At 39.9% G+C, this 121,896-nt stretch overlaps 4 protein-coding genes across 6 annotated transcripts in view; all 4 read right to left on the bottom strand.

Annotated features, from left to right (window-relative positions):
• Window positions 1–5,408: 5,408 nt before the first annotated feature.
• Window positions 5,409–83,974, bottom strand: si:dkey-34e4.1 (carboxyl-terminal PDZ ligand of neuronal nitric oxide synthase protein). 3 transcript variants are annotated; one of them, XM_012866184.3, is made up of 11 exons: window positions 83,453–83,974; window positions 80,146–80,217; window positions 42,230–42,322; window positions 42,097–42,155; window positions 39,884–39,992; window positions 37,687–37,828; window positions 34,206–34,381; window positions 26,771–26,932; window positions 24,433–24,637; window positions 22,049–22,361; window positions 5,409–8,755 (listed from the first exon to the last, which is right to left on the bottom strand). In XM_012866184.3, the coding sequence occupies exons 1-11, from the start codon at window positions 83,555–83,557 to the stop codon at window positions 8,206–8,208; spliced, it is 1,986 nt and encodes a 661-aa protein (XP_012721638.2). In that variant the 5' UTR covers window positions 83,558–83,974; the 3' UTR covers window positions 5,409–8,205. The 3 variants fall into 3 exon arrangements, with proteins under 3 accessions (XP_012721638.2, XP_035996297.1, XP_021174021.2); XM_021318346.2 differs by lacking the exon at window positions 5,409–8,755 and adding an exon at window positions 12,267–12,470; XM_036140404.1 differs by lacking the exons at window positions 80,146–80,217; window positions 83,453–83,974 and adding an exon at window positions 54,166–54,233.
• Window positions 83,975–92,918: 8,944 nt separating this feature from the next.
• Window positions 92,919–101,352, bottom strand: cacfd1 (calcium channel flower domain containing 1). Its single transcript, XM_012866187.3, has 5 exons — window positions 100,703–101,352; window positions 98,637–98,709; window positions 96,640–96,765; window positions 96,379–96,486; window positions 92,919–96,049 (listed from the first exon to the last, which is right to left on the bottom strand). Exons 1-5 carry the CDS (start codon window positions 100,809–100,811, stop codon window positions 95,959–95,961), a joined length of 507 nt encoding a protein of 168 aa, XP_012721641.1. The 5' UTR covers window positions 100,812–101,352; the 3' UTR covers window positions 92,919–95,958.
• A 2,134-nt stretch (window positions 101,353–103,486) lies between these two features.
• On the bottom strand, window positions 103,487–110,298 carry ptcd2 (pentatricopeptide repeat domain 2). Its single transcript, XM_012866185.3, has 10 exons — window positions 110,142–110,298; window positions 108,789–108,881; window positions 107,560–107,689; window positions 107,353–107,470; window positions 107,168–107,246; window positions 106,989–107,080; window positions 106,092–106,205; window positions 105,920–105,994; window positions 105,669–105,782; window positions 103,487–104,338 (listed from the first exon to the last, which is right to left on the bottom strand). Exons 1-10 carry the CDS (start codon window positions 110,281–110,283, stop codon window positions 104,117–104,119), a joined length of 1,179 nt encoding a protein of 392 aa, XP_012721639.2. The 5' UTR covers window positions 110,284–110,298; the 3' UTR covers window positions 103,487–104,116.
• Window positions 110,299–118,635: 8,337 nt separating this feature from the next.
• Window positions 118,636–121,896, bottom strand: part of map1b (microtubule-associated protein 1B) — a 26,203-nt gene continuing 22,942 nt past the window's right edge. The window contains exon 7 of the mRNA XM_012866207.3: window positions 118,636–120,854. Coding sequence (XP_012721661.2) covers window positions 120,699–120,854 — 156 coding nt within the window. The 3' untranslated portion in view covers window positions 118,636–120,698. The remainder of the gene's footprint in view (window positions 120,855–121,896) is intronic.

Genomic DNA, 121,896 nt, shown 5'->3' with positions numbered 1-121,896 from the left:
AAAGGTGTTGCATTGATGCTCTTCTGTCTAGTAAGGTCTTATCACAGTCATTAAAAAAAAAAAACAAGACACTTTTTTCTTTTTCGTTCCTGACATCCCTGTAGATAACAGAGGGACATAGCAGTGAACATCCATTCCTCAATAATTAAAAACAAGGAGCAATCATAAGGTCAGTTCTGTTTGTTTTATCTGCACGCCGGCTGGCAGCAGTTAGGAGCTTGATGAGCTTGTCCGTGTTTCTGTGACCACCGGCCTCGCATCAGCTTTGATCACCGGTAGGCTCCGGCTGATCCAGTACACACACACACAGACTAATGCCATTTTAGCAGCATTAATGGTTGCATAAACTGCAACGGCCCTGTGTTTTAAGTGCCTGTGTAAAACCTGAGCCAAGGTTTCAGAGCTGAGCTGCCTTGTGGCTCTTAAGAGCTACATTACATTGATTGGGGATCAAATGCAGTCCGGTATTGAACAGGCCCATTGAACTGGTTGGAAGCTGCCTCTGGAGCAGGAGAGAGTGCAGGCGAGACAGCCTGACAGTATTATTGATTATTCGGTTGGGGAATACCATGTTGGAGGGTGGCACAAAGTAAGAACTTGCCCTGTTGGGTTGGTTGTAAATTGAGATGCAACAAAGGCTTTTCCTCCCTATTACTGCTTTCTGGTTTTCTTAGAGGTCTGACCTGACGATTTGGATTTTGACCGATTGCACATTTTTATTCTTCAAAGGACAATAACAGATAAGAAAAATACAGCATCCTAATAAATTAAGTGAAGCATTTTCTTTTTCAGAGGATGCAATTTAGAAAATTGAGATTACAAGACCCATGCTTACATCCAAGCACATGACATATGCAGTGACTTGCAGGTTCATGAACAGTGAAGCCCGGACACCTCTGAAGACGAATCTACAAATACATGACCCCAAAATAGACACTTGTATTTCAATTTTGACCTTAAAATAAACAATTAGTTGTTTTAGAAGCTTTCAATAACTATTTTATAAATGCAATACTGTTCAACTATATTTTAGCAGGAAATACAAAATAATATGTATTATAGGTCAAATTTGATCGTTTAAAATTAACATTGTATTTCTTTGGGCTGATCTCTTTTACATAAAGTTTTGTATGATATTACCTTTATTTGTCTATAAATGATTTCAGTCTTTTCAATGTGGAGAAAATAAATGGAAGTGAAATATGAAAATATCCTTTCTTTCTCCAACTTGTTTGAAAGCAGGTCTTTCAGCTCTGGAGTTGGCCATCCTCCCTTTAGTACCTTTAGTTTCCACCAAAAATCCAGTTTAGCAGCATCCTTTACTTATCTTGTAATTTATAATTCAAATGAGAGTGATGTTAGATTTGTTATTACAATACCCATACCCTAGTTTGCGTAGAAAAAGAGCATGCAGCAACATTCACCTGCAACCCTTTGACCCTCTAGGACTCAGCACATTCTCCTATCAGTGCGCCATAGTACTTTTTCCCCTCACTCAGTGAATTTTAATCAGGCCTTCATAGCCGATTAAAAAGGAGAAAAAATGTCCGTCCGTCTTCTTCCGCTTATTCGGGGTCGGGTCGCGGGGGTAGCAGCTTCAGTAGGGAGGCCCAGACGTCCCTCTCCCCAGCCACTTGGGCCAGCTCCTCAGGAGGAATCCCAAGGCGTTCCCAGGCCAGCCGAGAGACATAGTCCCTCCAGCGTATCCTGGGTCTTCCCTCTGGGCCTCCTCCCGGTGGGACGTGCCCGGAACACCTCACCAGGGAGGCGTCCAGGAGGCATCCTGACCAGATGCCCGAGCCACCTCAACTGGCTCCTCTCGATGTGGAGGAGCAGCGGCTCTACTCTGAGTCCTCCCCGAATGACTAAGCTCCTCACCCTATCTCTAAGGAAGAGCCCAGACACACTATGGAGAAAACTCATTTCAGCCGCTTGTATCCGGGATCTCGTTCTTTCGGTCACGACCCAAAGCTCGTGACCATAGATGAGGGTAGGAACGTAGATCGACCGGTAAATCGAGAGCTTCGCCTTTTGGCTCAGCTCTCTCTTCACCACAACGGATCCGTACAGTACATAAAAAATTTTAACATGTATATGTTACCCCCCCCCCCCCCCCCCACCCCCTTTTTTTGGGTTTTGTTTTGTATACTGTACACTGTTGAAGCGCAGTTACGACCGTCTACGAGCCGATTTCCCACAACCTCGCGCACTTCGCATGCGCAAACAAGTAGATTCTTCTTTGTCTTCTCAAATGAAAACATTGGAGCGGAGAGAAGCATGACGGCGGTACGTGTGACATGGAGTCAAACTACGGAGGAGCAACTCGTAGAATTGCCAAGGTAGCTCGTTTGGTTCTAGTGAGCCTCATATTTAACAGTGAGCATCGACACTTCCGCCTTTTTCTTCTTCTACTGTTGACATTTGGCTTCCGGGTAGACGAGTCCGAGTAGCGCCATCTCCCTACGGGGCTGAGTCTGACGTGAGGTTTTTGAACGCACTGTGTGAGCAGTCAGGTCGCATCAGTGTAAGAACTGATATCGTGAGCAGTGAACTTTTAAACCCTGCGGTTTCGTCGTAAAGTGTGAGATGTATATGAGTACCACGACTGAAAATATCGTACATTGTATGCCCGGCATAACTGGTGACATCCTCCAGCTCATTCTGGGTGACCCAAAGACGTTCTGAGGCCAGATGGGATATATATATATATATATATATATATATATATATATATATATATATATATATATATATATATATATATATATAACCCCTCCTTCTAGTTCTTGGTCTCCTCCCAGTGGAAACGTGCTGGGAAAACCCCCAAAGGCAGGTACCCAGGGGGCCATCCTGACCAGATGCCCATACCACCTCAACTGGCTCCTTTCAAAGTGGAGAAGAAGCGGTCCTACTTCCCCCAGATAATGGAGCTACTCACCCAATGTCAAAAGCTGAGCTCAGCCACCATCTGGAGGAGGCTCATTTCAGTAACCTGTATTTAGGATTTCGTTGTTTTGGTTATGATCCATATTTCATGACCATAGGTGAGGGTAAAATGTAGAGGGACTAGTAAATTGAGGTCTTTGCTTTTGCTCAGCTTATCAGTGTTGGTACAGTAGTTGCTGGTGCAGTTGTTTATACATTCCTGTGTAAAATTATTTACTTACTCCCTTGCAGATTTAATGTTTTCTTTGCTACAATTAAATGTTTCAGATCATCATTTTTAAAATCTCAAATAAAGGTTCCATGAACAAATTTAAACGGCATTTAAAAAAATAATCATTATGATTTAATTTATTCATTTATAATTATGAACATTAATCGTCATGGCAAATCATGTATTAACTGTGATTTACACCATTTTTGGTTCTGTTTCACTTATCATACTCGGGTCTTATTACTGCTTGGCATGAGCAGAATCTGCCTGACCACTTGATGTAAGCAAAGGATCTCAGAAGGCAACCCATCATGCCCCAACAAAAAGAAATACAAATGAGAATCAAAATCATTGTCAACTACCACTATTGAAAGTCTTTGCATCCCGTTTTTAAAGCGTTGAGACTCCAACAAACCAAAATAGGAGGGATTATCCACAAATGGAGAAAGCATGAAACAATGAGGTAACTTTACAGAACTGAACCAAAATGACTCCAACAGCGCATCGACAACCCATCCACGAGGTGACGTAGAAAAAACAGAACGACATCCAGAGCCCTGCATCTTCCCTCAGTTAAGGTCAGTGTTTGTGGCTCAACTGAAAGAAAAAGAAACATTTTATTCATGGGACAGCCAGAGGAGAAAACCCCTGCAGCATAAAGAGAACCCAATGGCCCATGTACCAATCTTACATGTGACAAAAACATCTTGATTATCTCCAAGGGAATATTAGAAAAAAAACATTCTGTGGACAGAATCAATCTCCATGAAGACGACCATCCCATTGTTTCGGTTGCTACAGCCGGTCTCTCTTAAAATACTCTGAAAGAGTGTCTAGCTATTAGTCTGTGACCTTAAGCTCAAATGCAGTCAGGTTTAACAGCAGAAAAATGTTATGAAGCAAAACAGCAGGTTCACCTGTCAATTTCTGAACAAATAAAAATAATTAAAAAAATCTAAACAAAGGCTTTGGATTGGCTTCGTCCAAATCCGAACTGAGATCTGATTAAGATGCTGTGGCAAGACTTTAGATATGCTTGAAAACCCTTCTGCTGCTGCTGACTTAAATAAATCACCCAAAGAAGAATGGCCCAAAATTCTTCCAAAAGGATGTAAAAGACACACCAAGAGTTACCACCAAGGCTTCAGCAAACGTTGTGGGTTTTAACTTTCTCAAACAGGGCCCGGTTGGTTTGGATATGTTTTTCCACCCAATAATAAACAAAATCATTATTAGGTATTTATTTTTTTGCTCTGTTATTTTAATCAGTTGGATGATGTGAAACATTTAAGAGTGAGTAAAAATCAGAAACCTGTGAAGCACAAATACTTTTTCACAGTACTGTAGTTTGAACATGATGGGTCGTTCCTAGAACTGTTGCATTTGATGAACAGAGGAAAATCTGATTTTATCAGGCTCACTGATCCTTGCGAACAAGTCCGACCTATGACTGATCGATTAGTGCTTAACTTACAATGCATTCAAAACGGTCAATTTTTCAGGTTCTGCTGTACCAAGGGTGGATGTTTTCCCTCCCGAGATCCTAGAGCTGCTCTGGGAAAAATTACAGCTTTAATGCCTTTGGGCTGAGGGATTTCCTATTTGCCTAATTTCTAATAAGTGCATCGCACAGAGGCCCTGAGGGCAATAAGCCATTCAGTCTGGTATTAATGGCTTGCAGTGACAGCATGTGCGGCACATGAATGCGTTTAGGCATTCGGGTGGCAGAGAGAACAGCTCAGCTGAAAGCACCCCTGGAAGAAGTGACATAAAGCCTTAATGGGACGTGTGAAAAGCTCTGGCAGAAATTTGATTGCTTGGAAATAAAAAGATCCCACTCAAATGTTATCAACAAACAGAAGGAGGATTTCTCTCTCCGAAGATTTAAGTAAAAAAACTGCATTTTTTTTGTTTGTAACCTATGCTTTCAGAAAACTTTTCTACATCTAAGCGCTTTGATGCTTTCAACACCGTCTGTGGGTCGAACCGTGCTGCGGTTACAGGAAATTATACTGAAGACTGTCAACAAAGCTGACTTGCAGAATGAAGTACGTGCACAGACAGGTAATTTCAGCAGTACAGTGAACGTAGGCGTCTTTTACACAACACATTAACCTGTCATCCTGCTCGCAGGGTAATGTAAAGTCCAGTCCAATCTTAAAGTTCCTGGAACATAAATAAGGGGGAAAAAAAGAGAGTACAGCACAACAGTTTTCAACTAGACCTCTTTATTGTTGTTGTTGTTGTTTTATTATCAGCCAGGTGTTAGTGTTGTAAAATTCCCTGTTAAATGTGATGTTGGAAAAGGCCTCATCTTTTGGTGTACAATGTTTTCTTTCAGCGCATTTTTTACATCGGCACCCATCACCTCCATCACACCTCAGCTGCTTCACCTCTTATCTCTCTTTATTTGTCTCCCGTCTCCTCAGTTAGTAATAGTGCACCGTCAGCGAAGCAGGAAAACGCAGACTTCAACCACACAGCACTTATTGCTGATCTGCTGATTATTTTCAACGTCCCAAAAAAAAAAAAAACATGAGAAGTTTCATTCATCTAATTTTTACAGCTTTATAATTGTTTTCCCAGTTCCCAAAAAAAACAACAGCATATGAAGTGATTAATCTAAAAAACAATTAATTGTTGTAGCTTTATTTAGTTAAACTACATGTGACATTGTACTTTTTGCAGGACAATCAACACTTCAGAAAACAAAGCTTTTATTTAGCTTTTTTTTTGTACCAATTCATTGCATTATTATTTTTCAACTAATTTCTTCTCAGGGAAACGTATCTCAAATTTATGTAACAATTAAATGGCTGATAGTTTATTACAATTTCTTTACTTACTGTTCTTCAATACCAAAGTACTTCTCCTTATAATAATGCAACATTTCTTTTGGAGCTCTAGGCATACCTGCTTTCTGGTATCAAGGCATCCCATAGTTTTAAAAAGTTGCGGCATCAAAACGACCAAAATTTTCCATCTTACAGTTCTTCAGCAGTGCTGCCCCTCCTCTACCTGTTGCTGCACACTGCCAGTCAGCTGCTACTACACATTTCTCTTGCTAACAGTGAAGACAAACTGGGCTGTTTGTGAGAAACGTGGGCAATCACGGCAAGCTTAAGGTGCGCCACCAACTTTCTGGAACTACCGTTGCTAAAAGCTGTATGTCTGTGAAGCAGGTGTTTGCAGACTGGCTACCACAGTAGATTGCTCAACTTTATAAGCAACTAATATCAGTCTATCATACTTATTCCTAAAAAAAAAAGTGTAATATTCTTTGTGGGGTTGCACACATCAACATCAGCATAGGTCCAATACGTATAATTGGGCCAATATTAATAACTGATGTTGATTCCCATCTTGTTGCTGTTTGCGTATGTTTTTTGGGAGATGAGGGGGTGGGTCATGTGGTATTTGCTTGGGCATGTGGAAATGATAGTGGTGCTGAGCTGGATTAATGTGTTTAACTGCACCAGAAAAGCAAAGTTAATGGCATGGTGTGTTGAAAGAGCAGGAAAATATATATTTTGGAAAATATATCAATATATAGCTGTTATCAGCTATACCAGCAATATTAACATCAGGTATTGATGTTTGACCAGATTTTATAATTGTGCATTCTAAATCTGTGCAACCAAAAATTCAAAACAACCACTGTGGGAGTTAGTCAATTCATTTTATCCCTGGTGGTGCTGCAAAAGAAGCTCCCAGTGATTTTCTGATGGGAGGGAAATTCATAAATGTCACATTTATATGTATACTGTATCTTCATTATAACTGTAATAATCAATCTGCTGTTTTTTCTTTAGGAGTGTATTCATTTGTGACTAAGTCTGGTGAAAAACTCCCATCTATTTTAATGAGTTCCAGATTTAAAGCTGGGAGCTTTAAGCGCTTTCGCTCGTGTTTTTTTTTTTTTTTTTTTAGATGAAATAAAGTTCTTGAGTTGTTGCCCTGTCAGCTCATAAAAGTCATCGTTGCACTGACCCAGCACCACAGAAGCGACCACAACTTTTAAATTGTGTGTCTGGCAGTATGTCAGGTACTTGGTAAGAAAAAGAAATGGTAACAGACTGACAAATAACATGAACAATTTGTAAACACTAAAAAAAATACCGCAGCTAGCTATCCGTTAGCTGCTAACGTGACTTAGCAAAATAAAAGGCCTATTTCACAGTTTTTATTTTCATTTTAGATTCTTTAAAACAGTTAGTCAAATGGTTTTCATAACAATTTTGATTGTTTGTGATATTGCGGTTTGTGACAACAAGAAAAGGGAAATCTTTGGTTTTCCTAAAAATATCGCTACATATAGTGTCGATACCGTGTGTTGTCTCCTTTCGTGACGTGGATGTATGATAACACTCCTCATATCTGCTTTCTGTTTCATATAAAACCATTTAGGTCAAGATCTGCCTTTTCGTTACAAATTGACTCAACATATCCAAATCCCATTTGTTTAAAAATACAAACAAAGAATCGAACCGGTTTCCCAAGAACAAACACAGCGACTAAATTGACAGCCTCGGCCCCTTCACTGACTTCCTTGTTCCATTCTTCCCATCCATCATCAGACCTGGTGCTAAAGCTTTTCCCAACATCACCCCCATTCCTTGTCCTGTTTTTGCTCTGTGAATTTTGCAAAACGTCTTTCTTCCACAGTTATTTGCACCAAAGTGAAACATCATACAAAATAAAGGCCTGACGTCGTCAGCTAGCAAAAATAAAATGTGTTTCCTTTTGTTAGTTTTGAATTCTACAGTGAATTCGGTAGGACTTCAACAGTGCAACTTATTGCTACATGTGCTCTGCTCAACATTCTAGGCCCTACAAGGTAAATTAGATCAGCAATTGAATTACAAAAATACTAAATCTACTCATTGGCTAATTACTGATACGACAGCAAGCGTTTTAGTAACATGTGCAATGTGTCACAGGTGAGTAGGATGATTTAAGATCCTGAAACGGATGCCCTGCGCAGACGTAGTAGGGTCTGAAAGCAAGTCCTGGATTTTATGTGTTGATTGTTGAACACTGAAGTCCTCCTAACTCTGCCGGGTCATGCTGGTGTCCTCCTGGCCGCTCTCCAGAAGCTCCTCGTCAGAAAAACTGATATGCAGGCAGGTGTCATTCATAGGAGACGAGAAGCACAGCGGCCGATCGCAGCTTTCAGAACACGAGGCCATGGTGTTAGACTCTGCAGATGATGACTCTGAGGAGGAGACCACCGCCTCGCCGCGCTCCTCCAGGGGACTTCCGCAGGTGCTGGACGCTGTCAGAAATGTGCCGCGGTCGGCGAACGGGTCGTCGTCGTCGCGCAGGGGGGACAGCAGGGACTTGGTCTCGGAGCGGACGCCCGAGTCCTCGCTGGCCGACGAGGAGGAGGAGCTGCTCTCGCCGTTGCTGAGCGAGGGGAAATCAGCGGACGACAGGGAGCTGGGGGTGAAATCCGGAAAGGAGAGGCTGCTGCTGCGGCTCGGCGCTGAAGGCGTGGGCACGGCTGGGACCTCTGACCCCGGGGAGAAGGTCCTGCTGGATCTCTTGCGGTTTGTGGCGGGTGGAGGAGGGTCAAGTTTGGGTATTATCTGTTTATACCTGCAAGTAGAGAAAAAAAGAAAACAGAAACAAAAAAAAATCCTGTTAGTCATGATTAAATTACATTTCTGGTTATCATAAAAAGTAATAGCTGCAGCCATGACCACAAATGTACTTTCCTTGGTTTACTAATACCCAGCCTGCATCACTCCCCTCCTAAAAAGCCTCAAGCCACTTTTACCCTCCATTATTCACATTATACCTCATTAACCTGAGCGGGCAGGACGTAAGCTGTTCCTACACAAGACCCTGACTCTTTTTCTAGCTCCCCGTTGTTCCGGCTGTCAAGGAACTTATCTACAGCCCACAGCTTCACTGTTGTGAAAATAGAAAGCCTCTGGGGAGGAACAAGAGCCAAAGCCCGGGGGATGTGGGTAAGGAAGCGAGGAGAAACAGCACTCACTGATTTCACCACAATAAAGCCTTGACAAGCACCAGTGCGCGCATCCACACGCAATTATTGTTCTCCTCTTGGAAAAATGACTCCCGATAACAAGTCCCGCTTCCTCTAAGAATGCTCCCGGTTATAAGACCGCTAACTTTATGAGATCCGGTCTGTGGTTCAGTTAATTTCTGAGTAATGAAGTTACATGCCCTGATGATGCCTTCGCTGTCTGCCTCTACAAGACGGTGATGGGACTTTTGCAATAATAACAGCCTTCTAGAGCTAGGGAAATCACCTTCAGAGGCATTTAACAAGGATTTCCTACGCTGACAAAAAGAAGTAGTAAGAGGAAGCTGCAGTACAATAACTTCCAAAGGTTTTCATACCTCTACAACATTTTGCACATTTTCTCAACCACAAACTTTAATGTACATATTTTCTTGGGATACTATGAGATACACGCACACAAGTAGTGAGTAATTGTGAAGGGAATGACAAGGATCGGTGGTTTTAAACTGTGCTACAAACAGAAAACTGAAAAGTGTGGCCTGCATTTGTATTCCCCTCCCCCCCTAGTCAACACTTTGGAGCAATTTGTCCGTGCCTACTTTTACACCTCCAGCAGCCATTCAGATAAGATGGACAGTGTCAGCGTACTCTTAGCTCTTTCAGTAGATTCTCAGTTGTTTTTAGGTCAGTGCTTTTAACACATGCATATGGTTTAATCTAAACCAGGGGTCTGCTACTAGAGTCTTTGTGAGGCCCAGAACTAAATCCTGTGCTAACATGCCTGAATCCAATGAATGACTCATTTCAAGGCCTCTCCAGAGCCTGAAGACCTACTAAAAGATGTTATTGGTATGTTGGGGCAAGGATGCATTTAAAAGTTGCAGGACAATGCCTGCTGAGCGCTGGGGTCAGAGAGCCTAAACTATTCCATTGAAGCATTGTAGTTCAATGGAATTTTTGTGAGCCATGTGGGAGTGTTGGCCTAGTGGTTAGAGAAGTGCGCTTGCACTCAGAGAAGGGTGCAAGTACCCGGTTCGATCCCCAGCACCTGCACTCTAGGTCCCTGAGCAAGACCCTTAACCCCAGAACGCTTCCCAGGCCCCGCACATGGCAGCCCACTGCTCCCCAAGGGTGATGGGTTAAAAGCAGAGAACACATTTCATTATAATGTATGTTTCAATGACAATAAAGATGATATTATTACTATTAATATCATTGGTTTGCTAGAAGGGAAACCCACGTCTCATTCTGAAGACTTTTGCTTGCCCAAACAACTGCTCTTGCAGAATCCCCCTATATCCATCTTTCCATCAACTCTGGCCAGCTTCCATGTCTCTGCTGAAGAGAAGCATCCCCACGGCATGACGCTGCCTGCACAACGTGCCAGCACAGGGAATGTGTGTTCAGGGTTGTGTACCATTTTGTCAAACTTGCATATAGGCTAGAAAGTTCAGTTCAGGTCTCATCTGACCGTGACTTTTTCTTCTAAGTGTTTGCTGTGTACCCTACATGGCTTGTGGAATAAGGACTTCTATGGCTTTCTATCAACAAGGGGAGTCTTCTTACTACTCCAGTAAGGAGAGATTTGTGGAGTGCATAACTAAGAGTTCTGTCAACAGATTGTTCCACCCGAGCTGTGGCTCTCTACAGCTCCTCCAGATTTACCAAGGGCCTCTTGGCTGCATCCCTGATTAATGCTCTTCTTGTTCAGTCAGTTTAGATGTATGACCTTGTCTTGGTAGGTTTGAGGTTGTCATTCTATCCATTGGAAATGTACATTTTGAACTTTACTATTTTTTTCCCCCACTGTACAGTATCTGTAAATCCCCATACATTTGAAAATAGCATTAAATCCAGTTATTGTGAGCCATTTAGTGATAAAATAACACTTCTTGATAAAATCGGTGTAACGAGGTAGCCAAGTTCATACGTTTCTTGTCTTTTTGTTTTAGAAATATTTGTGTCGGAGGAGCTCTAACTGTATCCAGTGACATGCATCCACGGTCCCACAACGCACTGCTAAAAAAGACAGCCAGGGATTTTTTAATATGTCTTACGTTTTTTTTTTACAGGGGATTTAATTAATTTAAAGCCTCATAAAGGACACAATACTGTGAAGCCATAATTACCACAAACTGTTAGCAAAATTATAGGCCCTTATCACCAATACCTACCTCTGGTTTATAACATGTATTTATTGTGATCCTAATTCAGACTTGGGCAAAATTGTTGAAAGACATTTTTAAAGTTTTAATGATACATCATTTTGCTGTTCTCCTCTTTATAAATAAACACAAGTATGGCAAGGGAATCTTGTTTTTTGAAATATGGAGTCTAAATAAGAGTGATGGTTCATTCCTTGTATTTCGATCCATATCAGTGTTTTGCATGACTGCAAACAATTTGAACACCCAAATTTGTCGTCCTTGTAAGCAAGAGAAAAATTTAGGATCCCTATTTTAGCCAGCTGTATGGCAGTGTGCAGCAAGGGGGGGGGGGAGCAATACTTTATTTTATTTTTCATTTTAATAAGATTAAAATTCTGAGATTGAAATTTATTTAAAAATGTTTTTTAACTGCAATTGTTTAAAACTTGGCATTGGTACTTGTTGACACTGCACCTGTAACGCGGGACTAGCTTGACATATTCTCCATCTGGAAGAGCTGGCATGCAAGTGACAAAAACACACATTTAAATCAGATCACAAACCGTGTGAGGGAAAAGCTTGCTCATAAAGACATGCCGCTGCATCTGCTCTGCCAGGCTTCTTTTTTTTCTCCTTTCTTCCTTTTTAGCTCCTCTGATAACAAACCTGGACAAAAGCCTTTCTTGTCCCCGAGCAAGTTTGGAAGAGGCAAAAACAAGTTTGCCATGCACCAAATAGCCACTGATTACATCCATGCTAATTCTGTTACTAATCTGCAGAGCATCGTCCGCATGTAAATGGGGGACATTATACATTCGTTAGCAGAAAACTCTCTGGAGAGACCCACACATAAGCCCACAGACACCCACATCCACCACATGCCCAGTCCCATGCTTGTGCCACAGACACATGCTGCTTATGATGACTAATACTCACATAGAGGGAGGAGAAGGGGCAGAGAGGAGGAGAAGAGGGGGAAGAAGAGGAATGGGGGTGTTAGCAGCGGCGGAAAGCCCACCCCCAGGCTCCTGGGGGGAGAGGCAGCGAACGATGAGAGGGGCAAGCATGAGGACAGAGCAATGAGCTGAGAGCTTTGAGGCAGCGGCTGCTGGCTGGGTGGGTGTTATGGGGGAGTTAGAGGAGGAGGAGGATGAGCAGGAGCGGGTCCTCACACCTGTACCGAAAAAAAGGCAACTGTTAGACTACTGCTGATCGGGGAGCCGAGTGAGGGAGAAACGAATTTTAAGGCCCGTGAACGTCCAACCATCTGTGACTTTAGAGTCTCTTTGTATTGGGCATTTAAAACCCTGGCTACCTCTTTGGCAGCATCTAAAAGGACACAGTTGGAGACAGGAATGTAATTAAGTTAGTGGGCAGAGCTGCTGATCTAGTTGGTATTTCCAACTAATATGAATACATGCTTTTAGTGTTACACAACACAGAAAGACTCCAGTTACTGTATTCTTGGACTATAAGGCACACTTAAAGTCCTTAAATTTTCTCAAAAATTGATAGTGCGCCTATTAATCCAGTGCACCTTATATATTATTACTGCTGTGCTCCACTCAATGGATATTCGGAGCATTATGGTACACTGTGTCACTACCTGATCGGACCCCTGAGCTGTCTACAAGAATGTCTGACTGTAATATCTAAACTAGAAGTGCATTCATGTAAAGGCCCTCACGTACTCGGGTGTAGTTCACTCCTCGCATACTCAAGGCACACTCTGTGCGGACTCTGCACATCTAGGTACTACGTGCAGATCTCAATTCACACTATAAACATCTCGAAGGTAAGAAGTCTTTACATCAAACTGTTTTGTATGTGACACTGAGCTTAAAACACTGAGCTGCTCCAAGCAGGCGGTCGCAATGACGCGCAGCATCACAGTCCCTCTCTGTTCTCACTGACAGGTGTGCGGTGGGAGCCTGCTGGAAAAGAAACGGCTCTACGGAGCTCAGCTAGCTAATCACACATTTAACCATCCGTTCCGCCGCTTCGTCCCACTGGCAGAGAGTGTGGGAATTGTGGGAATTTGCCACAAGAAATGTAGGTAACAGTACGCTTGACTATGAAGGGTAAAACGTCCACGGAGAGTCAACGTGGAGTCCGTCAAGCCCACCCAGCCCTTACCCAGAGTATGCACTAGCAACAATAAACCTAGTAAGTTAATCCAATATAAAAGTTACGTTTATTTTGGCGTTATGTTAGAAACAGGGCAGTGTTGTTCAAATACTCTGTCCTCCTGACAGAGACGGATAGGTGACGGGGCAGAGTGATATTACACACTTGGGAAGAATATTTGGTGCGCCTTATAATCCGGTGCACCTCATGGTCCGAGCAATATGGTATGTCTGGTAATCACCCCTGATTTGGACCTTAAAAGTATTCCTGTGGCCAGTTTAAGGTTAACTGCTGGACCATAGAGAACATTACAGCTAGAGAAGCAACTCTATAAAATTAATGCATCTTCCATAATAGAAGCTCAATCTCATATTACAATACATGTTCATCTCAAGAAATTAGAATATTGTGAAAAGGTTTCTGATTTTTTGTCACTCAATTGGGAAAGTGAAACTAAGATATTTTTGAGATTTGTTGCACATAGAGAACTACGTTATTAAAAAATAACATATCTCAAGGGATTGTTTCTTGTGAAGTTGATGATTATGCCTTAGGAATAAGAGAAACCCAAATTCAGTGTCTCGGAAAATTATAACAGTATGAAAAAGTTAAATATTGCCAACTTATGGTGTTACACTAATCAGCTGATCAACACAAAATACATCCAAAGGTTTCCTGAGCCTCTAAATAATAATAATAATAATAATAATAATAATAATAATAATAATAATAATAATAATAATAATAATGATAATAATACATTTCATTTAAAAGGCGCCTTTCTGGAAACTCAAGGTCACCGTATAAAAAATAGATATGGTCTCTCAGTCTGGGTCAGTCTGCTAGACTATCATGGGGAAGACTGCTGACTGGATAGATGTCCAGAAGACACTCACTAGCTACGTTTAATCAGAATAAAGGGCCAATCAGAGTAAAATGTGTCATGTAAACAAGACAGTCGGATTATTGTGATTGGATTAAACCCAAATGGAATAAAAGGGTAATCCAAATGAGAGGGGTGGTTTATGATAATTGATAATCCGATCAATGTGCGTATAAAAGCTTGTCAGGCTGAAGTTATTCCGAATGTGGCAAACTGACCCGAGTGTGCATGTGCGGCCGATGTAAACTTCACATATTTCCATGTTGTTGAGTAGCGGAAATATGTTGGGAAGCAAAACTGTCGGGGCTCCTAGTACAACCTTTCTGTTCAAAAAAATAAAAGAGCTCAAAATTGTTGCTTACTCGGTAACGTTTCAACCGTAATTAGAACATTTTACAAGTCCGGCCTGGGTGCCCGGAAGACAAACAACCTCGTATTATTCTGCTTTATTTACTGTTTTTTGTTGTTTAGCAAATATGTTAAATAAAGCCAGGTGCACATAAATGCACATTATATTCGAATTACTTGATTATTTAATCCAAATATATTTTAATCCAATCGTGTAATTTTGTGCATGTAAACATAGCTATAGACACTCTCTACAAGGACGGTAAGCCACAAAAGGTTATTGCAGAATAAGCTGCATGTTCACAGAGTTCTTTGTTCAGGCATATAATACGGAAAGTTTGGTGGAAGGAAAAAACTGTGGTAGACAAAGGTGCACCAGCAAACTCACTGACATGAAGCCCACATAAGATTTACTCTATTGTCAATATTCTAATCTATTCTATATAAACCCACAAAGGCAGATGACCTGAAAGCTGCTATCAAAGCAATCTGGGCTTCCTTAAAACATCAGGCTGATGGTCTCCATGCCACGGTGCATTGATGCAGTAATTCAGGCAAAATGAGATCCAACCAAGTATCGAGTGCATAGAAATTAACATACTTTTGAGAAGCCTGACATTGCTGTTGAAAATATCCTTTTTCTAGTTGATCCTATGCAGTATTCATATTTTCTGAGACACGGTAATATGGGGTTTTCATTATCTGTAAAACTATAATCTCTAAAATTAAAAGAAATAAAGGCATGAAATATTTCACTATGAGCAACGAATAGATATACGAGTTTCCCTTTTTAAAGTAAGTGAAAAAAATTGTTTTCCCTCTCCACAATATTCTACTTTTTTTGCTTTTTTATTTTTTTACATGTAGCTGTACATGTATTGAGCAGTGGTGGGGTTTAAAAGAAAAAGGCAGAAGCGGGGGCATAGCAGGCAGGTAGGAAGCAGCAGTGCACGGTATGCAGAACGCAGCTGGATGCTTTGCAGCTTAACTAGAGCGCCCAAATCATAAGGGTATGCATCGCATATTCTAGAGAGTGTGTGAAAGATCATGTGTGAAGCAGCAGCAACACCTCTCGGTTGCCTTAACTAGCTTGAAGTAGTCACCTCATTGTTGCTTCATTTGACCTTCATTTTCCAATTCCTTGCTGATGTTAGTGTTATTCCAATTATTTCTCAAGTTTAAAAATATCCTGAGTATTCTCTTGGCCTAGATGTTTTAAATCCTTACAACTATGGGGATTCACAGCCGACCCAAACCAGAGTTGCTCCCGTCCTATCTCTTGCACTTTTGTCTACAAAGATTTGTTCATGACTGTAAACTAGCAGCACCTCTGGTAGGACCTCTAAACCAGGGGTGTTCTAGGCCTGTCACAGCAGGAAACGGTTTTAATTTTTTTTTTTTGACTAATTAAATGTTGCTGAAAAGTCAATGAAGAGACCAGAGCAGCAAAGGTACGATAGAAGCTCCTAAAGAGTCCCCCTGTGGCGTCTGAAGTCGAAACGACTCAGAAGCGCGCCGTGTTTATCTCCCCTGCTCAATAAAGAGCAACAAAGCGGGCAATCAAGAGAGGAGTGTGAACGCTTCCTGTTTGGAAAAGAAACAGCAGGAGCTCTGCGGTGTCTGCAGACTGATACAAGGAAGGGTAATACCGGGATTCTAAAACGGTGTTTTCCCATTGTCCTTTTTCTATGCCAGTCGTCCAAAAAAAAACCTGAATTATGAAGGCAACTGAAAAACAGGCGGCAGCCGGTGGATTCAAACCAGATAGGAGACAGTGAGCTTTGATTTTGTGAATAATTCATCACACTTCTGTCTTATTTTCAATGTACGTGGGTGATCAAAAAGCTGGGAAAAAAAACCCCACTTCCATCAATTGATCTTCTAAAAAAGCACAATGCCTCATAAAGTCCTCTTCAAGCATTATTCTAACAGAGCCTCCAGCTCCCCAGATGATCATTTTCAGCCAAACAATAAGTCCAAAGACCCAGCTGCAAGCTCCCGAGCAGACAGTATCTACTGTCTGAGCGAACTCCACATAACTGTGTGTAAATCTAGCTGACAGCACCGGCTCTGCCTAAACGCCAGGAAGCACCGTCCATTAGACCCCCATCAAATCCGCGCAATTGGGTTATCGGCCGATGAGATCTGCTGGTGCAGCTCCGGCCGTGATATTAAAGATGAAGGGGTAAAACAAGAGTGACATAGGGGAAGGGAGTATTGTAGATAATTTCAGGAAATGTGATTGCAAAGCGCACAACACGGATGTCCCTGCGGGGTGAAGAGCAGTCCTTATCGGACAGGAAGAACTCATTTGTGAGTGAGATAGTTCGCCGATGTACGGCGTGCTGGGCGCAATATGAGTTTGTCCTCGCAGAGTGTGGGCGGGGTGAGGTTTTCAGCGCCATCGCTCAAGGGATTGCAAACTTTGGTTACAGCATCACTTTGCTCCTCATTAAGAAATTAGAAATTACTTTGGAACGGTAGACGTTTAGCACAGGCACTCACGATCCTCAGAGAATATACTGACTTTAGTCATCATCCTCCAACTTAGAGGAGCTCCAGCCCACGGAAATTATTTTCAGACTACTATAACATCCTTATTTGATATTACCTTGCCACATATAACTCCTCCATCTGTTGTGTAAAGCGTGACTCACTACATGCTAGAGCATAGCTGTTAGTAATTAAACATAATGTGCAGTCAAGGTAAAGAAGACACTGTATTCAAAAAGTAGGTGGGCTCTGATCGGGACGAGTGTCACGTATTAAGCCACTTTTTTTTATTTTGCTGTTCTTAGATCATGTTTAGGCCAAAGAGTTGAGAGTAAGTCTCACGTGACCAGAGTGCCTTCTTCCACCTACATGGTTTGTAGCAAACTTAAAATGTGACATCTTACGACAGCTATGTCTGGATTAATATGGTATGAACACTTTTGCAATTTACTGGTGGTTTTTTAGTAGTACAATTTTAAAAAGGGAAATATAAAAAGTAAGAAAAAAAAATGTAAGATCAAATTTGCCAAGACTTTTTTTTCTATTTATTTTTCTCTCTAACAAAACATCACGGCACAGCTTCAAGGTAGAAAACATTGTGTGTTAAAGGTGCAGTAGGGAGTTTGAACACAAATGTGCAGAAATGATGCTCATATTTTATTGCCAGACATCGGACGAGACACACCGCATTGTGCCAAAACGGAACAGCTCACTGGACATCAGCTTAGTTTATTTTATTCAGCAGCTGTAACAATCGAAGACAAAACTTAAAAGAAGTCAAACGGTACAGATGGCTTTTCATTTTTTAAGAGTTGTCTGTCACCTATTTTATATGTGAGACACTCTATACTGACCCCATGTGAGCTCCCCTCCATGCCTGTTTTGGCTCTGTTAAGCTTCAGTTTTAAAAGCTTGCAGGTGTGTCGGGTATTGCTGGCTTTATTTATGATGTGAAAACGACCGGAGGCGGCCCAGAGAGGTCGACGTTCCAGATTTATGACAAAACTATATATATATATATATATATATATATATATATATATATATATATATATATATATATATATATATATATATATATATATGAGCCATACATCGCTCACAATGGAAAACGTCTTTATAACAGGAAAAGTCCATGATTCATGTGAAGTCAAGATCCACTGCTTTGCTTGATGAAAGGAGGGGGGGGGGGGGTCAGCTCGATGAGAGCAGAGACTAGAGGAGTATTAGTCTGCCAGTTCGCAGAACATAAAATCAGCCACTCAGGCTGTAAACAGTAATCCACTAGGGGAATCAAGAAAACAAAAGAAAATGAAAGCAATAAAATGTGTGGTGCAGTGGCGGGGGAGGGCAGTCTGACTACAGCAAAAGGAGATGCAAAGGAGTCAGGCAAGAGAGTAGCGTAAAATACGGCATGTGGTTTATCGTTTACATATCACCAAACATTCATCCACTTGACTTCATTTTATTCTTTTACCAGTTCAGTCTATGCTATTCTACCTCTAAAAGGTGACCAAAGTTCACCGGCCGTCCTTTCTTTCAAAGCAAAAAAAAAAGTTAAGTTACCCATACTTCATTCTATTTCTTTCCTTTTAGTGCCCTCTGAGCACCAAAACATCTTATGAATCAAATCTGTGTAAAGGTGGTAGAACTCAGGCAATGAGGCAAAGAGAAGTGGATATGAAGCAAAGAAAGAAAAAAAACAAAGAAAGAAATGCTACTTTAAAATCTGGTTAGTAAATCATGTAACCACTTCAGTAGTTTGCTTTGCAAGATGCTGCAGCTTTTGTAAGACACAAAATGGAAATATTGTAAGATACATTAAATTAGCTTTTTTTTTAAAATTTATCTTACTTAATCTAGTGTATCCTGTCAACGCGTTTTTGCCACTGTCACGCCCGACTTTCCCCATTGTGAGACAATAACGGCATTTCTATTCTATTCTGAGCGTGGTGTGTAAATGGCTACCCACTTGCAGAGCGTAACCGTGGATTTTAAGTTTCCTTTTGGCTTTCCTTTCTCTGTGTATGAAGTTAAAAATAAACTCTGACACACGTGCCGCGGCAGGACAGAGGTTCAGCTTGTAAAGGGATGAGAGACAGGACTGGCTGGCAGTCAGTGCAGTAGGACGCCACAGCATAGGAGTCACACACTAAGAGATGCTAATACACAGAGGAGACATTTGAAATTACGGCGTGAACACGACAGCGTCACACGTAGCTCCGCTAAGCCGATCCAAGATCTTTGTCCTTTGGCTGCTTTGAAATCAGGTTCACTACGCCGTCGTCTGAGACGTCTGCGAAGCACTTTCTGAGTAAAGCAAACTCTGGGAGTGAGGATAAGAAAACGGAGCATAAACAGAAACGCAGTTTGTCGTGCAGAGGAAGTCTTTGTGATTTAATGTTGTAAATGCTTTTTTTTTTTTTAAGAGGATTAAAAGCTTGTTAAAATACTCATTAAAATGCGATTATGAGCCTTGGCGTTATAGATGGACCAGCACGAGTCACATTTTCCATCCTTGAGAATTCATACACATCCCAAGAGGTACAGAAGTGGAGCTGGTTCAAGTGCAAAACAGAGAGAAGCAAAACCTCCCATATCCTTTAAAGGCTAAATGCATTTATTATTGATGAAGGGGTCATTTCTCTCTTTAAATGTGCGTTAAAAACAGTTTAGAATGAGTTATTAGCCAAGAAAAAAAGAGGATTTAAAACTGGCTTGTTATACTGTTTTTTTTTAAACCTTCTCTCACAAGCTTCTCTTAACCTGCGTTTAACCCCAGATCTCATCCCCTTATTCGTCTAACTCAAACCTTTTTTTCCCCCAAAAAAATAACCCCTTGATTGCACTTGCTTTGTCATTACCTGCAGGCGCTTTCTGCTGAGCTGAGCTGAGCTGCTGTCCGGCAACAACAGCAAAAGGGACAGGATGTTCACTTTCGCCTGGCTACCTCGTATGCAAACTGACACCGTTAACACATATGAATATCCCAACGGACATACGGTGTTTGGACATTGAAAAATTCAACACTTTGCTGTTGCTCCTTTTATGTTTGGGTCAATTTGAAGCTAAGCTAGTATGAGCTTATCTATCAGAATCAGAATCAGAAGTCAGAAATACTTTAATAATCCCAGAGGGAAATTATTTAAGCTATGCTTGACTAATAAAAAAAAAAAAACAGCAATTTCCAAATTGCAGAGGTCTGCAATTTTTGGCTATAAAAAAATAATTAATGGGTGAGACACGTCCTTTAAGTGTCAGTGATATGTTTAAAGTGGATTTGCCTCCAGATGGAAGAGTAGAGAGTTGCAGCAGTCAGATAATGTAATTGTATTACTTGTTTTAGAGTTTATACAATCAGACTTTATTACCAGAAACTTTCAGGAATCTCACCACAGCATTAAGTACCGGTCAGACTGTTTAAGGCAATGATTTGTTTGTTGCACTTTGCACGTTATGTTCAACAAGGATTGACGTACAACTCAACAAGCTATTCTCTTAAAAGCTATTCTCCTGAATGATAATATTCAGATGAATAAAAACAGTTAAATCTCTTGTTTTAAATAGTCCTTGTTTACAAAAATCTTTATCAACAGGCCAATTTTGTTGCTTGTTGTTAATGCAGAGAAAAGTCTAAATTAAATCGCTATCATGGTTGAAATATATTTAGATTTTTCACTAAATCTTACAGCCCTACATCTAAATAAGTCATCTGTTAGTATCACCTTTACTTAAAGCTATTTTGATAATTATTTTGTGCATCAAGGCTTAATAATCAAAGAAGGAGTTGTTCAATAAACTAACTGTATTTTCATGGTTTTTAATTACATGACGCATATGGAATTCTAAGTTGGGATGCAAATATACTTTGTAGATATTATTTATATATTTATTGAATGAATAAATCAATGAATAATTTATTTCAGACAATACAGCAACATAAATTTAACACATAAAAATATAATGCATATATAATGATACATGTCATAATTTGTATTATGTGTAATTTAGTGATTATAAATAGTCCTTCTCCTTCCTATAGTCCTTAACACCAACAATCTTCCTGATTCCTACTTTACTTATGAGTCCATACTACTCTAAATCCATTGAGTAAACACATAAATCTATATTCTGTACATATTGATATACATATAAATGCTCACATGTGCCTACGCACATCTACACCCAGGCACTTATTACCTACAGCCCATAGCCCACTCCACCACACCCATAGTACAATGTATTCCTCTATAAATTAGAACTTATTCTTAAATTAAATTATATTAGAAAAACGGTTTAAACTGACAGATTGATACAGGTTAATCTGAACCTATTTATTTCTTACACATATTGTAACAGGGAACATGACTAACACCTAAAACAGACCATGTGAAGCAATTAATTTAACTTTCTCTCAGTAAACACAGCAAATGCGATTATGTTCCGGTCCGTATCCACACGGGAAGCTTTTAATTGGCAGAGACGGAGCAACAATTTTCTTGCCCACAGAACCATACTGAGCACACAGGTTTCCTCCCCAAACGCATCACCAGCTGAGAGTTATGGTAGCTAACAAGAAATCGAGGATAAACGCTGCTTGTGTCGCAGGAAATAGGTCCCCCTGGATATGTGTAAGGGGCACGATGCCACGCTCACAGTCAAGACTACTTAATTTATTTCAGCCAGCTATAATAGTGCAACATAAGCACGATAGTTATTGCATGGCCTGTGTGGAGTGTTCGGCCTCCCACAAAAGAACTAAAAACTCCCACCGCGGTAACATTAAATGTTGCTGCATCATCGTCCTGCTTTCCTCGCAGCTACCTGAAGAAACCAGATTGATGACGCGTTGCAAACCAACATGGACCTGTGTGTTATTAGCACGAGGTCAGCAGTCTTACTTTTCATCCACGTCGGCGGAGTTCCTTGGTGTGAACTGGACGATCTCGCCGTTGGAGCTCCCCTTGTTTCCCGCTGCGCCGTTGGCTCTGATGAGCGGCTCCTGCTCGGTAAACGAGGCCGCCGGCCCGCTGCTGTTCTCCAGGTTCAGCAGGTTCAGGTAGGACTCGGCGCAGTCCGCCTGGTTTGGGGAGACGGGCCACGCGGGCATGGATGTGATGAGCTGGTCTAAGGTCTGATTGTACTGGTTCTTCAGATTCAAGGATAATGACTTTGCCAAAGTTGAAATCGAACTGCGTGCCGACTGCGGAGCACCTGGAACAGACAGAGAGTACAACGTGTTGCCGTCGGACTCAACAAGAGACGAAAGGGAAGAGTTAACTATACCCTGAATGTTGGCCTTTTTTTAAATGATTTGCTTATAATCATCCCCCATAACGCTGACTCAGCACAAAGGAGAAAGCTGGCACAGTGCCACCCACCCTACTCCTGTCATTTCCTATCAGGAGAGATGACATGATTAATACAAGCGTGAAACACGATGTGACAAATTAAACGGCACATACACAGAAGGACAAAAATAAAAACATACGCGCACACACAAATCCATGCACACTGCACAGGGAGGAAACCAGCATGTGCTTATTTATTATTCATTTGGCAAGAGCAGCCATTTCTTTTCTATCTGGTGTAAACACAGCTGTATAAAATGGTTTTAAGTGCCAGAAGGAGAGGTTTTAATTCAAACACAACTCTCCCCGAGAGCCTGTAAGCCTGGGATAATGCTGACAGAAGGCATTTAAAAATGAATTCTGCACAGTTAATGTGGAAAAATACAAATTCAATTGTTGCTTGAAAACGTTGGTGGGTAACACAAAGACAAGTTGAGGAACAGTTGTTACATCCAGTTATTAGACCTAAAAAAGCATCAGTATTGCAAAGAAAATCTCATTTTTTTTAATTATGCCATTTCAGTGGACCATTTTGACCTTAATTACATCAGCCTTAGTTGTTAGTTTTGTTTACAGCTAATTCTTGGAAGTCATCTTGCTAACGTCCAACTAACACCCTGCTCTCTGTGCTCTAAAATTACAGCCTCCCTCGCGCTATTATGATATATCATCAACCATAATCACGAGCTGGTGTAAAGATTTAGAGATGACCGCAACTTTGATGTCAGTTCAGAATATGGTGACCTTGCAGTATGAATAATGCCATGAACATCCTTTATGAGACATCAACATGGGCACAGAGATTGTTGCTGCATTATTGTGCCGGCCACTTTGCCAGATATTGTCTACATGGGTTACTGGCGACACCAGAGGGAACAGCCGTCTGCTGTTTTTCACTTTGTCTCTGATAGGTTGCTTATTTTTGAAAAAACAGTTCTTGCACTACGTCTGAGTCGTAAGTCTTGTACTCTGTTCTACAGGTGGTTATGGCCAATCAATCAATCAATCAATCTATCTATCTATCTATCTATCTATCTATCTATCTATCTATCTATCTATCTATCTATCTATCTATCTATCTATCTATCTATCTATCTATCTATCTATCTATCTATCTATCTATCTATCTATCTATCTATCGCTCAAAAAAAATTATATATATATATGAATTAAATTGATTAACAAACTAACATGTATTACTACATAAACACACAAAAGTACAGAAAATAGGTCCCGTTAAGTACCAATATTGATTCCCAGGTACCAAGTATCGTTACTGTATCTGTTCAAATGGAAAAGGTACCCATCCCTAATGGCAATAGCCAAGGAACATAAAGAACAGGAAAGAAACAGACATACAGAAACTTTTAAACTCAAACACCAAAAAGTTGTGTCGCACTGAGTTGATTCTAATTCAAGCAACAGCTCAAAGTAAAACGATTGAGCACTTCTCAGTTTGAAGCTCTAAACATCTTCTGTTTCATCTTTATTACATACCGCGTAACTACTTCTATTCTTTTTCCTTATGTCTGAGAAATTGAAAGCCTGTGTCTCCTTTGAAAAATATATTTTTAGCGCAAAAATAATAAAAAAAAAAGCCCTGACCATCATCAAAGATTTATTGAATTGCTTTTACTACCACCTGGAGAGCAGTTTCTTTCTCCTCTATACTGATAATTGAAACGCTGGAAGTGGTGCTAAAGGAAAGTCCTTGGAGGAGTGGACTCTTAAAATAGCCTCTGAACTATAAAAATCCACCTTTGTTAGTAGATAGTCATGGGACGCAAATGTGTTTAGTGTCATGACTGTGTGCCTCATCCACAGACAAAGAGATCAGCAAGCAATGAGGACAGCAGCACCTGAGGAAGCTGACCTGGCGTTGTTTGCAGAAAAGAATCACACTGTCCCTTCCGGTCGTCCATCGGGTCACTTACTGTGTCCGTTGGCCTGAGTCTCCTGTTGCGACTGCCTGTCTTGCGTTGTGATCTGGGTGCGGCCCTCCATCTCTTTCAGCTGCTGCACGAGAAGCGCCAGGTGCTGCAGCAGGTCCCTGTTCTGCAGCAGCAGCTGGTGGATGCGGGCCTGAGCCTCCATGCGAGCAGCGGTCTCTGCTGCCATCTGGTCCTTCAGCAGCTGCACCTGGAGCAGGAGCAAAGGGCAGAAGGAATCTGTTTGTCTGCAAACATTAGTCAATGGAAATGTCTCTTTAATGATCCTCTCTGATCTACCGTAGCATCTCACCTCCCACCACACTCACAGAATGGTTCAGACTCTTAAACTGAGGTTTCTTTTATTGAGACATTTCTGACTGACTGAAATTTAGTTGCTTCACATCCTAGATGACTGAGTGGCAACTCAGTGAAAAGTGACTTGCATGCAAAGGAGTATAGTGGATATAAACTGAGTGCAGCTTTCATAAATAACATTAAATAACATGATTTCTCATCTGTCCTTATTCTTGTTTTTGTGCTGCCCCCTAGTGGCGTTGAATCAACATTAAACATGTTTACTCTTTAATATACAAGTATTTTAATACGTCTGCATTTGCTATACAACAGCAGCCGAGATAAGGGATGTCTGTCTTTGTTTTTGTCTTGTAATTGCAGATGAAATAAAATCTGTAAAATGTGTGTGAGGTTGTAACAAATTTTGACTTGTGACAACTGGCATGGGTGGGGGTGTCCATAGAAAAACAGGTCCTTGACCCAAATCAAGGTCCTTACTAAAACTGACTGCAGACCAACAACACAAGACAGCACCAGTGAGAGAAGGACTTGAAGAACAAACAATGTCTTCAAAGATTGTGGTGGCTTTAAAAGTACTGCTGTGACGAAGAGATCCGTTTGGAGATGTTTTCTATGCGGCACATCGGAGGACGCTGCATCATGATCTTGGACATTTTCTCCTCTAGTGGAACAACATCATACAATACATCATACCATTTGCTTAGGTTTACTTCTTTTCCCTTTTTCTAAGTAAAAACAAACACAAGAAACGACAATCAAAATGATCCCACTCTGTGTAGGTGTTTTGAAAAAGGCTTTGATTCTGACATTACAAAGAGGTCTCATGCTCACAATCTGCTTTCTGCTGTTCCCACTGTACAAAGTCAGCACTGTGTGTGTATGCGTCTTACCATTATTAGTGTCCTACGTGTGTTAGCTTACGACCTGTGTTAGCGCCCTACCTGTGTTAGCGTACTACCTGCGTTAGCGTTCTATCTGTGCTAGCTTCCTACCTGTGTTAGCGTCCTACGTGTGTTAGCGTCCTACTTGGGTTAGCTTCCTACCTGTGTTAGTGTCCTAGCTATGTTAGTGTCCTACCTGTGTTAGATTTCTAACTGTGTGAGTGTCCTACTTGTGTTAGCTTCCTACCTGTGTTAACATCTTACTTGTGTTAGCTTCCTACCTGTGTTAGGGCCCTACTTGTGTTGGCTTTCTACTTGGGTTAGCGTCCCACCTGTGTTAGTGTCCTACCTCTGTTAGTGTTCTACTTGGTTTAGCTTCCTATAGGAAGCTAAACCAAGTAGCCTGTCGGAACATACTTGAAGTCAGAGCAAATAAACTCTGTTTTTTCAGATGCTTTTTGTGTGACTCTTGAATCAAGCAACTTGAGTTTGTTACTGAATCTTAAAACAAGCTTTATTTTGATGAGAATTTGGGGGAGAAATGTAAAAGATCTTATTTTAACAGTTATTTACCTCATTTTAAGATTTCATGCCTATTTGAGACAAAAAAGATAAGGTTGTGCTTGATTTGAGATTATAGTGTAAAGTTGAACACTTAAAATAAGAAATTCACTCTTAAAACAAGATAAATTATCTAACACTTCTAAATCTAAGTTTTTTTATCTTGATAAGATTCAAATAATTTGCAGTGTACCAGTGTTAGCGCCCTACTTGTGTTTACTTCTTTTCCCTTTTTAAAAACTACTTGTGTTAGCTTCTTACCTGTGTTTGCGTCCTACCTGTGTTAGCGTCGTACTTGGGTTAGCGTCCCACCTGTGTTAGTGTTCTACTTGGTTTAGCTTCCTACCTGTACTAGTGCCCTCCCTGTGTTAGCGTCCTTCCTGTATTACCAACCTACCTGTATTACCGCCCTACCTGTGTTAGTGTCCTACCTGTGTTAGTGTCCTACCTGTGTTAGTGTCCTTCCTGTATTACCAGCCTACCTGTATTACCGCCCTACCTGTGTTAGAGTCCTACGTGTGTTAGTGTCCTACCTTTGTTAGTGTCCTACCTGTATTAGCAGCCTACCTGTGTTAGAGTCCTACCTGTGCGACGGCCACCTGTGTGTGCTGCTGTTGCTGCTGCAGCTGCTGCTGAAGGAGCTGCAGGTAATGCTGAGAAGCCAGTGGAGTGAGAGACGAAGAGCAAGGGCTGCTGGGGATGATGCCTTGGGATGTCACAGTGAAGACTGACCTTCGATCAATGTCCTGATGAAAAAAAGGTCAAATACAGAGAGCGATCATGGTTCTAGCAGAAAAAAACCCACACCGATGACCTGATCCGAGACCTGCTGTGGCTACTCACAAAACCCAGATTAATCCAAGCTCAGTATCATATCATCAAACTAAAAACTCACTCTGGTATGTTTTTCACTAAGTCTCCACCACAGAACTCAATCATTTTAGATAGGATCTCCAACAGCACCATTTCCCCTAAGGAAATAGGATGATCCGTAAGCAGCTTTCCTTCTCTATCCCATTTTCACAGCAACAAGATGCATGGAGAAAATGAGTTTTTCAACATAATGTTTGGGCTCTTACTGAGAAACTCAGTGTGAATCTATTAATGCTGAGATAGGATGGCAGGTGGAGGTGGGGTATGTGTGTGTGTGTGGGGGGGAGCTCTGAGTTACTGAATAGGTTTGCACAAAAAAACGTGCCATACTATATATAGTTGCACCTCTTTTATTTTGGCTGTCGTAGAAAATGAGTCCATATAATGGCAATGCTCGGGACAAACCACTAGAGGGAAACATAGCATAATAAAAATAAACATAGTTCAATGTAAATAATAAAGGCCATCTTACAGATGAAGCCCCCTTAGCTGACCGAAAGAAAGTTACAAAAATCACTTTACTTTGTAAAATCACTTCAAACTTTGATTAAAACCCCATATCAGATTACCAGACACCGACATGACGTTTGTTTGTAAAGAGCCTTTAAAGGATATTTTACAGATTAGGCTGTCTAAAACAAATTGCGATATTACAGTTAAAAAAACAACACCGTACCAATTTTAAGATGTTTTAAACCAAAACGTTTCTGCTCATTTGTTATCTCTAATTTTAAACCAGGTGGGAATCCAGGAAACAGTGATCTAACAAGTACCAATCAGGATTTGTCGAAACGCTGAGTTAAATTAACTGGGTTCACCTGAGAGGCTAAATTGGATAAAGAAATCTACATTGATCTCTTATATTTGTTTTACTACTTTTAGTAACTTTAGATTACAGTGAAATATTAAAATATTGCGTGAAATCACTCAACATTCATCTTAAGCAGAAGCTTCTCAAATAATTTACAGCAATAAAAGGGCATTGAGCTAATCAAAGTGAATTAATGTTAATGAACGTAAAATTAATGTTACTTTGTGAGATATATCTACAACCCTTGGTAAAATAAACAATGATAAGCAAGTAGCAAAACAATTATGGACACGCTGATTAAATTGATAAAAGGGGAAAAAAAAACTAAGCTTTAATTACTGAAATGCCCCAGCTAGGCAACCAGCTTTACTCTAAGATACCTTTTAAAACAAAAAAACACACAAAAAAAAAACAGTTTAAAAATCAGCAACATTGTTCCTGATATAGTTTTAAACCTATTTTAATAAGAGACATGAAAATGTATTGCGTTGAACACAATATGTACCACTTCTCCACCTGTTGCTAAGTCATCAGTGAGCTACATATAGTTTAATGATGGCAAACACGCTAAATTTTTCATTTTGTAAAAAAGAAGCTGTTGAAGTCAGTTGGTCAGAAGTTTGCAAAAAAAAGAACACGGAAAAAAATAACAACAAAAACACAAAACACATCAACAAGCTATGTGAGTCGACATATCTGTCGGAAAAATAAACCGTCTACTGTGGGCAGGGACACGGTGGCCATAGAGAGGTCAGGGAGGAATCCCGGCCAGCTGGTCTTTTTCAGGCTGAATCGGCCAGTGGTTTTTTTTTTTTTCCTCCACATGTCTGCCTCATCAAAAACACAACCATGGTGCTGCGCGGGCGCGAAGCAACGTCAGACCGGTTCAGTCTCATATCTTGCATTAAGCGAAGATACCAATGGCCTCTCCTAATTTGGAAAAAAATAAGTAAGAAAGAAACTGGAGCGCGATAAAGTAGCAAAGGTACTGGAAGGAAAGGAGAAATAGATGAGTGGAGTAGAGAAAATGTGTGCAGGATGCAGCCTGTGCACAAAATTACCCAACAATTACATTTTTACTGCGTTTTATTTTTAACTTCGGGACCGCAGATCTTTACTGGAGGGGCCGAGGTCAGCGTGATTCCAGTCAGCAAGGCCAGTAACCACACCAGACCGAGCAGCATGGCTGCAGCAGGTTTGCAAACACTCCCTGCATGGCCCTTCCCAGACTTAGCATATATTATGTTTGTGCTTTGGACATTAAGGGTTACAACATATGTGTATAAATAATTACTCTGCTTTATCAATTAAAGTGAATACCAATCTATGCTGACTGACCAGGAAGAGGAAGACATTACTGTCGAGAGTGTGTGTTTAAAGGACAATATTTTAATACATGTAGGCTACATGCTGTTTTCCTGTTGTATTTTTATATTAACTATTCTTTACAAGCCCAAGACAAACAGAAATAAGTTTCAAAATGCACTTACTGTGTTTGTGTGTTTAGTGCTTTCCTTGTTTCTTTTTTTATAGTATCTGTATTCTAACAGTGTAAATTTTATAATGTTCATTATTGTTGATGTTATTGTTATTTGTAGCTGAGGAGGTCAGTTTTAGTTGAGGAATTGATGCAGAGGGACAGGATAAAGCCAGCCATAGGAGTGAGGAGGAGGAGACAGATGAAGAGTTCCAGGAAAAAGAGGATGAGAAGGTGATGATGATGATGATGATGATGGAGCCACCCAAAAACCGTGCCAGGTTGGTAATCTGTGTTTGCATTGAATTATATTAAATCTCTTGAGATCTGAGGATTGCAGGTCCAAACCCAGACCTTTTGACATTTTATAGCTAATAGCTGATTCATTTCCAGTCTAGCTTGCATCTTAAGGTATACCTGTTTATTTTATTTTGGAGATTTTTTTTGCAGTTCTACTGGCTCGCTTTTTAACACAGTAGGCTGACAGGAGGGGGGTTGGACAAGGTGCAAAGGACCTTGGGTCAGAGTTGAACCCAGGTCGACCGCGTCACGGACTAAGGCCTCTGTACATGGGTCTTGCTACCCGCTGCGCAACTAGCGCCCCCAAACTTGTAGTTTTTGTTCCCTAACATTTGCCATGATTTCTATGGCAAGTTGTTTCTTTAGTACATTTTTCATAAACTGAAAACTCTTTTTATTTCTATCATTGAATACATACATACATAGTTTTAACGGTTGAAAAAAGTGTTTTTAAACGGCAAATAAAATATTCATGTCAAAATTATGGTTCCACTTGCATCCGTCGTGTGATCGGATGAAAGGCCTCTCCAAACCGGGCTGAATTTCAACCAAAGCCCACCCATGACTGCGGGCATGTTGCTAACACTGATAAACACTTTAACTAACAAACACGAACCTTTTAAGCTATGAAAGTAACTTCACAGGGAGCAGATAAGTAAACAATCAGTAATCTGTCAATATGCATGTTTAGTTTACAGGGATCTCTAAACTTCTACTTATTTCTGCTGTTTTTTAGGTATTCTTCCAATGTGTACATTGGTTAGCAAAAGAAAAAAAAAACAATATCTTCAGAAACAACCTGCAGGCTTTATGGAATTTAAGCTGACACTCATTTTTAAGTATATCAATACTTAAAAATGGGTAAAGACAATAAATGCCCATCCATTTATTGTCTTTAGCCAATTATCCTTGCAGGATTGTGGGAGTCTAGCATAACTCTGAATTGATTCCATATTATTATTATTATTATTATTATTATTATTATTATTATTATTATTATTATTATTATTATTATTATTATTATTATTATTATTATTATTTGTGTTTGTTTTTAGTTCTCTGTTTTTATTTTGGAGTACATTAAGGAATACAAGTTTATAATTTTTAATATAAAACCAGATAAATTGCAGTGTTGTAAAACTTTTGACCGGTAGTATACAATATTTGTGTATAATGGCACAGACAATAAATGTACATTTCACAATTAAATTAAATTAGACAGAGCTAATTGCATACAATTAGCTTTGACCACTAGATGGCAGCAAAGTCCTTGGTACTGCTGAATACGCTTCAGCAGGCATGTGGGGTATAAATCGGCCACCGTGGCTGTTTGGTGGTTTAAAGCAAATTTGCAACAACATCTTCAAGAGGATAACAGACCATTAACTATAATTTATGTGTATCAGCCCAAAACTCCACAGGAGGTGCTGATTAACGAACTGAATGATGTTGGGACCATCATCAACTAAAAACACCACTGGTAAATGGGGCCAATGGGGTTCTTGCAGAGAATGTCTGAAGTTAATCAGTGAAGATCTAAATAGTGCAAATACGGCTCTATCACATAGTTTCCCAATAAAGTACCTTGCAGTTTGTGGTTGTAGCATTCAAAAAACTGGGGAAAAGTTCAAGGGGTATGAATCATTTTGCAACTTCTTGCATATTGTGCAACATAAAACCTGGTGCAGAAGTATAAACCGGCTGAAATTATTACCAGCAAATATAACCTGATCAGAAGTTTTAAAAGGTTTAATTCAGCTTTAACTGAAATCTCTTTAGAGCAAATACGTGTTTGGTTTTTGCTGACAAATATAGAAGATGAAACTCACGGCAAGACAGGCTTACATTAAATGCAATGATTTATTTTTTATTTTTTAGTTGGCTAAGAGTTTTAAATGTATTTTGTTGGAAGCAGTCTTTAAGTGGCCACTGAAATGCTTTGTGATATAAAATCAATTCCAAATGTTGCCGTTGCCAGTTCTCCTACTTTCTTCTGAGTCAGCCAAGGTTATATCTTCCTGGTAATTTTTGTGGCAGACTAAAAGGATTTTTTTGGCAGACTATTGCTCTTTTGCCTTTAAGGTAGAGCCTCATATACTATATCTGGAAATGTAAACTCGTTGCTGCCTGGAAAGCTCCTTCGGTAAATGAGAGTTATTGTACGCGTGGCTGGCCTGAAAACAAATGTGCTCTAAAATGTTGATTCCAAAACTAGACTGAAAAAACTTCTCTCACAACTACAAGATATCAAATTGTTCATCTTGCTTAATCTAAAGCAGAATTTACTAAAAGCAGAATTTAGGTATTTGAAAGGTTTAGCTAGAGAACTGTGAAGTAAATTCCCTTCATCACATTTAAACTAATGAAAAGGAAACAAGTAAGGAAGATAGCCCTTGTTTTTTATTACCAGACGTGAGTAATAGTTATGCAGTCAGTTCCCAATGAGATAAGAGCACATTCTGCAGGACATCCAAATAACCTAGATACAATACCTGCCGTCCCTTCCCAGGGGTGAACTGATGGGGATTAAGCCAGGCCAGAATTATTGACTACCAAATCATATCTCTAGGGAAATATGCACAATTCTTTCCACTTAAACCTGTTGGCGATTTCAATTTTTAACTAATGTTACAACTAATTTCTAGTAAAACTGCATTCAGTTTGAAAAGAGAATGTTTTTTTGTCTTGGCCAGTATGACTTTTTATGGCATATTTATCACACAAAAACCTAAAGCTTATTTAAAAAAAAAAATATTCATGTGCTTTAGAAGGACACGTAATCCCCAAAACAGCTAGAACCATGTTTTTGGCAATGCTGTAAAGGAAGTATGGGTTTCCAATAATCTACTTAAGTTACCAAGAAAACTGCAATTACTGAACTTCATAACTCTACTGCTAAAATAGTGAGTTAGGTGTTTTAAGATTTTAGAAAGAAATGATTAATTCTTCCGTTTATGTTGTTATTAATAATCCTTCCCAACTCTCTATAAAAATTGCAATAAGGGTTGCTGACATAGACGATTGGAATGTGTGCAATATTATTCTGTATTTATGTGGGCCACGCCACAGAGATTAAATAAAAGTGTCTTAATTCTCGTTTAGCTTTTCTTGCTCTTGACTGACATCAACCCGAGACAAACATGATTTTATATCAGTGAACTTCCAAGAGAGGGCACAGGTGCCTCCCAGCTCACACTTGGCAGAACCCCAGATTGAGTGAGAATGAACATTAGGCAAAAGAAGTTCAAGACTTTACAGTTGAAGATGCATCGATTGCAGTTTTCTATGGCAGTTTTTATTTTTCTGTTGTATGTATATGGTATGATATTTATCGTAGCAGAAATATTTAGTGTGCTTAAATACAGCCTTGACATTATTAAGCAGGACTATTTCTACAGCAACAATTCAGCAAATGTTTATTTTGTAGCATAAAAATAATAGAGCTTCTTAACATTTTCAATCCTTTTTTAAATTTCCAGACAAAACTGAGTGATATTTAGCAGGAATTCTTTTAACAAGTATTTCCCATGTGTCAGCCTTGATATGTCACGAAGCAAACTGGACTTTAATATGTACCCTTGTTTACATGGCAGGTGTTAATATAAAAGAAAACCTCTCTCAACGTATTACTCAGCAACAAAATAAACAACAGAAATACTCCTATATAAATTGTATTGCTTCCTTTAGTAGGCTTCTAAATCTGTTGAGGGGAAAACACACTTTAGTCACATAAAAAAAAAAAAAACAGCTAACCTTTACTCTTCACAGCGAAACCTTCCACAACGAACACATGCTATTTCTAGGGCTGATTGTCTACATAATTAAGGGGCTTTTACAGACCTGAATAAATTCTGATTTTTGAGTGCAATGTAATCACGTAAGGGATAACGTCCGACCAGGTGTCCATTATCAGAAATTAATGGATGACACGGAGGCATGAACCGTCCTCCACTTCACGTCATATGCTTGCTTCTGAGAAGTCCATTAACTTCTGATAATGGAGAGCTCGACGAGCATTATCCCGCTTATACCATGGTCACGAAATAAATAAATATTGAATCAATCATTAATACTTCTATGTGTCTTTCACCATTACAATCTTAGATTTTTCACAACAAGCAGCTGAGAGAACTATATAATCTCTCTCGCTGTGACGTGTTGCCAATGTAATCAGCATCAACTGCCTTGCCGATTGAACCAGCGCAATTATCTAGAACAATCAGGCTATTTCACAGGAACTTATTTATAGGTGTCCTATAACACTTTGTTACGGACATCCTGAAGCCAATCAGAATCGAATATTCACCCAGACTGTGGTATAATGTGGGTTAATGCACAAAGAAAAGAATGATTCCAGTCCACTGGTCAAAGTGAAATTTGCCGGATAATAACCATCTTCTAAGAAGTCCGAACATCTTTCCTAGTAATACTAAAACACAGTTGGTCGTATATATATTACAGGTGAGGACAGAAGTACCAAGGAGAACAAACCGCCCTTATTCCAATTTATGTAGCGCAATCATTTCGAGACATGTGTTCGCTTCCTTAAGCATCTCACCATGATGGTCTGGCCTGGTTTGACCACGTTCAGTTCGGTCAGGCTCTGCAGAATCTCACTGACTGCCTTCTCACTCAGCGAACCACCAACCAGAAGATCTCCTCCTCCTGCTCCATGCCCTCTTTCATGAGCGTCCTCATCTTCCTCGCCTCGCTCAGTTCCTGAGAGTTTACGAGCTGTGGAGGGAAAACACAAAAAAAAACCTGGATTCATCCCTCTGTGTTGTACTAATGTGCAAAGTCCTACAGGTCTTCTGAAAGCTCCAGCATCTGACGATAAATCATTCATTAAACACCGATTAAACATAGATGGTATGATGGCTAAAAGCTATTCTAGGAGGAAACACTGCCAATTATCAGGACATGATGAAGAGCTTTGTGTTCTACTGTGTAAATTACAGTTATTATCTCAGTTGAGTTTCAGCCCACAGAACTGATCTCAAAGAGGATCTAGGTCAAGAGTTTTTCTTCGGTCTGTGCATTATCCCGATTCACAAGGCATCTGTGCTTTAGCTATTTGATAAATGGTGAAAATGAATAAACTGGTAAGGTTTTGATGGTGAGGTGAGCTTTGATGGTAATATTAAGTAATGCTAAGGCATGGAAACATAATTTTAAAAGTCTCAGTGCGACCTTAGTCAGAGGAAAGACGTGTAGAAGTCAAAGTGCCCTGTAAATTCTAATACATGGTTATGCAGAGCCATTTGTGATAAATATATAAAATAATAAAAAATGTAATGAAATGCACACAATACGCTAAGTACCTAAACTAATTTTTTGTCTGTTCCTTGTTTTTTTGGGAGTTTTTTTTGCACGGAGCAGCTGGGGTTTGAAGAGATAAAAAGGAATTAATTCAGAGCTTCTGAGGATGCGGTAAATAGAAGAAAAAAGGGGAAAAAAAGACACTATTGTGTAAAGAATTTCAGTCCTTTTCTGTTTCTGGCTGAGACTAAAACAAAAAGGTAACATTTGCGCCCAGAGATTTCATATCCAGGTCAGATTGCTCAAGAGAAATATGTATAAACAACAAACTTTGGGCCTGTGTTATTAGAGCAGAAAGCAGCAGGTAGATGCCAAATGCTGACAGATTCAGGGTTAATCGCTGAGGTGAAGAGGAAGCTGCTGAATCTGATGAGAACTCGTTGTGTCACCACAGGTGAGCCAGATGTTCCCGACAGGTGCTCAAATCACAACGAAATAATCCATGGAAACAATTAGCATTTCTTTCATTTGACATCAACAAATCCGTAAAAAGGGATTTTATACGCACATCAAAGCAGCAAAGCATTAAAGCTGCAGTGAGGAAGAGAAACTTTAGCATGCTAAATTTAGATCTGGGCTTTGTGAAGTCAAAATAAGGTAAAGTTTTTGGTTTTAGTAAGTCATTAAAAAAACTTCAACAACAACAAACAGTTTTTTTTTTTGTTTTTTTTTTGGCTTGCTCACCTCCTGTGCTGCTCCCTGCTTTCTTCCCTTTGATTTACACCCAAACATGCCTGCATTGACTTCTTCTCTCTTGTCTCCAAACAAACACCGCCTACAATATTTGAAAGGGCACTTGAAGATTATTAAAAAAAATGTGCTGAAGTGGGATATTTAGAGTAGGAACACGTTTTAGTGAATATGTAGAAAGGCTTAAAAAAAACTTTTCCGAAGAATATTTCACATGTTTTCAAATTTTAATAAAAATTGCATCTGGCCTACAGTGTTGTTTGCTTATACCTTGTTCCCCCACAAACTGCAACAGGACATTTTAACATATTGCTGCATAGAATTGTACATTATGAATGCTGCAGGTTTTGAAATTGTTAAATAAAAACAACCTATGCTTAAAACATGTGCTTAAAATCATATTATCTAAATTTTCCTCTGTCGCCTGTTTGGGAATTACATGGCATAAAAAATCATGCTTACTTACATCTGATGCACCAATCACCATCATAACCTGACAATTTTATTTTTATTGATCAACTCTGATCGATGAGTCAAAGAATAGTTAATCTTTTTTCCTCCAATTAATTTAATGCGTCAAACTAAAAAACAATTTATTTTTTATGTAAACCAAAAAAACAGTGGTTTGCATCCAATATTTCAATAAAGCAATTAATTCTATTGTGAATATTTTAAAAATGTATTTTGGGGTTAACAACCTCTATTTACACCATTTAACTTTGACAAACCAGAGGTTAGTAACATTCTTTGTCTTGTTTGTTACGACTGCAATGGTGGAGCTTGACCCGGCCAGAGCCCAACGGACCGGAACGGAGCAGAAAACTGGAGCTGTTGCGTATTTTGATGGTGAACGATGGAGAGCGTGTATTCATGGAGAATGTGACATTTGTCTCATTAATTTAAATAACAACGTAGTTGCTCCGTCGGTCAGATGTGAACAGAACGGAGCCGTCACGGAGGGTGTGGATTGGAATCTGGGGTGATTTCAGCATTCTGAAACACAGCGCCTGATTTATTACAAAAAACTCCAAAAACTAAAGCAAGCGGCAGAAAGACCTAAATACAGAAACTTCTCTAAATACTGAAAATAAAAAGTGGCTTATAAGATGAGCTAAAAACAAATCAAGAGCAGAAATCAGAGATAAACCCCCCCGTGTCCTCTCTGTGTGTGATTCTCAAGTTACAGCTACACATTCTTACCTAAATCTGAATGCCTTAACACTTTAAGATCAGAATCAGAAAGGACATTGGCATGTTGCAAACATTTACAAGCTTTAACTTCCTGCCTGACGTCCAAAGATGTTGTTTCAATATTTCCACACCATGTTTTGTTTTTCCTTAGGATGAAATCTACTCTGAACTGCACCAGTCTCTCTGACAGCAAAATACCACAACATGATGCTGCCACCTACGTACTTCCCAGTTGGGACTGTCTTCAGTGATCTGCAAGCTTCAGTTTCTTCTCTAAATGTAAAAAATGGTCATAATGGACGGACAGTTCAATTGTAGTTCCATCAGACGGGACTGAGTCCAAAAATTTGGCACTTACCTCTGAGTTAATTTTGTAAACTGTAATCTTTTCTGTTGCATTTGTGTTACTGGCTTCTTCCTCGCTGTGGCCTTTCAGCCCTGCAGACTAAAAAGACCTTGCAAGGCTGCAGTAGAAGGTACTTGGGGAGGTCTCCTCATTCTCCCATCCATGCACAGAACTATCCTGGGGAGCTGATTTACAATTATACGCTCCCGGATGTAAGTCATTTACGGCTTGTCTGTCAATCTGTCAAGGTTTATTTTAAGCACCTGGTAGCTAAGATGTTGCGGCACGATCGATTCAAAAGCAGCAGGAGCCCCTTCGCTGCTAATCTTGGCAAATCTTACAATAACTGCAGAGGGCTTTGCAAGACAGCCTTCGCCTCGACAGGGTATGTCATCGCATTTTAACATCGATCCTGTCACATCCCCAGTGATGTGGGGCATGCATATTCGTGGTGTTTTTCTGCTGCTCTGGAGAGGTAAAAGCGTGTCCTCACCGTGGCTGCTGGGCTCCTCCGCCGACTTGTCACTCTCACCATCTGGTTGTCCGTCGGCGTCCTGCTCGGCATGCTGCAAACTCAGTTTGTGGCACACCTCAAACGCCTGCCCCACTGTTCGCACGATACGCATGGCCTGAGTCTGAGAAGGATGGAAGTGTTAGGTCCCCGCTAGCATAGAGGGGTAAACAAAGGTGAGTCAAATATGTGTTTTTCTTTTTGGTTCTCTACACAGTAGAGAAGCAATACAGAAACACATTGAACTACTTAGCTATTTTTGTCAGGGGGAATAAAACATTGATATGCCTTGTGTGGGACGGCTGACTGATAAGAAAATACCGGACATTGGAGCCAAAACAATGTACTACAACATTAGAGATGCAAAGAAAGGGATTAAAAGAAAGGGGAGATCATTTTCTGATATTTGTAAGCTTTGTCCTTTAGCACAGCACTTTTGTATTCACCACAGGCTGTGGCTCTGCTAAGTGAGGGAATATTGACTAAGCCAATGGAAATTTAATTTAAGATTCAATTAAAAACCCAAAATGGATTGCTGAACTGATCAGAAAACAGATTCCAAGAGGGAACAAAAAAGAAAAAAAGAAGTGCAGTGCCAAGAAAAGTATTTGCTCCCTCTTATATTTCATCTACGTTTGCCTTTTTGTCATACTGGAATGTTTCGGATCATTGAACTGATTTTTAACATCAGACAAAGACGACAAAATGCTGCTTTTCAAAAGTTGATTTCACTTAAAGGTGCACGGCCACATTATTTGACATTTTCTAAATTTATACATCAGTAACTTACTCTCGTTGCATACAAAGTTTTTATGAAAAATTATCACATCCTGCTGGCGTATTAGTTGTTATTTTGCTGTTTTACATTTTGTTTTTGCTCAATTTGTTAGAAAACAAAGCCCTTCATGTTTATTGTTAATAACAACATAAGTACGTGCACAAAAGCACATGTGCAGTAAGGGATGAAACAAGGAAGTGGCTTACGGCTGTTAGCATCTCCCAGTAAAGTAATGAAAACAACGAACAATGGTCCAAGACCCAGTGGGGAAAAAAACGCAATAAATACATGATTCCAAGAGGGAAAACACTGGAATAGTGCTGGGAATGTAGTATGAATGTTGGTGTTTACTGAAGGGGAAGCTAAAGCTAAGCTGCCAAGACTTAGATGTGACTGCAGAGTTGATAGACGTGAGTAAATGTTCTGATTTATACTGTGATATAAATGTAGTAATAGCAATGCTCTTCTTAGCGTCTACACTACAGTATTAAGTAGAAACAACATTATAAATCAATCGATTAATTGATTGGATCTTACCATGATTGCCAGACGAACTCCCTAACCTCTGTGCCACAGTCGCCCCACCGTAATATAATATAATATAACTTCCGTTTATGAACGGGAATTTCATTTATCTGTGATGTTCTGATGTGAGTTCCTGTAGATTGGTCTAATTAATAATGGTTGGTCTTCAATCACGGCAAGCTGCCGCTTTACGGTGAGGCATTTCAGTGCGTCAGGCTCGTTCCGGCATTATTTAATTTTGATTTATTGATTTATTTGTCGCCAATGATAGTTCGTTACGCATATTATGTACAATAGTTTACTTGTGTTTTATTATATATGAATGAAATATGAGTATCTTGTTATTGATGTAATTAGTCTTTAGGAATAAAGCATTGATTATGTATGGAATATGGATTAAGTATGAGTTATCATAAATTAGTAATATCTTCTATCCAGATTAACTATTTATTTATTGATAATTAATGCTAAATTGGGTGTAGTTATTATAAAGTGTCACCAGAGTACATTGCTGTGTGTATTTTGGTTATTTTTGTCTGATATTACAATTTCTGGATGATTTGATATATTTGTGTGTGACAACAAGGTAAAAACTGAAAATATCTATAAGCGGGTAAATACTTTATTACAGCACTGTATACAGGAGCCTTGTTAATCAATTTCTATCTTTTTTTCTGTCTTTAAGATGATTTTAGGTTGCCTTGTTCCTGTTTCCAGTCCTCGTGCACAACTAAGCTACTGTAATCTTCTGCAGCCTGTGGATTAACATCTTGACAGAGCATCCTCCATTTTCTCTCTCTTCAATAAGCACCCAAACGCGGGAGCTCTCCATAATCGGTACTTTTTGAAGGATTAAACTGTGGAGCAAACCTGTACCTTCTTTTTAGACTTGAAGACGTTACATCTGAACGAATTACTGGAGCCATCTCTTGCAATATAGCTGAAGATCTTCAAGTCCTGGGAGTCATGAGATACATAGAAAATCCTGGAAATCATCAAAGCAGATGGAAATGCTCAGTGAAATAAATTCATAAAGATGACCCACAAGGATCTGTACCATTGTCTTTTGAAGTATCCATCACCTATAATAATGACTACATCACAAGTAGAGAAAAGTGGGACATCTTTTTCACATTACATTGAAAAATATTTACTGCTATGAATAAACATAATCCTGTTTGCCCAGTACCTTGATCCAAGCTTAAGGCTTTTGGGCCTTTCTGTGACTGAGTTTGACACCACTGGATCATTAAAGCATCTTTATGTATGCCCAGTCCAAACCTAAATCTAAGCCGGGAACCATAGCAAGACAATAACAATGTGTCTCCATTCAATTTGATTGACGGTGAGCTGTTTTTTGCTATGAAGAAAGGAATAAATCTACTTTAAAAATACAGAAAGTTGCAGCTGTAATTTGATCAAAATGTCCTTCTACAAAGAAATAACTCAGGAGGGGTTGAAAACAAATGCACCAGTTTTCTCCCACTCTGTGCTGCGCTATCTCATAAAATCCCAATAAAATGCATTTAGGTTTGTCGTTATAACATGATACGACTTGGAAACATTAAGCTGTATTAATGGTTTTGCAAGCCATGTTTTTAAAGTTACGGCTTAATATGATAAAGTGATTGTTGCTCACTAAAGCCTTCTATCCCCGTACAAAGACCACAAAAAGCACTGAACCATTTTATCAGTCTAAAATGTTTGCAAGCAGACTAACTCTGCAAAAGTATATAGTTTTAAGACTTTACATACACTTACTTCACCAGCTACATCAGTCATAGACTATTCATGAACAATGTGGCTACGTTTGGCACACTAGGGCTTGACAAGAATTAAATAATATACATCGATCGATAGACGTATATCGATGATAGAAAAAAAAGGGTCAATAAAAAGTTCAATAAAATAACAGTTTTCCTTCCTTTTGCATTTTAACCATGTAGGGTAATATTACAGTCCCAACATCCTCCCAACCAATCACAATGCAGACCCAGGAACCAAGCTCCGCCCTTATGTGATTAAAGAGAGCACGCGTTTTTTTTCTTCTTCTTTTTTAAAAACGTGCAGTTTTGGTAAAAAGTTGGTTAAATAAAGGGTTGAGTTTGAAATCACTGTTTGTGGTTTTGTATTCAAAAATAGGCTAGCCAATAAAATGGCCAGGGATACATTTAAAATATATGTTTTGAATTTGTTGATAATTATCGATATCGAATACGATTTCTATATTATCAATACTCTTTTTTTCCATATCGTCCAGCCCTACGGCCCATGTACTGAGACTGCAGGCATGTCCACAGCGTGGCCTTGGGGCCATTTGCAGCCCCTGTACTTACTGTATTTTTTAATTAGGCCAAAATTATTACAAACTCTTACAATTGCAAATGTTAGGAAAAACATAAAGCCTTGGTCCTTTAATAACCAAACTTTTTACTTCCTCTTTGATTTCATTGCATACAGAAACACATCTATCCAATGACTTGTACTAAAATGCAGAGTTTGGTACACGAAAATCGTCTATAAATTCATTAATTAAAATACTGCAAGTGTTTTCAAAGAAAGGTTGACCCACATTTTGTTCTTATAAAGAAAATAATTGTTTTCCCCATTGAGCGCAAAGCAATGTACAGCTTGGATTACCACCTTTTAAAAAGGTAAATGTGCACTGCAATAATTCTCATATCCCTTTCATACAGAAAATCTGACAAATTTAAAACTTCAAATATTATATAATTGTATTTTGTGAAGCAGGTAAGAAAAATTCCTAAAAATTTTTTTTAGTAATTTTTGTTTTTCTATTTTATTTTATTTTTTGACCTTCGAGTACTTTTGACTTGACTATTTTGACCCGTGTGACAAAAAGTTTGGACACCCCTGGCTTAAAGTATGTCTTAAATGCTGAGAAACATGGAAGAACATGGCTTTATGCATTAAACAACATACAATTTACATCAAGAGGCCCAGACTGTTTTTTATTAGAGTTTTATATTATATTGTATTTTTTTTATATTACGGTTTAATCAGCTGTAAGAAATAAATGTAGTCAGAATTGAGGTTTTAATCTGCCAGTTTATATCTTTGCAACATACCTGTATATTGGATCATGCATGATCAACATCTTGCTCTCGTCCCATGTCCATTCTTTTCTCTGTGGATGACACAGATTAGCATCGTGCAGATAAAAAGTTGGATTGTCTAATTGGGGAGTTTACCACAGCTCACCTTCTGTTTTTTTCGTAGAGCCACCTTGACCCCATCCACAGACACCACGATGCTGACCTTCTTCTTCTTGATGTTCTTGGCTTTGAATTCATACTGGAAAAGAAAATCCAAAGAATTAGAAGGGCTCTAAAAAGTCTGAGTGAGCTAAATTGGCCATCGACCTTGTTCATTTCAAATCATAGTAGATGCTTCTTTTTACAGTGTCTTACAAAAATATTCATATCGCTTGAAAACTTTTACAGCGACAAACTTCAATGTATTTTACTGAAATGGTATGCAATATACCAACATAATGCAGAGCATAGTTGTGAAGTGAAAAAAAGAGAAAAAGATAAATCAATTTCAGTGTCATTTACAATTAAAAATCCAAATAGTGCTTTACACGTGTTAATTGAGCCTCCCTAAGTCAATAGTTCAATGGGTGTGGATATCTTGGCAAGGCACTACACTTTTCTATACAGGGATTTACTCTGCCATAAAAACTGCACACATTTAGATCAACCCTTTTTGCTAGATGGAATGATATTCCGGATTTTTCTAGGGAATCTTCTAGGAGAACAAATATTTCTCAATAATATCTTTGCTTGAGTTGGCTAAGAAATCTGGGCTGTGTTCACACACGCCGAAGAAAACTCACAAGGAAAGAGGCATTGGACCCACCTAACATTGCCTCAACTATTTAGTAAAACATCCGAGCGGTGTGATTGTCTTCATAGTGCTTGCTTAGGGCAAAACAAAAGCTGTGCATGCACTTAGTCACTAACACGTTTTCCCCTAGTCAGCTGGGCTCAAGGTCTGCTGAGGCACCTTGCATGTCTGGTCTGTCAGCTTGCATCAGGGGTCAATTTAAACAAGAAACACACTTAGACTCTTTCCAGCAACAATCCTTTAAGGGCTACAATGGGACAGTCAGGACCTGACTGTTTATCCTCGTGTTTGTCATGTTTGCTGGTAGCAGCAGTTGGCTGTCTTAGCTTTGCTATAAAAACTGGAAGGAGGGGGGAAAAAAAACAGCTAGTGTGCGAGTGCGTGCGTGTGCGTGTGTGCACAAATCTTAACCGCACTGTTCAAAAAGAGAGTGCAAAGGTGCATTACACCAGAGAGCACCATTACAGGAACGAGATGAACAGATGGGCGTTTAAATACTAACCTTGACGCATTGCCTCTGCTGAAACACCGGCACATTCAGGCAATTTTCGAATGAGCCGAAAATGTTTCAATAACCTGCGTGTGTGTGTGTGTGTGTGTGTGTGTGTGTGTGTGTGTGTGTGTGTGTGTGTGTGTGTGTGTGTGTGGATAGAGAGGAGATTCAACCTGCAATTTATAAGCTACTAAAGTTTGTACTATTTTTTACTTCGCTTCCAGTCTCTTAAAGTAAATGTTTTTTTTAAACTGCAATGTCAATTCAAGGTGGCTACATTATCTGCCACAAGGCCATGCTGTGTGTGCGTTTCTGTACGGTCAATTTCTACTTAATTTTAGTTGTAATAATCTATTTAAAAACTTTTATGATATGTGGACAATATTTTGCTTTAGCACCAAGTAAGCAGCTACTTATTGATCTAATTTAAGGTACTTCTTACATCACTTACTTAAAGAAAAAACAGGTTTTCTGATTAATTGACAACTGGACAGTACAGCAGAATCCAAAGCACATACTTCCATCAGGGATACAAATAATTGTATCAAATATTATCTTGTCCATTTTTTTTCTATACAAGATAAAATGGACTGCATATATATTGTGCTTTTCTAATCATATAGACTCAAAGTGCTTTACACTAGAGCTAAATTCAACCAATCACATTCAGTAAAACACACTCATTGACCTTGGGGCTCAGTGCCTTGCCCAAGGGCACATCAACATGTGACAGAACGAAGCTGGAATCGAATCCACAACCTAAAAGACAACCACTTAACTGATTCTCACATTTGGCTGCTGAATTGCCAACTACTTTTTTTAGTTTTGCACTAATTAAAACAATGAAAATATTGTCATACTTTAACTGACAATCTTTCTCATCTCTAATGGAAATAATCAACAGCCTTCAATAAAAACCTGCAGTATCAAAAAGTTATCAAATATCAAGTATGTTTTCTTTGTGTTAGGATTGAGTTTTAAATTTTAGTGTCGTCACACAACTCTAAAAGAAAATAATTTTTAGTCATTACTTTCCAGAAAATCTAGTCGGCCTTGTATCACCTGAAGAACATTTCCAGAATTAAAGCATTAATGTCCCATCAGGTTCTTGAAAAAAATGTGTTTGTCTATAGACAACTTCATTGCAGCAACAGTGTTTTCACAGGTGTGTGCAATCAGACAGCTGCAGTTGATCCAGAACGCTGCTGCCCGCGTCCTCACTAAGACCAAGAAAGTAGAGCACATCACCCCAGTTCTAAAGTCCTTACACTGGCTCCCTGTATTTCAGAGAATAGAGTTTAAAATAATTCTGTTAGTCTATAAATCACTGAAAACACAAATAGCACAAAGGTACATCACAGGCATGTTATCAGTGTATCAACTCTCCAGACCACTCAGGTCTTCTGGCACAAATCTGCTCTGCATACCCAGAATCAGAACCAAACATGGAGAATTAGCATTTAGTTCTTATGCTCCTCTTATCTGGACCAAACTCACAGAATACTGTAAAAGTGCTGAAACTCTGAGTTAGTTTAAATCAGTGTTAAAACCCTATTTGTTCAGAGTTGCTTTTGAATGAAAAGGTTGAAGTTTGTATCTTGACCTACTGCTACTATTCCACAGCAATGTGCTTTTCCCTGTGACGTTTTCTTTTATTTCTTCTGTTCATGTACAGCACTTTTAATTGTCTTGATACTGAAATGTGCTTTACAAATAAACTGGCCTAGCCTGAAGGCCATCATGTTGTTTAGTTTCCAAACTTATTTCTGGACGTTGAAATAAATGCATCTTACATAAAGCCCATGGAAATATAATATTCTTATCAACTATTTCATAGAATTTCCTATGAAACACTGCTTTTTAATATCTAAAAAAAAAACTTGGAACTCGTGAATATCCATATATTCTTTAAAATTAGTCACCAGGGAACACTGAGCCTTACATTGAGGGGACGTGTCCAGGATGGGCATAATAAATCTTTTCTAACATCTTTGTTTTTAACATCTATTTTTGCTATCATTGGAAATGTCTTTTACTTTCATCCATTTACATATTAACTCATATTTGCTTTTTTGGCAACATTATTCTTTCAGTCTCCACCAACTCCAACAGAAGACATTGCCATTTAAGCATCTTAATGCTGCGCCTTGTGAATCTATCCCCGTAGATTCACTAAATAGGGTGAAGTATTGTTGTTAACACTTGCCGCCTTTAGCCAGATTAATGAGTAAGAGAAGTGGAGGAGAGAGGCTATACAATTAATGAGAGGTTGCAGCACAAAATAAAAGTCACCACAGAAACCACCAGCAGTAAAAATAAGGACTAAAAGTGATGATTGGAGGTAAGGAGAGCTGACAAGCGCAGCATCATCTGTAACCCTCCTGGGAACTGTAACCTTCTTGTTCAGCTGCATAATGCTGCTACGCAACAATTAGCTCGGCGTTATGTCAACAAGACTCACAAGAAACAATTAGAGATGTTTATTGTTCCGTTGTCTTGCGCAATGCCTGGACATGTCCAGCAGGACGTACAGCAGGTAAGTGTTTTATTAATATACCAAAGCAGTTTTGTCGCTGCACAATGTTTTACTTCCATGATCAGCTTCTGCTTGTGTCCGTTTGAAAAGCCAGGCTCTCCCTGCCCTGAAACCACGGTGATTAAAGTTTCGGTCGCTAATTATCCAGACCCGAGTCCTGGGAGAGCTGATTAAATGGAGAACAGGCAGGAGAAGCAGTAACACACCAGAGACACTGAAATGGAGGAAAGGGGAAGTTTACATGCTGGGAAATGAAGCGATGTTAGCATGAGATGAAAGGAACATTTCAAAAGTGAAGTTTAGATTCATCTGTCTGTACTACAGGAATCTGATGATGTCAATGAAAAACCCACTGCTTGTGTGAATCTGATACTTTCTTGAGATAACTTTACTCAAGGGAAGGTGACCAAGCAGCATAATGATTTGCTTTTTTTATTTCTTTTTTTGTAGGGTAAGCCTGGCAAAATGATGACAGAAACATCAATCTATTAAAGATAAAAGCAAAGAAAAACATATTTTTGCAAGCAATCCTTTAAGGAAAACGATAGATCTGTAGCTTTTGCACTTGAAACTTTTTTTTTGTGGCTACTTTATCAAAGTTGCCATTTCCAAATTCCTTCTCTTACTTTGAGGTTTGCCTTACAAATACATTCAAAATTATGTCAATAGATCTTTATAAGGGGATAAGGATCTAAACATAAATAATCTTTTCCCATGAGTCAATAAAAGAAAATTGTACCGGAGCAACAAAGAGATATTTTGCATGAAGTCTTCATAGCTCACTTCAATTTTTTTTTAAATGTTCAAGGCATACTTTCCTTGAAAAAAGACATTAAATTAATAAAAAAAAAAATTACATGTGTTTTTTTTATCTCACTGTTTGAGGCCAACTTTTGACAGGTTTGAGAGATACCTGTGCTATCAGGTACTGCTAGCACAGGTACTGTACTGAGGGATATCAATGCTAGTAGCACTAGCATTGGTTAATAATTAAATAGCACCTGATGTGGAAATAAAGGGAATCTTATTTATGTCATGTGAGTCACACTTTGCCATCCCAGGTTTTTTGGGATGTTATGAAAAGAAAAGTCACCGTCCAGGAAAAAAACAAAAACACAGCACTTTTAATTTCACGGAGCTGAATAGCTTTAACTGAAAAGGTAACGCTAACCATGCTAATTTTATATAAAACCCCAAAGCTTGAACAATGGTGCAAGTTTTGCCAGTTTTGTAGCTTCATCCTAAGTCAGTAACACCAATAAGGCGTAAAACATTGTATTTACATAGATGTCATTTCCATACAGACTTTTTCACACAGGCTAATCTGGCAATGCTAATTATTGCATTTACTTCTGTACTGGTATCAGAACAAGCACACAGCTCTTTCATAATTTAAGGCTCTTTCCAACATTATGCGGAAGCAAAATTGAATTTTCCAATTCCATCGCAAAGTATGAAATTTTTATAATTTCTTTGCCTAAGTGCAACATGTTTTTTAAATATTTAAGCTCCTGATGCACTTGTAATGTAATGCACTTGTAATGTTGTCTTTTGCCCAGTGAGAACAATCAAGCAGGCAATCAACATCTGATGGTTTCCTATAAGCTAAACGTGTCAGGCTAACATTAGGAAATCCAACAGAAAATGCTGGGAAGAGCATTCTCCATCACTCCACTGTGACGGATGAGGAAACCCTCTGAACTGCAATAACAACATTTAAGGTCATAGATTTTAGGATTAACACAAGTTCTTACTAACATGCAAATGACACGGGCTTTAAATTCTGAGTTTCTCTCTTTAAAGATTTGTGTGAAAACCATAAACTGAGCCTAAAACCCACAAAGGTGACTGTTGTTGCGCCACAGGAATGTAGAAGATTAGCAGAAACAGCCTGGGAGTATTTATTTCAAATATTGGTTGTCAGCATTAAAGCTGTCAGCCTCATCACTCTTACCAGGCAGTTTAACACATTTCCGTCAGCTCTCTTCTCTACAATGTATCATAAAAGTGTCAGAGAGGATAGTGATGACTGTTGCTGTGTGCAGGGAATGAGGAAAGAAAACCGGCACTCGGTAGAGCACTCTGAGCCCTGGGTTATGAGTTAGGGCTTGGCAGTTTCAAAACAGAGACTAATATTTAACAGAAGGCCATGCAGTTTCTTTTTGTCACTCTGAAGCAAGTTTTTAAAAGTCAGTTTGGATAAACACAGCTCTGTGTCGCGACCATCATGCATCCCTGCTTTCCAAATACATTCAATACATGTACATTTGTTGAGTGTGAGATTGTCCTGCCTCAGATTCTCCTGATCAACAACTACCCGTTACAGTTCATGGTGGATTTTGTGACGACTGCCTGAGGTAGATCTGGTGTTTATCATTGGTGGGTTGGCTTTAATCCACAAATTTCCTGTCAGTTGACACCGAGGAGAAACAGACACATGAAGATCGCGAAACAAAAGTTTGATCCGTAAGGGGTTTGTTTTGTTTGTACAAGTCCAAAATCCGATATCTGAGACTTAAACATTCACAAACACTTCTTGTTGTATAGAACAGTGTCAATGAATTAAGCTAGTGATATTAGCTAATTCTGCAAAGACATAAATCATCCAATTTGTGTGGTTAAACAACCTTACTGCACCTTGATCCTCCACCAAAATTAAAATAAAAGCAATCACTCACTAGACGAAACGTGCAAAGAGATGAAACCGTGTCCTTGAGGTGGCTCGTTGGTTGTGGAAAACCAAACTGGTTATTTTATAGAAGGGGTGAATATCTGGCTTCAGCACTAGCCCTGAGCACTTTGGTGGAAAATCTCTAAATTTCACATGCTGTCGGGACGGACAATGTTTCCACACTAGCGCATTCACCAACAGCGTTCCAGTTTACTTCAGTGTTTCTCAAAAACTGATGTAGAGCAACTGAAGCAACAAGCCTCCCATTAGGCTAAAGTGTATTTATACAGCAGATACGATAAATTAACTCTCTGGCTCCAATCCATCCCTGCCAACAATCTCTTAATTAGAGGCCACTGAGTCTTACGGGTAATATTTCTTAATTTGTCTTCGAGACGTCTTGCTTGAGAGAAATTCAAAGGGTAAACTCAAACAAAGGCTAATTTGTGTCCATATATGGTGCTAATGGACGTCTTTAAAATGGATAAAACAGACAGATTTGGGAACAGCAAGCTCAATCACAGAAAGAGAAATCAGGGAAAGTGCCAAGACCAATTGAAAAGCGGTGGAATGTGAGTGCAATGTGGGTCACTGATGCTCCCTGTTGTACCGTTAAATCCATATAGGAGCCCACAATAGGCCCTATAGATCGCAGCCTAGCAACCCCTTCATTGTAATCCCAAGGATTTGGGGAGTTCCAGAGAATTTCAATGCTTTTTCCTCCCGATTCAGTATGCAAAGAGCTGACTGTGGGTAACAGAATTGATCCGAGAAACACAGCTGCTGCCCACCATCTGAACTTGGAAACATGGAAAGAAACTCTTGCAGGTCAACATAAACTGTTTAAATGAAGGATTTCAAGGTTTAATTTGCGATGAGTGTGTTCCATTTGCTCTACACCAAACCCACTCAAGCAGCTTCTTCTCAGTAGTTTAACAAAAGGGGAAAAAAAAACTGAGCTTTAATCAGCTGCTTTGCTTTTCCTATTGGCCACACAGGGAGTGCTGAATTACTCCCGTGACTGCAGAGATCCACAAACCTCCAGAGTGAATAGGCACTTCTTATCATTAGGGAACATAAGTGCGTATGGGGGGCAATTACCTTGAATTTTACCACCGATTGCAAGCATAGCCTTGATGACGAGGTACAGAGAGTTTGTTTTTCTGCAAAAAGACTACACAATGTGAAAACCACAGAGCTAGACAGAAACCAAACGTGTTTCTGTTACGGACTGCCTTCATCCTTGAGAAGAATCAAGAGTCCTCGTTGTTATTATGTAACCATAATGAAATTTTGGTGAGATGCTGGCTCAGAATTCACATGTAATACACAGACACAAACAAAAGACATCCATGGAAAATATGCATCATCCTCCAGTGTGATCCACCAGAGTTCTCCAGAGGCAGGTGGGTTGTCACCTGGAAACATGTCTGGTTAATGGGAGCTTTTCCATGACAGCGAGCTCACACAGACAAATGAAGTAACAGTGGAAGAAATAAGCTTGTCTTTTCAACAGTTTTTACAATGGACGCACAAATATAAAAATGTGGGCCAAAATTTGATTTCCAATATCAATATCGCTGTTTTGACAGTAAGCAATATTTAAATCTATAGTGTGTGTGTGTGTGTGTGTGTGTGTGTGTGTATATATATATATATATATATATATATATATATATATATATATATATATATATATATATATATAGCCCTGCGACAGACTGGCGACCTGTCCAGGGTGTACCCCGCCTCTCGCCCGGTGAACGCTGGAGATAGGCACCAGCAACCCCCGCGACCCCATGAGGGATAAAGCGGTTTGGAAAATGGATGGATGGATATATATATATATATATATATATATATATATATATATATATATATATATTTATATTTATATATATAGTAATTCTGGAAGAGCTGCAGAGATCTACAGCTCATGTGGAAGAATCTGTTGATGTAAAGGGATGATGGTTGTGTTTGCAGTTGGGCAGTAGGGAATAGGGGTGTCTATTTTTTTTAAAAACAATTTGTTTATTTTAGCAACAAACCATAGTATAATAAACTGCACCAGTTCAACCACTCCCCAACATCCCCTACTCCAAACACACCCCTCAACCCTTCACATTGACATGCCAGCTATTAGTCGTGCACTACACAGATCTGGCATTTATAGAACAGTTCCAATGAGATATTCACTGTTTAAAGGAAATCATAAGAAATCCTTTTTGCAGCTTGCCACAAATAATGAACATCACCTTGAACTCACCTCCCCCACTGCAAAATGTAGTGGTGGCAGCATTATGATATGGAGATACTTTTCATATGAAGGTGCAAAGAAATGGCTTAATGTGGAAAAGAGGATAGATGGAGCTAAATACAGAGTCTTTCTGAAAGCTAACCTGTTAGAGGCTGCAAATAAACGTGAGTATGGGGTGGAGGTTGGACTTCCATCAGGACTACAAACATATAGCCAGAGCTACAATAGCCAGGTTTAGATCAGGGGTCCGCAACCTTCACAATTCAGATTTCTGAAATGTAAAGCTAAATAAAATTTGTCAAGAGCTGCAATTATTACATGGTCTTTTGTTAAAAAAAAATCAAATTTTTGATAAACATTTACTTTGGTAAAATTGCTGTCACTTTTAAAGAACCACAATTTTACTTCTATTTTTAAGTTGTAAAATAAATAGAAATTTAAAACGCTTGCACAAAGAAAACTGATATATTTTCAATGGGATATTGAAACTTGTTTAAAATTATGTGAAAAATGCATATATTTTCCAACTTAATGACAATAAAAATGTAACTAAAAAATATTACTGGTCCCTTTTATTTCTTTTGTGGAAATCCTTAAGAACTAAAACCAGCCTTTTTTTTTAATAACATCTGTATTTAAAAACGGTTGGTTCTTTATTATTTTTATCAAAGTTATTAAGAGCCATTGGAGAAGGTCCAAGGAGCCACTTGTGGCTTTAGAGCCACAGGTTACAGACCCCTAGTTTAAAGCATCACATGTCAATGTGTTAAAGTAGCCTAGTCAAAGTCAAAGTCCAGGTCCAAATCCAGTTGAGAAAGCATTACACAACTTGAACATTTTTGTTTAAGCCTTGTCACTATACTGCAAAGTAAAATGGGTAAAAAATTCTGTCTCTAAGTGTGTGCAAAGCTAATACCGACAGCCGAAAGACCTACAGCTGTAAATGTAGTTCTACAAAATCATGGAATACATACAAGACTGTGTGCTTATTAACTGAATAAAAGCTATATTACTACATTGAATTTAGTGGTTGTTTTGTGATAAAACGTGAAAAACAAACAAAACACATGTTTAGCTGTGCGGGGGTCATAATTAGTGTCGCGATTACTGCATTAGTTCTGGACATAACAGCTTTGTCCATAAACGACATCCATTTCTTATACAAGAAAACTTTAAAGTAGAGATGCATAAATAATAAACTAGATGCAGCAAAAATAATTGTCCTCTAAACTCTGAGAAGGCAAAAAAAAAGGTATGTGGTCAATTGAACTGATCCATCCATTTTTTAACACATCTATCTCAATTGGGGTCACGAGGAGTGCTGGTGCATATCTCCAGCTATCAATGGGCGACAGGCGTGGTACACCCTGGACAGGTCGCCAGTCTATTGCAGGGCAACACAGAGACAAACAACCATTCTCGCACACACTCACACCTAAGGAGAATTTAGAGAGGTCAATTAACCTAACAATCATGTTTTTTTTTCCCCAGAGTACCTGGAGAGAACATGCAAACTACATGCAGAAAGACCCAGGGCAAGGGTATGACTTGAACCCAGGACCTTCTAGCTGCATGGCAACAGCACTAACCACTGTTCCACTGTGCGGTCCAATTGAACTGCTCACCATGTGTGAAATTGAAGCACTTATAAACAAACACCTGTAAGAACAAAGTTGAATTCTGGCTCCTCTGGCAGATAAAGCAGACTTGTCAAGGTAATCAGCTGCTGCAGGCCCAGGCAGGCACTCCACGGGCACAGACGCCCTTGGAGTGAGAATGGACCCATGCTTGAATGAATTGCTGACAGGCACAGCAAACGGACAGCCAGTCCCAGAGCACCTACGGCAGCTACTTTGGGGTAGTCACGTGTGGCATGGAGGAGGTACTAAAGAACAACCTGAGGATGCCCAAAACTTCCTCTCAATAACAGACAGGAGAGAGGTCCACAAGAGGTTTTGAAGTTATTTACATTGTTTATCAGGTTCGGATAAAAAACTACAATCAGGGTAGTGATTGGATATATTTCAACATTTGTTTTTTTTTTTGTTTTTTTAGGAAATCAATTAGACAATATCTAATGCCTTGAGAGATTGTGAAGTCTAATAACCATAAACATATATTTCATATAAACCAAAGTCCCCTTATTCTTGGTTTTTATTCCACAATCTGGCAGTGCCAGAGTTTCTTGGAGACTAATGTCAAGCTTGAAATTACCAGCTTTTTGGTCCATCTGCCTTGTTTTTTTCAAAAACCAATAACCAGGGAAAAACCTGCCAACATTTTGAGCAAACTCTGCACACTGTGTGAATGTCTGCTACCAATCCTCCCCAGTGCACAGAAAGAGACACCCTGTGTGTAAATTCAACTCCTGTAAAGGTCAGAATACTACAACACTTTATATTCAGGTGAAATGTGCTGGAAAAATAGCAGGGGGTGTCCAAGTTTACCGTTGTTTTGAGTAAATACCAAGGAGAGTAATAAAAAGAACTGCATGTGCCATAATGAAACTCTCAATTGTTCTCAGAATAAGTGTTAATGCAAAATAAAAAAAGAAAGAAAACTGAAGTTGCAATTAAACTAAATTAATAACAAATCATAAATAAATACTTGATAGCAAAAGTGGAGCCCAAGTGTGCACAGACTTGGTGAATCAAGCTGATTCTGATTCTAAATAAAGCCTTTAGAGATAAAAGTGTAAAAACAATGCACTGGTTAATTCCAGAAACAAACAGCGTCCTACCAAATGGGACGGGTACGAAGCCAAATGAGATGAGAAACAAAGCACTCCGCAGCCATTGTTGTGTTCTTTCAAAGTAACAATCAGATTAATAGGATTACTGGGACAAACATTGTCAGATCAGAGTCCCTAAAAATCCCCGCCTTACCCCTTAGTATGGGGAGGACAACCATCACCAATACACATAGTGTACTGTCCAGTCAATGGTTTAGACAGGCATTTGCTCAATAATATCACCCTTTCTGAAATAAAAGAATAAAATACTTGTCTTTACATAGTGCAGTCTTGTAACTTCATGACAAAATTTAAATCAGCAACAACTTGAAATCAATCATTGTTTTTTTGGCATTTCAGAGCCAGACCGTTAAGGAACTAATCCGCAGATTAGGCACTAATAAATACGATCATGAGCACTGCCACAATATATTGTTCTACCAGATGACATAAAAAAGCTACTGGGAAATAAAGAGTCCCGTCAAGGATTAGGATCTTAATTCCAGTACTTAGATAAGAGATTAATGACCACCAAGGACTGACAACAAATGGCCTGCATGCACAAACCTGAACATATCAGCAAACATATCTGCATCTTACCACGACAGCGGCTAACAAGACAAGAAATCGGACACGACAAGACCCCAGGGAGGCTGCATGGGGTGTGAAGAATGGTTAATAGGGATGACTGGGAAAACAGACAAAATCCAAAACACATTCATAAGGTTGGCACAACGCCAGGTTTGAGGTCAACGCCTCAGCTTATGTTAACCCCGTTTTAGGGGGTCAAACACTGGGTGTGAATTGGGGCACCATCTGTGCTTCACCTCCAATTTGTTGCAAAAAGCCTGTTAAAAGAGGCTTTGAGAGGTGTGTTAAGGCTTGGAGTTCAACCACGAGTAGCTTGAAACTTAGACTCAGAAACACTCTCCATGCATTTTGGCAACATTATGTTGAGCAGAATGTGTCATCAAAATCAGCATTTTTAAAGTCTGCAGTTTAAAAATATACACATTTGAAATATTTGCAGGGCTAGACTGTAGACTGCCCTTTCCAGCTCAGGGGCCAGCCTTTGCCTCAACTGTAGGAGTTTGAGTGTCTTAGTATCTTTTTTCACAACAGGATCGTTGGATGGAGCAGAAGATGTATTGATGGATTGAGGCTTCGTTCAAGTTAGGTTCTTCTGTAATATATCTGGACTCTGCCTTGAAGGTCAGTAGGGGGTGCTAGTTTCAGAGCTGCTGCTTCTCTAGATCACAAGGGGTCAGTTGAAGGTGTTTGGGTATCCAATCATCATGCCTCCTGAATGATTATCTTTGAAGGTCTTCCAGGCACATCCATCTGGCAGACTCAGAAAATGGTGGAGAGAATATCTATTCCAATTGGTCTATGAATGCCTTTGGATCCCCCAGAGGGAGCTGGAAAGTGTCATTAGGTAGATGCATGTCTGGGTTTCCTTCAGGGATCTGTACCTCCCCAAGTACATCTTCAAAAAGTTAAATACAATAGATGGAAGACATACACTGTCAGGCCAAAGAAAGTAGCCACCAAAAAAAAAAAAAAAGGTAACATGCTAATATTTTGTTGGACCTTCTTTAGCTTTAACTATGGCATGCATTTGCTGTGGCATTGCTTCAATAGGCTTCTGCAATGTCACAAGAACCGTGTGTGAAAATGATGTCTCATCCTCCCTGAACCACTCTTTCACAATTCGAGCCCAATGAATCCTGGCATTGTCATCTTGGAATATGCCTGTGCCGTTAGAGAAGAAAAATCCATTGATGGAATAACCTGGTCATTCAGTATATTCAGGTAGTCAGCTGACCTCATTCTTTGAGCTCATAGTGTTGCTGAACCTAGACCTGACCAACTGCACCAACCCCAGATCACACCACTGCCTCACAGGCTTGTACAGTCGGCACTAGGCATGATGGGTACATCACTTCACCTGCCTCTCTTCTTACCCTGATGCTCCCATCACTCTGGAACAAGGTACATCTAGACTCATCAGACCATATGACCTTCTTCTATTGCTCCAGAGTCCAATCTTTATGCTCCCTAGCAAATTAAAGACTTTTTCCCCCGTTAGCCTCACTGAATAGTGGTTTTTCTTAAGGCTACACAGCTGTTCAGTCCCAATGTCTTGAGTTCCCTTCACATTGTGCGTGTGGAAATGCTCTTACTTTCACTATTAAACATAGCCAGGAGTTCTACTGTTGTGTTTCTTCAATTTGATTTTACCAAACGTTTAAGTGATCGCCGATCACAATCATTCAGGACACATTTATTCCTCGAAGACTATGGGTCCTGACTATCCTTCCAGTCTTCAATAATGCGTTGGACAGCTCTTAACCCAGTTGTGGTAATTTCTCCTTAGATGTTTTATCTGCTTAATGCCTGCCAGTGATCTGACCCTCCTGAAACAGACTGACATCTTTTCCACAACCACGGGATGTGTCGTTCAGCATGGTTGTTGAAGAAATAAGAAGCAACTCATTGCTCCAGTGGGGGTTAAATAGCTTGTTGCCAGCAGTAATTATCCGATGGGTGACTCATACCTATTTGCTTAGTTAAATCCAGGTAGTGATATACAAGCCTGAAAGGTACATATTCACATTATTTGACACTTCTTGAATGTTGCATACAACGTTTTTCTGAAAGATTATCATGTCCTGCTGGTGTAGTATTTGTTAGTTTTGTCTTTTAAGCTTTGTTTTTGCTGAATTTGTTAGTAAATATAGCCTTTTCTGTGTATATTTACCATTACAACATCATGTGGCCGGGATTACGTCACTGTGCATGCGTACAGTTGGTCAACAAGCCAACGCTGTAATTTTCCTCGATTTTGTGGAAGGAGGCTTATGAGAGGACTCAGTGGAACTTGAAATAGAAGTAGGGCGGGTTGGTCTTCGACCACGCCGAGCTGTCGGTTTTTTGTGAGGCATCTGCTCAGTCAGGACTTATTTAGTATCTGTGTCAATGGCGACCATCTGGCTTTCTAATAGTTCTGTGGTACTGCCGGTAGATGGCACCACGTCTGTTTATGTCAGCACATGGCGCCCACTGCTGGGGTTCTATTTAGGCTCACAAAGGACTATCAAAACACTATCTGGACGGACGCTTGGAGTATATGGCCTTATTTTATCATAATCAACTGATTCGGTCCTTTTGGTATAGGCATATAACATGGCTAAATACCTTTAAATGTGCAACATATGTGTTTGTTTTGAAGAAAGACATACATTTACTCAAATTGAGCAATGTGCTCTCACTTTCAGAATAGGTGCAAGACATCAAGTTGTAAAAGCGTACATCTGGGTACCTCTCTTTGGAGTTTTTTTATGGGCACAGTGATAGGACCCTGCAGCAGTCCCAGAACTTGCTCGAGAATATATATATATATATATATATATATATATATATTCCTTCCGAGCTGGAAAAAAGATGAAATTGAGATTGAGATTGAATCAGTCCTCTATTCGGATACTTAAGAGTTAAGAGGCTTATTTTGTGTTTTCATTTGATATTCTAAGGTTTTCTGATTTCCCATTCACAAAACACTGCAGAAGATTATAGGCATTCAAATGGATCAAGAGAGATGAATGACATTGGTGCGGAATCAATTGACCTGTTGGAGATGTTCAGGGCTCATGATGCAGAGTGATAACCAGGAAAATCACTCTAATAATTGGCTATTATTACCACGAGGCAAGAAAAGGTTAGTCATCCACATTGAGATCAGCTAAATGTCAAGGTAAGCTTAAAAATATGCTCCCACTGGCAAAGCTGTTTACCAGCTTCAGTGTTTCCATTTTATACCACCTCATGGTGGCATACGACCTTTATATACGTATCAAATTTAGGCGTTTCAATTATCTCAAGGCTGTCGACAATGTGGTGAGACAACAAACAAGAAGCTAGGAATAAAACAGCAGCAGAGACAGGAGCTGATGCAGATGGGCTGAGTTGTAGAGGAAGGAACGACGTCCCTGGTGCACAGTTTCCATACTGGTGAGCATTTCTTTTAGCATGAACCCAGATTGAAAAACACCCACTCTTCCACCTAAGAGACCAGGCGTTTAGCAAGCTCCAACCTCCTCCAAGGTAAGGTGTTGGTTTGTAAGTTGCTGCAACAGGTCTGATAATACTTTGGTCTCTTTGCATGCTCTATCGAGCTGGTCCAAAGAAGGGCCGTTGGCTTGGTTCACTTTCTAGTTGGATCGTTCTGTCAAGTTTGGGGTTGTTGTTGGTGGACCAGAATACAGATAAGTACTTGGGAGTCACATGATGAAGTGAGATTAGATTTTTTTAAATGAAAAAAAGAAAATAGCAAACTTACAGTCAGGGCAGGCCAAGACAAGGATTAGAAATGGAACAAGAAGTGACCAGAACAGAGGTAGCATAACAGACGGTCCAATGACAAGTGAGAGGAAACTGGGAGGTTAAATAGGCGAGAAAACAGAAGGAACAGAGTAATCAGCACAGACGATAGTTATGAGAGTGAGCTGAAGGACGGGGAGAGCAATGAGGTGGAAGAAGACAGGAAGATAACACAAAACAGCCCACAAAGAATAAACAGAATATGACACAATAAACTCACGGGCAGACAGGGAAATAAAGATCTAACAGAAACAGGATTAGACTAACAGAATCCCAATGAGCAGAAAACTGGTAGCAGGAAGAGGAAGGAAGGAACCGAAATCTACAGACCAATAACAATAGTAAGATGTTAAAAATTGACAAACTGCACAATCCCCAGGAGTCTAACAATCAACACCCTGGGGATTGTGACAGAATCCTTCGATGTTTAGCTAGCCAAAAATCACCGGTTTAATGATTCCACAGATTATGAGTAACTGTCAAAGTACAACACATTCCTGCACTTTTCCTATGAATCTAACTTGGAGAGCGATGGGAAGCAAGGACAAACTCACACTCAACATGAAAAAAAAAAACAATCTCAGGAAAAGACTAAACTGAGATTCAGTTGGGATAAAAATTATTTAAAGGAACCAGCAAGAAATGTGAAAGCGGAGGTTTCGGGTGAAACAGATTCCACTTTGGAGACATAGAAAGGCCTCCAGTGAGTATCACTTAGGGCTTACAGGGGGTTGTCTCCTCGATCATTATTAATTCAGTTTTTCTGCCCTGATTGGCTGATTTGATGAAGGGAAATACCAATGGCTAAGAAGAAGAGTTTCTCAAACTTTCCCTGCAGAGCGGCTTGGTTCATAAATAGCATAAACGTTTTAAAAAAAATGTAGATGAAATTTTTAGATCCCAGTCTACATTTTCCTCAGAGTGAAAATCCTTCTATATTGAGATAACTGGGTGACCAAACCATGGACATGAGACTTAGGCTAAACTAAGAAACAGACACCACGTCACCCCTGTCACTGGGACGATGGATAAGATTTTGCCTTGTTAATTTCTGTGGGAATGGAATCGTTGACACGGTTTAGAGACCTCAGGATTTACAGTGAGCTATCATTTGTTCTGTGACCGTATAAAAGAAAGAAACCAGTATGTCCTCAATTGACTGCAGTGCACACGTTTTCTAATCCCAGGAAATTCAAAATAATACAGGCAGGTTTAAATACGCACAAAATAACATTAAGGTCTTTTAACAAGTTGCAGAGAAATCACACACCTCGTGCAGCCCTCAGCAAGCTTCATAACTCTGGCTGGATGTGTGAGCATTTTTCTGGCCAGAAATGACTGAGCTCATTTAAATTGTGCCATTTCCTGGCAATGACCTGAAATTCAGGCAAAGTCCATTCATTTACATTTGAGATCAAGGCCAGTGAGCCTGCTTTAGCCAGTCCAAGACCAGTTTTGCTGTTTGCTGTTGCCTCAAGAGGGAGCTGAAGAAACGTGAGGTTCTTCTCCTTGTTCATTATTCCGTTCAGTTTGTGCAATGCATCAATGCCTCTGGTAGCAAAAAAGACCCTGAAAGCGAAGATGATGATGGGTAGTCGATGATAACCATGTTATGTTTGAAACTTATTGGACTCTTTCAACATGCCACCACGTAGCCATAAATCTTTTCTCTTTAAGGCATTTTGCATGTGGCTAGCTTCAAATTTCAGTTGAGATTGTGAGTGTAGATTCTGTAGTGTTTGAGCTAAACCCTCTGAGTTTATGTTGAGGTTAAACTTCATTCACTGTGAATTTTGTGAAGCTATCATTGCAATCATTCACACTTTCCTCACAGCTCTCTGTTTCATCTGTTTTCCTACATGCTCCGTGACCTCTAGGGTACTCGGCACTCTGAACTGTCTCATTTGTGGGCACTGGGTGCAGTGCGACTGTGGGAGTATTACATTGGCATTCCATCTGCAAACCTTTGAATGTTAGAAAAAAAGTAACCTACAAATGTTGCATTCTAGACAGTTATTTGCAATATTAATTTTGCACACACTGATATTGCGAAGACGATATATTTGCAGTGCATAGAGCAGTGCTAATTCAGAATGTTTTCCATTCTTCAGAAGTGACATTTTGTCTCAGATGGTTAAAACTTGGGCATAGTTGGTGTTAAAACAAGACAATGTTCACAGAAACAAGCTAACACATAACTTCTGGGCTGACTGAGTTGGGTCTGTGCCAGGAAATCAAAAGGTTCAAAGGAGCTCTATGGTTTCTGCTAAGAAAATTATCAAATATCCAGGGAGACGTGTGCCAGAAACATTTTGGTAGCTGAGGTATAGCATGATAATGGACATGTATCCAGATACTAGTGGACATTTATGAATTTATTTGACCCTGTGTGGAGAGTTTTAACCCAGAATACTTGAGAGAATATTCACAGTAAACTTGTGCACCCAGTTCTTGCTCTCAATCACTAAAGCTGTTCATTGCGTATGTATTATTTTTAACCAAGTGGAGAATAAAATATGAGACAACTTAATTATTGCTTGTTTAACCTATATAAGCTTCTATAACGCAGGAACTTTCAATTTTTACTCTACATTTTGCCATTCCTATTCCTACATCATACAAGTTATTCTAAATACTATAGTTTTACCATTTGAAGGTATTTTAGAATTCTACAGTCATGCAACATAACATAACAATGTACTGCAGTATATTCAAGGTCTCATTTCCATAGGGGAAAATATTGACTTATATGGCTGACATAACCACATTAAAGGTGTTCGGCACTCCAAGTGTTAAGTGGAGAGCTGTTTCAGCTACAACAGTATTGCCTAGGTAAGTGTTTAATGGAGATTTTGACATCAGGATGGCAACAGGGATTTGAACTTGAAGCTTTTAAAGCACGTCAACTTCTTGCATGTTTAAATTAACACAAACCTGAGAGAGCAGGAGAAAAGCAAAGGGGAGGGGGAGTTGGGGGCAGAGGTTTTACGAAGAGAGAGATGAAGGTAACAAAAAGAGCCACACAGCAGCATGAAGAAGCTGAACAACAGGAAGGGTAGAATGACACCTCTAGGTTTTCTATTTGGATCACTGGAGGAAGATGAGAGAAATGTGATGAATGCATACACAGGCAAACACACACACACATGACTGTACACACAAGGGTCTAAATCACATTTAGAAGTAGGGCAGCCTATGCTGGCAGCTCAAAGGCCTGGAGCACTTTCCTGAATCATTATCCAACAAACGACACCATAACACAATGAGCTTAGCTTATCTGCCTACTCATGCTTACAGAGCGCTCCCAGACCCGAAGGCACTGCTTACAAACCTGACATCTTAAGTGACACATGAAGAGAGCACATGTCTGGTGAAATGATGGATTTAATTTGCGTAAATATCAAGAAAAAAAAAACAATATTAGGCTTTTGTTTCCTGTCTAAACTGAGTGGAAATTAGTAAACAGGAAGTAACGGCACCCACAAAAATTAAAGCCTCCCTTGGGAAAGATGTGCAAAAAAGGCTTTAGAGAAATTCATCTTTTATTTCAGAAGCAAGAGTTGTCACTAAAAATGTATTAAATTTATTTAGCTGGGAAAATAAGTGTTTGCACTTAATGTTCTCAGTGTTTGTTTCGTCATTGTTTTGTCCGCTGTGACGTGTATCGATTCCAGGTCACCCTTGTGAAAGAGGTCTCCATCTCAATGGGTATTTTATCTGGTTAAATAAAGGTTTATTTGGGAAAAATAATAAAAATTGTAAAGAAACGCCTATTGAGTTCATATAAAATAACACTACACTAATTGCATTGTTGTTTTGTCAAGGGTCTTAATTAGTATTCCATCACTTCCTGGTTAATTGGTGTATAAATAAACCAGTAAACAAAATAGTTCATTTAATTTATGTATTCAGAAAAATGAGCTGATTATATTAACGCACTTGTTGTTTGAAAACAACAAAAACAGGTATTCCTGTCTAATAATTAGAAATTTTACTATAGAAGAGTTTAAAAAGGAAAGTTAGCTTTGCTTCAAGTATTATCAAAAGGGTGTAAATCATTTCAAGCTACAAAAAAAGAAAGAAATTCAATTCAATATTGTTTTTAAAACCTAATAAATGCACTTAATCAAGGTCAGATTATTCCAATTTTGTTAAAAGGTTATAGTACCACAGTGAAATATTAATATATTTTAATGTACCACTGGTGCCAGTGAGAATGGAGAGTTATCATTTCTATTCACACTAAATAGCTGCTGTCTATTCTAAGCCTGCAGACTAGTTCGGTAGACATTTTGATGGCTTAAATAGTTGCAAAGGGGAGTTCTGGAGCATACTTAATATTTGTTATGAAATCAAAGTTGCAGGATAAAAGCTGGAGGGGTGAGAGCGCAAGAGTGGAATCCATCAAAAGATCAGCTTAAGGGGAGCCATGCAGTAACCTAGCCTGCAAGCTGAATTCTCGTGGTAGTTGTGCGTTCACAAACACGAGAACCCATCTTGTACCTCTCTGCCGTTTCGGGGGGCAATCATGTTGCAATATTGAGGTTTCTCCTGAATGTCCCGCCTTTACCCAAACGGATTCAACGGGATCAGTCCCAGATTGATAATGTGCAGAATGTAGAGTGCTACACATTATCAATCTGGCTTGCCAGGTTAGTAATGGAGTCGAACAAATCTAATAATTCTGCAAGGTCATTCATGATGGTCATAATTGAGGCTGTAATCTTACACAGCAGAGAAAAACTGCATTGAACACATTTATATGGAAGCAAAAAGGGGAAATAATGTGTAAAAAAGGTAAATCCAAGGAAGTTAAGTTAAGGAATTCTAATTCCTTTCTTAAAGGGAAAACCAGAATGAGGTCCTCATAGCCACAGGAGGCTTTGCACCATCGTGCTGTCATCCTAGTGCTGATTTTAGCCAGTTTTAAGGATTAACATCCACCTCATCTTTGTACTTCCGAATCAAATGTAGATGCTCTCAAGTGATTGATCATTAAGTAGAATTTTGACCTGATTACGCCACAAGAGTTTAAAGGATCACATCAATTATTCCAGTTCCTCCACTGGTTTGTGCAGGAGGTGACAAAAATATTTGTCCCTTCAAAGTAGAAACGTGATCACTGTGGATAAAAAAAAAAGCTGTGTGTTGCATCATATCTGAAATGACCGGTAATGAGATGCAATGAAGCAACGACGGACTGTTGGTAGAATTGCTGTTGATAGACCGATATGAAGAATTGCAAAGTGGAAGTAAAATTATACATTTTACATTATACATTATACACTGATGCCCTTAAATACAATTCTGTGCAACCTGCTGCCTTCAGAATTTGTTTGAGCAAGGCACATTTATTTGTATAGCACATTTCAGTACAAGGTGCTTAACATGATTAAAACATGGGAAAATAAAAAAATGGAATAATAGCAAGTAAAAAACAACAACAGTTGGAATAAAATGTAGGAACATTTAAACTAAATAAATCTAATAAATAAATAGGGTCAGTGGTCCATGGTTGGATATTTAAGAAGCTCAACCCCCTTCAAAGAGTTCAGAGAGCACGCTTTGCTTTTTCTTTTTTTAAAACTTGTAGTTTTGGTAAAAGTTGATTGAATAAAGGGTTGAGCATGAATTCAGTGTTTTATGTGTTCTGGATCTAAAAATAGGTCGCCAAGCAACGGCATAAAATGGCCAGGGCTGCACTTAAAATATATGTTTTGAATTTATTGATAATTATCGATATTGATTAATACGATTTCTATTTTCTCGATATGCTTTTTTTCTATATCGTCCAGCCCTACTGCCAATAGAATGACTGAATTCAAAATTAAAGGGCGATGAGGTAATTTATGACGGGAGCTGGGCGCCTTTGTTGAGCATTCTTCCAAAGGAAACAGCTTAATTGGTGTGAGAGGGGTACTGTGATACAAAGTTGTGCCCATCCGGCCCCTCAGCTGAATCATAACGCCTCATGATCCCTTTCAAAGAATAAAGTGCCCCTTACCCGAGTTGTACATCTAATGTAGTCTTTGAAATGCCTAAGCTTTGGGTTATGTAAGAGGTGTCCAAAGATGTTGTTGCATTGATGTATGTGCTAAACTATTGTAAATTTCACTGGATCTCATGTCTCTATAACTTCTTAGCTGTCAAGTGTTTGTTCTGTTCGGTCTTTTGTTGTTAAAATCAAAATCCAATAAGACATTATATAACAAAATCAAACAAAACAGAACACAACACCGTCTTGGAACAGTTTCCGTGAGTGGCCCCCGAAACGCCAGAGATGGTGGCGGAGGTTCACCTTCCAGCAGGACATCGGTTCTGAACACACAGCCAGAGCTACAGAGGAATTTTATTTAAACTTAATTTTTTCCAGGAAAGAAATCACCTGAGATTGTTCATCTCTTTTTCAACAATGTCCTGGAATGGTTTTAGACCAAAGCACATTCATGTCTTAGGCTACGTTCACACTGCAGCCTGAAGTGACCCAATTCCGATTTTTTTGCCCATATGCGACCTGGATCTGATCTTTTTATGACAGTCTGAACGACACAGATCAGATTTGACCCAGGCCACTTGGATATGTGGTCATGAATCCGATACGTATCTGATCTTTCAAATGCGACCTGTGTCTGTACGGCCGGGTCGCATTTATCAGACCTGTACGTCACCGATACTCGACAAACGTCACTATTCTGCTATGCAGAAGCGAGAAGAAAGACGACACCCATAGCAGACTACAAAGAGAAGAGAAGTCAATGGAGGGAAAGCTCTGGTTAGAAAATAAATTAATGACCACAAAATGCGCGCCAGCATTATAATCTATGTTTACTTCCACAAACACTGAGGAAGCTTGCTACGTGTGACGTCATCGCGTCCTCAAGTGTGCATGTGGGACACTTCGGTTGAACGCATTCAGTTCACACAGGAGATCACATACAAGTCGCATATATTTGGATATGTGAACGACCATGCAAAAAAAATCTGATTTCACAAAAAAATCAGAATTGAGCATCAAGACCTGCAGTGTGAATGTAGCCTTAGATGGGCCCAGTCTGATTTGTATTCATAAAAAGTTTCATCATTTATTTTTATTTAATAAATAATCATCGCTTTGTGTTGGTCTGTTAGATAAAATCCAAAGAAAATACATTAACGTTAGAGTCTTTATTTACCCTTTGTGACGCATGTTTTCAAATTACTTTATCTACTGGGATTTATTAGACTCTAGAGCCTATTTTATAGGAGCTGACTCACTCACCAAAAACACACACCCACAGTATCTATCCAATAGTGGGACAAAAGCAGAGGGACAGGACTACCAGTATGTTGACTTTGCTATGTTTGCGCTCCAGATTAGCCACAGCAGACTCCACGGCAGGCAATAAAAGCACAAACAAACATAACTGTTCCGATGCCTTCCTGCTCACACGGCGTTTGCAATACAACATACGTATGAGTTTGAGCTTGCTGAAATGCCTCCAGAAAACAGAGCAAAAAATAACGCTGCACCCCTGCTGCTGACCTGGTTCAAAACGTCTTCATTTTACTTCGACAGCCTACATTCATGTAAACACTCAGAGCACAGAATCTTATACAAGAGACTCAAACAACACTTTCATGCTGAAGCCGTCCAAAGGGTTGGGGACTGTGCATAAAGCAAATGTAGCTTCAGGGTGTGGAGCAATGCCTTTTCCTTTAGAAAGGGGTTTGTCATCATTGAATCTGATGACATCAGCGTATATACACACATAAGCCAAATAATTGTCGCAATAAAAGACAAGACGGAGCCTTTGGGTGGATTATGAAAGCAGAAAGGCTTGTGTGCTTGTATATATTAACAGGGAGGAAATAGCGGCCAAGAAGACTGAGACAGCCAGATTGTGAGGTCACGCCCATGTTGGAGCGTCAGACTGCTGAATAACCTGCAGCAACACTTTGGAAGAGAAAATAACAGATTTTTAAATGAGTAACATCTATTTACTCTTGTTCTAGTCTGGGCTTTCTAACAATGACCAAAAGGTCTACTGGGGTGGGAACACAACCATCAACATTTGGTAATAAATGTTCTCCTGCGCTGGATCATTCAGGACGCAGCTGCAGAGTGGCAAAAGTTTCCAGGTCAATGGCCAAACTGCTTTTGTTTTTTGTTTTTTTGTGATGACGAGCATTAAAAGCGTTTGATATTTACCAATCTTTTATGCTTCCACATCATATACTTTAGGTGAAAGCCCAAAGCAATGGGGATAGCGTGACTTGAAAGCTGTGGCAAACCTAACAACGCTGTCTTTAGGGAGAAAAGACAGAGACAAACTCCTGATGATGCAGAATACAGACCCCTGTAACTTTTACCACATGTTCTCACTTTACAACCACAAGCCTTAATATATGTTATTGCTAGTTTTGTGTGATACACCAGCACCAAACGACTTCAGAAATGTAATAAAAACCTGAAAAGAGTATCAGTGATATTCAGGCTTTTTGACTCTGATGGCCCGAAATAAAGTAGAGTCCAATTTGTGTTAAAGTTAATCTCTCTATAAATATAGTTGTTCTGTTCTTTATTGAAAAGAATTACAGAGGAAAACCACATGGTTAAGTTTGAAAAAAAAATTATAATCCAGAGCTTGCTTTATGTCTCATCCAAAAATGCAACGAGTATGACAATTGTATCCCTATCAAGACTTCCGTGCAAAACACTATGTTTAATGGAAAGCCTGAACACATAATTCCCAATGTGAAAAATGATAGTTGCAGCATCATGCTGTGGGGGGATGCTTTTCTACAGCAGCAAGCTGGTCAGAGTTGAAGGGAAGGTAGATGGAGCTGTTAAGAGGGTAAACCTGGAAGAAAACCTTTTGGAGACAGGAAAAGAGCTGACTCTGGGGCAGAGGTTCTCCTGCCAGCAGGACTGGATCCAAACATGTCATCGTGCTAGAACAGAGTCTGTGCCAAGACTAGAAAAAAAAACACTGTTCACTGATACTCTCCTTCTAGTTGAATGGGTAAAGATGTTGTTTTGAGATGTGCAATGCTTTTAAAAAAGACTTGCAGCTGTAATTACAAGCCCAGAGGAGTTTCTTCAAAGTATTGACAGACTTTTCTAATTCTTATCTGTGAAAATTATGTAAAACCGTTTAACGCATCACTGTTGTAACATGAAAAAAAATTTAAAAAAGTTTGAGAGGTGTAAATATTTTAGAAAGGCACTGTGATGACACATGATGGACACATGCTGACATTCGTACTGTATGAGATATTGTGGCAATGATTCCTCTTCAAATGAACTGATCTAAGAATGGTGAAATAAAAAAAGTCATGACTCAAAGATTCTCAGCTAAATGTTAGCCAGGGTTGAAATGGTTATCTTGTTTCCGCTTCTGAAACCTCATTTATATATAGTACAGGCTAGGGCTGGACGATAATTCAATAACGATATATATATCGATCCATAGGCAAGTGCTTCAATAGAAAAAAAATAGGGTCAATATACAGTTCAAGAGAAGAACAGTTTTCCTTCCTTTTGCATTCTAGTGTATCATGTAGTTTAATAACACCTTCACCAAGTTTCAAAGAGTTTAGAGAACGTGTTATTTTTTTTCTCTTTTTCTAAGACTTTGGTTGAATAAAGGGTTGTGTTTGAATTCAGTGATCTTTATTTAAAAATTGGTCAAATAAGCAACACCATAAAATGGCCAATATTGATCAATCTGATTTCTATTTTGTCAATAGCCTTTATTTCTATATTGTCCAGCCCTAGTACAGCCTAATAGACGGATTTTTTTTTCACCATCTGTCTGTCTAACAGGTTATTAAGCATGAACACAACAGGTCATGTTCTGATGATGCCTGATTATAAAATCACTTCTAATAAAGAAGAAAGTAATCCTCTTTCTTTTTGCGTTCGGACAAACAAAGAAACTCCACCAACAAAAAGCTGAGATCACTCTAATCCAATAGGCATTTAGGTCACCTACTAGACTGTGGTGCATCTGCCATTAAACCAGCATGAACACAAAAGTGAAAACAAAGCTCCCCATTGTGGTTCATCCCTCTTTAGACACAGCCGCGCATGGACCATCCAATCACCACCACCGTGTTATAGATATGCAGCCCCCCCAAAACCTGAAATCCTTTTTCCGCAACACTTGGGTGCCTAACTGATAAGCAAACATGTTGTATATGTTGGCTCCTGACCAGTTCATATACTCTTAGTTCTACTCTTAAGAGTAGAACCACACAATATACCAAATCATCTTTATATTCTGCCGGGGTGGGTTTTGTGGTGCTCTATTTTCTTCTGCAGTCTAAAAGGCAAGCTTAGGTCGGCCTGTGATGAACTGACAAACTGACAAGCCTCGTCTATTACCCTTCGGCAGCTTGGTGAGCATCCAGAACCCACGCAGTGCTAAAAAAAAAATGACAAAGATGGACTAGAGACTGGAAGGATAAAACTCTCCTGCCCTTGAAAGAAACCTGAATTTATCTATTAATATTGTTATGGGAAAAAAAAAAATCTACCTGTAGTTTGCGAACCTGACAAAATAAAAACACCCTGGCCTTCAGTCTCTGACAGGTCCAGAGTGACTGTGACTTCAGGACAATATTAGCAGTCAATACTGAGTCGTGACAGTTCGGCGAGCTCACATAAGACTGACACAGATTCAACAGATTGGTGTTGAAAACCAATAAAAATGTCACGTCGAATGCTTCCTTCCACAAAAACACAGAAAGGCTCTCGTGAGACGAGCCACACAGAAAAGTTCCGAAACAAATAAAAATAGTCCTCCTTAGCAGAGCAAGGAAGGAGGCTGCATCCTGAAGGACACGTGAGGGAAGCCTTAAAAATCCCATTAGAGCTGATCGAAATTCAAAGGAAAACATGCATAGTCTGCCCTGAGTCCAAAATCTATTCCTGTCAGTACTGAGTAGCAGAGATGGGCTAAATTGAGACTGTCTATTTTTGGTAGGAGAGTGAGGAGATGGAAGGAAAACACCAGTGGAGCGGAGGAAGGGGATGGGGGGGTGTGGGGGTAGAGAATAAGAGGCTAGAGGGAGCAGAGACATGGGATGAGGAGGAGTGTTGCCTTAGACGTGTTTCTTTTTTGTGACGAGAAACAGGTTTCCTGTAGATAGAGAGCATCTTTCCCAAAGAAATTCCAGCACACACACACACCCACGTCCTTTTCTGAGCCAGCGAGGCGTGGAAGACGGCGGCTCTTTTCCACGCGGACGGAACGGAACACCAGCCCTTGTTATCCGGCCTCGTTAATCGATCGAGGAGGTCGAGAGAGGTCTCGTTATTATGGGCCGCTGTGGCTCTCAGGGACACACACAAGGCACATGCAAACAACTCTGCGAGCGCACAGTTTCTCAGCCACCGGTCAAACTGAATGAATGAAATTCTTAGAAGCCAGTCCAGTGTGACCGGTGGGACATGACAGTGGTGGGGTGGGGGTGGTGGTGGGGGGGTGTTTTGGTTACATTCACACTGCAGGCAAATGCCCAAATCTGATCTTTCTGCCCATATGCAACCTATATCTGTTTTCACGGCAGTGTGAACAGCCCAGTTCCGATCTTTTCACCCCCCACCCCAACCCCTCCAAAAAAAAGAAACTCTGATTTTGAGCAGTTGTGCATGCAGTCAACCTAAGGCTACGTTCACATGCAGGTCTTGATGCTCAATTCCGATTTTTTTGCGTGTCCGTTCACATTTCCAAATACATGCGACTTGTATGTGATCTCCTGTGTGAACTGCATTCACACACCTAAGTGTCCCGCATACGCAGTAGAGGACGCGATGACGTCATACGTAGCAAGCGTGCTCATTGTTTGTGGAAGTAAACATGGATCGTAATGCTGCAGCGTGTCTTGCGTTCTTTACGTTATTCTCCAACCGGAGCCAGCACATTACCAACGCAATCTTTTTAAGAAGATCGAAAAGGAATATAGACAAATTTTATTGATGTGAGCAGCTTTACTGATACGGACTTCATTCATAATTTTCGAATGACAAAGGCAACCTTTATGTGTCTGAACGGATCTCTTTAGCGCTCTCACGTAAAAACACACGCTTTCGGCGGCCATAGCAGTGAGTAAACGCATTGCCGTAGGCCAGGCGACAAACACGTGCGGTAACAAACAGGTGTTTACCGCACAATAGCCAACCTCTTTGGCATAGCCAGGTCCACCGTTAATGACGTTTGTCAAGTATCAATGACGTGTAGGTCGGATGAATGCGACCCGGCCGTACAGACACAGGTCGCATTTGAAAAGATCAGATACGTATCGATTCAGGACCACATATCCAAGCGGCCTGGGTCACATTTGAAAAAGTCTGATCTGTGTCGTTCAGACTGTCATAAAAAGATCAGATACAGGTCGCATATGGGCAAAAAAAAAATCAGAATTGGGTCACTTCAGGCTGCAGTGTGAACGTAGCCTTATTTATATATTGGAGGGGGGGGGCAATATCATAGGAAGAAACATGGGTGTTTTATGGGATCCCATGTTTCTCCTATTGTTACACACTTGTACATAGAGGAGGTAGAAAATTAAGCTTTAGCGTTCTTTTCAGGGACACCACCAAGCCATTGGTTCAGGTACGTTGATGACACCTGGGTTAAAACCATATCTCAGAAAGTCCAACATTTCCTTAATCACATCAGCTCTGTGGATAAATATATACAGTTCATACGAGAGGGTGTAAAAAACGTCAGGTTGGATTTCCTGGACTGTGATGTCTCAGTCTCACATGGAGGACAGATACCGACGTGTATCACAACCCACTCACACAGACCAGTCCTTGTGGTTTGACTCCCATCACCCAGTGGAGCACAAGTTAGGAGTCATCAGCCTGTTTCACAGAATAAGCAATGTCCCCACAAAGCCAGGGAGAAGGAGAAAACACACTCAAGACAGGCCTTAGAGCAATGTGGTTATCCTAACTCGGCTTTCCTCAAAACAGACAAGAAACCCAAACAGAATTCCAGTCTGCCATCGGGTGAAAAGGAGGACCCCAAACACAGACCCAGACCAGCAGTCATCCGCTATGCTGCACGAGTTTCAGAGAAACTGAGACGTTTATTTCCTGAACATGACATCCCAGTGGCTTTCAAACCCCAAAACACATTAGGTTTAAAGACCGGTTCACCCTAAAGATCCGGTCCCCCGGCACATACGGAGCAATGTTGTGTATACTGTTAAGTGTCAGGGGGATTTTGATGAGTCATACATCATTGAAACGAGGCAGCCGCTCACCAAAAGGATGACCCGATATCAACATCAACAGGCCAAGATTCAACGGTTCACACTCATCTGCAGGCCAGCGGTCACTCTTTCAAGGATGAAGATGTTCTCATCCAGGATAGGGAGAGATGTTGGCTTGAGAGGGGCGCAAAAGAAGACGTTTTTGTGAGGAGAAACCGGCCGTCGTTTAACAGGGGTGGAGGCCTCCAAGTCCAATTGTCCCTTTCTTAAAATGTTCTTACTGCGAGCTTGACTCAGCCTCAGGGGAACTGTAAGCAGCCATCAGTGCACCAACGATCAGCAGTCCAGAGGATGGTCCTTTTTTGCATGTGAGCAACCAGCTTTGATTGTCACCATTAAACTTGTTGAGCAATAAATGTGCGATAAATGATAATGTTGCTGTCTGGGGACCATTTTCAACTAATATAATGATATATAATGTTGCAGTTTGTGACAGATATGTTTTCCCAGGAGATTTGTATTGGGTGTCAAATGTTTGCAACATTTTTCAAAATGCCAGCTTTGCAACTAAATTAAAGGGCAGCATATCTTTAGAGATGAAGCGAACTACAGTTTCTGTGAGTGCACATCAATTTGCAGTGCCCTTCTTTGTATTTGGTTTGGTGATAATCGCTCCAGTGATTGAGGATTGTCAGGAAGACTGAGACAGTCCACTGGTTGTAGTTTTTTTTTTTTTTTCCACAGCTGGGAAAAACTGCATTGGGTGATTGCGTTTTAGGTGCAGCTGAAAGTTTGTACCTGACTCCGCCAGATAGATTTGCTCCGCATATCCATCTGGAAACCTTCCGTTGAAGTAATTTTGGGAAGGGGCGAAAATACTGGTTAGCTGATTGGCCTATGTTGGTGATAGACGGGCCAAATAAACCAATCAGATTCGTCGTCGCTCTGTTACGAGCAACGACGAAAACACAACCACAAGCCAAGCTACTCTTGCTGCTGCAGGTAAAGGCTCGTTAGCTCAGCAAAGAAATACTCTGTAATTCCGATAAAACTTGCTCGATAGCCACGCTAACGCTAGTTTCATCGGCTGAAGCCGCCATGTTCTTTAGACTGAACTGTAGCGCTTCTCGTTGCGTCACACCTCAACCCGCCTCAAAGCCAACGCTGATTGGACGTTCGTTTGGTGAACGGCTCCAAATTTTCTTTAACGGAGAGTAGCCAGACTGATCTGCGAGTGAAACCTTGAAAGCTCGCGAGATCAGGATGGTCTCACGAGGCTAGTGTTTTGTTGCCACTGCTTTGAAAAAAATGTGACATACTCACTTAAGTGGCTGACCACGGTTATTTGGTTTAAATCCAAAGTGCTCCCACACTACTGCTGCTGTCGTGTTCAGGTTTCAAACCAATACCATTGAATTTTTTTTCTTTTTTTTGTTTGTTTAGGGGTTTTTTTAAATCTCGACTAGGGAGAAGTGAGTGGAGACCAATGCACCGGAGTGACACCTTCTCTCATCCAGTTTATTTGGTAGGAAAAGAGAAAGAAAACAAGCATGCAAACAGAAATTATCGAGCTCATTTAAATATATCATGTGATTAATTGCTTTATTGCTTATTGTGACAGGCTTGTGTGAAGGTACTGCTTATAAGTTTACCTGAAACTCCCCAGTCTCTTGGAGAAGAGACAAAATGTTTCAACAAAGAAGAACCCGTCCAGAAAACACCTACTCAACTTTTTTTTTTCCTACCTGGATTATCGACGTGCATCAGGACGGTTTAGACCAAAGAAGACTCGTGTGTTGGAATGGTCAGACCAAAGTCAAAACCTAAATCTAACTGAGAAACTGTGGCAAGACTTGAAAAACCACTGTTCACAAATGCTCTCCATCCCCAAATCATGCACTACGTTGTCTATTACATAAAATGACAGCAAAATACATAAGTTAGTTTTGTGATGGGACAAAATGTGAAACAGGTATGAATACTTTTGCAATGCACTGTAAAAATGTAACTCAACACGTAACACCGAACTCCTCTGTTTGGGTCAAACCGCAGTCCTCCGTGTGCCGTTTCCACACATTGACTGAGGCTAAGGTGATTAGCTGAGAGATGAAACCAGTGCGGCTCTGCCAGACGCCACCCCCCCCCCCCCCCCCCTCTCCGTTCCACAACGTCTTCGCCCAGTCTTTTCTCTCCCCCCCCTTCCATCAAGCTCAATTTGCACCGCCTTTAATTAACAGCTTCATTGAGGCTCTGTTCAGTCCCTCGACTAAAAAGCTACGCTTCCAAATGAAAAGAGAGGTGATTTACTTTATGTGAAAAAGAGATGAAGGAAAAGTCAGAAAGGTTAGTCGATATTCATCTACACAGAGCTAATTCCATTTGATTTGGCAAATAAGCCTAAATGAGCATCCTTAAACCTTAATCCCTTATATGTTAGCACTCAGGCTATGCGAGAGGGTTCGTAAAGCTCTCTGGCAAAGAAAATCCTCCCAGTTAGTTAAAACTAGTGGCTGAACAAACAGATACTGGAGCTTGCACTTTAATAAGAGGTAAAAAGCAGATGGTGAAACTTCTAAAAGAGCAATTAACTCAAACTTCCCCTCAGAAACGAAAAAGACATTCGTTTAAACAACATAGAGCCCAAAAACACTTCTCCAGATACTTTTTAAACATAAACATATTTTTTTTTATTATTATTATCTGTAATCATTTGATTGAGATTCCAAAAACAAGGTTGATACTGATGCCATGCAAGCAGTTTGAAACATTACATCAAAATGCAAAGAAATAAGAGTCTCATCATGGCTAATGTAGTTCCGGACTAACAATTCTCTAACACTGAGTACAATAATAATAATAATAATAATAATAATAATAATAATTTAGCAACTGTTTATTCTATATTTCTGCATACTGGAATCAAAATAAATCTGTGTTATAGATAACAATATTATACTTGTTATAATCAATCCCGCAACAGCAGGAATAATTGTTGCTCTTCTGTTTTAGATAAAAGCAATTAGATTTTTGCAATGTATATATTTTCAATTTTGACAGTTAATGCTCTGATCCGGTTGGGTTTTCACTCAAGGTTATCATGCCCTCAGAATCTGGTATCCTAATCTAATTATGTTATTAGTTCTGGCTGCTACGATTTGCCAGTGTAATCAATGATGTTGTTTATCTTTTCTTTTTTTTTCCAGAGCCGTTGTCTTCTAATTACTGTCTGAGAGACTTCCTTTCCTCCAGTCTGCAGTAGTGTTTCTTTCCATGAGTGTGTGCCATTAAAGCTGCAGTTGGTCCTGCTAACTTTTTGTTATACTGGGTTAAATGGCCCTTCAGTTCTGAGAGTAGTCAATACATATTCAGAATAAGGAATGAAAAAATAGATCTCTGTGAGATCTCCAAGCCTAAAACAAAACTCTGACCAATCCTGTCATTCGGTCCGAATGGAAAGAACCAATCAGATGCCTTCATGTACTGTCCTCCCCTCTGTCCCTCCAATTCACCGTGAACACACATCAGGTTTCACTATTGCTGGAAACATTCAGCACACCCCACTGCAGGAATATCATGTTAGCAGGAGACGAACGAAGAAATAGACAAGGAGACGTTTACTTACAGGTGAATAAGACATGAAGTAGTTTGGTTGAGGTCCAAAATGTGCAAAAATGGCTGAGTCAGCTCTCCTCCGCCCTAATGAGTTCTGCTGTCAGATGTATGCACGTTCAAATTTGGGGTGTGGGGGGTGTGATTTGGATGGGAGGGGAAGGAGGAGGTGGAGCTTAGAGGAGATGCCACTTTCAAATCTTGCTAGCTCTCCATCATTACCAACTATAGCTTTTAGTCAGTTTGGCTCCATTCATTAGCGACGTTTCCATCAACGTTTTTTTAATGCGGATTTTGAGGTAACATTAGAACAGGAGGATAGGAATGGCAAAATTCTAAATAATTTCCTCCATGTCACAAATTCTTTTTGACAATCGCTTGGGTAGTTTTTGTGAAAAAGCTAATAGCTAATATTGGCCTCATATGACTGATCAGCTGTTTGCACTGTTGCCGTCTTCCCAGATATTCCCAGAACGCACATAGAATTGCATTTCTTTCTCAACGTCTCCGGACTGTAAGAAACATCGGCAATACTAGCTGACATGACAAAACAATTACAACTTCCTCGATGGCAACACATTCCTGAAAACCTCTCTCCTTTCTTTACATGTTGTTCACGCTGGTTTGCCACCTCTACTTCCTGTTTATTACAGCCATGCGTAACGTCAACTTCTGATGAAATTAGGCTTTTCCTAGCCTGGTTAATTCGCTCCAAAACAGTAGATGTAAACAAGCCTAATTTGCTTTTTTCTTTTTTTTCGACATTTTAGAAGTTTGCTTCAAATTTCCATGACATTTGGATGGCTACTGTTTCAAATAAAACATGATAGATAAAGCATCTTGCTTCTCTGTAATGAGCCAAGGTTTTTCTAAGGCCGAAGGGTCAAAAGTATGCGAGCAGTTTAAAATCAGGATAAATGGTGATTTGGGCATTCTCTAAGTTTCACTGCGAACTGCAGGAGCAAAAAAGTTTAAGCAAGATTTACCAAATCTCTCTGCTACATTTTTGAATGGTTATGCCGATTAGCTGCCAACGTCTTAATGTGTTAATGTGCAGACCTTATGCAAAAGCTTAACTAGAATTGTCTTTATCCTATCTTGATCCTGTTTGTGTAAATAAACTGAATGCCTTAATGAATCAAATATAAAGACACATTGACAAATAATTCTACCAAATTGAAAATATAATCCTTTTTATCATGTTTTAACCAAAAGGAGAAAAATAAATATATTTTCCTTTGGAGTTGCTCCAAACTGAGGGCATGGCATGTTTAACATGCTGTGTGTGTAGGCCTTATTGTTACTGGCCTCCAAAACAGCTAAATATGTGGACCTTACTGTGTGGTATCACATTGTGATAAAAAAAACCTCAAACCTAAAAGCAGAGTATGAATTTAAAGGGAAGGCTCACTGCTTGTTCACAATATTTTGGTGTTAGTGTGTTCAGGAGCACATCAGCACCAACACCTACAACAGATCTAGAATACAAATGTGTGTTTTGATGCTTTTAGTCCCGTTAGAGCCATTTTAATGATAATTATGTGTATTTTTAACTGTCTAAGTGAGTTGGGACACTGGGAAATGTGTTCAAGGTTGCTACTCTGCAGAGAGTTGGCTGGATGAGAGGATCCGTGCCGCTCTCATATTAAACCATTAAATATTAAGCTGACACTTAAAGTCTGCAGCCAGAGAGAAGCAGGTAGGCCAACTCTCCTCAAAGACAACGGGATCCAAGACGCGACAATATATACTCAGAGCGTTTTTAGTCACTCAGCTTGCGTCGCTGACATTCAACAAAGTATCTCAATTAAATTTGAACTTACTGCAAATTATTAAACCACAAGGACTTACGCATCACAGCCAAAGCTTCAACGTATTCTGTGGAAAATTGATGTGACGGACCGACACAAAGCAGAAAATACGTGTGCAGAGGAAGGGAAGGGGTACATGGCTTTTAACATTTTGTACAGATACAATCTGATGGTGAAGGATACAGTTGTAATCAGTTCCTCTATGTTAATACAGCTGCCATTTTCCTGCTGAAAGGTGAGCTGAACTTTCTCCCCAGTCTCACACGCTTGGCAGACAGCTTTCCTTCCAGGACTGTCCCATATTAGCTCCATTCGTCTTTCTATAAACTCAGACTAGTTGTCCCTGTCCCTTTAGGGGGAAAAATGCTTTCTCACAGGATTATGCAGCAACCATCATGTTTCACAGTGGGGGTGCTGTTTTAACGGTGACGTGCAGAGTTAGAAGTCGAGATTGTATTTAGGGGTGTCAAAGTAAAGGAACTAAATATAAGTTAGTTTTTCACTCTTTTTGCTGTAGAATTATAAGAAAAAGAAGAATGTAATTTCCCTTTAACTTAACAATTATGCACAATTTTGTATTGGTCTATCGCACTAAAATCCCGATAAATCAGTTGAGGTTTGAGGCTGTAACGTGACAAAACGTGCCATGAACGGCACAAACACCTTCATGAGGCACTGTATTGCGGGTTTTCTTTCAAAGCGGCTAAATTCAACATTCAACATGGTGAAAAAGGCAAGGCATTAAAAATTAAACGGGTCATGCACAGATGAGTAAAAACCTCATCCATAAATAAGCATCTTTGATCACTGCCAGCAGAGATCATGTCAAACACAAAGGACAATTTAAGCAATAAGCCAAAGGTTGGGTTGTATTAAATAGATAATTTAGTCTCATCACAGGACACTGCTTCGTTCATCAGCTCATCACCTAAAAACTGTTCTGAACCATGCATTAAGACTTGCTGGAAGAGCGTAGCCTCATAAACACACGCTGAATCACAGTAATATATTAAAAGTGATATGTTGCTTTCTTTTAAGACCATCCTGAATTTTATGACTCTGCACAGCAAATGGATTTCATTTCTAACTATTCTTTCATTCCTACACAGCACTCTCTACCAAACCAAATACAATTTGGCATGAAAAGAAACCGAGAGGAGCAAATGCTGGTCTGTGTAAACCAATTCATCAAGGCGTGGCTGTAAATCAAAGGCAAACTCGCATATTTCTTTCCTGCATGTCCGCTCGGTCCCATCTGTCATTTTTGAAGCGTGCTTGCCCAGTGAGTAACGCACAAATCACAGGACCGTCCGCCGCTTCCTGTTTAGCTTCTGCGCGGAGAGGAAAAATAAACTAATTAACTGGATCAAACTAGATATCATAAAGTAAATGAAAACTTCATAAGGGCAAAACGAGATAAGCCCTGCGAAAAAAATACGACTGGCTATAACCTCGTCTGAGTGCAATAAACACAGGCAACTTACTTTAATCAAAAGCAACAATAAAAAGCAACACACACACACACTTCACTCACTAATTCGGAAAAGCACACACTCCACCTCACTCTTTTAGCCATTTCCTTTCTATAAAAAGGCCTCTCCGAACGGCTTTCAAGCATTGTGCTCTGTTGTTCAGCGGTCGGCGAATGCATCACTGCGCTGCCTGTGCAAATTTCATCTGACAGCACACGCTTTTTATTCTGCGTGATTACAGGGTTAATGTTAAAGGCGTCTTGCAATCCCCGTAGGACTTCTGATGAGAAAAGCCCTACGGTGTTTGTTTTTAACAGTCCTTGAAGAGATATAATGTCAAAAAGTGTTTTATCTAATTCTGCGTACAACCCAAGTTTGTTCGTCCCGATGTGTAAGGTTTAAAAGAAACTATCCAGCAATGTGTTTTATGTTTCGAACAAACGTACACTGACAGCTAATAATTCTGGGTTTCCCTACCAGGATTTCATATAAATGCAAAGCTCTCCAAAAAGGTAGAGAAGAAAAATATAATTCTGCTTTATTTTAGTGTTGATGACCTCACAAGAGGTACAGGAATTGAGCTTTTTAGATAGCATTATAAAACATAATAGAAGACAAGTAACGTTTTACATCTCCAATGTATTAGTATATTCTAATACATTGGAGCTGCAAAAAGTCAGACATTTCTCTGACTTGTCAATAAACTCTCTTTAGATGTGGCATGCTTGCTACACCCATGGATAACCCAGGGATATCATGTTCAGTTTATTAAATCGTTTTGTGTAAATCATTATTTAATCAAGCAAATAAATCGTGAAAAACAACAGCAAGCTTCCATGTACATAAGCTGCTGATCACAATACACGATGCATAAAGCAAGTGATCAAGCTCTGAAGAAAATCACTGTCAGTGCCATGTCATGATGTGGGAGTCTGAAGCAGGAATAGATTGCATAGTCGCATGTGCATAAAATAAAATAAAAATACCATAACAAAAACAACACAAGGAGCAAGGGCAGAAGAACAGAAGAAACAGGAAACAGTAAGCGGGGCATTTGGAAGCTCCAACTGGGAAGATTGGGAACCTGTGAGCTTTGAGGCAGGGGTAGAGAAATGACAAGCAAACAAAGTAGCTGTAGAGGAGGAGGTCAGAATGAAGGCAGGGCAGCTGATGGAGGGAGACAAATTAACCAGGACTGAGCTGAACATAAACACGACTAAACCTAGTGACGTATATCACAGACATCTAAGAAGAAATAGCTCTAAATGTATAAAGAGCACTAGAATAAACTAGAAAACAGAGAAATAAAGAATTGACATCTATCTATCGACATCCAATAAAGAATCATGAATATGGCAGATGGCTTGTACTTCTATAGACCCCAAAGCACTTTACACTACAGTCAGTCATTCACCCGTTCACACCCTGACGGTGGTGAGCCATGTTAGTAGCCACAGCTGCCCTGAGGCAGACTGGCAGAGGCTGCCATACTTCGACGCCAGTAGGCAATGCCGGTGAACTGTCTTGCCCAAGGACACAACGACTGAGACGGTCAGAGTGAGGGATCAAGCCAGCAACCAGGACAAAATCCTTAAGTTCTGTGCCACTGTCGCCCCCATATTGCAAAAGAATGGTGAAAACAGAGACTGAAAAGAAATCCCAAAACTCAAATACCTAAGGATCATAACACCACATTATAGCTTGGAGGTCATCAGAACCAAACTCTGGCTTAGTTGCGTCACCCTTACAACTCACTGCAATCCAAAAACTTCAGAATCAAAGTCTAAATCTGTCAAAAGTCGCTTATCTGACAAAACATTTACTTATGTCAACTCTTTGGCATGATTCTTGTATCTCTTGTGATGTCACCCAACAGACACTCTGCAATGATCCTTCCACAGGTTCACCTACGGAAACCTTGTCACGACTTTAACTTCCTCTAGATAGCCGAGTTTGATCGTCTTCTCACGCAAAGCAAAATCAGCAGCCCTTTCAACAGGGGTATATTTAAAGCTTTTATTCTGTAAAATCCTACAATAGAAGTCAGTGCACATTTGTTGGTGAAAAAACGTACACCACTGGAAAATAAGTGTTGACCTTACCCTGATTCTCCTCATAGCTGCTACGATCTCCATCCGACTGTTGGGCCTGGGCACGTCAAGACTCCCTACATACTGTGGCAAACACATAGGCACATAGAAAAAAACATCAATGTGGAGCGGTCCCATGCACTGCAAAAAAACACAATTAATAATATAGACACAGCTGAGTGACTGTTTCTCACTCAACCTAATAGATAATGATAATAATGCATATAATAAGAAATTAGCATAGCGGTACCCCACCTCCCTCTGCACACTGCCAGTCAGCTGACTACTACAGGAAGACTGCCACACGTTTCCCCATAATTGCAATAACACAAAAACAGAACAAATTTGGTTTATGTTTTTAAACTCCACTTGGTAAGTATGCTGGCATGTCTGCTAAGCAGCTGACTGCAGGCAGGCAACTGGAGCAGATAGCCCAACTAATTAACCAGCTAACAAGCTTGGCAGACTCCCAGTGTTACTCTATTGGGAGCAGACCGGCAAAAAGGGGACAATATTTGTTGCAATAAGCTCAGTTAGTTGCAAGTTTTTTCATTTGTTTGTTTAATTCAATGTATCAAACCCCTTTTATGTAACACACAATATATCAAATACTTGATACAGCAATAACAATTTATATCTAACAGATTTTTTTATGCTGTCACTTTCGGATGACAACTTAAAAATATAAAAAAAAATGGAACCAGACAAAAGAAATTGCCATCGGTGCACCTCTATTAGTAACCATTCTTTGCCTGTGGTACGTGCTCAAAATTTCAGCATCAGCATCTGGAGCCGATTTTCGTTTCAAAAGACATCCATTTGTGTAACACGCTGCAAAACACTGTTTTTTTTTTCTTGCAACGCGTCAAGAAATCAGTTCCGTTTCAAAAATGAGTTTAGTATGGCACAGATGACACAGCCTTCCCTTATTAGTAAGCTCTTTGTGGCTTGCATATATTTGAATTCATGAGCTGCCCTGGGGAACTCGCTGCCTTTGATGTTGCTCTTATTTTGATTGCAGTAAACGGTCTGGGAGCAGAAAATCCGTACCACTGACTTGGTAAAAATATGTCTTTGGCTTTGATGTTTAATATTTAGCAACTTGCTGTGTGCCTCCATTCAGTTTCTCTTCATTCATGGTCTTGGAGTCATTTTAGTAAATGAGATATGTAGAATATGTGATTTCTTTTTACATGCACTTGCTGTTAGATGGAGAAGAGTGGTTGTGAGGCATGTTTCTATTTAACCTAAGGAGGGTGACTTTACTTGAGTCTGCAAAATAGTTGGTGAATTAAATTAATCACTAAATATTTCATAAACGTATAAAATACGCAGGTTCAGAAATAAGAGGATATGGGCATCTGGCCTAGAGAAATACTGAGTCAAGATTTTACACATGCATATTACAATAGACAGATTGTCAGGTATGCATCAGCGTCAAGGTTTTTTGGCCTTGTATACATTAAATTTACATTGGTTTCTGAAGTAGTCTTTGTTTTTGTCCTTCCTTAAACGGGCCCTTACAAACAAGACTCCATTTCTAGAAATATCTTCATCTATTGAAAAACAACGTTTCAAGAACAAACTGAAAACAGCGGAGATTTACTGTGATGTCAGATGTGCTTGGAGTCAAGGTTTATGTTTGTGTTTGTGACGTTAACATTTTCAAATAACTGTGTACTGGTTATATACATAAAATTCTAACAAATAAGACACAGTTATAGGGGCTTCTGAGCTTTCTTCAGAAATCTAGAAAATAAACTGCGTGCAAAATGTTTGTATATTTGGTCACACCACAACCTTATGGACTCTTGCCTAGGTAAGCATCTGCAGTAAGAACTTCAGAATGTCAGGGGTTGTACTATACCTCTGGTACACCGTAAAGGACCAAGTATTATGTAGAGGCAAAAAAATAAAATAAAATGAAAAAAAAATACAAGTCCTCTCCTTTTCTAGAAGGATTAGCTAGGGAAATACAAAAAGAATTAGACCGATTCCCATTGTACCCCCAGCCACACCTTGGGGGTAATGTTATTGAATTCGGTCACAGATGTGTTTATTGTAAAACAGGAAACTGCATTGTTCTGCAAACTGTTAAAAAAAAAAGGGAGCGGTAGAGCTCCAAAGTTCAACAGCAAGTGTAATTGCTTATTAACACGCCTGCTTTTATCTTCTCTGTAACCTTATTTGCAGGGCGGGTCTTGAGCCAAGGTAAACCTGGGAAACAACCAGGGCCCAGCAGTAGGTTCTGGGGGCTCCAATATTTATATATATATATATATATATATATATATATATATATATATATATATATATATATATATATATATATATATATATATATATATACATACACACATGATGTATGTATTTTGGAATACATGTATGAAAGGACATGTATATAATTATACATAATTCAATTTATAATTAAATTCCATTCTATATGATAGAATGTTCATGAAGAATGTATGAAAATGGTTTGCAAAACCTAACCACTGACCTTCAGGACATCCTACATACAAGAAGCTTTAGGCGAGTCCTGCAGGTTTCTTGTGTTTGTATGGATTAAGACATTTCTAGGAATGGAGCCATGTTTATCAATACGTTGTAGAAAGGCTTAGAACAAAGGTCGCTTTATCAATCAATGGCAATTTAGAATGGCTCTAAAAAATCTTTTCACTAAGGATAATTTCAAAGATTGCTTCAGAGAAGCTCAATTTCCAGGAGGGCAGGGCCTAAAAATCTTAAATCTGACGTGGATCTTTGCGATCAGTCTGCTAATATTTGCATGCACAATAGAGACTTGCAGGGTACCAAAACCGACTGATTCTTCCAACTAAATTCGGCCTTCCATGCATGGTGTCCTGTGATTAAAAAAAAGCAACAACAACAAAAAAAACTTGCCTATAAATCAGAATTAACGTCGAATAGTAGAGTTGCAATCTCATCGCAAAACCCTGTCTGTAAACTGGCTTCCCAGACTTTCTGATTCACAACTTCCCAATTCGGGGAACCTCAACGCCTATCAGCGCTCAGATCAGATCAGCTGTTGTTGGCTCTTGTGTTTGGAATCTCAAAGCAATCAGAGCAGCATTCCAGGGATCAACCGGGAATACCGCTCCGCATGCAGGAGCCGCTGCCTGCTGCTGCCATGTGTTCAAAGTTTATCACGGATCCCAGGCAGCTGCTCCCGTCTAGTGCACCTGCCGCCACCACATGGTAACACAACGCGGGCTGTAAGGGGGGGCAGTGTGTGTGTGTGTGTGTGTGTGTGTGTGTGTGGGGGGGGGGGGGGGGGGACTGGATGTGGGTGTTTCACCTTGGCTTGGAAGTAAATCCCGTGCTGATAAGCCTCCTCGTTGTGCAGCGGCAGCCGCGAGTCGGCCACATCGTCCACCAGGTTGTACCTGTTCCTGGCGGGCATCCCGGGCTCCCTGTGCCCACCCTCCCTGAGCAGCGATCACTGAACAGAAACCAAAAGGCGAAGGCAGAAAACGCTACAACAGCCGCGGTGTGTGCGCGTCGCACGGCTCCGTCAGGCGCTCCCCGGCGGGAACGCGTTCCATCGCCGCTGCGCCGAGCTGCAAGCCCGTCCCGACCCCCAGGAAGGACGAAACTGCGCGGCTCTTTTCCTCACACTCTCTCTCCCCCTCTCCAAAAAAAATAAAATAAAACAACTCCAAAACAAAACAACAGCGGGTGTCCCTGCACGCTGTGCCAACCGGAAATCAATACATTAGATTAAAAAAAAGAGGCAATGTTTCATGCGCTCCCAGGAGGAATCCTCTCTCCGCAGGTGATGAATCCCGCTCACTCCTGTTTGAATCCCCGTCCTGTTGGTGGATCCAGCGCCGCTGCAGACAATCAGAGAATGCCTCCCCTCCTCCTCCTCCTCCTCCTCTTCCTCCCCTCTCCGCTGCCTCCGCAAACGCACAAAGCGACTCCCTCATTGGAGCGAAGTTCCCAGGCATGATGCAACCGGGAGCTGGGAGGACAGCCAGCAAACAAAGTGAGTCCTCCCCTCAGGAGGTGAAAAAAAAATGGGATAGACTCATTCCTGAGGGTCTGGAGCTGAGTTTACTGTGCGAGGGCAATTTCTGCGGACATTTCAGTTACATAAGTCCGACGTGTAGGACAGCAGGGCCTCCCAGAAGTATTCATGCATCATGGCGCAGCCACAAACTTTAATGGCTTTTATTGGGATTTTGTGGGACAGATCAGCACACACGTAGTGCGGCTACCTTTTCAAATTGTTTTTCCAAAGAACAGCTTTAATAAGAAAAAAAAGACCACCTGGAGGCCCCTGGTAACTCTGGAGGAGCTCCAGAGATCAACAGCTCAGGTGAGAGGATCTGTTCAAAGAACAACTATTTGTGGGTCATTCCAAAAAATGAAAAGAAGGAAAAAAAATGGCATTTATGAACGAGGAGCTACAAGGAAGCTATCGTTAAAAGAAAAGTATGAAAAGCCCCTTTTTAAAGTTTGCCTTATGCCATATAGGGAAAACAGCAAACATGTGGTGCTTTAATTAGATGAGACCAAAGTTGATCTTTCAGAGCAAAACATGGTGGCGGCAGCATCATGCCGTGACCAGCTTGATTAGGAGGAAACTTTAGTTATTTTGAGGGATATCTTTTATGCCTCATTTAATTATTTTGTCTGTCCTATGAGGTGCCTCTTTTGAGGAGGGCAGGGTGTGTTGTTCTTCTGTATAATTTTCAATAAAATAAGTTTTATCTTTATCATTATCTATATGTCCTGCCTTGTGCTCTTCTGTCTGTCTTCCCTCAAATAAGTAAGCATGGGGTTGAGGGGAAATCCTTTTCTTTCCTCATTTGGCTACACGCCCTCACACTCTCAAGCGAGATTCCTCATGAAATGATCAAAACTCACAGAAACCTGAAAAAGGCCGTTTGCGTCCGTCTGTGCTTTCCATCAGGAGCCCCCATAACAGCCACCTGCCGGCCATTAGGTGCCAGTGTTACAAACAGTTTTTAGGACTTTTGTGACATCCTTTTACGCGGTAAAGTTGCCAAGTTGAGAGAGCGTTTGGTTGAAGAAATGACAAGTTGATTCTTGCTCTGCTTTTCTTAAGCCGCAGCTGCTGATGGAGCCTGGCGTGTACCAGCCCAGTGAAGGCCTGCAGGTGCCTGAAGCGTCTGCTGACGAAGCATCAGCAACCATAATCATGCCATCTTTGTGGTTGCGGATGAAAAGTCTTCATAAAGCGCTAGTTTCCTTTGGACAGCTGAACAAGGTGAACTTACAGCACCCTCTGTTGGTGTTAACTTTCACCAAAATCAAAATGGACTACGACCTAACAGCGCTCATGTTAAAAAAAAAAAAAACTTTAATGTCTGAAGTAGATTTATTTGCATTTGGTAGTGTGATATTTTTATTCTTGGCCTAATCCTGCTTCGCTGCTAAAGGCCCATTTTTACCCCGGTTTAAGATTTGACAATAAAATAAGGAATCATTGATCAGAGGTAGAACGGTTCAAATACATATTTAATTCATAGAAATTAAATATGGAGACAGAGTTACATACCATTACAAGATGTTGTTCTCACCGGTGGATAAGTCTATCTGTCTGAAGTAAGTTTTACCAAGACATTCCTTTTATCAACTTTAAAACTCCTCCTGCAAGCTCAGAGGGGGGATGACTGACCCCCTCTCCTGCTGACCACCCCCTCAGGGCAATAAAACTCCATGTTTATCTTACGCTGGAGCAGGAAAGGACAGGCCCCACTCTGCTTTACTCAGTAACCCCAACTAAGATATATTTTTAATTCTCAACAGTAGAAAGGAGAGGTGTTTTGTAGACAAATCTTTGTAAATGAGCTCAGGAGTTATGTGGTAAGACATTTTATGACTGAAGACATTTTATGACTTAAATAAATGTGGATTGTCGTTTATTTACATAAGCTTAATTATGTCAAGTACAGCATATTCCAAAACAACATTCAAAAAATTGGAATATCATTAAGTTTATTTATTTCAATGATTAAATTCACAAAGAGAAACACATTTTATAGATTTTACAACACAGACTGATGTTTTAAAGCCTTTATTTCTGTTAAATATGATTTCCCCCCCATCTGGAGCAAATAAAAACAGCATTTAAGATTAAAATATTACATCAGGCCAATAAAAAAGCAAACATTTTCATGCAGAAAGGGGGCTTAATGAAAAGTTTGTTTAACAACAGCATGAAGGTTGTTGTTTTTTTAAAAGGTACTTTTAATATGACAAACAAGCCTCTTAGGATTCGTATTCTAATATTTTGAAATATGACTGTACATTGCAGGAGTTTGAATCCCCTGTCAACCAAACTTAGATAACTAAGTCCTGATCACCATGTGGTCAACTAAAAACAGCAACACTTGACTGCAGATTCCCGCTTCTACATGGGTTTGTTTTGTTTGCTTTGCTCAAATTCAAAACTTTGGTGAAACGATTGTTAAAAAAAAAAAGTCTATTACCTGCAGTTAAAGCAAGTGTGAAAATAGAGGACTATGGCAGGGTAAGTTTGCCATCAATTCCATTAACAGGCTGGTGTAATGAAGAGGTCTTCATTACTGGGACTGTTTTGATTATAGTAATTGGTATTGCACTTTGAGTATGGATTTGCACAGCAACAACCATCGTCACACAAGAAGTTTAAACTATTTATTGAATATTTATTGGATATTTTAATAATTAGCATGTAGCCTTTGGTTTCAGGCTCTGCACAGCTGCTCCTCATTAGAAAGTGTGGGTGTCTGTGGAAAGAAGAATTGTTATTTAGGGCTAAGGTCTACTGTTCAGAAACTTAAGCAAATGGTGGTGCAGAATCTGTGAAAAGTGTGAGTATAAAGGAAGTGTTAGGATGTGGTGACTCACCTGTTTTTCTATGTCCTCTCCAGGGTGTTTGGACAAATACTTCCCTGGGGGTCCAGACACCATTTATAGGTTGTGGGAGACACCATTGGAAAGCAGGGGGAACTTTTGCACATTTGTTTTAAGGGGTTAAATATTTATTAAAATAGATGGGAATGTGTATATGTACATGTTTAATAATACTGTATGTTATAGGTGCGAGCAGTAAATTGTCTGTTGCAAAATGGTTTAGCTCTTAAACAGCTGTGGGTATTTAAGGAAGTGACTGTGTCTGTGAAGAAAGGCTTGGTTGTTGTTTGTGAGGCTGAATGCTGCTGCCCACAAATAAATATGTTGCTTCTTCCATCATCCTTACTCTCACTGAAACCCCAGCCGAAAAAAAGGCCACCAAAGTGACAGCTGGGTATAACCTAAAATCCTGCCGCCTACATGTAAATTCTAAAAGAAACAGAAGAATTAAATTTAAAGGTCACTTCTAGGGGAAAATCCCCATGTTACAGATGTTACCTGCCATTATTTGTTAATGCCCTGTAAATCCATTGTGCGATATTCGACTGAGCTTTTATAGAGAGCAGCTTTCACGAGCGTTTAAGCATGACTGGACGGATTTTCCGACATGTTTCATAGCAAAAACAACCCTTATTAATCTATGATTTGCACTGATGTGGCCTTGTTTAGATTAAGGTGTCATGTTATCAGAGACAGGTTTCGTCCTTTCACGATACATTACTTGTGCACTCAAATGATGCCGCTGCTCTTTTCTAACAGTAGGTCATACATCACTGTAATCACCATAATGTCTTTTGAGGGCTATAAATGCCAAGCTGCGGTCAGGTCAACCCTTTAGAAGCATAGGTCAGATGTTATGGTAATGTGCCGTGATTCAAATGTAATATGTACACCTGTGGTTCTGTCGACTCTTACAAGGTGGACCAAAAAAAAATAAATAAAAGAATAGAATTTCTAATGATGCTGTAGTGCACGCCTGCTAGTTATTTCTGAGGCTCTTCTAACATTATCATGCAGAAGAACATATCTTGAGTTCTGATGATGGTGTATGTACAGCCCGCTTGTTTCAGACGGCCCATAAAAATGATCCTTAATGCAGTCTTACCAAAACAGTCTACACTATTTTAACAACACTGAACCACATGTTTCTTTTTACTTAACTGGCTTCAAACAGACTTAAGGCTTGTAGGGTGGCTATTCTCTGTGCAAAACCATATGTTCTAATAATAATAAAAATAATAATAAATAATTATAATACCACACAATGGAGCAAAAACATTTTAGTCAGCTACTGATTGCGCTCCCACTTTGAAAGATGAGGTCTGTAATCTTCATCATAAGAAGATTATGGCGGAAAATGAGTGTTTGTCGATAACAAAAGTTCAACTCAATACTTTGTAGCATAACTTTGTTGGCAATGACAGAGGTCAAACGTTTCCTGTCTTCACCAGGTTTGCACCACTGTAGCTGGTATTTTGGCTCATTCCTCCATGCAGATCTGCTCTAGAGCAGCAATGTTTTGAGGCCGTCGCTGGGCAACACAGACTTTCGGCTCCCTCCACAGATTTTCTATAAGATTGAGGTCTGGAGACATGCTAGGCTACTCCAGGACCTTGAAATGTTTCTTACGGAGCCACTCCTTTGTTGCCCAGCGGTGTGTTTGGGATCATTGTCACGCTGGAAGACCCAGCCACGTTCCATCTCCAATGCTCTCACTGCTCTCGCCTGGACATGTCCTGGCTGAAGCAGGGGGACACGCCTGGACATGTCCTGGCTGAAGCAGGGGGACACGCCTGGACATGTCCTGGCTGGAGCAGGGGGACACGTCTGGACATGTCCTGGCTGAAGCAGGGGGACACGCCTGGCCCTGCAGGATGTGAGTCTCTCTCTGCGTCGTGTTACTGATGGTAGCCTTTGTTACTTTGGTCCCAGCTCTCTGCAGGTCATTCATCAGGTCCCTCCATGTAGCTCTGGGACTTTTGCTCACTGTTCCCATGATCCTTTTGACTCCATGGGATGAGAGTTTGCATGGTGCCCCAGATTGAGGGAGATTACCGGTCCTGTACTCCGTCCATTTTCTTCCAATTGCTCCCACAGTTGATTTATTCACACCAACCTGCTGCCTGTAATAGATTGGCTCTTCCCAGCCTGGTGCAGGTCTACAAGTTTCTTCCTGGTGTCCTTTGACAGCTTTGATCCTGGCCATGGTTAAGTTTGGAGTCTGCTTGAGGCTGTGGACAGGTGTCTTAAATACAGATAACGAGTTCAAACAGGTGCACTGGGCCGGATTTTAGCAGGGGCTTACCGGGGCTGCAGCCCGGGGCCCCGGCATTTCGGGGGCCCCGAAGGATGTTTTCTATTTTTGTGAACGGCCGGCACCACAGCGGCGCTTGGCTGCGCAAACCCCGCCCGCCCGCCGGCCGCCGGTGCGCGGACCCCGCCCGCCGGCCGGCACCGCAACGGCGCTTGGCTGCGAGGGCCGATCGACGCCGCTTGCGGCTTTAACATCCTTCATATGCGGCCTATCAGCGTACCTCGAGTCGCTGTTGCACGTTCCATAACAACAATATTTAAAAACCATGGTTAGTAGACATCTAAGACTTAGAAAAAAAAGTAGTTTTACTTTTTTAAAGTTTATCTGCTAAATGAAAGTAAAAATATAAATGAGTGTAGATACAAAACAAAGATTGTGCATGTCTGCATTATAAGACAGGCTCAAAGTTTCAAACTTTGAGTATTGTTTTCTTATTTGGTTTGCGTTTGAGTAAATGTAGGTTGTGTTTGTGGTTCGAGTTCCTACAAAGAAGTTGAATGCAAAAGTGTCATTAATAAATGGAAATCTGTATTTTGTACTTCATATTTTTCAAGATGTTCTCTGTAAAAACCTTGGTCTAGAAGATGAAAATTGTTCATCTGCACCCACCTCTGCTTTTATTGAGAACCGGGGGCTGTAAAAAATCCTTCAGAGGGCATATATATATATATATATATATATATATATATATATATATATATATATATATATATATATATATATATATATATATATATATATATATATATATATATATAGGGTAGTTCACGCGTGACGTCAGTGATACATCCGGGTCCCGCGGGTAGGCAAAAACAGTACTGTTCTCGTCTACTACATGACAAAACGGGTAATTTAGAGCGTACTTTTAGTTAGTTTATTTCTGGAATCTAAACAATGCCTACGACTTGTTGTGCTCCCGGTTGCACACAGAGGCATTCCAAATCGTTGGATGTACGTTTCTGTCGTATACCGAAGGACGAAGAAAGAAATGGATATTTTCAATGAAAAGAGCGCAGGCAGACACTCCCAATGGACTGGGGGAGCCATCATACTACGACAAAATTTGCAGTCTACACTTCATTTCCGGTAAATACAACTTAATTCTGCTCTAGTCATTGTTCTACTTAAACAGCGGCGGAGGGGAGGTGGCGATCACTACACGGGCCGGAGAAGCGGTAGCAGCAGCAGCCGCTGCTGCTTCAGACAACTGCGGCAGAGCAGGCAGCGGCTGCTCCGCCCGTTCACGGGCTGCGGCAGCAGAAGCCAGCGGCTGCTGCGCAGCAGCTTCTCCGGCCCATGTAGTGTTTACGCAGCAGCAGCGGCTACAGCAGCTGCTGCTGCTATTACGCCCCCATTCACGGGCGCTAGTACTTCTGTGTTTACGCTGCAACGTTGCCGACACCGACACCCATTTTAACAAGACAAAAACACCTAAATAATCCGTAGTGAAAAATGTTTTTTTTAACCTACCAGGCCTCTGCTGAAATGCGGCCTGTGTCCGACGCCGCTTTGTGCTGTTGCACAAACATGTGTGAACAACATCCATCCATCCATTTTCTGACCCTCTTAATCCCTCATGGCGTCGCGGGCATTGCTGGAGCCTTTTTCCTGATATAAAATAATTGTAGCCGTCCAGTGGTTTCATGGCTTTCGTGCTCTCTGTCTGTACTGGCCTGCCGTGTTTATAAGGCAGCTGCATATGTCGCAGTACGGAACCCTTGGCCAGCATTTCACAGACTCGCTCCGTCCCTTCAGGCTTTTGCTGTGTGGATCTGGCAATCTGACACCATCAACCATCAACTTACTCTTAAAACGATCTTGTAGTACGTTATCTAAAGAAGAAAAATACGTGGAGAACTCGTCAGTTTCGCTGTTTGCGTCCGCCATTGTGTTCGCCTTTTGCCTACCAGTCCGGCGCGCATGCGCGAAAAACCCGTATCAAAACAATAACAATGAACTGGTCTATATATATATAGACTCTAGCCCAGGGGCCCCCGTCCTGACTCCAGCCCAGGGGCCCCCATCCTCCTAAATCCGGCCCTGCAGGTGCAATTAATATAGATAACGAGCGGAGGACAGAAGAGCTTCTTAAAGAGGTTACAAGTCCAGGGCTTGTAACCTATTTACAAGCCCTGGGCTAGACGTCTTGCTTGTTTCTAGGTGACTAAGTATTTATTTTCCATCATAATTTACAAATACATTCTTTAGAAATCTTACAATGTAATTTTATGGGGTTTTTTTCTTCTTGTTTTGTTTCTCATAGTTGAAGTGTACCATTGATGAATATTGCATGCCACTGTCGTCCAATTAAGCAGGAGTCAGTCGCTGACTAAATACTTTTTTGAAGAGCACTTGCACCGTAAGTTACTTTTCAAGGTGAGGAAGCAATTAAAGTTACCCTCTTAATGGGAACCCATCAGTAATATTGTCACTTTCTGGCTGGATCATTGGACTCTGTTAATATTGAGATACATCGCCTGGCAAAAGCATTCACATTTAATCGACATTTTCTCACTTCACTGCCACAAATGTCAGCGGGTTTCGTGCGAAAGGCCAAGCATGCTTGTTTTTCCCCCCTCAAAAAAAAATAAAAAACACAAAAAAAACTGTAGTGTGCATCTTCAACCCCTTTCCTCATGACTCCTTTATTTTGAAGAAAATCCAGCGCCCCCAGTTGCCTTCAGAAATCCTCTTGATTGCAATTTAACTCAGCATAAATCCAGTCGTTCCATCAAAGCTACAGACGTGTCTCAGAGAACATTAGCGAACAAACCGCATCATGAAGACCAAGAATCACAGCAGGCGGGCCAGTAAATCAAACTTCCAAACATTGAACATGTAACAGCGTGGTGTTTAATTCACTCTCCAAACGTGGAAGGCCTACGGCATAAATGCAATCCTAACAAGACACGGCCATCCCAGTAGACAGAGGCAGGGCAAGGACAGCGGTCACTCTGGATGAGCTGCAGAGAACCGGTTAACAGGACAACTATTATGGTAGTCATGCACTCTACATATCTGCTCCCTTTGCAAAAGCGGGCAAGAAGAAAACCATTAGAAGTTCTGTTTGCAGTTTGCCACGAGCCATGTAGGGAACACCGCAAAAGGGGTGGAAAAAGGTACTCGGCTCAGACGAGACCAAAAAGTTACATTTTGGTCTACGTGCAAAACAGCGTGGCAGAAAATTAACATGGCACGCCATAATGTAACAGCGATGGCAGCGCAATGCTGTGGGTTTGTTTTTTATTTCCACGAAGGAGAGCAAAAGCTTGTCAGCGTAGTGGAAGATGGATGAAGCTACATGCAGGAAGAAAACCTTTCAGATGCTACAAAAGACTCCGGCCTATGGTGGAGGAACCATAAGCCTGAGTCTCAATGGATGACAACGCTCTCCATCAAGCCTTGTCTTATTTTATTAATTGGCTGTTGGCTCGACTGTTTGCACAGCTTTTATCTCAATACTAAAGCATTTTGTCAGTCTGTCAGAGGGACCAAAGATGGACATCATCCTGTAACGCTTTTAATCCATGAAGTCTCAGTGCAAAACTTCCCAAAAAACAAAACAAAACCAACAAGCTTAGCATTGGTAGTAGCAAGTTTAATTCACCAAATTGAGAATCAGACTTCACATCACAACACACAATGACTGTACACTTATCTCTTACAGCAAAACAGGCACCGAAAACCTGCAGGCAATAGAGGAGTCCGAAACGGGTGAAGCTTGAGTTAAATAAAACCACAACAAACAAAACGGACTTGGACAGGGCGAAGGGCATAACAGGACCAGTGCGCCGGTGTCCGCGGTGTGACCGGAGCACATTAACGATGCTTAAACATTCATCAACGCCACATGTGAGAGTTAAAAAACGAATAGCTAATGTGTTTCCACGGGCTGAGGTGGTGCAGCGGTTTCACAGTCGTACCTGCGCTAGTTCTGTGGGATACCTGAGAGCTGTCCATGGTGGTCCGTCAAATCAAACTATCAAAGACTGACTTCAGACGGCAAAAGCTGTGAGAGACGCATGCGAGCAGCATTCGTTTTTCCTGGGGCGAGACAATAAAAAAACGACTAAAACCGAGCCATCTCTGTGCCACTTTAATGACAAAAGGTAAACCATAGATCTGGCTAATGAGCGGGATTCAGACCAAAACAGTCCCTGAACAAACACACATCCCTTTCTTTAAACTGTACACAATCTGTAATACTTAACAATCTGGATTTTGTTTTTGTTTTTTAAAGAAAGAAAAAAAAAAAAACACTTTTTACAAAATGTTTTACAAACACATTCTAGTTCCTCATTTCATAATCAATCTGAACCCCGACAGATGGTTCCTTGATCACGAATAGCCTCCGTAAACCGAGCTACACTATATCAGGAAAAAAAAAAAAAAAAAAGAAAAACGTTTAAATGCCCAACATAAAATTAAAAATCTCAGGTGTTTAATCTTTGGATACACCAAATACATTCCCCAAAGTTAAAACGATCCCTTTTGCCTTTGTTTGAACACAAACGCCCGTGAACTTGGTGGTTTTTGTGCTCCAGGTTGTTATATCTTAATACCAAACATACCTCTCATCATTACTGGCTGCATCGTTTTGGCTGAATTAGGGTTAAAAACTCAAGAGTCTGAAACTTGAAAGTCAACTGATCAAAGCCCACAAAGTGAAAACCATTCAGAAAGTGAACACAAGATTCCTCGTTTGATCAAAACAGAAACATCAAACTAAAACAAACCAGGTAAATTAACCACACGACAGTGAAAAAGGTTACGTTTTTTTTTACACACACTCACACACAGCGACCTCTATATTTACCTGCATTCCTGACACCAATGTGTTCAAACCTTTAAACCGACTTCAGCTTTTATTGCAGAAGCATGATCTCCCCCTGGAAAATGTCCTGACGTTCTCCAACACAGCGTCTGCATTTTTGAAATGCATCCATTGCCACCCTCATAGCTTTGTATGGTGGCAAAATAAACTTGGTTTCTCATCCAACCAGTTGTTTGTTTTAAACCACTTCAAAAATGGTTCTAACTGTATGGTTGGGCAGATTTAGGCAAGAAGCCGATGTTTCTGACTGACTTATTAGGAGCAGTTCACATCTGCCTTGCTTGAATGGCTTGTTTTCCCAGTCTTTGTCGTTTTGAAGCTTGTCTAAGAGAAATTGACCACAATATCATGTCATATGCATGTAGCAGTGAAACAGGAAGTCACGGATAACTAAAGTCACTAGAGACCGATACATTCATAAAAATGTCATTTTTTTAACAATAATCAGTGGCATCAAAGATTATGAAAAAAAAAAAAAAAATAAACAAATAGTTTAAGTGTGATTTTTTTTCCATCCCTGAATAGTCAACTTAAAAATATGATTTTTCTGAGGGAGACCATCTCGCTGCACTAAAAGCTTCAGTTATTTTAGGGCTTTCTAAACATATTGACCAGTAAAAACAGAGGCCACTGCACCGGGGTTTGGTGGAATAATTAAAAATGTCAGTTTTAAATTAAAAAAAACAACAACAACGAAAACAGCAAAACAATGAAAACTAGGAATAAATTAAACATCCTCATTTATAAAGTCCAACCATCCTATTCCCTTTTTGCTTCTGCGCTCTTTTAATGCTTTGTTGTTTAGCTACGGAAAGCATCAAACATTTAAAACGCATATTTCAAGATAAAGATTTAGCTTAAACTCTAAGGCAGAGCTCTTTTCCCCCCTCCCCCATTTGGTTGATACTTGGATAAACTAAAACTTCACAGCATTGGCTGGCTAAGAGAAGCGGTCCTGCATGTGTACCCTTCTGACATTATTATTAAGACTCAGTAGTTTCAAGCAATAGCATCTTATTTCCACTAGTTAAAAATGCAGCCAAACTTCTCTGAATATGTAAAACCAGATCGTTTAAACCTCTCCTGCCCATAAACATACACTAGCTGGCTTTTTCTTTTTTGCCCCAAGACAAGGGGAGGTTTCAAGTATATATATTTGTTGCAAATATAAGTTTCAATTTCTTTGCTTCAGCTGGTGGGTCAACTCTACCACTGTAAACAGGCCTTCCTTTTTTCCTCAAGAATATGCACTCAGTCTTTGCCGCTCTTTAATTTGTCATATCCTTTGGTGGGTTCAACCCCCCCCCCCCCCCCCCACACTGCATTACTAATTAAAAAAAAGCCCAACTGCAGGTTTGCACATCTTCTGAAGTCTTGGTACAAACTGCCCTCCAACTCTGAATCACAGCCTAAAAAGTCAGGGTGAATAAGCGGAGCTCAACCGCAGTGATTTTACGTCTAGCTTACGGGAAGGCTTAGGGGAGATAAAGATATTCATGTTTCAGGTATGTTTAAAACTGACACTGTCAAAAAACAAACAAACAAAACAAATGACTAAGCGTTTAAATCATAACTTTCCCCCGTACTGACTCGAGGTACGAAATAAAAATCAAGGAGCGTCAGAACAAGAAGAATGCACCAGACTAAGCCAGTAAACGAACATTACAACAGTTATGTAGTGTTGGAGAATAAATTAAAAACGTGGGATGAAAGGGAAGCGGGAGGAGTTCCAAGTGGAAAAAAAAAAACTGCAAAACAAGACGAGGCAGGTGAAAAAACGGCAGCCGCCTCACTCTGGAGCTCCGTTTGCCGTTCCGGCCATCCTCTCCTCGTCCCCCTGCTTCTGGTGCTGGAGTCTGGCGTAAGTCACGGCGTCGCCCCTGAGATGGCAGGAAAAGAGGAGACGGGATGCGGAGGAAAGCAAGAGGGAGGGGGGGGATACAAATACGTGGGTGGAAATGAAGAAAAAGCAAGTACAAAACAGGAAGAGTTAGAAGGGATTAGTAGTTAAAAGCTATTTAATCAAAAAGAGAAGGCTGATTAAGATAAAACAAACGTTCTGTTAACGGATTACAATGTGGTGAAGCACGTTTAATGTGAGAGCCTGTTGTGTTATAGAGTGGAGGTGTTGGGACATAAGAACGAGACATGTTTAATTGGAAAGTCTGGAAGTGTGCTGCGTGCTTTTAACCCAGAGAGGCCGGCTCACTTTTTGCCCAAGGACGCGAGGCCGTACAGAACCCCCGTGGCGAAGGCGATGGCGTTCCCGAACAAGGTTGTGAAGGAGAAGCTCAGGAACACGGGGAACAGGGCCATCCTTGAAAAGGGGCGACGGGAGACGGGCGTTTAGAACGTGCAGCATGCGGATGAAACAGAGCAGAAAAAAAAATAAAAACACCTCCATTTGTATTCATGAAGGGGGAGATTGGAGTGACGTAAGCCAGTTTTGACAATGGCTGGTTGTTCTTACCCGCAGTAGAAGAGGGCTTTCTGCCAGGGCTTGAGCTTGTCTGCGCGGGCCGCGATTGCATTGGCAAACTCTATGAACTGGCAGCAGAACGGGACCTCACAGAGGAACAGCACGAAGGCGTTCAACCTTGAGACGGAGGGGCGGGGCCACAAACACAGCAGACCAGTGGGTTATTCTGCGCACGGCAATCTCAAATACAGAAACCAACTGAGGGTAAAGAAACAGTTATGCAGTTAAAATGTAAACTATCAGACAGATCAGAGACTTTTTTTTTTTTCCTTCGGTTGTGTCTGGGCAATGAAAATTAGTCTACACAACACACAATCTAAATATTGTTCATTTATTTGTAATTTGCTCCTCTAACTGTGTGGGACTGGATAAGGCACAGAGCGAGCCGGAGCTGAGGCTGTCTGTGATCCAAACCTCATCTGATTGGCCGGTTTAAGCGCGGATGGTCTGCCAACGGGAGCTTGTTCCGTTTAATCATCTCCTCTCGCTAAACCGCATAAATATCCCGACAAACGTGCTAATTCACCTCTTGCTTGTCGCAGCTGTTAATGCTAACATTAGCTTGTTAGCTTTCCTTATCGTTTACAGATCTACATAATACGAACAATACATTTTATTTAATGGCTTGCACTACACTCAAGGACACTGTACAAGACAAGTTGAAACCACGGGGCGGAGACACAATAAACCAACGACACCAGCAACCTAAACCTAAACCATTACAGAGGATACGCAGATTTAAACAGGTGAGATCAGAGGTAGATGTTAAACTGAGGCAGGGAGTTAGCATTGTGGATGTCGGGTGGCAACTGATTCCAGAGCTTAGAGTTGTCACTAAGCTAGTGAGAGAGTTTATCGACTAAGGTCTTTTTACCTTAAAGTTGGAGTATTTAGTTACTAAGTGGTTTATTCTGCATATTTCTGCAGTACTTGCCGTCTGAGAACGCCAGTGTGCAAATTCACTCCATCTATTGTTCTATAAGACCATACCTCACCAGGCAGGTATTCATAAAACAAAAGCCGAGTCTGAAAGCTACTTGACTATCATACCCTGACAATCAGGTGGTGGCGCGACTTTTAATAATTTCCCTTCCCACTTCTTAAGTTAGTCAAAGTTGTTGTTGTTTGCTGTGTCCGGAACATAGCTAAGACCTGTTGAGGCTTTCTTCTTGCTTGCTGCCCGCGTCCTCACTAAGACTAAGAAAGTAGAGAACATCACCCCAGTTCTAAAGTCCTTACACTGGCTCCCTGTATCTCAGAGAATAGACTTTAAAATACTTCTGTTAGTCTATAAATCCCTGAACGGCTTAGCACCTAAATACATCACAGACTTGTTATCAGTGTATAAACCCTCCAGACCACTCAGGTCTTCTGGCTCCAGCCTGCTCTGCATACCTAGAACCAGAACTAAACAAGGAGAAGCAGCATTTAGTTCCTATGCTCCACTTATCTGGAACAAACTTCAAGAAAATTGTAAAAGTGCGGAAAGCCTGAGTTCCTTTAAAATCGAGATTAAAAACACATTTGTTTAAAATTGCCTTTGAATGTTCCAGTTAAACTGTTTTTAATGTTTTTTTTTTTGTTTCTACATTCCATCCCTACTTGCTTTTATTCCTATATTTTAATCATGTAAATCACTTTGCATTGTCTCTGTACTGAATTGTGCTATATAAATAAATTTGCCTTGCCTTGCCTCTCTTACAAAAAGGCTAGATTTGTTGGGTACGTAATTAATAGCCGTCCTGTCAAAATGTAAATGGATAAGTAAAAAAAAAAAAAAAAAAATCTAATCACTGGACCAGTGAATCTCTGAAGGTTTTGTTGTTTTTAGCCTTTCAACATTTGAACATTCGGCATGGCCAGCGACTATGAAAGAGCTGCTGGCTAGCAGTGCAGAAAATGAGCGCATAGCTCTGTGATGCTTAATTGCCTGGGAAGGGGTTTGTGTGGCGTTTGCTCACATCACGGGTGAATTCTGTGAAACTTACACCATCCATACTCCAGCAGCGATGTTTAAAGGGTTCACAGTGACGCAGTTCCACACTCCCGAGACGGCACAGGCTGCATTGGGGGGGAAAAAAGGCAATGCGAGAGGGTCGTTATTGTGATTTAAAAAAAAATAAAAAACACTCTACTTTAACGAACAATAGCTTCTGGTGAGCCCTAATGTTAATACCAGAGGTGGAAGGATTCCTAAATGGCACATGGTACTATGAAGGGATCAAAGTCAGCCAAAAACATGAGGAGTAAACATCGAGGAGATGTTTCTCAAAATCAGCACATTTACAGTCCTGATGGACACTTTTTTTATTCACACTTTTAATGTTTAGGGATTAAAAGATTTGGCTTTCAAGTCTAAGAAATATAGATAAATAAAAAAAGGATTAAAAGTCACAACAGGTTTAGTTTTTATTAGTAAGATCAACTACTTCAGGCAGAATAAAGTGTTTTTATATGTTAAAAAGAAAACTCCTAGGTAAGCGCTGTGCTCACATGTTCTACAGTAGCTGTGAACTACAGTCACATTATCAGAGGGAGAGGTGAGAATTGGCATCGTCTCAGATTGCAGAGGCGTGTCAGATAAAGCAAATGATCAGCTGGTCTTTAAGAAAATAAATAAATACTGGCATTAAATGAGGGCTGCACAGCAGGCTACGGACGCTGGGGATGGGCACCAGCCCCGACGCAACCCTGCACAAATAAGCGGGTATAGATAACGGCTGGGTGGCATTAAGCGGTCCAATAACCCTGATCCTGACACTGTAACACAGATTAAATAGAACTGTCTCTAACTGAATCTGAAGCTACGTGACTGGATTGGTTTGGAAGACATTTCTGGACCAAACTGCAATCTGTGTAGCTGGATCTGGATCTGACATGGATTCTGAATTAAATCATGCCGAAGACAAACACCGTGAGAAATTAGGGCTGGATTTAAGACTGAATTTTAGGAAACTTGGGATTTTATTTTCCCAATGCACTCGCTGGGCTTGCATGAAGAGAACAGCAGGCAATGCTTAATCCGTTTAGGAAAATATATTGACAAAAAATATTGTAAAGAGGAAATTTTCTTAACCATAATACTAGGCACTTTAAATTTACTCACCTGCTGCTTTTTTTTATTTTTACTTAGTTTGAAGTAACACATGTGAAGCCTCTTCTTAGCTCAATGTGTAATACCACTATCAGCAAACAGTGTTATATTTTCATTGTTTACAACAGCAGAACAAACCATCTTGTTTTACTAGCACATTTAACAGCTTGGATTTAGTTGCACTTTGAAATAAAAGCTTGTTTTTTTTTCAGATGTAAAACAAAAAGGGAGGAGGAAAAATACATAATCATATATCTTGGTATAATAGAATCAGAAATTTTATTTTTAAGCCAGAACGATTTCAAATTTAGCCAGTTAAGTTTTTTTTTTTTGTTTGTTTACATTCAGGTGAAAAGGGTTCTTGCTTCAGCACATGTCTCACGCTGTCACAAGCACTGGAAAAACCACGCAGCGTACCTTGCTCCTTCTTAATAATACAGGAACCATTGAATATGCAGTGGTTAATGTGATACTGGGACTCTGGTGTCACTGGGGAGGAGGAGGAGGAGGAAGAGGAGGAGGAGGGATGGAGGGCTGCAGTGCTGCTGGAAAACTGCAAAGGCAGCACTTCACGCTGAGAGGGATTGTTTTTTTTTATTTGTTTTTGCTTTTTTTTTTATTATTTAATTCCCTGAGGAGAATATTCAACAAATCTGATTTTGTGTCACTGATCTGAAGAGTATTAAGCTGGGTGGAGGCGGACCAGGCGGCGCCCTGCTGCAGCGAAGGGGGACAATAGACAAGCCGTGCCAACAAGCTACCGATAAGCACAACAGAGGCAGTATTTATTTACTCGGTTAAACTCCATCCTCATAAATCTGATGTGACCCGCACAGAATCAGAGTAAAAAAAAAAAAACACAACAAACACAACGGAACAAATTGACCAGATACATAAAATAATTAAAAAAAGAGGCAGAACTTCAGGAGAGCAAACAAGACTCCGGGCAGCTATACTTACATATTCCTCCCAAAACGCCGGCGATTTTGCAGAGCCATCGGTACCACCAGGTCATGCCGTCATCATCCGGAGCGGCTTTGCTGGGCGCCGCTGTCTCTTCGGAACTCATTGTAGTTTTTTATTATTATTTTTTTTTAAGATACGAGTTTTCCGACACCCACAGCCAGGTTTTCACAGCCGGGAGAGAGAGAGCCCCCAGCAGCACCGTCTGAGTGAAGTTCGCTACTAGCCACAAACCAGCTGCTAACTAGCTAACACACTACGGTCCCGTTCGGTCTTACCGACACCAATTCCAACTTTCTGACCTTTTTTTTTTATTATTAAAAATGTTCCCCTTGTGTGCTGGTTTCAGCTGTGTGGCGCTGCCAGCTGCGGTCCTCTCTCCCGGTCCCTCTGAGCCAGCTAAGCCCGGCTAGCTGGTGGTCACAAACAGTAGCATCGCCTCCAGCCGCCGCTAGGAGCGGGTGTCACCGCCGCACGTATCCCGGAACTTTCCAGCAGCCTTTTACATAAAAATATCCCAATGCAGACGCTTGTATTGCAATGGATGACAATATTTAACGGGCTTAGATTACACAAAAGCTGCCTGCTCCTTTATTTCGGTCCCGGTGGGAGCTCTGCCAACGTCAGCGGTGCGAGGTGGGCGTGGCTTAAAATACGCCATGCTCTGTTTACAGGAAGCTATCTGTGGATTTAGTGTTTTTTTATTTTATTTTATTTTTTTACTACGTTTTTGCTCATCGCAGTATTAATACGTTCAAAATATAAAATCACAATAATTTTAAGTTATTGTATGGCTAATTTGCCAGGTTACCAACTTTTGATTGGAGTTGGGTTCAAATGGTCCGTTTCAATTAGACAAGTTAATTTATTTTAACGACGTGAACGTGAAAGCCATGTTATACGGAAATTGATTACACAGGGTGATATATTCTATGCATTCAATTCCAAGATCATGGTTTACAGCTGATGGAAATGCAGTTGTTAAAATATAAATTGATTAGACCAATCAAAAAGGAATGTCAATACAGTAATATTTTATTAAAACCTAGCAAGAGGAACACTTGATGGTAAACATCATAAAAGGCCACTGCTAAAGATACTGACTGTTCAAAAAGTGTTCCATCCAAGTATAATAATGGAAAGTTGAGTGAAGGAAATAGTAATAAAAGGTACAGAAGAGACAGGGATTTGGGAGCCATGTTATTTGCAGCTGTTGGTCTTCTTTGTTTCGTCGAGCTCAAAGACAGCATAGTGGTCAATCTGGAAATGTCAGAGCACTTCATGCTCACCTCTGCAGACACAGACCTCTGGCTTTACAGAGATGATTTCAAACAAACTCACCAGAGCAGAACCCCAGAGGGAGTTTATGAATAACTGTAAAGATGAAAGACACCAGACCGAACAATGCAGACAAGCTGAACGTCTCCAGTAAAGTACCCTGGACTTCAGTGACACCCCAGCAGAGACACTGGCTGATTGCCTCCACGCTACGCTGCCTTTCTGCTACCTTCACTAAATCTTATACCGCCAGCAGCCAGATTTTGATCAGATTAGATCCTGAGGTCAGGGTGGTTCCAAAACGCCTGGCTTTCCAGGTCTAAATTCCAAGTTAAGGTAGACAATATTTGCAGTAGCATCCTGTGGATTTTTCCAGTTTCCAAATTTAATGTTGCAATGGTACAAGTTAATATAATGCATTTAAACACATAACAACAATGTTCCCAGGTTGATTATAATTATTATTCAACAGATAAAAGCAATAAGAAATATAACTAATAGGATTAATCCTGCAACTTTCATCGCCCCTTTTCCCCTTGTGGCAGCCATATTGGATTTGAATTTAGGGTAACTCAGCAACTTCCCAACATTCATTCCATGTGGAAATTCTGACCGCTGAGATAAAAAAAAAAAAAAGTTAGTGTTCTGTAAGTATAGGACACAGACATCTTAAATAGTAGAAAAGCCATATTCCTAAACACACAACTAACCCAAGATTAGTTGGTCCCTAATGCACGCGCATTTGTAGTAACAAAAGCCCCTTTTATAACTAAATCAGTTAAACTGTGATTACTTGTACTGCATGCACATAAGATGAGGGTATTTTCAGAACCAGATGTATTCTTAAGTATTTTGAAAGGCAACACTCCATCTGAAGCTAAATGACAAACACCGTGTCAGCATTTTCAAGGGGCCGGCTATTGCTATCTGTAAATAAAAGCAGCAGCAATTGCACAAATGACCTTGTTTGTTTTGGTAACGGGGAGACATTGCAATCAGGCGCCACTACAGTCCAGGGGTATATAGATTGCTTTCGTATTGCCTTGTCCTCAGTACAACAGAAAAGATTTGTAAACTGTAAAATATAGTCATTTAGAATTTTTTTTTACGTAAACGTGCTTAAATTATTACTTTAAATGTAAAACTCAAATGTTCACTTTATTTTATCAGTGTTTGGACTGTCAGTTTTTGGCTCACGATTATTATGATCACAAAATCCTTATGGGTGCTTGAGGTTTAATAAAAACATCCCTAAGCTATTGGGAATAACACAGCAGAGGTGGTATTATAAAGTCATATTCTGGGAAGCATCACATATTTAAATAGCTTGCTGACATCAGCACCATTATTTAAATCAATAATTCTGCAGGAAGCACTAAGTGCAGATGACAATATGTCATTGTTGGTAAAAATCCTTCTGCAATCAATCAATTTGTAATCATCTGCACAATATTTTAAACTCAGCATGCAAGGAGACCAAAAAACAAGCATCTTTATTCATTCTGTTCTTTCAAAATCTATTTTATTATTAAATACCTGGCCCACCGTTAATCACTACCTCACACATCTATACAGAATATTCAGAACACAACCCCTTCCAAATCACTCCTGAGGTTCATATGGGTTCCTTGGAAGCGGATTATAAAACAAATACTGTTATTCTCCTACTTCTTTCAGGAGCTTTGTGTTGAAGGAAAGGGGAGATTGGAGCCAAACACTTGTCTGGATGCCCAATGTTTCTACAGATTATATGACTCAGGGAAGCAGTGTGTCTTAGATCTAAAGACTGTATCCTATTTTTAGAGGTCTACAGAAGCTTTAAATGACCATTAGTTATTCTGTTTTTGTAGAACATCTTGGCAATGAGATGGGTCCAACCTGGGAACCTTTCCAAAGTATCAGAAGAGATTTGTGCTGCTAGAATTTGGAGAGGGTATAAGGTCCTCAATTTTTATAATTTAGTAGAAAGTAGAGGTATAATATTTTACTATTTGTGAGGTAAACACACCGCTGGCTTTAATGACTGTGCCGGTAATAGAGCTCATACTAACGGGGCAGCAATAACATCCCAGAAATGTCTTATTCTAGTTCATCACCAGTGAGAAAGTTGATTTTAACTGTTCGTCCCTGGCTTCACTCTGACAACAGATTGGACTGCAGTGGCCTCAGAGTCCTCCGGCTCGTCTTCCTCTTCTCCTCCATCAGAGCTGGTTTCCTCTTCCCCGTCGGGGCATGGCACAGCATGTCATCGAGGGTCTGCTGAGTCACCTGAGAGGCCCGTTGGAGCTGAGTCACTACCTGCTCCACTTTCATCTCGAACGGTCCGCCTTCACTCCTCAAACGGAGCAAATCCACCTGAAAATGTGTCGTATCGGGTTACCACCGGGTAATTCACAGTGCCTTACAAAAATATCTATGCCCCTTAGAACCTTTCACAATTTGTAACCTTACAACCAGAAACTTTGATATATGTCATGTGACAAATCTGACCTATACGGAAGGGAGGCAAGAAAAGAAAAAGATATTGTTGGAAGAAAGCCATAAGATTGACAGGTCACCACAGGCCATCTATGGGCACAGCATTTGGAGCAAAGGGAACTCACCAGACAGGATCAGAACTGACTGTTTTTGCTCAAAGTGCAAAATGCTCTGATTGATGGAGCGTTTAGCCGGTCAGAGTTGATGGAAAAACGGACGGCGCAAAACAAACTCTTAGGCGGAGCATCACCTTCCAGCAGCGCAGCTCAAACAAAGCTGAACTCTCGCGGTATTTGTGGGTTCAGAAAAACACGAGAATCCACCTTGCACCGCTCCAGCCTCAATCGCTTGTGTCTGAACCAAAAACAGTTCGGGCCAATCACATTGCAGTATTTTGGTTTAAGGTGGGACATGCCGTTTCGATGAAAGCAAAGTGCGGTTGAGCCCACAGCCGAACCAACACAAACATGGAAGGACAGGGGTTAGCTGCTGCTATCACATCTGTTTTGTAAGAATCCATGATTTCTTCTTTGATAGTAGAACAGCAAGAAGTGCCTTGACTACCGTATTTTTCGGACTATAAGGCGCACATAAAATCCTTAAATTTTCTGAAAAATCCATAGTTTGCCTTATAATCCGGTGCGCCTCATATATGATTAACATAGCTGTTGTGCTTATTGACCAATTTTATGTGGTACAGTGCGCTCAAAAATGTGTAAGTACCACTTTGGTAGGCGCTAGGTGTCACTTTGTCCAATCAGTTCGGAGAGTTCTGCTCCATTCCCCAAACGGATTTAATGGAAGCAGTCCCAGATTGATACTGTGTAGCACAGAGAGTGCTACGCATTATCAATCTGGCTGGCCAGGTTAGTTTACAGACGCTCTCCATCCAAACTGACCGAGCTTGAGCTACTGTTCAAAGAAGAAAGAGCAAAAAATGTTAATTTAGATGTGCAATCCACACACTTCTGATTTTTAACCGTAAAAACCTTTTCAAAAACATGAATAATCCTGCACCAATTTGGGTTGGTCTACCACATACAATTCCGACTAAATACAATAAAGTTTGTGGTTGTAACATGACAAAATGTGAAAATTTAATGATTTACACAGCATCTATTTGTTAAGCTTGTGTAAAAAAATACAACGAGCATGAATATGCTTAAACGCTGATATTTTGTATAACTCGTCATATCCAGTCACCTACCACTTCCTGGGCAAACTCTGGCTTTTTCACAAAAAACGGGCTTTTGGGCAACACTGCTGACGACAGGACAAAAACAGCTTCTGAAATGTCTCCAGACATTGCAAGTATCATAACCTACAACATAAAAACAAAAAAGGGATATGTTTACTTGAACAGTAACTACTGAAAATTTTTTTTTTTTATATATATATATATATATATATATATATATATATATATATATATAGTGGAATTACATGGTGCACATTTACCTTAAAGTTCTGGCACAATTTGCTGTCAGTGCTCATAATTTGTGAATACATAGACTGTGCCTTTTCCAGGTCATTCTGAAACAAAAGCAGAGTAAAACAAGGACTGTTCTTTTAAATAATCCGCACATATTTCGGCGTCATAAATTGAGACGGCACAGAGGATTAAACTCACCTGTCTCAGCGCCAATGCTACAGCGAAGCAGTATGCATGGCGGGGGATGAACTGTCCTCTGGTCTGTTCTTCCTCTATTAGAGTCATGCAGATTCTGTAGGATTCTGCTGTGTTCTGAGCAACAAAACAAAGATGTCAAACTTTAGACAAACGCAAAACTGGAGACCCTAAAGTGCCAAAGCGTGAATTGCATACCACACTTTTGACTAGAAGTATTACCACTCCTTAGCCTTTTCCAAAGTACAGTTGTACAGTGATGTTACATATATTTGCGTTAATGTATTTTAGTTAGAGTTGATGTCACAAACAAACACAAAGTAATGCATTACTGAGAATGAAAGGAACAGTGTGGGATTTGGCCTGGACTTTGACCCAAGTCTCAGGTTTGTTGCGGCCCATCTTTTACTGTGGAGATGGTGCGTTCAGGGTCGGGGGAAGTGCTCTGCCACTCCATTCATTTTGCATAAAAAACCAAAAAGGTTCAGTATTACGCTCATCACACCTTCTTTCACATAATCTTGCATTCAGCATCTGCACAACTTTATCGCTGACCTGTCTGGTGTGTTCCTTGGTCTTCATGACGCTATTTGATAACCGGTTGAATTGAAACCTCTAAGATTACACAACAACTACACAGAGTGAGATAAAATTACACACAGATGAACTGTAGTTGGTGGAAGAGGATAAGGGGGACAAATGCAAATGCACACTTTTCAGACTTTTTTAAAATTGAAAAGTGTTATTTTTCATCCACTTGAAAATGATAGAACATCACAGTTTCTTTGTGTTGCCCAGTCCCATAAAATCCCACTGAAACACATTGAAGATCATGAGGCAAATGTGAAAAAGTTCAAGGGGTGTGAATACTTTTGACAGGCACTTCAATCTGAACATTACCAGCTTATAGCAGGTGCCAGTCGCCAGTGTCATTGTGTCTTTGTTGAATGGTACTCTTTGGCTCCTCATGGTTCTTAGAACTTCCAAAGCATCTAGAACAACAAATGTTTTTTTTTTTTGAGTGATTAGATTTATGTAGTTATACATGTAGAGACCCTAACGGTTGATCCGTTTCTTACTTTCATACGAGCCTTTAATAAACAACATGTTGACGGCGATGTTAAAAGAAGTTGAATCAAGGAAAAAGCCTTTCATGTTCTGTCCAGAGAAGAAAGAGGAAACATGAGTAAAACAAGTTAATCCCTACTTTTTGTTGTAACTTAATATACTTAATTATCAGGGTTCAGACTGCTGTTGCTTGTACCTTATCTGTTAGCGTTGCAGCAGCCATTGCCTCCATCCCCAGCTCATAGCAAAGCCTCATGAAAAGCGGCCCAAACTTGAAGTCTCCATACAAAAGGTTGCGGTTTTCCGCGTGATACCTTTTCACATTGGATGAATGCATTATTGATTTTCACATAAAAACTGAAGGCTGCAGCCAGCTTGTGTCTGTGACAGGCAGAGGACGTACCTAGAGATGGCTTCCCTGGCTATTAGCATGTCATCTGGCGTTTGGCACAGGTGGAGAAGCTGCTTCAGGTCTTCTCGCAGGATCAGCTCATTCCTTTGCATCTTCTCTTTGAACAGCTCGATATAATTGCCTGTGCAGGTGTGTTAAAAAAAAACAAAAAGTTAAGCTAATTTCACAATGAAACTGTAGCTCGGTGACTAGGAAAGGGTACCAAATTCGGTACTTTTATAGGCACTGACCAAATCCTGTCGGTACTACTGGGTATCGATTCACGTAAAATCAAACGGTACGATGCACCTAAATGCATCACCGTGACACTGAGGGAGTAGAAGTGGGCGATTTTCCAAGCTGAACATGAACACAGCACTGCAGGCACAAGGGCGTGGTGACGTCAGTAGCCGCTGGTCCAGTCAACAAAGCGTGGCTGATAGAAAGCGCTGGCTCTGCTTTTGAAAATGCGCTGCAGATCACTCTCGCTGCAACACTTGTGAAGCGAAGTACAAGGCCAGCGGCGGAAATACTTCTAATCTGAGGAAGCACCTGGTCACTGCTGCCAATTTAGTGAATTTCTCGCTATATTTTGCAACTTTTCAGACCCATCCAGTGACCCGTTTTCAAAAAAGCGACTTGCGAAAAGTCTTGTGACTTTCTTCTGTTATTGGTGAAAGTAACAACAATTGTTACTTTCACAGGAAAGTAACAATCGTTCTGGAGTCACTGTCTTAGAAGCAGAGCAATCGCCACACTTCAAGCATTTCAACAAGCTTCTCCAAGCACTACGTCTCCCAGACAGACAGAGAGCTGCTGCCTCGTCTTGAAACCCGCCTGTAGTAAAGCAAAGAGAAGGAGGGGAAAGCCTCTCTGTTCCCTTATTGCAAACGTGTCCAGTCCTGATTTACAAAGCGGGATAAAATATGTTTTAAATATTTTTTTTTCTTCTTTGAAACAGTTGCACTAAAACAATTGGCTAAATTTATTCACACAGCTTCAATCCCTTATTCACCTTGTTCACTCTCGGTACCTTTGATAACTTTGTTTTATTAATACATTGCCTTAATTATTATTCAGGCAATGTATTAAAATTTATAAATTAAATTATTTAATAAGGTTTATTTGTAGATCCAAACAAGTTTATATATTGAGAAATAAATGTTAAATTGAAAATATGAAAGATTTTATTAATAAACTAACATTTATTACTGCATAAACACACAAAAGTCTTTTCTTACCTTCTGACCCGGTAGCAAGGTGAGCCACAGCCAGTTTTCTTTGCTGGAAATCCTGCAGTCTGATAACATCTTCTGACAACAAATTCCTCTTAGCTGCAGACGGAAATGTGAGAAAGTAAAACTTATAAAATCTGACTTATTCTGAAATTTAAATCAGGATTTTTTTTTTAAATCTTTGACAAAAAAATAATCTCTCTGAAAATATGGTTACATGACAATGTGAGCAACATAATTATCAACTATATTTTATGATTTTTTTTGGTTTCTAAACATGGCTTATTCTGAATATTTTCTTTTTATTATGACAAACATACATTGTGAGTTGGGAGAAGGGTAGACATTCATAAGACGATACTTATACCTCCACCCAGCCTGTGTATCATTCATTTATTCTGGATTTTGACAAATTGTTTTTTGTTGTTTTTATAGATCATTACTACTCTCTGTTTATTTATTCCTAGTCATAACTTAGGAAATAAATAAATAAAAAACAAATCAAGATTTCATTAGTAATTGAGCAAAGGTGAAATTATAAAGCTACAGTGCAAATTTGAGGTTCTTCGCTGGAATTTACCCACCAATTATAATTGACAGGCACACACATAAAACATACACAAGTGCAGATTTATAGCACACATAACTTAAAATCTTTAAAAGTGTGTGTGCAAGTGTGACTGACATAATGTTTTAAGCAAGCCAATTTTGCAGCTACTACAATACCTTAAGCAGAGTGCTACGTTACCTGGACTGTGTACAAAGTCATCATATACGATTCAAAAAGTTCAAATAAGTAGAACCAGGACACAAATACAGGAAAAAATAAGAATATTGAAATATATGTAAGATTTTTCGTTAGCCATTTCACAAAATTAAACTCCTTCATTATACATGGGTTAGAAATAATTCTAGTCTGTATTTCTTGTTATTGTTATTTCTTATTTACCTTTAGATGAGGAAAAATCCAACATTAAGTGTCTCAGAAACACTGACAATAGCATTATTTGGAAACACGTATAGCATGTTCACGTGTAATGAATATATTTCTTTCTGAAATTAGTTAAAAAAGAGTACTTTACTTTTAAACAATATTCAAATGTTTTAGCTTTACTTATGGATTGTGCACGTCTACTCACTCAACGCTGCAATGTCTACTGCTGATACTGAGCCTACACTACCCGTCTTCGTAATTCAGGTCATGGTTTGTGGCTCAATTTACCTTGAATGAGTTTTGTTATTGTGTTTCTAGCTTTACAATGAAGGTGCTTGGTGCCGAGTCTGTAACCCGGACAGTTTCTACAATCAAAATGTATATAACAGGACAGTCGCTGTCGGACTTCCTTCCGTTCCTCTTACCTTCAAAGCGGCCATGAAACCACCCTGGCCGTAAAACTCCACAGAACAGCCCTTTGCCGGGGTTAGAAAGCAACGACCGACAACATTTAGCAGCCAGTGTCCCCAGCGCCGCCATGACACTAGCGGGCTGAACCATAGCCATGGAAACTGAAGGGGTGCTATGTGGCGCAGTGCTCGGGTTCTGCAAAGCCTGTTGTCAGCGTAATGCACTGGAAATTAATCTCAAACAGCCTAGAATGAAATAAATATACTATCAATACGTAAACACAACCACATATTACGAAATAGAAATGTAACAGTTATTCCCTAGTTTTCTGTTTTCAGATAGAGATTGGTATCTTCCAATATGGCGCCACGCACTAGGGTTCCATGTGTTCCCTCTTTCACCTGTAGAGGGCGCAGTGACGCCATGTCTGATCAGTTCAGGTAAGCGGCGCACTGTACAACAGTAGTTATTTTTGAAATGAAATGAAATAAATAAATAAATATATTATTATTATTATTATTATTATTATTATTATTATTATTATTATTATTATTATTATTATTATTATTATTATTATTATTATTATAGTTATTTATTTCATTGTTTTTGTTTTGTTTTTTCACAATGATCTATTGAGGCACAAACAGTAACTCCCAGACGCTGCAGAGACCAAGAGTTCCTGGTAAAAGAATGTGGGTTGAATTGATTTCAGATTTTCTTGGATTCACTTGACTGTACAGAATAGATATAAAATAAAAACAGAAAAGAAAAAAAAGGTGATGAAACAAGATGAAAATGTGCACCAAACTATAACTGGTAATTATGACAGCTTTAAATATTAAACTATTATTATTATTATTATTATTATTATTATTATTATTATTATTATTATTATTATTATTATTATTATTATTATTATTATAGTTGTTGTTGATGTTGTTGTTGTATTACTAATTGTAAAAATAAAACATCAGGCAAACAAATAAGAGGATTAAAGATAAGATTAATAGTTTAAATCATACACGAAATCTTGTACCATTTTAAAGAGTTTGTATTAACAGATAACAATTTTAATAATAGTCATCATAATTATCCTTTCATAACAATGGTCATATTTTTACAATGATGATAATGAAAACTATTATTATTTTGTTATCAGTGGTAGTATTTTTGTTGTTTTTATCATCGTTGTTATTACTTCCGTTACTTATCAAATTATCTACATCCGGGATCAGGAAGCCTGTACCATCCAAAGAGTCAATATATACCTGAGTGTTTTTAAATTAAATTGTCTAGAGCTACAAAAGCTACATATACTTTTACAAAGATAAACCCGAGTCTAAAAAAGTAGATCATTTTATGAGTAAACCAAAGAACCAAAATTCTGTTATTATTTTTAAGTTTTAGGTAAAAAAAAGCCCAATAAATAAAAACATAAGCAAATCAAACTTTTACACACAAAAAAAAATAACACGTTTATCTTTATCTCTTCTTTTTTATTTTTTAGTACTCAACATTTAGGGAAGAAAACATACCCACGTACGTTGTGTTCTAATGATTCTAATTTCTTACAATTTCAATGCAGATGTTTCATTAAAACATGGGAAAACAAGTCTATATAGGTATCTTTATATTTAATCATTCAGATATATAATTTCTAGCAGCTTTATACAACCACTATGGACATTGGGTTCCAGACCTGCACATATCAGACCCCTGGTTTATATGTTGCAATATTTTTGACATCCTCAGAATCAAATCTGAGGGCAAAAAAAGTATCAAGTCTATGTGACATATTTGTCACAATAAGATGTTTACTAATCATTTGCTTCATCATTTCAGTTATTTTTTATCACAAATATTTTCTGCGGCTCAGATGGATGTGATTCCAGTAAATTAGATACAGAGCAGCAACTGAGCCAAATACACCCTGAGGCAGCCATCAAAGGACAAAAATGTTCTTGGCGAAGGAAAGGTTTTGAAACCCCTCAGTGAGCATTCAGTGCCAAACCTCCTGATGAGATCCATACTTCACTGGAGTACTTTAGAAAGTTAATTACAGAAGAAATGCTGCAGTTGCTAATGGAACAAAATAATTGATAAAATACACAAAAATATAACAGTCACAGAAATCTTCATACCACTGTTGAAGAATTAGAACCAGTGATGTACCTGTGCATGGGTCCTTGCCAGTGTTTGATGCCACGGTTAAGTAACCAATAACCAAGCCTCAGGATAAAGTCAGCCGCTGAAGCAAATCAGAGAAGGCGTTTGTGCAGGTCAAAAGTACACACATTGTGAAGGAGCACAGCACAATCGTGGAGTAGCAGAATGCATGCATTGCAAGGTACAAGGAATGGCGGCCTGGTGGTCAGAGAGTCGGGTGTTTGGGTCTTGGAAAGACCCACATCAGCGGTTCGAAACTCGCTCTGTCAGTCTGGGTACTTGAGCAAGAACCTTGACCTGAGATTGTTCCCTGTGTGCCACTCTGTGTTGGCAGCCTATTGCTCCCTAAGGGATGGGTTAAACGCAGAAACAGATTCCCACTTTGTGCGACCATAAAGCAAAAATATGTACAAGTTCCATATGAAATCACTGAGGTGGTATCTCGACCTAGCATGTTAACCATCATCCTCAGTGTCATTAGTGCATGGTTGTTTTACTGCCGTGATTGCAGACAATATACTTGGTGTCTAAAAGCCACTGAAACAATGGAAGTTCCAGGCAGAAGTTGCCAATAGCTTGATCCATTTGCAGTCACAGCAGGAAGTGTATCTATCATTCCAACATGAACCCAAGAGAGTTTGTGTTAGAGTTCCAGATAATGTCCATGCTGACAAGCTGGCACTGTGGCCTTTAAAGCGTGACAAATGGAGTTTTTGCAAGTACTACCACTATTATTCATTTCTGTTCTGTTTTTGCATACCTTTTTAACATCCTCGTGATATGTTTTAGTCTATTACATATATCTGATGTTCAATTCTCTGTGTGAAAATTGTCTAAAGTACCTCCCATATGAGTCAGAATAGCAATGCTATGATAAACATACATATTAAGGAGTTGCAAATATAAAGCACATTCTTGGTTATTATGTTAATAACCAAGGAACTGTCCAGAGAATTTATTTCTACATGTTGAATAAATTTAGCATGTATGCCCAATATACATGTGAAATTACAGACCTATACCAGTGGGTGTGTTACATATGATTCATTTGGTTTAATTTTTAACTCCCATAATTTCAATGAAAGTAGAAATAGGTTTGGTCTTTATGGGTTAAAAACCATCGAATGTGACAAAGTGGTATAGATGCATGTCAACACAACTGAGTTGAACAGCCATTTATCTAAACAAAAAGAAGGAAATGGAAGACTGTAGGTACTAAGCTTCATGCTAAAACACTAGAATACAATCTGAGCAACAAACAATCCTGTCAAACTGTTGTGGATCCGCCGACACCTCGTTACAGCAGGCTGCAGGAAGCAGCACTCCCTACCACTTTAGGTTTGTACACCCATTGACCCAAACAGGATTACATAACAGAAGAGGAGCATCCTTAAAAGGGTTCTGCTGTATTCTCTCCAGAAAGACTCGATGTAGTCACACAATTAAAACGAAACCCTGCCTTAAAATAGGCCCAGAGTCTGTTTATTGGTACAGACTACAGCGCCTCATAATGCATATTACACCTTGGTAAGTAAGTCTTAAAACTAAAATGTAGGCTACTGCATAGCATGTATAAAATTCATCTGAACCCTCGCTTGCTTTTATAATCCTTTCTGTCTTCCTGTTAAGACATTTAAAATGTTTCAATACAACAACTATGAAACCTGCTGCCCTTTGTTGGAAAAGAACCTTTGTTAGTTTCAATAAATGACTTTTACACATTGGCCACTTCCATAATAAACTCCTAAGATAAAGAACCCATGCAGTGAGAAAAAAGGACCGGGGCAGGGAGGTTCCCCACTGGTTGCCCTGGTTACATGACATCGCCCCATCCTATCTGAGATAGCCCAGCCAATAAGATACAGGGCTTTGGATAATTTATGGCATCCTGCAAGGTGTGTGAGCCTCTTTCTCCCGCAGTTTCTCTCTCTGCATGAATAGGATCTTGTAATTGCTCATTTGTAGCTATAGGCCAACGACTACATCTCTTTCTTTCAGAGAGAGTGCAATAATCGTGAGAGAATTTGCAGCAATTTATGTGGCTATTGTAACACCCAGTCTCTGATTTCAGACAAGCAGCCAGGTTGAGCCGAGGGACCAGGGCTTTTGGATCTTCTTTGATTTATCCTTACATGCACTTCCCTTTGGTTTTGGAAAGCGCCTCGGGTGTCCCGTCATCACTAATAAATGTCCCCACTGAAACAGTTTTGGAACGGCGTGAAAACAGCGGGAGCTGACTGCTGTCTATGCCCTTGAAAGAAAAAGGGAAAGCCTCCCTCTGTAGAAAACAAACAAACTAGGATTTAGGTTTGTTGGCAGACATTTTTGAGATTCACATTGATTAGAGTCTGCAGTTGCATGCTGAACCTTTAGAAGTAGTTTGCATAATTTGTTATTAATACAATAGTACATGAAAGGAAACAGAGGTAAAACTGTAACATGACATTTACTATGATTGTTTAAGAAAATGCTGAATAATTCCTATTATCTTGATCTGTCTATCAGCTCAAGATAATGTTTTTTTGTTTTTTTTGCTTTTTATGTCTGGATCCAAATGTTTGTCAGGTTACAACACACAGGAGCAGCCAAACACATCCTGCTAATTCATTAAAGCAAGACTATATTTTCTTCCGAGTCGTGGGGGGCTGAAACCCATCTCAGCTGTCAGATGGAAGAGGTGGGCCACACCCTTCACAGATTGCCTGTCTATCACAGGGCCAGCTCAGTCATGCATGTGACAAACAACCACTTTGAGGTCAAACTAAAGCTGCCAATCAGCCTGACGGGCGTGCCTGCAGCTGCAAGAGGAAGCTAAAGTGCCCATAAAGAAGCAATAGACACGTCCGACCATCCACCTCCTGGGTGAGAAGCCCCCTACTGAGCTTAATAACCATGTTCCTGAAATAGAAATGGGCCTGTATAAGATTCTTATAGCATGATACATTTGACAAAAAAGGCCAGTATTACTTTAAGTAAATAAGTTTTGTTTTATTTTATTTTTTTAGGAACTTTAGAAACATGGAACATTTAGTTATTTTTATCAGCAAGAAAATAAAAATAATATGACCTCCGGGTCTTTAGATCTTTGTATTTCTTCTCATATTCATTTATTTTACTTTACTAAAGTGCGTTTTAACTATTTAGATATTTGTATTAACTCTACTGTACAGTATATCTTAGGTACAGGTGCCTATTACACTTAATGTCACTATTAGAGATAATGTAAAAAAACAATTTCAAAACACATATTTTATTGTAGTAGCATGATGTTACACTGAAAACTTTAGAGAAATCCAACATTTTGCTTAAGAGAGGTTCTTTTCCACTGAAGACACACAAAGTTGCTTTTAATTTAATCACCTGTCTCACAATTACTGACACATCAAACAATTTGTGTACCATAAATCTAACTGAAGCATTAAAAAAAACACATTTTCCTTTTTTAAGTTGACCTGATTAACTTTTGATTAAATAATCCCTGACCTCCCGTTGGGCTATGAGATTGTTATGACACAAAGTCAGACTCTTGCGAGCCTAGAGGTCACAGAGTTGGACTCCAATTTATCTTGTGTCCATGCACAGGGAGCAGGATGGCAGGAGGGAGAACCGGAACATTCAAAGCTCAAGAAGCGCTGCAAAAAGCGCCATCTTGGGGTCAACAACCGTTCGATATCGTTTGCATGCCAACAGGAAACATGCCTGCAAAACACCTTCTCCATTCTACCATCACAACAATAACAACTTTGGTCAGATCAGACTTGGAGTGAGACACAAAGGATGCATTTGTGGAAAAGCACTAAACAAATCAGCTTAGACAGTCCTACCAAAGGTTGAAAAGGGGGTAATGACTAATGATCAAACTGTACGATCAAACAATACAGCATAATTCCAAGAAATGGTGAAAGATCCATCTCGGTGTGTTCCTACATGGTGAAATGTTAGAGGAGAAGACATAGTGTGGTTCTACGGGGGGAAAAAGGGAATGTACTAAATATGAGCAGAGAATTAAGTGTGGTACTAGTTATTTTTATGAAATACATGATTTCTTTTCAAACTGAATAAATGTGCTCAAGCTAAAAGATGGGTAAAAAAAATCAAGTGTGTGAGACAGTGCTACTGCAATGGAAAATTCATTCATTTAATTTCTTTTTTTCTATTTGCAAAACTTTACCAATGATGCCAATAAGGTTAATTACAAATAGGCTATTCTGATGTCTAGCTCTTTAATTGTGCATCCAGGCTAAATATCTGTGTTCCGACAGAGGTGAAGAACAATCGATAACGACACTGCGACAGTAAAAAGTAGTAATCTCAATGCCAAACAGTTCAAAATATGAGACAAACTCATCTTAGTCCACCTATTTATGTACCAGGAAAACAGAACATCTATCTCTGGTTCATGCTACGGCTCACTGTGGAAGCATAAATCCCTGTTCTTTGGACTGTCTAGCCTGCGGAGCTTCATACACCAAGAGCACTAAAAGAAAAACTCCTCCCCTGGGCAACAGTGTCACATACAGTCAGTCATCTCTGGGCTCATGTCATTAACATGTCAACTCCTCGCTTCCCTGACATTATAATATTACCAACCGTATGATTTAATTTAAATAGAATAGGGGGGAGATTCTCTATAAATAACATTTTAATCACACCGCTGCTATAAATACAGACATATGGGAGACAGATTGGAAAGATAGACTGGCATGAACACAATGAGATGCATGAAGCTGGGCATTGGTTTAGGAAGTTCATGTCAGATAAAACAATTTGCCGCAGCCATTTCTGTCTTTCTCACAATTATCTCAAACAAGCTTTCAGACATTTCCCCTTATCCCATCCCACCTACACACTGTTTTCATTCTCATCAGCTGGAGAAGATGCTGGCAGATATATTACGGGGATAATAAGAACTGAGCGTGACCCAGTATTCTTTTCACAGTAAATATGTGTCCACTTTGGCTACTGGCATGAAATTCACACCAGATATCGGCAATGAGACGAATAAATTGTATATTCAGGAAAAAAACAAATCAGTCTGTAAATTATGTGTGAAAATGGGAATGACACTGGGACATCCAGAAAAGGAAACAGCAGAAATCTGACAGCTATCAGTGCAAATTAACATCAGGTGATTTGATTTCTTATCAGGAAAAAAAAGGTGTCTTATTGATTTCTTATAGAAGAAACTTATCTTAATGGCCAGATGTCTGCTCAAACTGCATGTCATGATTAGTAAAACCTAATAGTCTCTTCAAGAACTTTGCAACCATTTTGTTGAAACAATGGCAGATGGCACTGGTTACAGATGTATTTCTAAACCTGATCCATAATCCCGAAGTGGAAAGAACACCATTTTAATCTAAACCAGCCATGATCAGGTGTTTATTGCAAGATCACTGACTGGGAAGTAAAACATTTTTTTATAAAATATTAATATTCAGAAGAGTTGCCTAAAAGTCAAGCTCCACTTGCAGAGAGCTTCTGGGGTCGGGGCACGGTGGGGCCAGTGTTTTTTTCATGGGGGCACAGAACAAAAGAATGAAACAATTAAACAAGATGGCAGTATTTCATGATCTGATATATCAAGTGAGCCACGGGGCCAAATAGCAACATGCAGATCATGAATGGCAGGTTTCATAAACCCTCATCTAGAAGATGAAAACTGTGAGTCTGTCTCAATACGGCTAAAGCTAAAGGTCAAACACCATTTTTTTTTTAAATAATTGTTAAAGTAAAACTGTAATGGTAAAAAAAAAAAAAATGAAACTGGTCCAAGGGACGATTCATTAGGGTTTCTGTGCCAGCGCATTTCATCATAAGACATTGATTTAGTATGTCTTCCGTACAGGTGCCAGAACTGGGGCCAGGGCCCAGTTCTACAGGGGCCCTGGCCCCCATTGGCCCCTGTCTAGAGGGAGTCTACAGAGAGTATTTTACTGCCTTGTTGAAGAGTTTTGCAGAAATCTTTAAACAGGCCATATTTTTACTTCATCAGTGGAATCATATGCAGTGAACACACAGAGATATATATTGGGACTTGAGTTACTTGTTGAATTGATTTCCATCTGGAGATGTCTTAAAGCTGTCATTACCAAGAAGGCTTTTCTACGGCGCGATAAATGCAGCAGAAATCAATAAACATGTTCCCTGTTTAATTAAAATATTGTACATTCCTTACATCTGATGTAATTTGTTTTATTGATAGCCCCATTAAGAATGCATTTACAGAGAAAACGACTTGGAATGTTTGGCACCTTTTTGTCTCTACTGTACCTGCTGGAGTGTATGAAAAAATGAATTACTACATTGAAAAGAAATAAAAAAAAATCAAAAAGGCAAAAGTTTATTCTTTCACAACAGATTTTATTGTGGCTGTCCTTTTAGTTTGTGGTTACGCTTACATAAGATTTGCCATAACGGCTACAGTAGAGGACAGATTGCACACAAACATCTGAAAGCACTAAGGAAACTAATTCCTATAGGTTACATACGTATGAGTCTGAGGAAAGAGCAGGGGAGGGGGGGGGGGGTGCCAGAATCACGAGACAAATACACCACACAGCTGCAGACAAACAGTTTTAAACTTCTTCCAAGGGAAAGACGTGGAGGGAGTAAAGGCAGATAGAGTCAGAGAGAGAAAGAAAGAAAGAAAGAAAGAGAGAAGAAGAGGAAGTGTAGGGAAGAAACCAGAGAAAAGAGAAGAGAAAGGTCAGTTCAGTTTGACAGTAACTTCTTGGTGATGCGGTGGTTTGAGGTACCCCTGTTGGGGAAACCAGTCTGTGGTGGTATCATGAATACCTGACGTCATTTGAGATATACCCACTGAGATTTCATTGGATAGTCCAAAATACCAAAGCTTGTAATCCGGATGTGGTTTCTTAAATGTTCCTCCATATGCTGGCCTGTCAAAGCTGATTTATGGCCATTGCACTGTTAGTTTGTTGTGAGTCCTGTTTGTTCTTTAAAGTGTCTAGTGTTGGTTTTACATACTTTAGTCAAAAAAACAAAACAAAAAAAAAACAGACAAGCCATTCAGTCTCACGTCTGTGTGCTGCCCCCCTTGTGGCTGAGATTCTTCTAGAAGTTGGTTTCTTGTCATTCTCTCCCGTGTTTTATGAATCAGCCTGAAAATGTACGACACGTTGTGTCCTAAATAATGCTTTTGTGTGGCTAAAAAGCCGGTGGCTGTCGCTGGAAGTTATGTAGAGTATGTATGTCATTGCAAAACTCACAAAAAAAAATCACTTAATTGAGTGGTTTTGTTCTACCGTTAGTGGTTTGTTGTTATTCTTAAAAGCACGTCTGTGCAAAAGCCTCATTAAAAGTAAGAAAAGTTCCAACGTAGCGTAACTCATGCATGTCTCCCAACCACTCTGTTGGCCGAGAAGCTATTTATAATTATAGTACAATTTAGAAAACAAGACATTTTACGGATTATGAAAATATCCTGCTTCACCAGCTTTACAAGGGGAAAAGGCCTTAGCTCACCGATTACACAAAACAGTTCTAGAAACAAGATTAGGTTCCCTTTTGTTGAACTGGCATAAAATCTGCAAATAAAACAGATACTCTCAAATTAAAGGCGGTCTTCTAGAACTTCATAAAGACATACAAGCATAAAATATTATTTTATACACACTAGAGAGTTTTCTGAACCCACTGATGTAAAAAAATGAAGTAATCATCAACAAAATTTTGAATTTCAAATTATAGCTCATTGCAAAACATTGGCAGCATCATAAACCAGATGAATTAGTTAGGTAAATAATAAAACTCAGCTAACTTCAAAAAAATTGAAGGGAAAATAAAATATACTATTGGTAGCAGCAGTCATATTAATGTTCGTCAATCTCAAGAATCCCATTTTAACACCATTAGTTCTCACCAGAGCTGTCATCATTTGGTAATTATTGGGTGTTTAGAGATGTTTATCCAGTCAGATCTTCTACATTCACTTCCTCTAAGGCAGTTACAGAAAGATTGACTTTTTTTTTTTATTTGGTGTGAACAACTGTTTTATCTGAAAACAGCAGCTTTAACAAAATAATAAAATTAAAAAAATCAATCAATGTTGACTAGAAGACTCAGTGGAGAAAAAAAGAGAAAGCAACATCATTACTAACTATATTAAAACTGGCATGGTTGGACATTCAGGGGTGTGCTGCTGGTTTATTTGGTTTCTTATCTCCCCACTGTTTTATCCTTTTATCAGGATCAAACTGGGACATGAAGTCCCCAGTCTTAATCTTTTGGTGAAATTGGTAAGCGTTCATCACGGATTTTCGTTTAATTCTGTGTTGTTGTTGTTTTTTGTTTTTTTTTTTTTGTCAGTTTAGGCTTCGTGCTACATGATTTTGGTTTTCTTTTGCAGAAAACACTCCCTCCAGGTGTTTTGCAGATCGAGGCTACAGCTCGATCTTACAAGCTGGGAAGGACTCATCCTGCATGACAACTGTGCTGCTGCTGGCCAGAACCATGATGTTCTGCTCCTGCTGCTTGTCGTGGGTCTCCTGGTACCACTCCCTCATCACATCTGTGTCATGGGTTGGAATTAGAGTAACCTTAAGAAAGCAAAGGAAAGTTGTTTCATGAGGACACATTTCTGATTGTGGTCAGTCCACTGAATGCAGGTTTAGAGGAAAAAAGCATTTTTTATTTTATTTTTTTTGCAATGGGCTTGTGTGGAGTAGCTTTGGGTCATCAGTAACTTAAATATAAAAGAATATAACAAAATACTTCAACAGAAAAAAAAGTAGGATGCAAAACTGTTTTGGGTGGCTGAAACAGATAATAGTCATTCATTTCAATCAATTAATTACAGAAAAATCACATGTTTAAAAATAGCAGACAAATGTTTGAGCCACTGCTAACGCTGATGCACACACTCCAGCCCACTGGGTGGCGGCAATACCCCTTAAAGCTTAAAGCATTCTTCCCTATGGCATTACTTAAAGGTATACTATGCAACCGGGGTTGATTTTCCAGCGAGGCTCCCCCCAGAGGGCGAAAGTAAAAGTGCACTGTCATAAAGATGCTCAGCTGTTCTGGTTCCTCCGTCAAGCCAGGCGCGGTTGTTTTGAGCTTAGCAGACAGGCGAACGCAACAAAAAGTGGAAAAAACGGCAGTACAAACAATGACTAACACAGTGAAAGTATGAACATCAAGCTTCCCGCAGCGCTATCTTTTATAGCGCTGCGGGATAATAATACGTTTTTTTATTATTATTATTATTATTATTGTTTTTTTTTTTTTATGTTGGCGAGACGCTACCGCCACCACCTCGCCAAGCCGCAGCCGCAGCCGCCGCCGCCGCCGCGGTAGTGTCTCGCCAACATAAAAAAATAAAAAATAATAATAATAATAATAAAAACTCTATATGCTTGCATGTTTATTTGACGTTAACACGCGGTTCTTTGTTGTTGCTTTCGCGCGTGCATATAGTGAATGGCAGGGCAAAAACACATGGAGTTCTCGCCGTAAAGCAAGACCGACTCTCGCAGTCTTGCACGAGACTTCTGAGCCTGTGGGTGCGGGCCGAGGGCTCTTGCAATTGCAAGTACGGTATTTCCCCCACAGACCACTAGGGCGGCCGAGAAAACCTTT

Source organism: Fundulus heteroclitus, chromosome 8 (genome assembly GCF_011125445.2).
Source record: "Fundulus heteroclitus isolate FHET01 chromosome 8, MU-UCD_Fhet_4.1, whole genome shotgun sequence".
NCBI lineage: Eukaryota > Metazoa > Chordata > Actinopteri > Cyprinodontiformes > Fundulidae > Fundulus > Fundulus heteroclitus.
The sequence above is the reverse complement of the archived record's forward strand: the minus strand, read 5'-3'. Positions and strand labels throughout refer to the sequence as shown.

Coding starts and splice junctions, on each gene's coding strand:
- si:dkey-34e4.1 (XM_012866184.3), bottom strand. CDS start 83,557: ATGCCCGCCAGGAACAGGTACAACCTGGTGGACGATGTGGCCGACTCG. Junction 34,382..37,686: donor GGAGGAGCCCAGCAGCCACG/GTGAGGACACGC, acceptor TTCCCTCCACAG/CTCGTAAACTCTCAGGAACT. Junction 22,362..24,432: donor GACTCAGGCCAACGGACACA/GTAAGTGACCCG, acceptor TGTCTGTTCCAG/GTGCTCCGCAGTCGGCACGC.
- cacfd1 (XM_012866187.3), bottom strand. CDS start 100,811: ATGAGTTCCGAAGAGACAGCGGCGCCCAGCAAAGCCGCTCCGGATGAT. Junction 98,710..100,702: donor CGGCGTTTTGGGAGGAATAT/GTAAGTATAGCT, acceptor CCCCCAATGCAG/CCTGTGCCGTCTCGGGAGTG. Junction 96,487..96,639: donor AAAGCCCTCTTCTACTGCGG/GTAAGAACAACC, acceptor CCCCTTTTCAAG/GATGGCCCTGTTCCCCGTGT.
- ptcd2 (XM_012866185.3), bottom strand. CDS start 110,283: ATGGCTATGGTTCAGCCCGCTAGTGTCATGGCGGCGCTGGGGACACTG. Junction 107,247..107,352: donor CTGCAACGCTAACAGATAAG/GTACAAGCAACA, acceptor TTCTCTGGACAG/AACATGAAAGGCTTTTTCCT. Junction 104,339..105,668: donor CAGAGTTTGCCCAGGAAGTG/GTAGGTGACTGG, acceptor ACACATTTTCAG/GTGGATTTGCTCCGTTTGAG.